The sequence below is a fragment of the Leptonotus elevatus genome, chromosome 10, assembly GCF_054856555.1.
Source record: "Leptonotus elevatus isolate MCC_2025b chromosome 10, RoL_Lele_1.0, whole genome shotgun sequence".
NCBI classification, from domain to species: Eukaryota; Metazoa; Chordata; class Actinopteri; order Syngnathiformes; family Syngnathidae; genus Leptonotus; species Leptonotus elevatus.
In genome coordinates, this window is record NC_141248.1 from 24,920,849 (window position 1) to 25,061,396 (window position 140,548).

The 140,548-nt window shown below is 43.8% G+C and overlaps 1 long non-coding RNA gene across 2 annotated transcripts; it reads left to right on the top strand.

Annotated features, from left to right (window-relative positions):
- The first annotated feature begins 20,399 nt into the window (after positions 1-20,399).
- LOC147167763 (uncharacterized) lies at positions 20,400-101,897 on the top strand. 2 transcript variants are annotated; one of them, XR_015096324.1, is made up of 5 exons: positions 20,400-20,606; positions 56,111-56,262; positions 59,563-59,739; positions 93,810-93,909; positions 101,762-101,897. It is a non-coding gene; the product is annotated as an uncharacterized LOC147167763 (long non-coding RNA). The 2 variants fall into 2 exon arrangements; XR_015096323.1 differs by lacking the exon at positions 56,111-56,262.
- The last annotated feature ends 38,651 nt before the right edge of the window (positions 101,898-140,548 follow it).

The window sequence follows — 140,548 nt, forward strand, 5'->3', positions numbered from 1 at the left end:
GGAAACGACGACGTCGCCGCGTTTTCACGTCAAAGACGGAGCGTGCGCAAACCGGACCGCAGCCTGGCTATTCTGACTCAAGCCTTTACATGACGCTGGTTCCGGTTGCTGTTGGGAATATACCATCCCCGGGAATGCCAATCGAATTCCATTCGGATTCGGACTTCCCATTCCAATTGAGGTGTTCATATGGAGCGTGCGCGTTCCGTTCGGTCATTAACATTCACCGTAATCGGAACCGTCACTCTTGGCTCGTCGACTTTTGAGAAGATGAAGTAATCGCAGTTGTTTTCATTTCAGCATTTCTTCAGTGACCGAACCTGATTTGGGTCTTGCGTTGATCTGGTAGCTACAAAACCAACTTGAGCAATTCGCTGTGATGGCGGCTTTTTGGATTCCTTGCCAAGCAATCGTTTTTGGAGATTCGCCCCGACAACCTCAAGACACTAAAAGAAGCTGAAAATCATTCAAACTGCGGGTGGCGTTAGGACCGTGAAGCCCAGATGTGGTGACGTCATCGCTTACCGAGGCTCCAATCAGATTTCCTTCATATTCTTCTCAAAGAAACGGAATGTCCCTCGCTGTATCCATCAATTGTTACGATATGATGTGAAGTCGGCTCGCCGCCAGTGTTATTTTTCCTTAATTGACATTTGCATCCATTTCCTAGCGGAAATTGTGAGGTTCGGTGAGGATCCTGCGATGTTCCTCGCCGTGGCGTGGCGTGCGCACGTGCGGCGGACGTCCACTTAATGCGCTCTCTGTTCTTTTTAATGGATTCCGCTATCACGCGCGCTCACACGCTCATTAACATTCAAAAGCCGGCCGTGATTAATTCGCATCGAAACAATTGATTTTTGTCCCCCTCGTCTGTCTGGGGAAATAACGGATGGCTTCATCATCATCGGAGGGAAGGAAGAAAGGATGGAGGCACCTGGACGGAGCTTGCACGCGAGCGGGAGATGACGGAGCACGCGTGTCATCATCAAGTGAAGAAGAAGAAGTGGAGATGGAGGGACGAATAAATAACAAGCAATGAGGCTGCGAAGCATTTGGACCTCGGCGCGTCGGCGCGTCGGCGCGTCGGCGCACGCTGCTTGACTGCATCGTTAGACCGGAATAGAATCGAAAAGACAACATCTCGAGGATGAGTTTGCCTTTCGAGGACTTCTTCGGTCTTTTTGTGGGTTCACAAATGACAGGCATGCCTTCCGCACCTAATGGCAATCTGGGTTTGGATTTTTGAAATCAAATCGGGAGCGGCTGAGCCAAATGAGCAGAAAATGGCCATTTCAAACTCAAAAGGTACACGTCCTTTAGATTTTCAGGCATAGCTGTTTGAGACCCTTTTTTTTTGTTTACCAAATGCCGTGTTGCCTGCTGAAACTTACTTCAGAGGATACATTTTTTAAAAATGCATGATAAGCTACCTGGACTCATCAAACTCGGCTACCATAAAATGGTGGCTTCAAACCAAAATGGCCGTCCTCCCCGTGTCATTTAGGGCATGGCTACTTTAGTCTTTTTGTCGTTCTACTCATGACGGATATGCCTTCCAAATGCTATGTTGTTCCACGAAACGGAATTTGACAAAAATCCGACCCAGGACGAACTTAAAGGATTCCTCGAGATCGGCTGCCAACGCGAAAGCGAGCTCGTAACCAAAACAGAAGACGGCCTGTATCTTTTGGGGTATCGCTTCTTGGGACTTCATTGTGCGTGTCCTCATGATAGACACTTCTACCAAGTGTCATGTTGCAAGTTGAAAACAAACATGACGTTAACATTCGTGACCTTAACATGACCGCCTTATTGGCTTCGGCTCCTTGAGACTTTTTTTTTGCTGGATCTCCTCATAATAGAGTTAGTTTCATTATAACTGGTTTCTTGAGCCAATCAAAAAGCTCCACTTGTCACTTCCCAATCAATTTGTTGAAAATGTCAAATATAAATGTACCTAATGTTCACCATCAAATCCTTTCCTGGTGGAATAGTGGCAACAATTTCATTGGCCTCACGAAACCTCCAAATCTCTTTCAGCCGCAGAAACACCTGCTCGTCTACGGACTCACTTCGAGCTGCTTTCAGCTTTTGTAGCATCGAGTTTATTAATGACCGACTCTCTTAACACATTTTTTTCTCCCCTCGCTCTTCTCAAAGCCTGTCAACATGTTTTTGAAAAGCATCTGGGATGACTGCGAGCCGCTAAAAACACATTTCAGAAAGTTCCGACTCGGCTTTTTGTCTCTTCAAAGCAGCGCGCAGCATTTAATGGACCTCGCGCCGCAAAACACGCAGACGAGGTGAAAAGCAGGGTGAAGATCGCCCCCCCAACACCCCCCCCCCCAACCAACCCACCCACCCCCACACACACACTTAAGGGAGGGAGGCTTTTGTGTTGCTCTTTTACGGAAATAAACATGGATCTATCTATCTTCACATCATTGCCGATACTTTTGATAGACAATTTTCATAATTGCCAATGCATTTTTTGCTGTGTACATGTAAGAAAGATCCTTGCACCCTGTGTGTAGGGGGGCTGTGGACTAGTGGACTATCCAGTGGAAAACAATAGGCCTCCAAGAATACATGAAGATGATGGCCTCCACAAAAATCCTGCTTAGGGAATGCCTCCGAAACCAACAGAAGCCCAGTAAGGGGAAGGAGCCAGATGGACTGCCGTGCAAAAGGACAAGCCAATCGCAGGTACCACCAACAAATTCAAGTGGCTGACATCGAGAAAAGCATACCAGTGGGCGAGAAAAGGCTGGACTTAAAGAAACACAAGAAAATAACTTAAAGATTAGATCAATAAAGGCTGAGGCCAACCACATCTGAGAGGACCCCAGGTTGCAGGCTGTGCAAAGAAGTTCCACAGAAGGTGTGTGTGTGTGTGTGTGTGCGTGTGTGTGTGTGTATATATATATATATATATATATATATATATATATATATATATATATATATATATATATATATATATATATATATATATATATATATAGGAGTATGTGTGACAATGTATCTCACGAAGCATCTGAATACCGAAAAAACGGCAACAAGAACCAAAGATGAAGCGAGAAGCACCTTGCCTCCATTTTCCAGGGGAAAAAAAAGTGTGTTGTTGTCACCCCGGTTATTTTCTACCTGACCTCGGCAGAGGAACACATTCAAGCAAAGTGCAGCCCCCGCGCCGCTAATTGCTAACCGGACACCGTAACCTCTCGTGGCCCGCAGCACTCAGCATCCGCAATTATTCCTCATTTTGAGCAAAACAACATTCCTGATCTTGGTGACATCTGGTGGATACGCGGATTGATTTTATTGTCAAATAATTTTCTATATTGCTATAAAATATAAGTACGTTTGCATGTCGCTTTAAAAGGCACTGACTGTAAACTACTGTAATATCAAATATAAGGAATGGTTCCAATGACAACCCCCCCCCCCTTTTTTTTTTTTTTTGCTTAAAACTGTGTTTCTATGCATGGTGTAATTCAAAAAAGAAAAGTTAGTGGAAGTAAAACATCAGTTTCTGAAATGCAAATTTAATGCAAATTTAAGTTGATTTGCGTTCTTTTGTAAGTTTCATTAGCATCTTCCTAAAATGTGTCAAATGATGAAACTTTGGACATTTTGGCATTTAAATTTGGAAAAATATTTCTTTTGAATATTTTATTTAATTAATTATGGTTTCAATGATAATAATTTTTCAAATAATAAAATTGAAATTCACTGGGGTATATCATTGATAATATTGATGAAACTATATGAAAACGAGGCATATACGACGAGCTGGATCCGTTTTGCCACACAAGGAGAGTTTCTCGATCCCCATCAGTTGAGTCACTCGTACCTCAGGGCGCCACTGGATACCCTAACCCTCATTTCAAACCCTACATTTGAAACACCGCCTGGCCTCAAATGATTTGTCTGATTTGTTTTTTGATCCGAACTTCCCGAGGCATGAGTCAGAATTTGAAATCAATTCGATCCTTGCTCCGACATCCGACTGCAATCGCCCAAAGATCAGTAGAACATCACGACTGCAGATCTTCACCTCCGCATTTAACACGACTCAAAACGCTTCATTCAAGCAAGCTTCTGATCGCTATAAATATTCATAACTTTATTAATAGACACAACAACTGCTGTGCTGTGCATCACATGTACACAACATGCACACGTATGACCACGAAGCCTTGTTGGCCTGCAACCTATAGAACAGCACACGCATATGTTGATGCAACGTGCACAGCCGCCGGCATGTTGAATATTGAAACACGCAAACGCGTACTCGTCCGCATGTGCCACTCGTGAGCTCGTCTGTGGCAGACGCCGACATGAGCGGGTCCAGATGGCGCCGTCACGCCTGTCACCGCCGCCGCCGCCGCCGCCGCCATCGTGGTGGTGCTTTCTCCCAGAATGCACCAGTGACAGCTGCAACATGTGCGCCCGCCGCTCAGGCCAATTATCAGCGGCCACACGCTCCCCCCCCCGCGCCGCCGCCACCTTACAAGCTCGGGCCGGGCCCCCGCCGACAAATGGAGGCTGTCGTTAACGTATGCCAGACAGTGCCGCTCGTTAGCGTTAGTCGAGGTTGGCGGTCCGCGGTCCCGCTACGGGGATGGTGACGGATGGATTTTGTATTCATCGGAAGGAGAATGTCAACTTCCTGGTTGAGCCAACAGCAGGGGTGCTCAAGTCCTGGAGAGCCTCTTATCTAGCCTGCTTTCCATGTTTCCCTCCCGCAGCACAGCTGAATCTAATCATCAGCTAATCAGCAAGATTTGCAGAAGCCTGATAACGACCCTGATCATGAATCAGGTGTGTTAGTAGACAGAAACGTGGAAAAACAGGCTGGGTAGGGGCTCTCCAGGACCCAACTTGAGCACCCCTGGCCAATAGCAACGAGCGGCAGCAGCTCGGGAGTGTTTCAGCAGCTAGCCCGAGATGCTAACATAGCTAGTCGGCTGGTCAATGTTTAAATGTACATCTCTAGATGAGAGAAAAGGCGCTAACAGCGAGAAGTTAACATAGCGGGTCCACATCTTTTCTCAGTTCTTGCTCACAGACGAGTTCAAGTGCATCACACTGTTCAAACGCTGGACAAAAATACGTGGATTAGCCCAAAATGCTAACATAGCTCGTCTACGTCCTCACTCACAAACTGATTGAACTTCAAGAAATGTATTCTTAAATATAAGCTAATCATTGTATTGTATCAGATGAATTTGTACAGTAAAGTTCAATGCACAAGTGAAATGCTAATGGAGGGTGACAATATTCCCATTTTTAAAAAAAGACACTTGCCCCAGCCTTGAAATTGTGCTACTAGTCACAGTTACGCAGTGTACTTCACCTCCTATTAGTCACGCAATGCCAACCGAATATTTTCATGAATTTATGAAACCCGTGGACGCCCGAACAGGACGTAAGAAAATGGTCTGTCGTCCCAAATGTCCTCCCAAAGAGGACGTAAGAAAATGGTCTGTCGTCCCAAATGTCCTCCCAAAGAGGACGTTTGGTCACCCTAATGGCTATAAAATAATGAAGCTAGCCTATGTCTTCAAATCTGCAAGTTTCCACCAATTTCTCCCAAAACTGTGTTGTTGTTTTTTTTAAGTAAGATTCATCGTCGTCTGGAAACGTTCACAGTGGCTGTTTGGAATCTTGGACTCATTTGTCATACTTCTGTCTGCGGCGCACAGCTTTGCATCGGGTGGCTCTCGAGGGCCATTAAGGACGCTCAAAACGTGGCTGGCTGAGCGGGGGCCGTTCCAGTCAGATGTTGGAAAACTTCTGCCGAGAATCAAAGCCTACAGGATTTATTTTTTTTTTTTTTATGACGAGTCATCACACTTTGACTCTATGCTCAGCTAGCTCATTAGCTTGTTCTGTGCAAGTCAATAACGATCCTGACTAGCAAATGACCTGCTTTAAAAAAGAAAAAAGATGCTAACTTTAGTTTGCAATGGTTGAAGAGCTACAGTATTCCCTTTTCTACTGCTAGCAATCAAGCGTGGACACGCCCTTTCTTTCATTGTCAATCAAACACAGACACGCCTGCTCAGCATGTGTCGATCAGAGACTTCCAGTTGTCAGTAGGAAGCTATTAAAGTGCTGGTTTAAAAACGGTGCCGTTACAATGACTTTTTTTTTCTGCAAAAAGCACAACAACACCGCCGATATATCTAAAAGTCGATTATTGAGTCACTTTCTCATGCGCACAAATGAGTGCTTCAAATTGTCTCGTTAGCGCTAATGGAGCTAGCGCACACGCACGCACGCACACACGTTGAAAGTACGCGTGGCTGTCTCTCATCAGAGGTGATGTTTTTGTGCTCTCGATTGTTTCTAATCATCTTTCTTTAAACCGCGAGTGTATTTAAATCAGGGGAAAACAAAGAACAAAGTGTCACCGAGTGTTAGCTTCGAGTGTTAGCACTTGACAGCCCGCTTGAAGTTTGAGGGAAGTATTTATGGCGAGCTCCTTGTTTGTTTATTTCTAATTCTAGTGTCCCTAATGAGCTGCCAAGTGACTCAAATGAATTAGAAAACTTCCTGCGCCGATCGTGAACTTGGGTGTCCTGTTTAATAAAGCCGCAATGTTCCGCCTCGCTGGCGCGCGTCGTCCATCTGAATCGATACCGCGGCAAATCTTCCCGTTGCGGTGATTTCGAGCAGGGCCTCGTCGGGAAAAAGCAGCGTGTCCGACACAAAACGGTCGTGTTGGCGTGACAGGTCGCCATGTCTGTCATTGCGAGTAAATGCTTTCATACGCTATTAGCGGTCCAGCGGTGATGCGGTGGAGGGACATGAGGGGGAGTTTGCGTTGATGGGGACGGGGGATGCTGGTCTAATGGCCCACAGGAAGGAGACGCCATTAGCAAATTAGCCAGTTGCTCCTCATTAAGGTCGAGGCCTGCTGACAAATGTTGGCTGACGACCACAGAGGAAGTCGGGACGTGATGATGGCGGACGTGTTCGGGTCCGGAGCTTTCATCCGACAACATGAGGCCCAAAGTCATCTAAGCAGCCAGACAAATATAAGAAGTCAGTCGTCATCATGCCTTATTTGTTGCTAATGCTTTAGCCGCATGGCTCGAGGACCAAGCAGAGGAGGCGTGTCCACTGGTTCTCAACGCCGGTCCTCGGGTACCCCTATCCAGCCTGTTTTCCATGTCTCCCATAGCCATCACAGCTGAGCATCGTTATCAGGCTTCATGCAGAGCTTGCTGATTCGTTGATCGTTTGAAACACCTGTGTTGGCTGTGGGACACATGGGAAACAGGCTGGATAGGGGTCACCACCGTACGAGCCCCTCGGTGGTGACAAAATGAGACAGTCAAACCATGTTTGTGTCTTTCCTTGATGATTTGAGTTTGAATATGCAGATTTTGTGTGTGAATTAGAGGAATGAGATGAGCCCTTTGTCTGTTTGACTGACAGCTCGGGTTGGCCAATGCGTGTTGTTGACGTGAGTGTGTCTCAGAAAGGCGTGGCAGGTTCGATTGACAACCATTTGAAGGGGAACATGTACAGTATGTTTGATTGACAGCAGCTCCATGTCTGTCTGATTGACAGTCGACGAGGCCTATACCACTTGTTGATTGACAGTTTGTAACGAAAACGTGTACGCCCCCCGCAGATGCTGCGGCGTGTCCGTCCGTGTTTGATTGACAGCCACTTGAAAGGGACAATTTCGCCTTTGATTGACAGCCTTCTGAAGGGGATTCGTGTACAGTAAGTTTGATTGACAGCAGCTCAAAGGGCGTGTCACTGTCCATACCAATCGAAAGAGATGGCTCTATGTTTGATTGACAGCGGCTCAAAAAGGTCAACATCGATTGGCAGACTTTTTAAGTGGGCGTGTCTGTTCTTGATTGACATCCACTGCCACCAGTGGGGAACATGGATGTTTTTGCTTGACATTCATTTGAAAGGAATGCATTTTTTAATTTGTGTTTACGGAAGGTGTCAGCATTTGATTGACAGCTACCTGAAAGTAGGCATTTTTCACAATTCGAACTCGAGCTGCCAAACGATAAACATTTTTAATCAGATTGATCACATCTTAGGATTTTGATTAATCACGATTAATCGTTTTAAAAAGGCTCTTTGAAATCAACATTCGACATTTAATGTTATGAGGACGTCTTCAACATGTTTTGATCCACAGCACGCTCATCCTCCTCTTTTTCTAATCAGTTAATTACTTGCATCATTTAAAATGTAAAACAAAATGACCCCAATATTTTTACATGAACAAATATTCTGAATGTAAAACGTATGAAATGCTTGACTTGAATGCATGTTGTTATGTTTATTGCTTAAACACAACCTGTGCTGCCTTAAACGTAACCATCCGCTGCCAGCGAAAGGATCATCTGAGGTCAAAATTAATAGCGTGATTAATCTGCGTTAATACATGATTAATGTGATATTTTTTTGTGATTGATTAATTAGTTAACGCTTTAACTTTGACAGCACTAATTGGACCATATTTCATTCCGATCAAACGTATCACAAATGCATTCAAACTCACTCTCAAGTTAATTCGTACATGCTCACAAATACGTTTAAACGTACGTGTCGGCTAAAAGCTACAAATATGACATATTTGTGGCATCGTGGGATAAAATGCGGAACCAAAATCGCACTGCAGTTACAATAATAAATCATAAAAGTTATGAATAAACGCTAATTTTGCTAATGCTAATTTTATTGAATTTTTTCCGCTCACGCATACAAAAAATGTGAAAAAACGGTATGCTATGTTTGTAGCATTTAGCATTTCGTGAGTCCATTGAACGTATGTTCAAACATATTTCAATGCGTTTGAACGTACTCGGCGGTCCAAAATGTTGACTCCACATTGGCGGTTCCGCGCTTCCGTAGAAATGCCAGCGTTTGATTGACAGGTCACTTGAAGAAGGCGTGTCCACGTTTGATTGACAGTAAAGCAGTCATGGTTTGAAGATTATTTCCAGTATTGAAGTGAGGCTTTGCATGATGCATTTAATGATGCTGGGAGGCCAAATGTGCGCGTTCTCCACTCAAACGAATGAAAACCAGAAAAGACAATCAGGGCGCGTCCGCAAACCATTTGACTCTCAAGTGAACCGCGCCGGCAGGAGAGGACGGGTGAGAGCGTCTCCGCCGCGACCGAGCGGCGTGATGGCGCTTCTCCGGGACGCCGACGTTGTCGCGAAAACGCGCCACTCGTGTTTGCTGTTTAATTGAATCCGTGTGCTACGTTGCGGCTCCCTTGATTGCTAATTGGTGTCGCTTGGTCCTCAGTCGAGAACAGAAGCCTGACACGAGCACGGGGAAGCGTGCAGTGCGCACGTGCACGTGTCGGGATGCTTGAGTGTTGGATGTTGGGATGAATAAAAGCAAATCATGCGGAAGCCAACGCCAATTCAATTTCCCGTAGGAAATCATGTAAATCCAATGAATGTGTTCCAGAGGCTCAAAAAGGTTTCTTTAAATTAAAAAAAAAAACATCTGATAGAGAATAATTGTATTTTAACACGGGTCAGCGTTAGCTAATTAGCGAGGTCAAGGTGGAATTGAATACTGTTTTCAATGTTGGCATTGATGGATTCTTAGATAGAGGGCTGCAACTAACCATTCTTTTAATAATTGATCTTTCAATTACTTGATCACCGACAAAATATTTTCCAACCCAAATTGATGATGATAAATGATGATAAAGCTGCTGGTTTGGTCTGTAAACGTGGATGATTGTGTTCCAAACTAAAAGCAAAGCTGGCGTGTTGGATTATGTCAATGTTGGAATGCTGCAACGGCTGTTGGACTTTTGGAAGCTTTCTGAATATCGGAAAACTGGCATGTGAGGTACGTTTTTGCCAGAATGGTTGAAGAACTGGCTAGAAAGTTGGAGAAAGCGGAAAAATGTTGTGAAAGAGCGCCGGGATCCTCAAATGTTCTAACGTTGATTTAGCCATCCGGAACGAGATGCGAACCTCTTGAGTGGTTGTTTGACGCAAAAATAATTCCACGAACGAGACCACAAAGGTTGGATAGGACTTGACATTCCGTGTTGCGGTTAGCGGGACGAGGGGGCGCGTCCGTGACGTTCGCCGTCGCGCCTTTCTGAGTCGAGTGGAGCCGTTACCTCCCGCGGCGTCTCACCGGCTCGTTTGTTTGTTTGTTTGTTTGCTAATTACCCGCTTTCTTGACACCTGCGCCGACACGTCGGCCACGCCGCTGCACACCGCCACATGCCCGACGCTCACACGTGCGTGGTGGCCCCTCGTGTGCAATTACTTCTTTTACTCTTTACCTCACACTGACTGTGTGAAGCACACGCACACAAATGGAATATTCGCAAAGTGTGATTCCAAAGTACAAGAATAAAGAAAAAGTAAAAGTATGCTAAAGTAGCTAAAGCTAGCTAAAAAAGTTGACCACCGGATCTTCTTCGTGTTTCCTCCATGTCGCTGCTGTCCTGTTTTTCCTGCCGGACCCACAAAGATCTCAACGAATCAAACACTCAGTCAATTTCAAGGAACAATTTGTCCGAAAAATCTGCTACCTGCAAAATCCGCTTGTGCTCGCAGCCGTCCGCCGACTTTTGTCGGAAGTGATTGAGCGCGTCCCGGCGGGTCGCGAGCAAGTTTGAGGGCAGGAATCTCTCAACGCTGCCCTGATGCTGATTGTTGCTGTCGGACCGTAGGCTGCTCCGGCTCAGCTGTTCCCGGCTCCTCCTCCTCCTCAAGAGCGACTGCGACGGCCGTTAAAAAGCAAACTCGGCCACGTGTGTGCGTGCGCTCGCACTTTTGGACGAGGGCGACTTTGGGATCGTTGCCAGGCGAACATGTTGAATTTTGGGTGGGTTTTTGTTTGCATCCTGCAAGCCTCGGATGTCAGAACGTTGGAGTGACGGGCTTGCAGGAATATGCATTTTGTCTCCAGACCTCCCAGCAAAGTACCAAATGAAAAGACGGTTTTAAACAAAAAGGGGGAAAAAGTGAAAAACAATGAAAGGAAAAATGGGAACAAAATGAGGTACGACCAAATAGGGAAAAAGTCTGTACAAATATTTCAAAAATACCAAAACAAACCAACAAATGGACACTTTTTCACTCCTGCTGTGTGCGCCTTGTCCACTTGGGGGCAGTAGTACAATACAGACGTTCAGTTGTACGGTCACACCTCAGTCAGCCGCTATGTTAGTCACTCTTTGCAAAGGATAAAGAATACATGCCCGTGAGTGTTCTATTATCCGTTTATTGTCCAATTATGACGGCAGGTCTCAACATTTCAGCCTGTTGGGATGTTTTCATTGAATTTGAGCAAACATCTCCACCTGTGCACTCAAACCTGACGGAGAAAACTTTTTGCTGAAGTTGAAGCGATCAATCAAGGATCAGGAATGAATTCAGGAACTCCGAGGCCACTCGCTTCCATCAAAGTCAAATACTGTCATGGGTGCACACATTTTATACTGTACGTCCGAGCATCCATTTTCTTGGCAGGCTTATCATCCCCTTCAGGGTCACGGGAAGCTGGAGCCCATCCTCGCTGCGACCTGTCAATCACACACGGGGACTGACACATTGATGACATCATCAGCTCCGTCACACCGCTTGTTGTCTTTTCATAGACAAAAAATGGAAAGTCAATTGATTTGTTTGATCATAAAAAGTGGAATTTGGCAGGGTTTGGAACGTTCACATTTCGCATGACTGGATTGTGCGACGCTCGTTCTGAAATTCTGAGATGTTATCATGATAAATGGGTTCGGAAGCAAGCGCAACTTTTGGAGTACAAGGCAAAGATTAGGCAGTCGATTTTGTCTCGTCACATCGATAGAATAGTATGACTGCTTTATATGAGAGATAACCGCCACAGTGGCCAAAACATTCCTTATTAAAATTAAACTGCACTGATAAACCAAACCACCAGAGGGCGCTAGAACTGCACAAATGGAATAACCTCACCTTTTTAACAGGTGTGCTGCTTTTAATTTCGCAACATGACGACGACGATATGCTGGCAGTTTTAATATTAGGCATGTAACAATAACTAGTTACTAGTAGATCGTAGAAAGGCAGATGCCGTCATGGTGTGAATGGCAACCGTAAACAAGCGCTGGGTCAGCCTCACTCGCGACACGTTTCCATAGAACGAATGAGTGAATTGAATTCTAAATTGTGCATTTCAAACATCCCGACACATTTGTCCGCCATCAATCAGGTTTTGAACGCAGAGCGAAATGTACGTCGGAAAAAGAGCGGCGGAATCTCCACTGAGCGCCGATAACCTCGGCAGCGGGACGGAAAGCTATTTTGCCGTAAAAAAAGAAAAGGTCCCTTTTGACCAGGTCAGCGTCGCCGGGGGGGGGGGGGCTGGCGAGGAAGAGGACGGGAGATGAAGGGATGGCGCGTGAGATACATTTAAATGGCCTGATTAAAAAAAAAGCAGCGGACTGATGACGGACAGGCGAGTGGAAGCGGCGACTTCATATTCCCTAATTGACCCCGCTTAGGATCCGATGCGAGCGCTGGCAAAGACACACTAATTGCCAGCGCTGATTGACTCCTGATAGAATTCCAGCTGTCACTGAAGGTCAGCTCTCGCACCGTCATCTCACATCTCACATCTCACATCTCGCCATCATTCCGCACGCTCGCACTTCACAGATAACGCCCACTCGTGTGTCTTTCTTGGATCTTGCAATAAAAGACCCCGAATGTCCACGGGTTGGAATTGTATGCTGTCCTTTACAATTTTGAGACACAATGACATTTAGTGAGGATATCTGATTTTGGGGTTGTTGGACCATTGGTCGTAAATGCAATCAACGTATGGACTACGTTTACCGGGTTTCGTGCTGTCCTGCAAATAAGTTTTTGCGCCGCCAACGGCAAAATGAACCAACTAAGTTTTGCTGTCCATTCATTTTCCCGCTTTTGTAAATGGAGCAAGAAGTTGATTCGCATTACAAATCGCTGGTGAGATCAGAAGTCTGTCATGGACCTGGTACACGTTACGTACATTGGAGTCTTGGAATATTGCAACCTTGGACCATTGAGATCGCATGAGTTCCTAAGATCGGTCTTGGTCTCAGGGCCACCTTTTAAAATCGAAAGCATTTTTACTCGATTCGATACTCGGTCAAGACCAGGACAGTACGACTGTAATCAGTGAGAAACGCGGAATGCGGGCGCTTACGCGTTTCCTTCCCGCCTTGGAGTGCCACGCCCCCCCCCCCCCCCCCGCCCGAGATTTCAGATTTGTTTCATTGTTACTTGGCTTGTATTTCAAAGACAACGCACCAAAATTGTTTTTTGTTGCAAAAGTCATGAAAATAGAAGGTACTGCTCATTTTGTTCCGATTTTTGGGTTGATTTTTCTTTGATATATTTAGTCTTGGTCTTGTCTTAGTCTCGATCTCCAAAAGTTTTGGTTTGTCTCGGTCTGGGTTGGCGTGGTCTTGACGACAACACTGGATTGCGTAACGATCGGCACATGACGGCATGCGGAAATGTTTGAAAATCAGTTTCGTAACGCAATGTAAAGTTCAATGTTAGAAATCAAGAAAGTTTGATGCTTTAGCAAATTGCAGTCTTGGGATTTTGAGACCTTGGTGTGTTAGAATGAATATATTTTGATATTTGTTTGGTATTTTTAGCATGTCGCAATGTTCAATGTTGAAATGCCTGAATGTGTAAATGTTAGCACGTTTCAATGTTGAGTTCAAATTAATCGAACGGTTGTTTATCCAAAGAATGAAATATAAAAATGCTTGGTAAGTTTGGGTTTAAGATTATTGGTTGGTGTGGGACGTCTTAATGTTGACATGCAGTCACCTGAGGAACATTTGAGTTTTGACAAGTGCTGGCATTTTGGAACATTGAGATGCCACAAAAATCGACAAGTTTAATATTGGGCAGGGATGATTGTTGGGCTGTTGTGATGTTGGATGTTCAGATGTCTGGATTCAGTCACGTTTGAAAGTCGAAAGAATGTCGGAAGGGGGCATCTTCAACTGCTCCAGAAGACAGACAAGACAAAGAAGAAGAAGAAGAAGTAGAAGAGCAGGACGCTGGTCTCTCCTCAACAAGGTCACGTAATCCTCCAGGTGAGAAGCGGCGCGGAAATGCGACGTGCCGAGGATTAACGTCTTAGTGGCTGAAGAAGACGACGAAGAAGAAGATCGCCGGCCGGCGGTGGCCATCTTGCCGGGATTTGCTACGACGGATTTGAGGAAATCCAACACGCTTTAATTGTTATTGCGTCGTACCGCGCACGGGCCGGGACTTTGTCGGTGGGCTATTTTTGAGAGGAGAATGCAATTGATTTTCAGTGACAGCATAAAGAAGAAGCATCATGTCAATCACAAGCTCAAGAAAGTTGCAGGCAACATGAGCTGCTCTCATGAAGTATATTGCTGAATGTTACCCATGTAGGTTTTGTTGCTCAGAAATATTTCTGCAAAAGTCCTACGAATGTTGTTGGTTGACGTGAAACACATCAATGATGGCTGTCAAAATGAGTGCGTTAATTCAAAGTTGCTTTACCACCACACATTTTGTGTACTGGTGGAATTCCAGTTGCGACGCAGCACACGCGTCAAGATTTAGCAGTACGCACGCACATACACATACTCACCCACATACCAAAAAAAAAAAAAATATATATATATATATATATATATATATATATATATATATATAAAAAAATAAAATAAAGAGCAATGATGATGACATTTCCGAATGAACAATACTGAGCTCTTTATAAAAAAAAATAAAAAAAAAGATTTAGCAGTAATACATTGACTAATAATGCATATATTTGTGGAGACTGGGGTCAAGTTGTAATTTACAATTTTAAAAATGTGCAGAATTTCACCAGTTACTTCATGTTAAAGATTAGATCGCTCTTAATATGAAATGAAAAATGCCCCCAAAGTCTTACAAATGCAATTATGCCATCTAGTGGTAGAAGAATGACCTCAACACAAATCAATATCACACTCGATTTCTACAGTACATCTTTTGAATTTTAACTTAATTTTATTAATTATTATAAAAAATAATTACTGTAACAATGACTAAAAGATGCTGCCAAATTTATAATAGTTGAACACTTTTTTCCACTAATGTTAACAAGATTTTGAAAACATTACATTTAGAACCGATAAAAAATTAGCGATTAATCATGAGTTAACTATTGAAGACATGCGATTGATTACGATAAAAAATGATAATCGCCTGATATAAATAAAAAAAAAATGAGTTTACATTGCAGTATAAAACATACCTTTGTGAATGATTCATTTAATATTAGTCACTCTTATTTCATCATCTCGGCCTTCATTCTGTCATACAGAATTTTGCGTTGCCCTCGCCAGAGTTACTGAATGACACTTTTGTCAGTACAAGGCGGTTTTCTCTCAGTACGTCCAAACTTCCTATCCCGACTCTGCCATGCAAGCGAGCTGGTCTTCCGCGTGTCCGAGTTCGCTTCCATGCATCCATCTCTGCTCTCGCCATCCGTGTCAAGTGCCAGCGTCAATCATGATGCATGGATGGTGGGAATGCGGCAGGTGCCGCTAATGACGTGTCCGCTCATTGCATCAGTGCCCCCCAGTGGTCCATGAGTGCGGCGGTGTGGCGTTGAAGAGCGGCGGGTGGGAGTTGCGCCTTTGCTGAAAGCTGAGACGAGCAGCGCCGGAGCGCAGAGTTTAACCTCTGAACCCTGGTGGGACGCCCACGCACACGCCAACGCGGCCGACGCTCCTCCGGGAGTCATCCAAACAAATGAGTCAGTGAGCAAGGATGAAACACAAAGGCCATATTTTTCACACGTACCGTAAACGTGTTGTGATTGTGAATTGTGTGCGTGTGTCTTTATGTCACTTGTGCTGCATTTCTAAATGTGCTTGCGTCGCTTTCTTAAATGACAAGAAGCGAATTTCTTTGTTGTTAGCATTAGCATTCCTGACGGTGAAATGCCTTATTCGTGTTCATTTGTTTTCACAGTCTATGAAAGCTGAGGAAGGACTTTAATCCCTTTATTAGATTAAAATGAATTAAAAAGTAAATAAAATAATGATCAATTCTGACTACTTATCAACACGAAAACCTTATGTGGGCTGTCGCTAACCATTTGTGACCGCTGCAAGGAGACAAACTACGCGCCACTTTCCAATTAATTCCAGGTTGAAAAGTGGAGCACTTTGAACGGTGGTGCTGAAATATTTATTTTTCTCCTTTTGCCCAAAAAGCTTTTTTTGTTTGCCGTTTCCCTGCGGCGGCGGCTAATTGCACGCTAGCTGCCTTTGTGCTGCGCCGCTTACAAGGCCGCCGCTGCCGCCGACCTGCCAGGCCCGCCGCACTTGTCCTCTAAATATTACATGAGCGGCGGAGTGAGCATTGTTGTTCTTTTTTGCCCCATCAACAATTCATAGCGCCTAAGTGAGGTGCACCATGGGAAAGGCGTGAGTACGAACGGGAGGGAGGACGCACATGCGGCGCTCATGCTAACGAGTTCATTCAATCTCGTATTTGGCTTTTTAAATGAAAGAAGAAGAAAAAAGCTGCTCCAGAGAAAGTGTAAACTTTGCTCAACTCACTGAAACATGACATCGATTTCTTCTTCTTGTGGTTTTTAAACGCCGCAAAACAAAAACGTACTTTCAACGTGTGTGTGTTCTGAATTCACACCCAAGTATGACCCTGTGGTTAGACCTCGAAATGGCTGCTCGCATCCCACGGAGGGGCAAACATATGCAAGTGTTGGCGAAGGCAGTGAACGTGCGCCATCAGCAGCGTTCATTCAAGGTTCACAAATGTACAAAGGAACGAACGTCTGGTGAACATTCGCGATTTTAAACAAACCTTAACGTGAAATCCGCATTGGCTAGCGTTGCATATGTTTTCCACTCCTGATGTGGGATATCCTGCAAGTATGTTCTTTCAATTGCACGGTGATTCGTGAAAAACTGGTTTTGAGGGATGATTTTTTTTTCACATTTTCTGACCAAGTACAATGACTGGAATTTGCCAGAATGGCTGTGATTCCTTTTCCTGTTCCTTCCTGTTTGATACCGATATTTATACCTGAAGTCTTTTTCCCAAAAGGTCAAAATAATTCTTTCCAATTATACTTGAATCACCCGCACGAGTCGAAACACGATATTTTGATGAATATTGAGTTTGTGAAATATGAATGAAGTAGCAAAATCCACCTGTCTTGATCCATCTCAGGGGGCGGCCATTTTGCAACTTGGTGTTGACTAAAAATGATATCACAGTAGTCGGCTTTCCATCCACCCATTTTTATTCGTATTTTCAAGAAATGCGGAAATAAAACTGAATGGAAACTGCGATTAAAGACAAGACCGGATACATATCACACATTTTGACCGGATATGACGTCACACGAACGTTTGTTGTCCCAAAGCAATGTCGGACGATAAAGTCAGGTATGTTTGGGGCGTCGACGGAACAGAAATCTTTTTGGAATGAATTAAAGGAGCGGATATGAATGCAACTTTAGATGAAAAACAGCAAAGAAACGCTCCGCTTGATCAAGAATTACAAGAGCAAAGTCATACGAGGCGCAGTCGCTTTCTGTTCTTCTTCTTCTTCTTTTAAACGACTGGTGGATCACCTCTCTCTGCTGTATAGCGCCACCTACAGCGGCGGAGTCCCCTCAGAATTCACAAAAGAAGAACAGATGGAAACAAGCAGAAGTCGCATGTCCATTTTGCGCATTTTCAGTAAATTCGCTTAATTTCGAAAAAACTGGACGGAAACCTGACTCATGTCAAAGGGCGCAGGTAACGACCAATCACGGCTCACCTGTGGTCTTTTTTTGGTTGCTTATGGCTTCCTCATTAGATGAAAACAGGAGAATGCCGCTGCTTAATTCATATTCCACAAACACAATATGAATCAGAATGTCGTATTTAAAATAGTGGGGCTTCATACAACATATTCTTCCCTTTTATTATATTATAGATGATATACTAGACATGTCTAGATTGTCCACCCAATTTTATATGAATTGGCAAAATGAGTTTCGGGACTGAAAGTACACGACGCCTGGAAATCAGCTGCTTCAAACCAAAATGGACGACTTCCTGCTGAATTTGGAGAACGGGTTCTTGAGACATTTTCACGCGTCCTTTTGTAATAACGTCTAATTTAGCTTCAATATTTATGACGTCTGAATGAAGCCCGCCACGGGAAAGGAATGAGGAGGAAGAAAAAGGTGGCCTTCAATATCATGAATTCATTTATTTGGAGTTTGAATGAAATATGACAAAAAAGAAGCCGCAGAAGACTCCAGAGGAAACACAAACTTTGTTAAAAAAAATACATTTTTTTAACAATTGCTTTTGGTTCATGTTGAACCCTCTTGTTATGTTTCTTTCTTTCGTATGCTGATAATACAAACTGACACTGACACTTTTTTTATTCGGCAACTATTGAAAAATCCCCAAAATGAATTTGTCATAGACGCACTCATTCATGTGTCGATCGGTGTCAGTGCTTTCCTAACCTTTATTTTTTTTCTATTGAAGCACAAGGTCGAGAATTGGCTCTTTAAAGGGGGCGCGACTGAGTACATTTTGGCGGTTGCTGTTCAGAAGCCCTAAAAACCAACATTTTCATCACACGTTACACACTTTTGCAAATCTTGGTGATTTTTGTGGCTCATACAATAAATAAAAAAATATATATATAGATTTGTGCCTATTTTCAGGGCATTCAAAGTCCTACCAATGCAGTCATAAATACAACTGCAGTGTGCAAACATGAAAAAAATACAAGTATTTAATGTGTGTAAAATGTCAGATGGAGTGCATTTAAATAAATATATATTGGAAAAATAAGATTAGAAAAATCTCACTGGAGCAACTTTAAGTAGTCCATCAAATACGGAATATGTTGCTGATGATATTTGCGCTTAATAGAAGTGCACAAACCGAAACCAAAGCAACATTTCTCTGGGAGTTGTGCACACACACACGCACGCACACACACGCACACGCACGCACGCACACACACACACTCAGCTCAAATAGTGTAATAAGTCAAAGTGAGCCGAGCAGACGGTGCATGAATATCAAATGCGGCCTAATTGATGAGCTAATTTATGCAATAACCAGAATGCTTTTTTTTAATTTGAGCTTTTTATGAGCTAAGTTTTTCAGCAACTTGGCTGCTTGGCGGGCGCTTCCGCCGGCCAGCGGGTCAAATATAACATTGCGTTCACAACATAACGAGAAAATATTTAAAAAAAGGGTATTTTCTTATTGAAAGTGTTTTTCTCGTCCGATGATGTGTTGATGGTCCAAGAAAATCCAATTAAATTGAAAGTCGATGGTGTCAAATATGTTTAAAAAAAAAAAAGTGAATCTGCCTGGCTGGCGTTGGTGTTGGGAGAAGCTCCACATGGATGTCTGCGGGGCCAAACGCGCTGCAAAAACAGATGAGAGAATGAACTGCTGCTGGGATCAGAAAGGATTGAGAGCGTTTGGTCAAAATGCTTTTTCAAAATAGGGAGAAAGAACCAGACAATGGCTGCTTCAAAGCAAATTGGTACACACTTGGCTTCTTGAGACTTTTTTTTTGTGGGTCTACTCATGATGAAACTGGCTTTGGGGGCTGAATTGTTTTTACAAATCCAGTTGGACGCAACTGAACCAACTAACCCTAAAATAGGAGGTTCAAACCAAAATGGCTGACTTGCTGTTTCTTTTCAAGCATGGCTTCTTGAGAATTTTTTTGTAGGTCTTGTCATGATGGACACGGCTCACAAAATGTATATTGCCTAGAACAGTGATTCTCAACCTTTTTTCAGTGATGTACCCCTTTGTGAAATATTTTTTTCAGCCAAGTGCCAGTAAAAGTGCAAATAATTTTTGGTTGAAAAACAGAAATGACTTCAAATAGTATTACGTCATCATTGTCTGATTGTTATTAAACATTGGAGCTGGTCTCTCTTGAATTATTGGAAATAAAATATATAACTACAAAATAGGAAATAAATAATAAAATTATTCTTAGTCAAGATTTGTGCACTCAAAAATTCTATTAAATTTAATTCTGTTTTGGGGGCTTTAAAATTTAAGGATTAAAGGATTTTTGCATAGATGCTGCTTTTTATTTTTATTTTATTTAAATTTAAATGTATGTAGTGGGTTGGAAGCTGTGTTGACAGGCATCGCCAATCTTAACTTCTTCCTAACCGTCATGAAAACCATATTTTGCCAACCAACCATATACTTCCTTTCAAGTTTGCTTTTGATGGACAGCTAAAGCTAGCCAATGACAATCGGGATGAGGGAGGGGCAATCAGATGCGCGTCCTTTGACACACAAATCTACTTCCGGGTTGGCCAGCGCGCGCTCGCCCGCCAGCCGAATGACCGCCCACGTCAAGTTTACGAAGCAAGCTGCGTCTGTCGCTGCCTTTTTTGTGGATTAAAAAAAAGAAGGTGATGTAAAGCGACGTATTTTAATGGCAGCCACCAAACGTCAAACATGGATCCAGGCTGACACAGTTGACATCGCTGGAATTGCTGTCAGCCCGCTCATCACGTGACAACGTTCACAAGTGAGTGGGAAACTTTTATTTGAATCAGTTTTGCGGTTAAACAGACCCACAGACGCACTCAAACACAACAACAACAACTTATGTTGCAGGATAAAATTATTTATCACACTGCAGCGCAATATGAGTTCAATTCTGTTTTTATTGCCAAGATTGTGAATGTTGATGACTGTCACCAAGTTCCAATAAACAATGCACATTAGACATGATCCTTTTAGATATTAAATGAGATATTTTGCTTCGTTTTCACAGAACCCAATCGTTGTTGTATCGTTATCAGTCTTGCCGGAGAAGGCGAGTGAAGTGAAATAATACAAAACAAAATGAACATAAGTAGGTAGGTTTACAAATAAATAAAGGTAATAATAATTATTATAATAATACATTGTACTATTAAAACATTAATAAAAATAAATAGGGAGGTGAATACTTGTAAGCAAATAAGTATCAATACATTAAATGGTGAAGGTTTCGGTGCGTAAAGGGGTGGCATTTTCAAATGTCCTGATGACGGAGTGCCTGTTTGAAAGCAAAATGGCTTCCTTGTGTCTTTTGGAGGATGCCTTCATCAGACTGCTCGAAAAGCCGACCAACTTTCATGTTGCTAAGTGCAAGTGGCTTCGGGGGCGGAGTTTTCCCAAACCTCCAGTGGCTTGTGTCGTGCTCAAGCCCTAATGAGTCCAAGATGATTCCAGAGCGATGGCGTTCTGCAAACCGAAGCGCTTGACTCGAGTCCCGCGGCAAAGGCTTGTGGGTAAAGGGCTGTGGGGGTTTTAAACGGGTTGTAAATGCACAAGTCTTGTAGACGCATTAAAGATGCAGCGAGGCGGGCAAACTCGACACGACAGACATGATCTTAACCCGGCGGGACTCCGGCGTCACCGGCAGGAACAACAAGAAAACAAAGCGGCGAGAGGAATTCCCTCATGGACCGCCGCATGAAGAAGGAGACGAAAAAGAAGACCTGCGGGGCCCTGGGAAAACCCCGGACCTCCTGTCAAAAGGAAGGACGCGTGCGGAACTCCCGGGAATCTCGTGCTGGTCTCGCGAGCACTTTGTCCACAACAATCTTCCCAAGTTCATAAGCACCACTTGGCAAACTTTGTACGCCGCATTCAGAAAAATGCATTGTTTCTATTATTATTGTGTCTCAATTGTGTATCTTGTTTGTTGTTGTGACTTGTGGACAATTGTGTCATGTACTAAATGGCGACTGTCTTCACTGTGTCGCTATTGTGTCTCTATGGAGCTTGTAATGTCTCTACTGTGTCGTGCGTTTCTTATTGCGTACACTCTAAATACAGTTGGGTCAAAAGTTTTTCTTTTATGGTTCAAAAATGGACGGATCCAAGTTAGCGGTCAATTTGATACAAAATTACCCTTTTTTTTTCTTTTTCAAAACGACCAAGAATGTTGGGTCAAATTGACCCAAGTAGAGGGTCAGACCCAACTTTCTGGGTTGTTCTTCAAAATGACCCCATTTTTGACCCAATTTTGGGTTAAATTAACCCAAATGGAGGATCTGACCAAAACATTCTGGGTTGCTTTTTTTTTTTTTTTGACAAAATGACCTTTTTGTGGTGCAAAAACAAACAAACAAAACAAAACTGAAAGTTGGGTCAAATTGACCCAAGTAGAGGATCTGACCCAACTTTCTGGGTTGTTCTTCAAAATGACCCCATTTTTTACCCAATTTTGGGTTAAATGAACCCAAATGGAGGATCTGACCAAAACATTCTGGGTTGCTTTTTATTTTTTTTGACAAAATGACCTTTTTGTGGTGCAAAAACAAACAAACAAAACAAAACTGACAGTTGGGTCAAATTGACCCAAGTAGAGGGTCAGACCCAACTTTCTGGGTTGTTCTTCAAAATGACCCCATTTTTGACCCCAAAGCAGGTCAAATTGAGCCCAGTAGACAATCTGGGTTGTTATATACAAAATGACCCAAGTTTTGACTCGTACTTGGGTCAAATTGACCCAAGTAGAGGATCAGTCCATTTTTGACCCGTAGTTGGATTCATTTTGTGTGTGTATGAATAACCTCGACTTTGTTTTATTGCGTCCATGTCTGGATTGTGTCATTGTGTTTCCTGTGTTTCTCTTGACGCCATTTTTCATCGTCGGCTCTCTGCGTATGTGCTGTATTTCTATTTTGTATGTCTCTCGAGTGTTTCTACTTTGTGTCCATTGCACCTCAGTCTCTACTGAATCGTCACTGGAACTCTATTGTGCCTGTACTCTTCCGTTTCTACGGGTTTCTTCAGTCGTTAGCAGTTTGAATTGTATCTCAAATATGTCTCTAATGTGTTTTTATTTTGTCATTATTGTCCCTCTATCGTGTTGCTACTGTTGTGTCTCCAACGCGTCTGCGGGGTCTCCACTGTATGACAAGAGTGTCTCGGCACTGATTCGGTGCCGTGTCTCTGTTGTGTCAATATTGCTTTTCGTTTCGACTGAGTCTTTACTGTTTTTGTTGTGGCTACTGAATCACTGGAGCGTCTCGATTGTGTCGATAATGTGAAACTACAATCGCCATTTTGTCTCTCTTGTGTCCGCAGCGTGTCTCTATTTTGTCTCATTTGTCTTCATTGTGTTGTTACGGTTTACCGTCTCCCGACCGCATCGCGACTGTGAATCGATTGTGCCAATATTGTGTTTCTTCTGTGTCTTTACTGTCCCCCTGTTATCTACTGTACCATCTATTGTGTACATACTCCAATGAGTGTATCGAGCGAGTGGGTCGTGTCGTTATTGTGTATCTTATATCTCGAGTGTGTCGTTGCTGTCGTTGGTGAGGACTTTTCGTTCTTCCTTTTGTCTTCGTTTGTCCCCAAGTTGCGCAAGCAGGCTCAGCAACTGCTGTTGCTCTTTCTCTTTGTTTATCGCATTGATCACATTTTGCTTTCCTTTCTCTCTTCTGTCCTTGTTCTTCCTCAGATTTCTCAGCAAGGTTGGAACAGACCTTGTGGCGGTTTATTTACTTGTAACTAGCGGTTCTTTGTACTCAAATGTATGAGATGGTGTACCCAATGACAGGTGAGTGTCCTCGTTTGTTATTGTCCAAAAAACATGTTGCAATTATGTAGCAATCATGAAATAAATGTACTCATCAAAAAGTGCAATTATAGCAAAATTGTTGTTGTTTTTTAAATCGCGCAGACCTGCAAAAAAAAAAAACCATGTATCTGAAGCTGTGTAGTGTAGTAGATGAAAGGATGTTGTGATGTTGTTGCCACTCACTAATTGCATTTTATGTTACTGCAACATTTCCTCTGATGACTTTTGAGTGCTCATTATGTAAAAAAAAAAATTTTTTTTAATAATAAGCTCCAGACCTCGCTGTAAGTACAACGTGAGCTCAGGCTAACACCGACTAAAAGTCTTGCGTTGGATTGGTTGTGACGAGACGACGTGTTCTCTATTTTGTCTGCCAGGCGACGAGTGCAGAAGGCGGACGGCAACATTGTATCACATCTTAATCGGAATACAGTTTATCACAGTGAATGTTTCATCATTGGAGTAAATGGTTTGGTAATTCAAGTGAAACTTATTCTAAGTCTCACTTGAAACATACCGTAACAAAGTCAAATTGTGTTGTTGTGACTGGAGCGAATCGCATCGTAACTTTAAGTGAGTCGTATTGTAACTGGAATGAGTCGTATAGTAGCTGACATGAAACTACGCATCATTTGAAGTAAATCGTATTCTAATTGCAGTCAATCATGTTGTCAATGAAACTAATTCTATCATAATTTCATTACATTTGTCACAATTGAAGGGAATCTTATTGTGATGTAAGTGAATCATATAATTTCAAAACAATGACGTCATAATGAAAGTACTGTAAATTGTATTGTAATGAAAGTGAATCGTCAAAATTGAAGTGAATTGTATCATAGTAGGAGTGAATCGTATCCGTTTTGGAAATTACAAAATTGTAATTGGAGTGAATTGTATCATCAAGTGACATGAAATAAGTGTATTTTGGAGTAAATTGTATTCTAATTGGAATGAATCATATTGTAACTGAAGTTAATCTTATCGTAAGTTGAGTACACAATTGACGTGAATTGTATCGTAATTGCAGCGAATTGTTTCTTAACCGTATTGTAATTGGAGTGATTCATTGAAGTGAAAATCGTCATCATTGGGCCAATCATATTGCACATACTACATCGTAATTGGAGTGAATCGTATCACATCATAAATGCAACGCATAATATGGTCGTGGTGTTTTGTAATTGAATGCATCATGTGTAAATGTGAATGAATTGTTTTGCATCATCATTGTCATTTTGAATCACAGTTAAAGTGAACTGACACGGTTCGAACTGGAGAATCCAGCTGTTAGACAGCGCAAAAACGATTCCTAAATTTAACGTCCGTCAGTCTTCGGCCACATCCATCAGATTGGATTGGATTGGATTTTCCCACTTGGACGTTTGTTATCTTTGGAACTCAGCGGGTCGTCTTTGGCGGCTCGCGTGTGTGCTTGCGCGTACGCACTGGTGTGTTCCCACGTGCGTGCTCACAACCGATAAGTGGTCGGCGCTGGCAGCAAAATGAAAACATCAAAGGCGGAGTCACGAGGCAGACTGTTGTGGAAATAACCGCTGACCGCCCACTCCAAAGTGGGTCGGCCAGGTTGGCGCACGCTTAATCGCGTCTGGTTTTTAATTGCGCCCACCACGCTGCTCCTTAATTAGCCACTCCCTAATTAGCCAGCGACAGCATCATCAGCACGTTCGGCAGGTCGCTCCTCAACTCTGCTGCCAAACGACCAACGATCATGCGGAGGCGCCAATTAAAGGAAGTCGTCCCTCCGACGAGGAACCACGTGAGAAAGTCAAAGATCTCTACAAACTTATTTGGACAAAGGATGTGGGAGAAAATGATCAATGTATTGTCTTAATTGTCTCCAGTGCGACTGATCAGTTTGGAAAAAGTGCCACAATTATTCACTTAATCGATAACTAATCAACTTGACAACTGTTTTGATCACTGATTAATCATTTAGAGACATAGTTTAACTTAATATTGTCAAATATTTTCAGATTGGTGCAGTCTTCCATAGCATTTAGCGTGACGCAAGCGCCGTTAAATTAACGTTTGGCGGACCAACAGGCAGAGGTGACAAATCCTGGTTTAGAAACTAGAAAGCAAAAACCCTGCCACAGTTTGGCTTTAGCCCCGGGTGCTAGCTAGCTAGCTCCCATGGCGCTCGTTTACCTGTTAGGGAGCTAGCTAGCTAGCACCCGGGGCTAAAGCCAAACTGTGGCAGTGTTTTTACTTTCTGGACCAGGATTTGTCACCTCTGTCGACAGATTGACGATTACAGTTTGGATCAGCTTGAAATATTGTCGATGACGGTAGCTTGTCCCGACTGTCGACGTTTGCTGAATAGCAGACACTCATAATTGATTGACGCGCCCATCCTGGTAATTGCAGTCAATGGGATTTGATCATATGCTGATCAGAGCAAAATGTAGCGATATTCCAACACTCGACCATTTCATCGTCTACTAACATTGAACACATCTCAACTTTCTTTAATATTTGGTTTTTAATTTCTTCAATAGGTCACTGTAATAATACCAATAGGCAAAAAAAAGAAAACAATGAAAATGATAAGGACTAATTCCAGCTGTGGATGACTCAAATCTGTCAAAAAAAAAAGATGCCCCCCTCTGTCCTCCCCTTACACCTGGCTCATAATGAGGTCACTTCCTGCTTCATCTTCTTCCACTGCCACGCTTTTAATCAGCGCGGCCGTGTTGTGCTGCCGGAGCTCAGTGCTGCGACCCCCTCAGAAAACACACACAACTTCACGGCTAGGATGTTCAGCGGCCGGTCCGGCGTTCGCGGCCATTAGCCATAATTCAGCTCTCAGCTTCCCATCACGCCGCGTTCGCTAACTGCACCTCCTGCCCCGCGGCTGGCAGCTAAAACAAACACTCCGGAAAGAGAAAATGAGCTGGAAAATGTTGTGGAAAAAAAAGCCAGCGCGGGTCGGCTGTCGGTGGGAAGCATCCTGCATGATGCATGCAGCACGTGGCCGGGAAGATGAATAATGAAAGGATGCTTGAAATGTTGTCTTAATCAATGCTAACAGGAAGTGTCAGGGGAGCCAATCTCCTTGATGGAGAAACACGAGCAACAAGAACATTCACGTAAAGTTCCTCCGGTCCTTCGGGAGCTGGAATCTCGTCCTTTGATCTCGTTTACCTCTCACCTTTTTTTCGTTGCAATTAATTCTTTTCTCACAGAATTACTCACCGTTTCCTTGTTGAATTTGAACTTTTTTATTTGGTAAAGATGTTCGTCCAATCTGTGGCAGGGTTTGAACATTCTGGACTTTGATTCCTCAATACTGAACACGAGCTGCTGATTATAGACAGCGTTCCGAAAATCATGCAAGCGGAGTTTGAAGCGTCCACTACGTTTTCATTTGAGTTTAAAATGGCTTTCCAAAACCAGAATCCCATGTCGCATTGTAGCCAAAGATGCAATGCTCGTGGGTTAATGCGCCTTCTTCTCCTTCTTTGTTTCATTTTTCTTCTTGTGACTTCTTTGTCTTCTTCTCTGTCTTAGTTAAACTTCCACCCAGAAGTACATTTGGTATTTTTAAGGCTACAATTATTAAGTGTATCCGATTGCGTAATCACCTTTTTTACCGGTGAAATGTGCACGTAGCGCTTCTCCCAGTCTTTGAGAGACAGAAAATAATATGAAAATGTGACAGAGAAATCGGTATTCAAGTTAGGCAGCTTTATCAAGCGGCAACGTAAGATGGCTGCCCGTGACATTGTTAGTCCATTCATATATAAGTCTGTGGTCTTGACACACGTCTTCTTTTGAAATAAATGTCAGTTGTTTAATGACTCCTTCTAGCAAGTTAAAACTTGAGTTTAACGTTGAAGGAAACAAAATGTCGTCTCCATTTTGAACGGACTTCCACTGCCGAGTCACTTTGCTCACGAACATTACATCACCGAATAAACCAATTTGATTGCAGCCCAACAGCAATTAATGGAAGCCTGTCCACACCCACTTCCTGTCTTTCAAGAAAGTGGGTGTGGCTTGCCAGGCTTGGTATTTGCCGCAGGGCTTCATTAGCCAACACTAAAACCTTCTGTCATCCCAGACATGACCACACCCTGTGAGAACACAACAATCCAAACTTCTATGATAGCCACATGCTAACATTGCTCAAGAGTCGCCTTCGATTTCACACTTCAACTGCAGCGCCGGCGTGAAAATTCAGTCCACAGCGGATCATCAGTGGCGTCTAAACGGCCTTGGACAGCAGCGCAGTAGTGAACCCCAGTCCCTCCTTCCCTCTCCCCTTTCCCTTTCCTCCCACGCCAGCGTCACCCGTCAGAGTTGGAGAGTTGAACACGGCGGCCGAGGCCAGCCGGCGCTATTTGTTTGACAGGTACATGTCTCTATAGGCCACTGCCTTTCCAATTTAAGAGGCCCTTAAGCCGGGAGCAGCCGCCTTAACATTATTCTGCGCAAAGACGAGACGGAAAAAAAGGAAAACGTTTTCTCTCCTTCCGAGCCACTTTTAACACAAAGGCCCCGTCGACCCTTCAAGGACACCTCGCTGCAAGCCTTTCATCATTTTGCTTGAATTTTAATTATTTTCGCTGGCTTGTCTAGTCCCACCAGTGAGCAGAGCGGGAAAAGCGAGGTGACGGAAAAGGCAGGAGTGACGGGGATCCGGCGGGAGGACGCGGGACCACAAAACATTTCATTACCCTTCCAAAGCGTCACGTCGCCTCGTGGGAAGTTTTGACCAAGGCGGCGGACCTCATCCTCGCGCTTGACATGTCGGCTGACGTTTTTGTTTCTTCTAAACGGGCGGGGATGTGAACGTTAAGAGAGGAACATCATGAATTCGGGTGAATTATTTCTGCATGTTTCCAAGGAAACAAGAACGTCACCTTCAGAGGCAAACGCATCACTCCTGTCACATGCTGAATGTCTTTGATGTAGACCTCTAACTAAAACCCTAACCCCTAAATCCTGAGCCTGAACCCCATCCTTTACCTAACCCTAATCCCGAAGCCCTAAGTGTAAATGTAACCTTAAACCCCTAAAATCACAACCCCCTAACCCATGATATTGCACAGAAAGTAGGTTAGGTTTATTTTGAGCTCCACAAAGCACAAGCAGCGACTTCTGAACGTTCCCTTAATTGAACTTTAACCCTACCCAAATCCCTTAACTAACTTGGACTTTAACTATAACACTCATCCAAAGGTAATCCTAAATGTAAACTATCATTACAACCTCTTCCCCGCTAACCCAAAAACTGATCCCAAGCCAAAACCCAACCCTGGTGCATCCTACTCCGAGCTTAATGGTAAACCGCTCACTAACCCAAACCAGCCTCAACCCAATGAATGCAAAGGCTTGAACGTCTTGTCGTGTAATAGATGTCATCTGCACATCACCATGACCGTCCTCCATCTTGACCATGTGATTAACTACTTGCCGCTACAAATGCATACATTCTCAATCGAGAGGTGACCAATCAGCATTCTGGGCACAAATGCTCATTTCGAGGCCCGCCATAACGGGGCGCCTCGCAATCTCCAAGCCAATTTGGCGTCATCTCCATCACGGTCGAACCCGTAAATCTGCATCGGCGGAATGGCTTTGGCAAGCAATTACCGCCGCGTAGGACATGGCTAATTTGATGAGAATCTGCTTTGACAAGTCTGGACCAAGAGGAGGGGCGGAGGGCGGCAACCCCGCGGGACAGAAGAGGCGGAGCGGCGGCCGACATGAAAAAGCAGGAGAATCGTTGCGGGAGGGTCAGGGATGCATGCAAACGCTGAACCTCATGTCAAAACATGCTGCGGCGTGCCAGCTGAGCCCAGCGGGCCAGCGGGGGGGGCCCACCCCACCCCACCCCACCCCACCCCTGCTTGCCTGCTTGCCGTGGTCACGCTGCTGCGAGACGTCAGAGCAAGCCAGACAAACATGGCTTGGCTTTGTACAGGCAACACCTGTTACAAGATCTTATGCCGCAGAGTTTTGCTTGTTGCTTTTTCGTGACCTATTGAATCCTTGTTTTAACCCCGGAGCTCGTGTGTTGTTGTTGTTGTTGTTCCCCAATCAGGTTCCAACCAACCAACCAGGTGTTGCTGTTGCTATTTGTTAATAATAATAGTAATACATTTATTCAAAGGCACTTTACTCAAAAAATATATTAATAAACAACGGATCAGTTCCCGAAGTGATCCCACTCGCTTTGTTTGAATCGATCTTTCTTTTGTGAACGACACGGCACGACAACCCGTGCTGTTGTTTGTTTTCGCCATCAGGTTTGTTTTTGTTTTTTGCTTATCTGGCCATCCCAATCAGGTTCTTTTCTCAACTTGTGGGTCCCTCAACCAGGTTCCAACAGGTGTGATCGTTTGTTGCCTTGCGTTATTGCTTTGGTCTCTCGTTTGCTCCCCAACCACAGTCCCAAGAAATGTTGCTTTTGGCTTTCTCTTGACTCCCAACTTCCCCATCCAAGTTCTTTGTTGTTTCTGGTTGCTCCCTCTATTTTTCTTGCCCCACAACCAGATTCCAACAGATGTTGTTGTCTTTTTTGTTGCATGTTCTTTTCTCTTTGCTTATGCTCGGGTTCCGATGGCATTGGTGTTCTAGCTTTTCTCAGTTCTTTGGCAGATATTCCAACCGTTTTATTGCTTTGGTCTCTCTTTTGCTCGCCAACCACAGTCCAACACGTGGTGCATCCCATGTTCCCCATCCAGGCTAGATTTGATTTCTCCTCTCATTTTTTCCTTTCCCATTCATCCTCAGGTTACAAAGCCCGTTTCCAACAGGTTTTAGTCTCTTCTGTTTTTTCTTTTGTTCTTTATTTTCTCTGTCTGTCTGTAAGTTTTCAAAGTGTGTTGTTGCTTTTTGCTCTCTCGAATCTCCCTGTGTCCACCAGATTTCCCAACTAGGTACAAGCATTGTTGTTGTCGTCGTCGTCTGGCATTTTGTCTTCACTTTTCTGTCTCCTCTTGAACCATACACTGTTGCTGTTTTTTTGTTGTTGCTTTCTGTTACGTTATGTTGCCCAGCCAATTTCCAAAAGGCAATCTCGTTTTTTTGGGGGTTGTTGTTTTCTGTCAATTCATTCAATTTTTCCTGTCCTGTCTTAAAAACATGTTCATATTTTGATAATTTTCCTAATAAATAACTAAATCAAACTGATGAAGTGTTCTGCGCTCATCTGTCACCCAGCAAATAAAAGCAAACATCATGAAAGATTCTACATTGAATCTATTTGAACATTCCTGCATCCACCTGCTAAATGAGGCTTTTAATTCTCAGCTCTTTGCCGAAGGTCGCTTTAAAGTCAGAAATAATCACATTTTCAACGCTTTCAATTGAGCCCTTAATGAATTCCGCTTAATTATGACTCGCCATTGCTCATCGTCAACACTTTGGAGCTTCCAAGGACACTTATGTGATCCTTTTTTTATGCTTTCATTTCTATTGCTGTTTATCTGCTTTGCACACAAACATGCAATGAATGAGAGGTCGCTCTGAAATGTATTTATCGTATATTTACGTATAATATGCTCCAAATGAGTATCTATTAAAGTGGCCGACATCATATAAGTTCACTGTAGCAGGCATAAGGTGTGGCGGGTGAAGGGGAGATTGGGGTCCAGTTGGGGTCAGAAGACGATAAGTGTAAATTGAGCCTTTTAAATGTAAATGTAATCACGGAGGAAGTGTCTTTTAAGGGCGTTGCAGTTTCTTTACCGTCACGCCTGATGCCGTCCATCACATGTCGACGCAACGGCTGAGACGTTTGCGACTTATGGCGTAGACCCTCAGCCTCACCTGCAAGAGGATGAGATAGCACAGAAAGGACACCCGTGACCAAACTTCATTGGCTTTTTAAAAGATTTAACAGGGCTTCATTCACTGTAGCTTCACGCGAAGAGGAAAAAAAGTCATCATATTGATTCACGACGAACGCTCCTTCAGGTTCTGGTCGTCATGCAGTCGTGTTTCCTGTTAATGGCAAATACCTCACAGTCACTTGCAGGAGGACGAGTCATTGTTGAAATGGAAGGACGGGGAGGCCACCTGCAACGGAACCTCATTGCCCCCCCCACACGACCTCCCATAGAAAAACATAGTAACATTGATTCATGACTTTTGCTCATACTGGTTCTGGTTGTCGGCTCGCGGGTTTCTTCTTAAGTCTATCGATGTCATCTGCGGGAGGACAAGTCGTCACAGGCCCAGAAGGAAGTCAACCCTCACTGGATTCTTAACCACTTTAACAGGGTCTTGTTCCTTGCGGCCTCATGTAATAAAACACATGAATTGATGACAAATACTCGTTCAGGATCTGGCAGTCATGCTTCCATGTTATCTGCTCATGGCAAAGACCGACCGACCGATCGTCTGTCATTGTGGAAGGATGAGATCTTGCAGGCCAAGAGGGTAGTGAGACCACACCAGCGACTTTTGCTCAATGACTTTTCAACACATTTTAGGATGTCTTGTTCACTGACGCCTCAATGATCAAAACTATAATAATCAGAGGTGGGCAATTTACAAAATGTTGCTGGTCCGTCATTCGTCAGCGCCGTGGGCACTCTTACGTCACTGTCAGTTTGTGATTTTTTTCAAGCCGAAGCAAACTGTAATCGGCATTCTGTCACTTGGTCTCCACTGTCTTAGGATCAAGTGGGCAGTCCGTCAGTGGTCAACAAAAACGGTCGTCCATCAGTGGCGGGCTGAGAGGTACGTTGGTACTTGACCCGGTTAGTGACGATTACACCGACGGGCGAAAACCCACTTCCAAAAGTGCTTAGTCCGTCATTTTTTTCTCAAGTTTCTCGTCATTTGTGCGTCAGTGACAGACTGTGGGAAAGCCCATCAGTACTGACGGAACGCTCACCTCTGATGCTAGTCATGCTGACACACATGTTCATTCAGTTTCTGACACAACCGATTTAACACACTCTTGTCCAATGTAACTCCACATAGTATCACATGTCGGATTCCGCCTTTTCATTCCGATGGAGGTTTTTACATGGAGCATTTTCACTCCGTTTGGCCGTTGGGATTCATTCTAATCGGAATACCTGGCTCCATGTAAACCGGGCTAATGACTGACGACGTGCTCATTCTGATTCTGCGCGTCGCGTGCATGCTTCTTGCTTCCTGAAATGCACTTTCTGACAACGAAAGCACGAATGACAGAAAGATGAGACGTCACAGGCCCAGAAGCAACAGAAAGGCTGCCTGCAACCGAAAACTCATTGCCATTTGAATCAATTCAACTGGGCAACACTCACTAAGGCCTCACATAGTAAAATATTGCTCGTCGAGGTTCTGCTCGTGGTGCGGCTGCATTTCCTACCTTCTGCCGACCAAAGAAGAAGAAGTTTCTGTGATGAAAGAAAAAAAGTTCAGCTCGTGTGGAGGAGACCCTGAGGACAGCATGTAGCCAACGGTTCCGAGTTTCTTTTTTTGCTGAACATCTGCTGCATGTTTGTCAGCGCAGTTGTTATTCGTGGCAACTTTGTGAAAAAGGCAGAGTTTTCCTTCGACCCTCCTGTTCATTGAAATCAAGTTGTGACGGCAAGAGAGCAGGTCGGGACGCTAAGCAGGTGGTGCTGTCCTCGTCTCCCGGCTAAGTGCTGCCTCCTCCGCGTTCCCGCTTTTCTACGCTTGGGCGCCTTGACATGTCGTCGGAAGACGCCGACGAAGTTTCAGGGCCTCGCCGGCGAAGGCTCCATTACTTTGTCGCGTGCCCCCCAAAAAATAGAAGGTAAAGGAAGGTGAAGTCAGGTCGACGAAGTTGTTTATTGAATTTACGGCGTCGTTATTTTGCCACTCAGCATGATTGTGTTCATATTACACCCATCACGCCAAGGTCGCCGCACGCCACCCGCCTGCCGACCTTGCGCCCCGTGCGGGCCCTCTTGGGAGGGCGGCGTAGCGTTAACTGGAGACCCTTCAGCTTTCAGCTTTGATGGACAGTGGAAATAAAGGCGGGGAGCTCAATGACACAGCAATCTGCCGCTGTCAGCCACCGCGTAAAAAGTTTCCGGGCCGACAAAGGCCGACGCCCTCGCAAGGCGGCCTCTGGCCGAGGCCAGGCGGCGCCCAATAGACGCATTGATCAGACGCGAGGACGCCGCCGCCGCCGCCCTCGCCAAGCTTGTCGCCGGCCACCGGCCACCAATCACTGATGAGAGAGAGGCTGTCTTCTCACGCTGAGGTCACGGCTGCCGTTTGGCTCGGTAGCCGTGACACGGGGCGGGCGGGTCGCACTTCTCATCATATTGGATCCATATGTGATGTTAAGGTGGCGCAACGGAATGTCCTCATGTCACTTTTGACCTTGTCTTTTCTTTCTCATGTTTTTCATATCACAATCTCAAATTAAATAATCGGTAGAAGTTTGTTCTGATCCAAAACGTGAGCCTTTAGTCCCCATCTGCTGCTTAAAATGGTTATAAAAACAAAACAAGCTTATTTTACAGTCGAAGCTTGTAACTGTTTTTATGGAGTATATTTACTGTAGGCGGCACGGTGGCTGACTGGTTAGCACGTCCGCCTCCCAGTGCAGAGGACGTGACATCGAGTCCGGCCTTCGGCCTTCCTGGGTGGACTTTGCATGTTCTCCCCGTGCCTTGCGTGGCTTTTCTCCGGGTACTGCGGTTTCCTCCCACATTCCAAAAACATGCATGGCAGGTTTATTAAACGCTCTAAATTGTGCGATTGTGAGTGCGGGTGGGTGTTCGTCTCTGTGTGCCCTGCGATTGGCTGGCAACCAGTTCAGGGTGTACCCCGCCTACTGCCCGAAGCCAGCTGGGATAGGCTCCAGCGACCCTTGTGACGACTAGCGGTTAAGAAAATGGATGGATGGATATTTACTGTACGCACTCTAATTGATGTGTTGGATGTGTCCCTTAAACGGCCGTGATCTATTTAGTGTCATCAAGTCCTGGAGTCGAGATGTGGAGTCAGTTAGTCTGCCTGTGAGTGATTTGGGTGTCCTGAAAAGTGCTATATAAGTCTGAGTCATTATTTGAATGTCATCTTGGCTTGGCAAATTTCAAAACGAACAGGTACATCGAGTATGATTGCTCTGCCATTGCGTGTGCTACTTGCTGATAAACACTTTCATCCAATAATAATTCGGCTCCACCTGTTGCCTGGTAAGATTTCTGACTTGCCCCAACGCTGCAGTCACCCCAAATGAATAACTACCGATGTGTAATGGCGTCATGATTTTGAGTCATTTGATTGGACACCTTTAAACTCGTGCTAAGGGACCAAGTTTGAAGTTTTGAAACTGTCGATTGACAAACGTATCACCCAGTCAGAATGTGTGTTTTTGTGCCTTTTGATTGGTCGGCGAGCTAAGAACAAGCTGAAAGCCATTTGCATTTACTTTTGATATATTTGGTGTTGAGTAAATAAAAGTTTGAATGAGAAATGCAGCAGATGGCTTCAGACTGTAGAAAGGAAACCAAATTGTGGATGTGACACATATTTATATACTCAAAAGAGCAATTGAAGTCTTCTCAAGAGGATGAGAGAAGCATGCAGGAGTGAGGCAGTCGCCAAATAATGTCCTCTTTCAGTGAGTATAATGAACTTTATTCATATTTGATATGCCTTTGTCCCATTTGTCACTTATTAGTGCGGCTTGTGTTGGATTGTGGAGATGATGAGTGTGGCACAGCTGTGGATGTGCTGCCCGCAAATGGCTTCAAGTGTGCTCATTTGTTTGATTTGATGGCATTGTTTTGTATTCCGGCGACACGAGATGGCTGCCTTGTGATGGAAGAGACTTGTTTTATACGATTGTTTTGGTAGTTGTGGTGAGGAGCGATAATAAGGATGACGTCGTGGAAGGTGAGGCTCATGCTAGGAAATGACATGCGGTTGATTATGCTTAAATGCTCGGCCACTTGTATGTGCGTTTTACCACACGGGTTCTTTTTGGAGTTTAGTGTGTCCTGTCATCAGGAACATTTGTAAATCAGACACACCAGTGCAGGATTCTGATATTTTAGAACACTGCAAGGCAGCTTAACTGCTGGAAGGGGTCAAGATTTTTCATCAGTGCGAACAAGGGGGCACATCGGATAACGCACTTTAAATACTTTAAAACGTTACTATTAAAAAGACGTGCTCTTAATATATTTCATTTTTCATAATACATTTCTCAATGCATGTATAAAAGATCCACTATCCTAAGCCAACAAGAAAGGGTTTGATGCAAACAACATAACCATATACTGTTGACCCCCCCCCCCCCCTCACCCACTGCAAACCTCTTGCATAAAAATTACCACGGCACAAAATTGTTGAACGGCAAATCAACATTAAGTGCAAGAAGTCAGTTTGTTTATTTATTTATTTTGTTTTGGCACAAAAATCAACTCACTCAAAATGTTAATATTATTTGAGGTATGTTTGTTCTGCATATTATTCCGAATCTGCAACCATCTATTCAGCGTCCTCGTATTGTTGTATAGGGCAATATAAAAACCCAGTGTAAGCACAACTAAGACAAGTTTGCCATCCAGTGGTGAATGGTGATATTACAACCTAAAATTACAGTCGACCCCTGCATTAAAAAAAAAAAAAAGATTCTCTCTCTCTCTCTCTCTCTCTCTCTCTCTCTCTCTCTCTCTCTCTCTCTCTCTCTCTCTCTCTCTCTCTCTCTCTCTCTCTCTCTCTCTATATATATATATATATATATATATATATATATATATATTAAATACTCCCATCCCAACAAAATTGTCAAAAACAATTGTTGGGAAATGAATCAAGGTGCCACTTAGAGTGGTCAAAATACAACCTTAAACTAAAAGTGTCTGACTGCGTGCCCATCACACAGCATAAGTTTGTATGCTGGATTTCATCTTAGTGAATCAGATCCTCTGGTGCCGGATGCGGACATTCCCCCAAATCGTCATGTTAAAAACAAAATGGCAGACGTCCTGTATTTTTCACAGCATAGGTTCAATGGTGATTTCCATATTCCCTTACGTGATTTCCATGCGTGCGAGATTCTTTTGGGGTCGGGCGATGGGGTCAACGCGCACAAGCCGCGGGTTGATTTTAGCGTGCACTCTCGCACCGGCGCCAAGCTAATGGATTTCATGGAAGAGAGATCTCGCTGCACACAACAGGCAGGAAGCTTCAAAGTGTTCTCCAAAATGAAGCCCCCCCCCCCCCCACCACAAATCACACCCTCGAGCCAACCCTTCTCTCCTTTCTGTAAAAGGCAATTACCAGTGGCAAAATGGCAGCTCCATCTGCGTCCATTTGCCGCTCACATCACACGCGGAATAACATCTATGTTTGCTAATTATCCGAATTAGCATTTCTGCTGGCCGCGGTGCGTTCAAAGGCGAGCCCGTGTGTCGGCTATCATAGGGCCAACGGCAGATGATGTTCCAGCAAAATAAGATGATCACTCAAAGGTTGGCGAGAAAAGCCGAAGGAAAAGCAAAGGCCAACGATTTGACCGCTGCCGTGTGTGAAATCGGTCGGATGAAGTCTCGTGAGATTTGAGGACGGCTGACGTGATTTTACGGAGGTCTCCTGTGACGTCACGAGTTACAAATGGTGACCTTTTCTCTTGTGTGGAGCGCAGTTGTTTGGTAGATTGTTGCAGCCACTTTTATCTTGTTAAGATTGTTGTACAGAAAGTTGCATACTTGATGTGTCGATTGTTGTACTCTTCGTTGTATGAAATCTTACATAGAAAGTTGGGTAGATTGTTTTACAAACTGTTGTGTTGCATGGATTTTGTACATGAATATACTTCTGATTGATGTGTAGATTGGTGTACAGATATTTTGTACAGTTGTTGGGTAGATTGTTGCATTGTATGCTATCAAGATTGTTTTTTATTGAGATTGTTTTGATTGATTCTTGTGCTGGATGTCGTGCACGTTGTTAAAACATCTTGTAGAACGTTGTATAGAGTTATGCATCGACTGTTGCGCAAATTGTAGGTTCGTAAAAAAAATAGGCGTCGATTGTCATATAAAATATGAACGTTGGTCAGATTGTTGAACACATTGCGGTGTGGAGTGTTATAAAGTAGAAAGAAATATAGATTGGAATACATTATTGTAATTTGTTGTACCTTCTTACATCATTTTTTGTTCACAGGAAATTGTGTAGATTGCTGCGCAAAAGAATAGAATTTGTCTGTTCAAGATAAGCAGAAATTCATCTTTAATCACAGCTTTTAACATACAACACTTCCTCGCATACCACAATTATATACAAATAATAATATTAAATAAATATGTATCAAGTGTTGTACAGAATGTGATTCTGAAGACACCATGATTGTTAATATTTGGAGGAAGTTGTGTAGATTGCTGCAGCAAATGTTGGGTAGATTGTACGGAATGTTGTGTATGCTGTTGTATATTATTGTGCAGGATGTTGTGAACAAAATTGTCCAGATTTTTGGTTAGAATGCTGCGTAGATTGTTGCTCATTGCTGTGGATTGTCACGTGAAATTTGGGTCGATAGTTGTACGGGATCCTTGTAGGAAAGAGGAGAAATTGTCCAGAGCAGCCGCTCAGAATGCAGCACACGAGGTGGTCTGACAAACAGGTGAGGGGCGACCATTGACAGCAAAGGAGACGAGTGACGTTCGTGGCAAGCCGGCGACAGGATGTCGAAAAACACCACTTCCTGTTTGGTGGCAGGTTACATATCCTGGCAGTCCCCCGGCTCGACCCGTGAGCCCTCCTCAGGCCTGACCCGTCACCTCCCGTCTATCGGCCGACGCACGACAACGCTTGCTGTCGGAGCGTGACGTCGCCACGGCAACAGGGGGTGTCATGTGGCGCGAGCACGAAGCATTAAAAAGAGGAAACCGAGTCAATTAAAACTAATAGGAAACAAGAGGGCGCGCGGGGTCGCGTGCGTGCGCGTGCGTGCGCGTGTTGCTGTGTGCGACTGTGCGGGCGCCAATTACTGTTGGAGAGCGGCAGACATTTTGCGTGATTGTCACTTTCAGCCTTCACAGGACAAAAGGAGCTCGTTTGATGTACAAAATGGAGGCCGCGCGCGCACCTGAGGCCGTGCCTCACAAAAAGTAACATCGGATTGCGAGATCCAGTCATGAAAAGTATAAAGAGAGAATTCAAGGATATGTAAATATGAATGCATTGAATGTTGATGGAATTGATTACAAAATATGTGATCAGATAATAGTAGCGTTGTTGCTATCATGGAGGGAAAGTGTAATCAATTCTACTGAAGGATTTACAGATTGTTGTACAGATTTTACTGCAAGTTGTTGTAGCGGATGTTGAGTAGATTGTTGGGTCCGTCGCTTGACAGAATGTTGTGTACATTGTGGTATAAAGATTGATGTATTGATTTTTGGCCAGATGGTTCAGCAACATCTTTTGTATCAACATTGTTGTAAAGGATGTTGAGCAGCTTGTGGACCAGAATTTGGGGAAGGTTTTTGTATGGGTTGTTATATTGATTGCTGAGGAGATTGTTGGACGCAATGTTGCTTGCATTTGGACACAAAGTGTTGCGAATCGGGATTGTTATTTTGATTTGTGGGTAAAAATGTTGCCGACTATCGTGCTGATTATGCTTGGATAGAATATCGGGTCGATGATTGCACTGAGCGTGCGTTGGGGTGCAGGTGGAATTTTTGTCGAGAATTTAGTTTTGCATATGATTGGGTAGCTTGTGACAGTGCGTTGTAAGGATATCCCGTGCAGAATACGGTGGAGATTGTTGAACCACCAGCATTATTTGAAAGCCATTCATTTTCTTTTCACAACGTTTGTACGTGTGTGAGCGTCACTTTCGTTGACTTGATTGTGGAGCGGAAAAATGTTTGTCAATAGCGGCGGCGAGCGGCCGACTGCGATTAGACGACTGATAGGTGGAATCCAAATATTAGAGCTGACGTGTGCGTGTGACGTTGCTGAAATGTTAATAGAAGGAGACGGCTCATCAATTATTCATGCTGCTTGTAGTCTTGTAGTTAAGGTTGGCGCGCTGCACTCGTTAGACGCACGCACACACAAAGTTTTGCAACTTTTCCTTTACAGGCTAATGAGACTCGAGCGCTTTATGCCAAGGTTGCCGGCAAGATCGTGTGATGTTTAAAAACAAATTGCTTGCAAAGGCACGCGACAGCAAATACAAACTGAACCCCAATGAATGAATTTGGTTTTGTTTGACTCCTTAATTCTGCTTTCTAAAGATTAAAGTTTGAGGCAGATAGAAATAAACTTTTTTTTTTCTTGATAAACAAAGAGACTCTAAGCTTTTGGTATGTTCCATGTTTTTATAGCAATAGAACAGAATATTCTGTGGGCCTTGCAAAATCGGTCAAAATGGCTGCGAGTCAATTAGCTAAAATAAGGATTTGCTGGCCTCCTGTTCTACATTAGCATCCGTTGTTATACTGTGCAGTTAGCGAGCTCGCCATCTCGCTAACTGAGCATATGCCCCGAAAATGCACTTTTCTTTCATACAGTAATAATAATAATAGATCCTATTTGTAACACACTTTACATTGATAAAATTAATCTCAACGTGCACAGTAGAGGCAACAATAGAAGCGCACAGTATATTAATAACAGTTGATTAAAAATCAAGTCAAAAAAAAAGGCAAGACTAAAAGTCAAAATAGAAATCAAGTCCACTGGCATGACTGCTTTAGAGTGCCTCATTGTCAGCCATGAGTGCTTGCAAGAACAGGCTGTAGTTTTCATAATGGCAGATTTTCACACATTGCTGATGGCTGTGGAACATGCACACACCTTTTGATCAAGTCAATACGGGACAACTAAAGGCTACTTTGATGATTCTGAGTGATCACGTATCAAAGTTGCTGTTCGCGCAGTCAGCGGCATCGCAAGATAATGAAGTCTTGTTGGCAGCGGGGATGATGATGATGATGATGATGATGATGATGCTCCTCTCTGACTCCTGTGCCAGCGCACAGCTGAGTGACTGTATCCTTGTTACGTTAGCAGGGAGGTTCAACCTGGTCGGGGGCGGGGGGGGGGTTGCAGGTGCCGGCGGAATTCCTAATAAGCACTTCATTTCCCCGCCTTGGCACGAGACCCACGGCGGCCGTCAGAACGACTCAGACGCTGACACTAATGAGGGGCTCCAGGAGGCCACCCAGACGGATTACAGACACGCCGCTCGCCGCTCGCTCGCTTGCTCGCTCGCTTGCTCGCTCGCTTGCTCGCTCGCTACCTTCCCTTTCCCTTCCTCAACCGCCTGCATTCTTTCCTTTCCTCCTTGACATTCCAGAGAGATGGCAATGCAGACAAAACGGGCTTCTTTCGTAAACATCAGAGACAATTTAGTCATCATCGAACCTAACATACAGTTTGTGTTTTGTAAACATCAAAAAAAAGTTGACAGTTTTGAACCTTTTAACTAGAACAGCTTTGTCCATTTCAATTATTCAACATGAGTTTGTTTCGCCCCAAGTAAACATCAAGCACAATTTAGTCTTAAGCAGCCTAACGTACATATTTTGTAAACATCAAAGACAATAAAGTCATCAATGAATGTATTTTTTATTTTTTTATTTTTATTGAGAGCTCAGTATTATTCAGTCGGCAGCCCAAGTCAACATGTCGCCATCATCATTGCTCTTTTTTTTTGGTGCATGCGTCTAACGGACACTTCAAAGTCCCACCAGAGTCGTGAAGTTGTCAGGTTACAGGAGGAAGGATCATAGGAAGGAAAGATGAAGCAAAGTGAAATCCAACACCAACCAGGCATCAGCCTCCACCCACAGCGTTACAAATCCAGAATTTTTCACCAACTCCAGATACATCTGAATTCCAACAGGATTAGTGTTAGGACATCAAGAGACCAGAGGAAGGACTAGAGGAAGGTAGGAAGGAAGGATAGATGAAGCAGAGCGATTCAGTGACCAGTGAGTGTTAAGAGCAAATTATTTTTGAGAACCTCCATCATAGAGGGGAGGGGTCGACCTTGGCCTGACAAGACACGTTTTTTTTTAAACATCAAAGAGATCAATTTAGATCAGGGTTCACCATCCTTTTGAGAGCTACTTCTTGGGTACTGATTAATATCAACAAGTTTTTGTAAAAATCAAGGACAATTTAGCCATCAATGATTCTAAGATAGTTTGGCAAATATCAAGTCAATCTTAACCAGACGAACGTACGTGCTTTTCTAAATATCAAACACAATTACTTGTCATTAACCAAAAGTAGGCCTCCATGGGTTGTAAACATCAAGGACAATTTATGCGTCTGTTTTTTTCTTCTTTCTGGCAAACATCAAAGGCAATTTGGATTCTTCGCCGACACGACGTCCAAATTTTTGGACAATTTATTCTTCAAGCCACCTTGTAAACATCAAAGACAATGTAGTCATCAGCGACTTCCTCGCCACTTCAGAGAGAAGAGGAAGAGGAGGCCGCGTCTTATAAGGTATTCGGATGGCGTATCTCCTCCCCATCAGTCACGCGCGGCTGCTAATCCTCCACAAGGAGGAGAGAAAAAAAAAAGCCAGCCAGGAAGACGAGGGCGGAGGGCTAGTTAAAAAGATGTGACAGAGCGGATTTGCATTTGTCGGCAAGGCGGCGGGGGCAGCGACCGAAAGGAAAAAAAAGTTGAGGAACGAGGGATGAATCCTCAATGGGGTCCACCATTATCCCCCCGGCAGAGAGCGGAACAGACCCACGCAGGCGAAGGTGAACGGTCGCCGCGGCCCATTAGCGACACTCTTTAACCTTCTTTTTCATTCGCTTTCATCGTAGACGCCACACAAATGTCTTTTTTTTTCTTCCCGGCAGCCACAAAGAGGATTTTGGATTATTTCGAGATGTCTCTCGGATCCAGTCCTTCGGATTTTGCCGTTGTCGTCACTCTGTTGCTGTTTTTTTGCTTCTCACCAACATACGTGACATCGTTTCCAAACGGCAATGACATTTTTTGCATAACTGCACATGGACAAATGCTAAATGTCCCTTAATGACACACAAATGCTATGAATGGTCACCCAAATTCAAATGCGCATCTCTACTCAGGTCAACTTCAACCTCTGAAAATATCAAAACAATTGTCAGAGTATTTTGGATGTGATGGCCATCGAACCTTTTTCTCACCATAAGTTCATGCGCAGTTTCTGATGACTTCATTTCTGTTGGCAACTTATTCTACTTACTTTACTTGAAGTTAAAAGCTGCTTCACCATGTTTGCCTTAAAGCCTGGGATCCACTAATTGACCCGGGTCTGCAGACCTCAGAGCCCTTGTGTGTGTGTGTGTGTTTTAAATTCAAGTAGAATTTCCTTTAAGTATTCAGGACTCAACATATTCTGTGATTCATAGACAAGGGAACCAAAAGTACCTTTTTTGCCTGAACATCAAAGACTCTTTAGTTGTCCTTCAACCTAGCATCATTGTTTTAGTCAACGTCAAAGGCAATTTACAATCATCAATGAATGTAAAATTCATATTTTTGTAAATGGTACAGAAAAATAATTTGGCAACAAACCTAATATATTTTTGTAAACATCATTGTCATCTTTAATAAACCAAATTTTGGTCAACATCAAAGACATCGTCAATGTACCCAACATACCTTTTTGCAAATAACGACGATTGCTCTTCAGCAACAAAAACATAACGTAACGGGTTTTTTTTTTTTGAAAGATCAAAGGCAAACAAGTTTTAATGAGGCTGATGTGTGCAATTTTGTAAACATCAAAGACAGTTTAGTCTTCAACGTACCACACATCAACATCAACAATGGTTCAGCATCAACAAAAATGAAACTCAAGCTTGATGAGGCCCGACACATGCAATTTTGTAAACATCAAAGACAACTTGCTCTTCGGTTAGATTGGCGCACGTGTTTTTAAAAAACACAAAATACAGTTGGGGGGTCTTCGAGGCATTTGTTGGATGGAGGGAGGGGGATGGACTTTTGCCGGCTCCGCGTTCCAGTCCCGATACGTGCCTCACTCCACCTCAGTGCAAAAAGAGCTTTTGTTGTTTGTTGATCCTGCCGTCCTTTCGAGCGCCAGCTCACAAATTGGGATCACAGCAGCCGAGCGCCGCCCGCTCTCGCCGTTTTCGTGTTGTTCTCCCTCTGAAACGTCCTCGCTCACCTCACCGCAAACGCGGACCAGGACAATTAACCGCCGCTCGGCCCCAGGGACAAAATGGATTCCGGGCCACTGCGAAGAATGCGCGCATGATGAAATTGGCAATAATTGCTGCGAAATTCGTCACGGGAATCAACTGGACACGCACACAAAACACACAACATAAACACGCAAAATAAAGACAAACATCACAACACCCTCCAAACAGACAAGGCAAACCGCAATACACAAAATGCAGGGTTCGGGATTCAAATGAGCCTTTCCAGCCTGGATTACGTCTTGAATTTAGGGTTGGGGTTTCAAATAAGGGTTTAAATCCGGGTTCGGGTTTCAAGCCAGGAAACAAGGTTTCCTAAGTGAAGGCATCGAAATCCGCATTCGGGTTTTAAGTGAACAAAAGGTGATAGTTCCTGTCTGACGATACATCTGGTAGACTTATTACCTCATCGAAGACAATTGTCTTTGATATTTCCAAAACTATATTTGTTCTTTTCAATGAAGACAAATGTGTGCTTATTTTATATTTTTCTACTGTGACTTGATGTTAACATGCAAGCTAGCTTCAATGGCCGCTTGAATGGATTTGATGTTCCCCCAAAAGTTCATGAAATTGTCTTTGATGTTTACAAAACGCTTATGTTAGGTTCGTAGCACAAATTGATCACGCCGTCTTTGATACTTTTCACAGCACGTGTGGTAGGTTTGTTGATTACTCTTGTCGTAGGTTACAAAACATATCGTGAAAATCCGTATTTGCCTTTAAAGTTGATGAAAACGCCGACATGAACTTCATTGACAACTTTGATATTTACAAAATCAGTTTCATTGTTGACCACAACATTTTTGTAATGACGACGTGTCGTTGAAGAATCCAACTTGGATTGTACAAAATATGCACATAAGCTTCATTGGCGACAAAATTGTCTTTGATGCTTCCAAAATCTCATTTAAAGCCTAATGTACATTATTGGCAACTTTGACTTGTCTTTGATGTTTACATTTGATAGCTTCCCTTCTTCCATCTCTATCCACTGCACTCCGCCGCTAATTAAACGTGCTGCACCCTCATTACCCACAATTCCCTCTGCCACCCGGGACCCTTCCTGTTCCCGACCTCCGATTTTTCTTTCTTCTTTTTTTTTTTTTTTTTTTTGGGGGGGGGAATAATTGCCTCTCTGATGGGTGATGCGTTTTCATCTCTCTTCCGGGACAGCAGTTAAGTGACGCGCCATTGGCCGGCAGCTGCAGCAGGGCCGGCCAATGGCGCCGCCTTCGCATGACCCGCTGAGTCAGCAACGCACGCGCTGAAAAGGCCCCCAGAGACGGACGGGCGTGACCCCATTCTAACGTCGCAAGAACACTTGTCAGATCGCGTCCCAATTTAAAGTAATGAGGACGTCGTGGTCAATTATTGATCTCTTGAATAATTGCTTGGCGTCTGCGATTACGACAGCTGTGAAGATCTCCGCCATGCTTTCCGTTTCCACGACATTCTCTTCATGTCTGTTGTTTTTCTTTTCTTTTTTTCGTGACGGGAGCCCCCGAATGGCCTTAAAGCTCATTTTGCGCTTGCTGCAATTTGCACACAACGTGCAGTAATGTGCTGCCATCAAGTTCATCATCGCGCTCGTGTTTAGTCATCTAATTGCCTCGTTATTACCCTTTTACTGGAATATGACTACAACAGCACCGCTGAAATTGCCGTAATTGGACTTGTTGTTATTTTCCCCCACGCGAAATGCGATGCCGAGTCTTCAGCAAAGCAAACGCGCCGGCGCTTTTAGTGAAAGTCGAAGACAATTATGAGCTGTTTGGGGGAAGTAAAAAAATATTCACGTGGTCAAGGAACCAAACATGTTGAAGTCTGTACTTTTGAACAAATTTTTAAACGGGAGTTTAAGGGGCTCCTTCTTTGAAAACCTCCCTTTAAAAACTCAAGGTCACACATTCTGACATTTTACATTTTAGCTCAAGATTCTAATAACTGTTAAAAACTGTGACCATACTTGGAAAGCCAAAGCCTCCTTTGAAAGCATACTTTGAATGCCTGAAAAGAATTGTCTTTGATGCATACAAAAATGCGTACGTTCGGTTGATGGAGGACATAGTTGCCCTTGGTGTAAAAAAATAAGGAAAAAAAAGTTGATTCAAAATGTTCTTTTGCCGTTTATACCAAATATGTACGTTAGCTTCATTGGTGGCTAAATTCTCATTGATTCCTATAAAATCAAGTATGCTAGGATGCTTTGAGACTGATTTGTCTTTGATGTTTTTGTAAACACTACATATAGTATGTTCGAAATTGTCCTTGATGTTTATGAAAAATATTTTCATTGGCCTCACTGACAACTACAATGACTTTGTTTATAACTCATTGACTCACAGCCATTTTCACTGAAGCAACCCCCTTCACCCCAGGCTGGTTGACTGGATTTTGGCAGATTTTGCAAGGCCCACACAATATTGTGTTCTATTGCTGCAAAAACGTAGAACCTACCAAAAGAAAGATTAGAGTCTCTTCTTTCGTCAGGAAAAAAATTATATTTGTATCTGTTTCCGTTTTGCTGCAATTAGCATTGAAATATAGCTAAGTTTCATCGTTATTCACTTTCCTGTTGAAAACACTGGCAAAAAGAGCTTGTTGCAACATGGCCCTGGTTGATCTCTTATACTCTGCTGCCACCTGCTGGCCATTTTTTTGTAATAACTACCATTGCTTTAAGCGTTCGTTTCAGTTCAGGGGCGAGCCTTCTGTATGCTCGAGCATAAATCAACTTTTAAATACGTTTTTGGGACCATAGCAATATTTAAAATAGAACGTTTTTAGTGAGTTAGAATGATTAATAAAAAAATATATATTTTCATGAAGAATCGATGCCATCTTTGATGTTAGCATGTTAGCTCTTTTGATGACCACAAACCCAATAAGTCCTAAACCAAACAACATTAAGGTTGGAAAAACGAGGTTTCATTTCGCTGTGTCTTTGAATCGTTTCTCAACCTTTGCCCCGCATCTGATTGTCAATCAAACGCGTCAGTCGGTGCTGATGACGAGCTCCGAGAGGCCAGAAACCTCGGCGGGGGTGTCGGTTAAGGCGGGCCGGGCCGCCGAAAGCGCCGATGCCACCGGCGCGTCCGTCTGCCTCCGGGGAAATCAGTGCATGCGTAATTACCGAGCGAGCGACCGCTCGCTCGCCCGCTCGCCCGCCCGCTCTCTCGCTTTCTGCTGATTGATGCCTCTTGATGAAGTGGCGACGTGATTGAAGAGTGAAGACGCTTTGGGGAAAAATCCAGGAGAGCCCTTTAACTGGCGGCCGAGTGGACAGGAGCTTTGGGATTGGTCGCCGTCCTTGTTTGTCCCCTTGGCGTGACTGGAGAGACGCCTTATCAATTAGATCAATCAAAACATTTGAGTCTTCAATGTGTGTTTTTGTTAACACCGCAGACATTTTGTAGTCTTTCATTGTGTTTTCTTTGTTTTCAAATTTGTGGCTGATGTTTCGGCAAAATCATTTGTTGTTATTTTTCGTAATTGGCAGTTTTTACCTCTTTCACCTCTCAGTTCAAATGCTTTGCCTGTAACAAAACTGCCAACGAGTGTCAGCAAATGCAGCAAATTCAAGTTATTTTTAATCTTTTTGAAGAATTCACGCTGGCGTCTCGCCTTCACTTGACTTTCTTAATCAAGAAGGCAGCTGCGGTCCCGACTCCAGCGCCCCCCCCCCCCCCCCACCACCACCACCATCCTGCCCGCCTTCCCTAATCGCACGCAAGCTGCCATGACAGGTAGGAATTTGCTCCAGATTACGGCTGTAATATTTTGGCATTAAGGTGAATTAATGCTGCGGTGAATGTGGCGAAATGCGGGTAATTACTCAATCTGTGGCGCTCTTAAGACATTTTCGGGACACCTCAGCGGATTTTCTCCCCCCCAGAAGGCGCCGTCCCTCCCCTGCTGTCATCTTTAGCTTCCGCGCAAATGTCGCACGGATTTGTCGCGTCCTTCCTTGCAGGTAGAGCCAGAGTGTTCGCAAATCACTCATCATCACTGGAACTAACTTTGTTTCTATTGTGTCGTCCTAAATATATGTTTTGATAAACATCAAAAGACGATTTGATCTGAAATTAACCTTAAATCTCAACTGACATGTTTTTACAAATGTCAAAGATTCACTGATGATTACTTGAGTCGTCAACAACAAACCTTCCGTTTTTTTCTTTTTCTTTTTTAAACATCAGCCAATTGAGTCGTCCCAGAGCCCAACAAACATGCTTTTGTGTCTTCAGTCGACTTCAATTTTGTCTTTTGGCGAAGATTTAAAAACATTTTTGCGAGACATTTTCGTCTGTATGCTTTTGAAAGCATCATTTGACCCGGGACACGCAATCGCCTCTTGGGAGAGACCCACACACTTGCGGACACATTAAATCAAACTCCATATCATTCGGTCCAACTTGTTTTTGGAACTAAAAAGACTTATTTTTTGGCAAAAGAAGCGGGGGCTCACTGAACTGGTCACCGGTCAATCGCAGGTCTCATATTAAGTGAAGGATGACTTTAGTGTAATTGATTACACTTTGTGGATTTTGACCCGAGAGTGTCATCTTTGATTTCGGGGCTGCTGAGATTCTTTGATTTGAGAATGTAATGAATAAGTCTCCTTTGAGAGAGTTTTTGGAGAGCTTTTAAGGACCAAAAACAACGTTTACATGAGCAAGAAAGGCCAAGTCGCTTCGAAAAATCGGCCATTTGGAACATATCTGACCATGTGAGGGGGTCATGGTCGACGTGTGTACACCGTGAAGGTGAAATAAGCCTTGCTGTCAGGCCCGATGCTTCCCAGGTGTTTTTTTTTTTTTAATTCAATAAAAGTGGATATCAGCAGCCAGGCATTCGCTCGGAGTCACGGCCGCTACACCTGAAAGTGGATTGCAGCGCTTCCTCCTTCCTATCTCGTCTTCCATCTTGTATTCCGACTCTGCATTCACTGAAGGGCCAGCAACATTTTGACACCTCCCAGCGCTAGCATACTTCCAGGTGACCTGATCTGAAACAATGATAATAAAACTTGTGTTTGAGGTTGCGCAGCCACAAATACTTCACACGTTTCCCACACTAAGGTGGTATTTATAAAATGTTTGGTTAGCTTGTTGTTTTGCGTTAAAAAGATAACGTGAATTAAAAATGGAAGTCGTTGTACTGCCACTGGATGGCATTAGCGTTTCATGTTGGATGTTGGCCAAAGAAAAAGCACAGCATGCTTCGACTGAACCCTTCACACGTTCCCCTGTCACCCTCTCCTCCTCCTCCTCCTCCTCCTCCTCCTCTCCTCCTCTTCCTCGTCTCTTGTCTCCTGTCTGGTTTGAAGGCCCGGAGGTATGGGCTCGGCCTGCTGGGACGTCGCGGATGAATATTAAAGCGGGAGTCTCAACGGGGGGACACACTCTGGCTGCAGATGCAGGGAAATGTATTCCCTACAAAAAGTAACAGACATTTTGTGACACGGCGGGCGTGTGTTTGGAATCATGTTGCTCCGTGTTTTAAGGAGGCCTAGTACATTTTGACACAAATTAAAACAGTTCCCAAGTGTCTTGTGGGTCAGAAGAGCCCAGGGATCGAGAACCACAGCCTCCTTTTTCAGCGTTTCTAAACATTCTCTTCACACCTGCAGCTGTTTTTTTGGAGGCTTGTGCTGTCTCAAGCAACGGAGTCGCCACTCTCCCTGAGTCAGGCTTCCCGCTAGGTTTCCGCTACGTTCGCAAGCATTCATTGAGATACCAGCTTGATATTCGCCAAATATCGGCACCCATAATCGGCATGGCTGATAATCGGTCTATCCTTTTCTCTCCCTCCATCGACTGTGGGGTGTGCCAATAGCTTTACAATGATGACTCCGGAGGATGCGGAGCCAAGAGGGAACCCCAAACAAATCAGACATGATGGAGCAACTCAAAAGTCACTTTTCTATCGCGTCGCCTTGAAACAATCCTATTGCTTTACTTGGACTTTGTTCTCCTTTTTGAACCGTATTGAGCATCTTACAACTTGGTGACTGGCACCGTAACTGCTGCTATTTTTTTTTTCTCGCTTTTCTGTACGTACTTCCTGAGATCTGTCCTTTTAGCTGACATTTGCGCAAATGCTAAAGGGTCCGGGGCTGTTTGCCTTCCCCCCTCCCCGCCTACCTCCCGCACCCCCCACGACGGAGGACGAGGAGTCTGGCTCGAAGCGCTCGGCATATGAATTCAGCTCGGCCCTAATTCATGCCGGGGGATGAAATCCATCTCTGTGTGATGAGACAATGATTTGCCGAGCGCCATTGTGGCGGCGGAGGGCTGAATTTGCATGTAAATGTGTCGGGGAAATGATTTGGCGAGATGTTGTTGCCCCGCGCTCACCTCGCGGCGAGTTTTTCCGCGTCGGATAAAAGACATTTACATTTTAGATTTCAATTGAAGCACAGGTGAGGCTCGCACAAGCGCAGATGATGAGGGCGAGGAAGATGGGAATGAAAGGGAGGATGTCATTTTCAAAGAAATTGCATTGAATGAATGATATTTGTTGTTTTGGTCGTCTTCCTGCCAAGCAGCTGCTACCACCTTTTGCTTACTGGGAAAATCATTATAAAGCCTGCAAGCCCTTCTCAAATTGGTTCCCTTCTTTGTTTGGCGAATGGTTTCACTTACCCAAAAACTAAAAAAAAAATGGCTTCTCAGCAAATTCATCCTGGTGAAAATGGAGCTACTTTTGTTGAAAATTCAACCCGCACGGCCATTTTGTCTCTGCAACAAGAAATTTGGTCGATTTTGATGCCTGAAACCATTTTGATTGAAAGCTCTCATTTCGGCTCTTTTGGCCCAGTTGCACCCGTGTTTTATCTTCCCGTGTTTTAAACGACACGGCACAGTAGCTCTTTGGGGATCACTTTCACAATTTGCAGGTTCCTTTCAAAGATGAAGTCTTCTCGTGTCCGATTGTTGCCAGTTGTCAACCTTGCATACGAGACAGATGAGTGCCGCTAAGATTTTTCATTTTCGTGAGGCCAGCGAATTTGAAAATACAGCCCCCGAAGCCAGTTGCCCTTACCAATTTGATATTTGCTAGTCGTGTCTATCGTGCGTGGACGCCCCAAAAAGTCTCCAGAAGGCATAGCCCAGAATACATGCATTAAAGCTGCCATTTTAGGCTCAATTTGCACCCTCGTTGATTTTCACAAAATGTCAAAACAACAAATGAGAAATTCTAAGGAAGCGTTTGTGTGTGTGTGGGGGGGGGGGGGGGGGGGCACAAAACAGGCTAGCCTTGCAGCGGAAGCACTCCAATAATGCAGCAGATGGATGCGTGATGCTAACGTAATTAGCCTGATCAGCTCCCCTCCGCTCTGATTTGAGTCTGATCGATTGAGGTTGGATCAATAACAAGCCGCGAGATCTTGTTAGCCTCAGATGTGCTGATCCTCCATTTATGGGCACGTTAATCATCTGGTTTCTGGCGCAGGAGTTTAGCTCTTGTCTCTGGACGCTTGTCATTTTCATTTGAGGCTGTTATTTACGCTAAGATTAGAAATTAGCCTCAATCAAAGGCGCTCTTCGGGCTCAACAATCAAACGTTGGTGCTTAAGCAGTAAATACAAAAACGGTTCCCATCCACTCCGTCAGTAAAAGCTGTTGTTTTCTGGTGATAATGTTAATTAGCACCTGACTAATTGGTGGACGAGCCACGCTAACTTTACAGCATAACACGACTCACAGCTGTAGCTATTTGTTTTCATCATCTTAGTGTCATACATTTGCATGCTAAGGTGCTAAGACTTAATTGAAGTTGCTGTCAAACTGCAATTCATTGGCAGCTATACCAAATTTTGTCACATGATAATGTTGATTACATCTTTGCAGACTGCTAATGGATATGCTAACTTGCTACCTTGTTTACTCGAGGATTTGAGTACAAAATGACATTTTACAGTCACTGGTCGCTGACTCGTAATAATTGCTGTCTCCTAATGTTTGTTGGCCAGATGACCTTGTCACTTATGTCAAGGTACAAATGAAAACCATGTCACTGATTGTTCAGTAATGCTGTGTTTAAGTGCTAACCATGCTAACTAGTCAGCTGGTTTTCCTTGCACACAGCTGAGGTTCTTTGCCTTTTTCATCCTATTGAACATGTTAGCGTGCTAACGTGTCTTTCGAGTAGCTATCGAACGGCAACTTCAAATCTATACTTGTTGACATTTTTGTGCAGGTTTTGAATGGTGCAAAAACGAAGCCACTTGTTGAATGAGAGTTGTTGATGTCAGGGTACAATATTGATTAGAATCTACGACATACTGATGGCTATGCTAACTTAATCATTTGAAAGGATTTCATAGTACAAAAGTCACAGTTGCTAATTGTAAAATAATTCTATGCTAAGTTGCTAACCATGCTAACTTATCAGCTGAATATCCCCCTCAGCACGAATCACATATCAAACATGTTTGCAAGCTAAGATGCTAAAAAAAGTCATTTAAACTGCTAGCAAATGACAAAATAATGACAAGGAGGGAATCGTGACCACGGAACATGGTAGACTTCTTTCTCTGGCGTCGTCTGTGGACTTTGCAGTAGCAGCACTTTGACTTTGCCAAAGCGTTCCCGCGAGGAAGCAGCACTGGAGCGGGAAGGCCGTAAAAGGAAGCGTCAAAAGGACATTTCTGTAATTCACCGGCGAGGTTACGATTCCCGGCTGAGTCCGAGGGAGCTTGCGTTAAGTGTTGCGTCCTCGCTCTCCGACTTGGAGCCCGTTCGCTTTGCGCCGCCTGCCTCTGAATGCAAATGTGGGGAATGATCAAGTTGTACTACGCACTCGATGAGGGAATTCTCCGGGAAATGAGGAGGCTTCTCGAGGGAGGACATTCACCAGAACGCACTCGTCGGAAGAGATCATCATAATGATGTCCTTCTTGAGAAAAATGAGTCATAAATCTACTAAAAGTGTGAACCCGTGATTAGAAAAGACGTCTTGGTAGCATCCACTTGAAGTATTTGAAAATTCAGCCCTTGAAGCCAAAAACATCTCAAGAATCCATGCTTGAAAAGACACGAAGTCTGGTAGTCTTGAGGTCTGGCTTTGTTTATTCAGGGTTGGCTTCTTGAGACTTTTTTTTGTTGTTGTAGTTTTGACTTTTAGGCATGTCTACCATGTGTTGACCCCAAAAAGAAAAAAGTCATAAGAAGCTTTGCATGAAAAGACATTAGAAGACCACCATTTTGGTTTAGCAGCAATTTTTACGTTCATTGATGGCACTTTCCAGTGACGAACTCCTCCTCGAAAAGTACTTTTTTGTGACTCAGCTCCACAAGGTCAGAACATGACAATGTGACAAACTATCATATTTTTCACCAACCTTTTGGATCTACTCCAAATTGTACAACATTTGGCACCATTTTTTTGTACTCCTGTAATGAACAGCAGGGGTCAAACCTTTTTAAACTGCCGATTCCAGTTTCCAGATTCCTGCAATTTTCTGCAGTTCCCATGTGGACGACTTTGTTTTCTTTGGCTTTTCCCTCAAAGACGGTCTAAACAATCAAATCTCGCCGTCGTCAACTTGCTGGGAATTGTACTCGGCAGGACAGGTGTCAGCAGCTTCCCTCGGCGGCAGCGCTGCACAAAAAATACCTTCCTCCGAAAAAAAGTCCCATTTTGGCGTAAATGTGGATGAATATAGATGCGCGGCACCTTCTGTCGCCGTCTGCCTCGTCCATTTGTCTCCATTAGAGGTCTGCGGGGTGAATTAGGCTGCGCATCTGTTGCAGGTCATGTCTGGGACCGTCCACAGCAGTGTTACAAGGGGGGATTGTTGTTTGTGGTTGCCAGCCAAGTTGTGCGCCGCCATTTGCACCTGCGTCCTCTTCGGGATGTCCTTCCCTTGCACCTTTCGTCTTCCGCCATGACTTTCTTTCTGTTTACGTCAGCATTGGATCTGCTTATTCATAGACTGTTGTTGATCTGCTGCACAAGCACAAAAGCCTCGCATGTCTTTATCTTATTTAAAAAAAAAATAACTGCTCAATATACAGTAAAATGTTAACTACCCACTTGTATGCTATTTACTTTTTTATGTTTTCATTATTCCATACAATCTGATTTGTGCAGTAGCTGCTTCACTCTGCACTACTTTAACACTTGAAATCCCCCTCAAGGGATCAATAAAGAATGAACTTGTCTTATCGTAAAATAAGGCCAATGATTAGATTTCTTTTTTTTTTTTATCCGTTTTTAATTTTATTGGCTTATATTTTCCCCATTATTCCTTTACATCAACTTCTGCAGCACAGAAATGAAACTAGCTAATACAAACAAAATGGCTTCCACTTGGGAATATGTTCCTTTTGTGCATCAAAACAAACCTTGGTAAATTCACATTTTAAATCTTCAACAATTGAATATGATAACACGGGCTGACTAATCGCATCCCTTCCACCAAAGCCCAAGTCAGTTAAGTCTGAGTCTGTTTGTTTTCTGTGCATTGTCGACATAAAGTTTCTGGTAATAACCTCATTGAGTGAAAAATGCGCATTTTCCCATATGTTCTCCAGTTTAGTCAACAGAACCCTTGATGAGTCACTCTTATTTATTACGCCGTCAAAGTGTGCTGGGATGTTGTTGCAAAGTGCTCTCTTATTGCTTAGTCAGTGCAGTCGATAAGCTCGTGCAGCGTGGCAATAAAAAGTAGTAAATCATCCACATAATTAACTCAAGTCGAGCCCCTTGAAGTCGTTAAAGCTCAGACTGCTTTCGCACCGGCGAGTATTGGACCGGCGACGTGGTCCAAATCTCCTTTCGCGGATTCCGTTTCAAATTCCGCCCGATTCACTGAGCAACGGGGAATTTGATGAACGGGTCTCTCTCAAGTGGACAAACAAAAATCGTTGCAAGAAATCATGCCTGGAAAGAGAAAGCAGACATTTTAAGGCATTTGCTGATATCTTTTTGGGGGGAAAACTGCGCCCCCAAAGACATTTTGGCAGAGCAACAAAAACAATTCTGACCAACCTGCAGACGAAGGTCTCAAAAAGCTCCAAAACACGCAAGAAGTCTGCCATTTTCAAGCACCCATTTAAGGTTAAAGCTGTTTATTGATGATGGATTATTGCTTTAATTGGAACCACCTGCAGCTACAAGACAGATGTTTTTCATTTAGGCCCTTTCCACACGAAAGTCAGTTTCAATGTATCCGCACAAGTTTTTTTTTACCGTTTGGGCAGTTCGTCCACACGGCGGCGCCGTTTCGGAGCTTGAAACCGATCACTTTTGAAACCGGGCTCCAGAGTGAAAAGATTTCAAAATGCGCCCCAATGCGTTCCAATGTGGACACCATATGCGGGACACGCCTCCATTTTGATGACGTATGCTCTAACCGCCAGTCTGTCAATAATGGCGGAAAGCCGCGTTGTAGTCATTTTGCGCGACCTTCTCGGCTTTTACAGCAAAATGTTTTGCGTGATGTTGCACTGGAATCACCCGCCATTGTCACTTTTCCTGTGTTCGTCTCACTGACGCCCGCACACGGCCGTGCAAGGCGTTGAAGCGACAGGGCGGCCATCTTACTCCTCCCATCTCGCGAGCAGATAATAAACGATACGTACACGTACAGATTAGACATGTACAGCTCGTAAGCTCGTACTGTAAATGTATAGGATCGTATTTCTTGGGAGGAGTAATATGGCGGCCTTGCGGCTTCAGCAGTCTCGGCCTATCCGCCATTCAGATCAGGGGTTCGTCTTCTTCGCTGATTTTTCTTCTCCGCTTCCCGTTAACTCCCTGCGGCTGCGCTACAGCGCCACCCCACACTTGGCGTATACATTACAGCCATTAAAGTTCATTAACGTCGTCTTTTGGACACGCGCATGTTTTAAAACGTTTCTGTGTGTACAAGATTCTTATGAGCAACGAAGCCAGCTTTGCTTCCGTGAGAACAGGGCCTTAGAAACTTAAGTCAGTAAAATCATGGGCAAAATAAGCAGATGAAGTCTTATTTTTCTTTGAAGTGGCCATTTTAGAGTCACTTGATGCATCGTCTGATGGGAGGTCTCGCTTCTCGCTCAACCCTTGGTTTGTTATATTCTGCCGTTGAGCAATTCAGGAAAAAAACCACGTTTGTGCAAGCGAGCTCACAGTGGCCAGCGTCTAATTTATACAAACAATTGAAGTGGCTCATGTTTGCTCTGCAGAAAGTGATCAATGACTGACATCTGGGAGCCAAATTGTGCACTACTGTTGAAAATATAATACTATGACCATATTCGCCACCTTAAATAACAAAACCTTTTGTTTCTCCCTCAGCCGAGTTCATCTCCTCTGAGCTTCGTCTTTGTCTTGGCTCCCCGTTCGATACTTTTGACGCGGACGAGCTTTCCTTCCCGTATGGATCGGCGGCAACGATGCAGAGGGAGGAAACGCCGCAATGAGCTCCGAGAGCTTGTCGGCGGGGAAAGGTGGGAGTCGTCGAGCGAGTCGTTCCGCTTCGGCTGGAAGGAAATGCCACCGAGCTGCCAGGCGGCTCATAAATACTCTCAAGGACCGCGGCTTTACGACAAGTCAATCGTTGCTGTTATTAGCACACGCACAAGCGCACGCGCGCAGGCTTAAGTCAATAAAAGTGGTCCGTCAGCACAATATGCAGATGTCTGCCGTCAAAATCTAAATCACCAATGGTGGCGCAACATCAACGCGAGTGCCAGGCCAGCAGAAAATGCGAGGCGGTGGCCGGCGAACGCGATCTTCATTTGAAAGAAACAAGACGCCAGCAGCGCTTCTTGAAAACGTCACTCCGTCAGGCCGGCGTCTTCCCGCTGAAGCGTGCGCCAAGCTTGACTCGATTTCCTGTGACATCATCGTTCTTCTTCATACTGCTTGCTGCAAACTGTTGACCGCTTCACGACTGCTGCAAGCAAACATACACGAGAAGAACATGTTCAGCCTGTAAGATGACATTTGGGAGGATTTCATTTGTTAGTTTGAAAATTCCACCCTTGAGGCCAATTCAAATCAAATATTCGCATTCAGCTTTCACGTGCAATTTCTCTGAAAATTGCACATCCAGTAACATGCGATGTTATTAACTCATTGACTGGCAGCCATTTTCACTGAAGCAACCAACCCCCTTGGCACCCGGCTGTTTTACTGGATTTTGCAGGGCCCACAGAATATTAAGAACATGGGGGGGGGGAGTATATTTCTATCTGTTTCCATTTAGCATTAGAATATAGCTAAGTTGAATCATTATTCACTAATCAGTTTAAAATACTGAGGAAAAGAGCCTTTTGTGATCTCTTATACTTTACTGCCACCTCCTGGCCGTTTTTGTAATAACTGCCATTGTTTGAATCTTTCTCTTCAGTTCAGAGGCTGCATCAAAGCCTTCTGTTTGCTCGAGCACAGGGATGGCAAGATCCGGTCCTCGAGGGCCGGAGTCTTGCAGGTCTCGGATATTTCAACACAGCTGATAAGCCCGATAACGATCCTGTTGATTGGAATCAGCTGCACTTCGAGTAGGGAAACCTCTCAAACCTGCAGGACTGCCGTCCCTGCTCGAGCATAAAAATAAACAAACGTATAAATATGTTTTTGGGACCATGGCGATATTGGAAATAGGAGATATTTTTGTTTTTGTGAGCATGAGCTAAAGGTAATGTGATCACATTTGTTATTTCAGCAGTGTGTATCAAAATGGAATGATTTGCCATAAAACAGAAAACTCTTAATACCGCGAGTTTGAAAATTCTGCCATTTTGCAGCCATTTTCTCATTTCCAGGGGTCCTTCCAAGATCAACTTGTCCTCGCATTTGTCCAGCTGCTTTCTGTTTATAATTTGTGCCTGTGTGTGTGTGCGCGCACGTGTGGGGGTGCGCGCGCACGTGTGTATTTATGCCAGTGTTTTATATTCATCTTCCCTCCACCTGTGGAGAAGACGCCTCCTCCTCACCTCGCCTCCATTTTTAATCTGCTACACTTACTCATTATTAATGCAACAACTGTGGGGAAACACACGCACACACACACACACACACACACACACAGCACAAAGTTATAGCCACACACAAACACGTACACTTGCTGTATAGCAAAGTCTCTAAAAACAAACGTTGACTTTTTACTCCTGACTCATTTTAAAGTTTTAAGCGAGGGACCGTGTTTCAGCTTCAATCTGCATATTTTAGATGTGGACTAATTTGGGTTTCACTTTAAAGTCTCCAGTATGAATTTGAAACCGAGGTTATTAGGGTTGCCAGTTAGAGTTTCAAGCTTAGGTTCGAATTGCAAAGGAAAGGTTTGGGTTTCAAACGAGGTTTTTGAAAGTGATGGTAGGGTTTCAAACATGAGCTCGGGTTTGAAATTTGGATTTGAAGCAAGTTTTGCTCGTCCCTGTGAAATGAATCCAAGCTCCTTTTTCGAGTTGTGCACTAAAGACAACATATAGACACGCTAACGACATCACATGTCCTCCCTGACTGAGGTCACTCCTTCTTCTTATCACCTCTCGCATCGCCAGTCGCTGATTTTGAAAGGCTGGGCTTTTATTGGCGCTTTTTACGCGTGAGACGGAACGAGGACGGCCACGGCCGCGTCTGAGATGAGGACGACGCGGACCGCGTCTGAGTGCTCCGCGAGCACTAATGTGATTTGGACGTCACGGCCGGTCCATCCGCCGCCACTACATTTCCTGGCTGCAAATGGAGGCTAATGGGGAGAAGGTCTGCGTAATTGGCTCCCCATTAGCCACTCCGCCCGCACCTAATTGGCCGGACCGGCCCGGACAATTTGGTTAGCCGTTGCCGGGGTAATTTGGGATAAGAATAACAGCTGCCCTTGTTTTTCCATTTTTTGGTTCACGGGCCGAAGTGTGTCGCCGTGGCAACGGCGGTCTTGTTTCATCTGGACCGTCACTTCAGTGAGACCTTACGCAAACTGCAGCTGCTTTTTCACACCTCAAAATGCGGTTTCAAGCCAGGCTTCGACTTTCAAAAGAAGGTTTCGAGCGTGGCTCATGGTTCCAAAGAAAGACTTGGAGTGTGGCACCAAGTTTAGGGTTTCACATTTTGGTTTTAGGCCAGGGTTAGGGTTTCTAGTGAGAGCCATGTTAATGGGTTTGAAATGAAGCTTTCAAATCTGGTTTATGGTTTCAAATTTGGGTTTGAAGCCAAGTTTAGGGTTTCAAAATTGACTACAAAGTTAGAGTTAAGATTTCTAATTAGGATTTAAAGCTAAGATTAGGGGATCAAATGAGTTTTGTAACACTGGGTTAGTGTTTGGAACAAGACTTCAGATTTTAAATTGGGGTTTCAAGCTATATACAAAAAAAATAGTCAAAGTACAATTGCATTATTACCATCAACCCTGGATTTTGCCCCTTTCAAGGCACCCGTGGATCCGAAGCGTGTCACCGTGGCAACTGCGATGATGCATTTTGTTTTGGTCCTTCACGCCTGCGAGATTTACAATTACATTGAAACAAGTGCAAACCGCATCTGTCGGCTCTCACCCGCCTCTCGGCCGATTCTGCTTCCATTGACGCGCAACACATTCAAATAGAAGGCCGATTCCCCATCGAGAGACTAATTGGACTCATTTGCGCATCCGGATTCCTCAGATGACAAAATGCAAAAAGTATCAAACATTCTACCTTTACAAAGATTTCTTGAATAAGTCGTCATGTGCTGCAATCGTCTACATTATCATTTGCTAACTTTGCAAACCACACTCGGAGGAGTAATGCGAGTTTTATTTGTTGCAGAGTTTTCCGGTCCTTTGGGCAGAAAATTGAAAAGATGTTGGAGCAAAAGGTCTTTGGAAATGATGACGCTGACAAAAGTGCTGCAACCAAGACTGCGGGTGGTGGTATGCATGGTGAGCAGAGAGGCAAGATCAGACCAGTGAAGCGACAACTCCTGGAGCTTCTTCTTTTTTGAAGGTTTGTCAAAAGTTGTCCTACATGAAGACTTGCGTGGGATATTGCACACCATCGGTATCAAGGAGAGATTAAAAAAAAAAAAGTACATAGCTAAAAAAAAAAAAATAATAAATAATAATAATATAAAAATAATAATACAATAACAATAAAAAATTATTTACTCCGGCATTATTGTGTGGCGGCAAGTATTGCTGACGTAAAATTACTATTTTCCGAAGACAAAAAAAGAGTTCCTTTTGATCTTTGCAAACTAAGTTGGTGTATTTATTTCCATCGTTCCGGTGCTTTACAAATCTGAATATCACAGCTAGGCTGAGGCTACCTGTTGAAGAATGTTCTTTAAAAAAATATATATATATATATATATATATTTGTTGGTGAGATTCCATTTGACGAATATAAACGTCCATGGCAATGAATGATTTAAATGTGAAATTGACATTTTATTGTCTTACGGTGTCAATTATGGGTTTTGAAAATACTTTGTTGGTGGCTTGCTGCTTTAAATGCCGTTGCCGTAAAGGATTATGGGTAAGATCCTTTGGTAAAGGTTGGTGGTTAGGAGAAACCTAGTAAGTATTTTTAGAATCCTAGCAACCTTTCTGCCAACTACTTCCGGGTCAACTGACTTGGATATGAAAGGAAAGAAGAGTTGCAAAGCAAAAGCCACAATCCGAAGAAGTCTGATAAGTCCAAACTCCTCCTGAGGGGACACGTTGAAGATAATACGTAACAATGCCATATCATGTAATAATTTAAAGCATCACTGAATCAAATAATTAAAGGTTAAAAAAAACAACTTGATTTGAATGCTTTGGGGTATGTTTTGGGACAAGAGCCGCACAGCTCTTCTGTTTTTCGTTCTTCTGTTTTTCGTTCTTCTGTTTTTCGTTCTTCTTCTCTAAATGAAGCATTAATATGCGAAACGCATAATCGACCAGCCGTCACTGTGAGTGCTCTTCAAGAAACTGGCGACAAGGTACGAGAGTAAACAAACAGGAGGAAAAAAATATTTTTGTATTGAATTAGCTCAACCTTTTTCAACCTGCTTTAATTAATCTTTTCCCACTGAGTGACTGTTTGTTTTTTTCTTGTGGTGATTGATTTGTACTAAAAAAGTAATTAATAACTTCTGATGGATACAGCCATGGAAATGAACACATCAATGGAAAATAAGGTTCTGGGTTACAATTTCATGTCAGGGTTAAGGTGTAAAATTAACAATTGCAATATGGGTTAAGGTTTCAATCAATCAAAAATTACATTTTAAACCAGGTTTGAGTTTTCAAATACATTTTTAAAGGAAGGATTAGGCTTTTATGGCATGGTAGGGTTTTAAACAGGGTTTCAGTTCAAAGCTTTGTTGGATTTCTCCATTTGTTCATCATTCCCACCAAACAGAAGCAACCGCTCCCAAAAAAAAAAAAAACCGCAACTCCTACAATGCTTCGCAACCCTACCGGCCTCGCGCTTCATTTTGTGCTGTGACAAGTTGCTACTACGACCACAAAGCGCTGCTGCTCCGGGAATTGCCGATTCACCTGCCACCCTTCTTCTCCTCACCTCTACCTTGCATCCCCCACCCCCCCACCTTCACCCTCCTCATCCTCGCCCAACCGCTTCACTCTCCTCCCACCCCGGCGAGGACGAATCGCTGCTGCTGGCGGAGAAGCCGTGTTAAATTTTACATGGATTCTCTTTCAAGTGTCAAGAGATAAAAAGAAAGCTGCCTTGTGTTTTTTCCCCCTTACGTGTTCACTGAGGAAGAAGAAGATGAGGAAGAAGAAGAGTATGAAAAAGAGGAGGAGGAAAAGGAGGCCAGGTAAGACAAGATGATGATGTAAGAACAGCGAGATGAAGCGCGAACAAGCGAACTATCAAAGTGGCTCATGTGACGGATGTGTCATCACTCATTAGCGGGTCAACTTTGACCCCAAGTCCTGAAATAACCCTTGGTGTTAAATCATTCAAAAGCATTCGGATTCTTGCTGCGACGTCTGAGAATTTGTTCCAGACAGTTGTGGAGATGCTCCGCTGAGAATTGTGACAAGTACAAACAGAATCGCTACCAAAAAGCAAGAAATCGGGTCATAAATCATTCAAGATCAACAGGATTCTTGCTGTGCCGCAAAATCATTAATTCCAGCCTGTTTTCGAGATGTTAGGCTGAGAACTGTGACATGTAAAAACTGAAATTCTCTTTAAAAAAAAAAACATACTTGTATATTAATAAATAAACAGATTAGGGGGTCAAAAATCTTTCAAAGACTGTATGATTCTATTTGTGACTTTTAAGAAATAATTGCAGACTGTTTAAGAGCTGGCACACAAAGAATTACAAACAGGATTGCTCCTCAAGAGCGAGAAAGAATCATCCAAGAATTTACTCCAGACCACTGCGAAGATGGCACATTGACAATTGTGACGACGACAATCAAAAATGCTAATAAACAGTAAGAGTTAAAAAAAAATCAAAAGAGGGGGAGGGGAACATAAATCATTCCGAATCAATAGGACTCTTATTGTGACATCTGAGAAATATTTCCGAACAGATGTGAAGATGAGCCATTAAGATAAATATCATTTGCAAACAATTGTTCCAGAAAAGTCGACGGTCATAAATCATTCAAAATCAATAGAACTCATACTGTGATGTATGAGAAATAATTTCTGACACTGGGGAGTTAATCCACAAAAAAGTGGGGACAAGTGCAAACAGAATTGCTACCAAAATGTAAAACAAGTGTCAGAAATAATACGATTGTTTGTTGACGTCTGAGAAATTGGTCTCAAAAGAAAAAGAAAGAAAGATGATCATTCTGTGGTCATAAATCTTTTTTTCAATACATTTTTATCATGATGTCTGAGAAATATTTCCAGAATATTTTGGAATTTATTGACTGACAATTGTGACAAATACAAATTGCTCCCAAGAGGTACAAAATAAAATAAAATAAAAATCTGGGGGTCATATACGATCAAAATCATTTAGATATTTGGTATGAAAAATAATTCCAGGCAATTTACAAAAAGTAAAATAAAAATCAGGGGCATCAATTATTTCAAATCAATCCAACTCTTCATGTGAGTTTGAATGAATCGGATCCTTACCCAAATGTCGTTTGCATACCCTTGCATGTTGAATAACAAGCCCCTCCTCCGTATTTCCTTTCTAATGTGCACTGGGTCGCATGTCACTCTTGTAGCGACTCGATCCAGGGCAAAAGTGACACGCTGTTCAATATTTATTTGAAGCACACACCGTTTTCTTGAACTTAAAAGCATCCTGCACATGATATTTCCTCACTTTCCTGGCAATTATGTTTTTCTGTCTGTTCATGGAGGAGGAGCTTAAGCGCAAACTCATATGCAGATTAATAGCGAGAGCGGAACTGTCATGATTCTGGTAGTCGTCGAGACGGACCCGGGCACAATTGACATGCCGAATTCCCTTTTACTCAACTAAACTAAATCATGAAAAAAATAAGAGCCTTGTATTAATCTAAATCAATAGAATCCTTTGCATGACTCAATTTGAAACACTCGGAAGACTCTCCATTGCCGTGTTTAATGGCTGCTCTTGGCCTCGGGGGTTCGGTTCTGACAGGAGGGGGAAGTGGCGGTGGCGTCACGACATCCCATGGAGAAGAAGAAGAAGAAGATGATCCACCCCCCTAACTTCCCAGGCCGGGGCTCCCCACCTGAACCCTCGCAGGGTTTGCCTTCCTGTTGCTGGATCGCTAACGGCTTCTCGCGCTCAGCTAGCGCTCGTCTTGCCCGCCGCTTGCATCATCGCCTCGGCGTCGGTTGGCCTTTTCCTCGTCTTTTCCTCTCCTGCGTTGCATGCAGATGATCCTCGGCGGGAGAATGAAAAGAGGCTTGAAGGAGTTGACCCTGACCCAGATCCAATCACACCGGGCCCTTGACCTCCTTGATGAAGTCAAGCGGGGGAGGATTACGGGAGACTTTGATGAAAGCCGCCAAAAGGAAAAGTCATTACTGTGCGCACGCGCGATCAAAGAAACAATGTCAGCGCTAATTCAAGGTCGCAAACAAACGTCAACATGTGTTTATACATAAATGACGCTCATGTATAGCCGCTTTTGTGCAAAGGTGGCAGTGATCAACAAAACAGTAGTTTAGAAAGTTTGGAGTAGGAGGAAAAAAAAGATCTTTGTCATGTAGCCGTTGCGATAGTGGACCCAACAGGTCGAAATGTTATTCAAATGAGGGGGCGGTCCTAAGCGTGTTTTGGGTTAAGCTTTGAATTATATATACATTTTTACATGTTTTTCTTTCCACTTTTATTCATTCATTTATTATTTTGGCAGTTTTGGTCCTCCATAGTCAATAACACTTTCATGTAAACGCGCAAAAAAAACAGAATATGCTCTTTTTGAAGTTGGAGGTTTGAGCCGAGCAGTACTTATTGTCTGCTTTCACCAGCGTCCTAACGTCTCACGTGAAGATTCGTGAAGATTCTCATGTCCTCATTTCACAGGAGGAGTGTCCACTAACGATCGTCGCAGACCGCCACTGCTCGGTTAGCTCAATTCAACATGTTTTGTTGATCTTGTGCAGAAAGTCAAAGCGGTGCAGCGTTTTTTCTGCTTTCCTGAAAGGCTGCTTGGAATCATGAAGTCAGTCAAGGTTCTTCTTGACGTAACTGACAGGGGTAGACCCAGGTCGCTGGTCCAGATCCACGAGGACTTGGTCCGTGTCGGCATCCTGTCAATCAAAAGCTGCGTTGTATTCTGCTCCTGTCAGCCATTTTGTTTTAACACCCAAGGTGATGGCTGACTGAGATGATTTCCTTTCTCCAACGATCCATGTTGGAGAGCTGGATCATTCCATACTTGGATTTTAACGGGACCTAATCATCTTTTAAATTGCTGTAGGTGTCCTAATACAGGAATATAAAATATTTTTGTTTAGAAAAAAAATACAAGTTCCCCTATTTGAGGTGTGAATGCCCATCGGGACATCTGCTTAATTCATTGATTTGTCCACATGGTTTTCTTTTCACTTCCTGCATGTGTCTCAATACTTTAGTCTTATACTTCCCCACATTTGATCAAATGGAGCATATTTCCATTTTCTCCCTCGTGTGACCCAAAACATTTGTCTGATATTTGGCCATATTTTCTTCACGTTAGACATTTTTGTCATTAAACCAATGCCTTTGTCCAAACGCCACATTTCTTTTCACTTTTCACTTCCTACTTGTATGTCCCAATAATCGGGTCTACATTTTCTGTCCTTTTGACTTTTTTGTAGTTGTCCCAAAATTGTTTCCACATTTTCCTCACATTTCACTTTCCAGTATTTTTGTCAAAACTCCACATTTTCACATCGTCCCAATACTTTTGTCTCCTTTTCAGTTCCTGTTGGTGTCCCAATACTTTTGATACTGCCATGTACTTTTGGCCACATTATTCTTTGGTGTCCCAATACTTTTGCCGTTCACTTCCAAAGCATTTGTCCACCTTTTCTTCACATGTACCTTCTTGCGGGTGTCCCAATACTTTTGTCTTTGCAACTCAAATCTTCCCAAACGTGTTCTTCACAACTTTTATCCACATCTCCTTCCCATTACACATCCCGCCAGTATTTCCCCAATCCTGCTTCTAGCCTTCCTGGCCCTGTGCGGAAATCCGGCGTTCCTCCTCCAGGGTTCGGCGGGCGGGACGCGTCCAAACCAGGGCGACGGTCCGACGGCGAGGCGGATCACAGACAACGCCAGCGAAGCCAAAGAGGCCGGCGGCGCTGGCGTAGCGACGGATGGCAGCAACTTGTTCAAAGGCGGCTGATGAAAAATGGATGCTAAACGGCGTGGAGAGCCGTCGGGGCGCTCAGACGGTCGCGGGCACATCAAACACCTCTGCTGTATCTGCGTCTTTTTGAAAAGTGCTGGCAAATCCTTTCGAGGCGAGCCACACAGACGCATTAAAAGCACTTTGAACTGTTAAATTGTTCCCGGCGACGTGGACCAAGCGAAACATTTCTTTTTTTCTTCTCCTCGGCGTTTGAGAATAGATAAACAGCGGCGATGTTAAATTCATGTCTTGTTTTACTTTTTGAAAGCGAGCCGCATCAAAGGCAGAGCGTCCCCGCAGCGGGAAGCAAATTAGTGTGGAGGAGAACGCGCTGTGCAGACATTTTATATCCGTCACCAGAGAATCCGCGCTTTGACCCTCTCGTAACACGGTCCAAATATTGCGAACGTTCACAGAGCGACAAGAACGACAAGAAGCACAACGTTAAAATTTGCATTCGCGCGGAGAAGCCCGCTGAATTATGCTTGTTGTTAAAGCGGAATGCAGTTTGAACGGCTAAAACGAGGCAACAAATGTCAAGGGTTTAGCGTTGTCTTTCTTTGTCAGAATTCCCCCAAAATGGTTGCTTCGGAAATAACACGTTATGAGAGACAAAAACTGGAGCTTCAAACCAAAATGTACGTCTTATTGGTTTATTTTGTCCACCCGATTTGATGTTAATCAGAATAACTGAAGTCGGGGTTGACTTTTCTAAGAAGCTTCAAAATGATCAAGATTGAAACCAAAGCTTGACGCCAACATCGAGTTTGTGGCGTAGGTAACAAAACACAACTTGAATACTCTCGAGTGGGTGTGTAACAAAAACCCATTTCATTTGGAAAAACGGTTTTGATTTAAAATACGTGACCGCATTAAATTGAGCAGAATCAAATGAACGGTTCTTGAATCGTATCTCACGCCAAGTGATTGATATCAAATTATTACCAATATTTTCCTTTCTGATGCTTGTACATTCGGTCAAATTCACGTCCGTCAAAAGCATAAATCCGAGATGGTTGCTTCAAAACAAAATGCCCCACTTCTCGACCGTACAGGGTCTATGAGAGTTTTTTTTTTGTTTTGTTTTTTTTAATGATCGACATGTCAACCAAATGTTGCGTTGCTCCTGGAAAACCTTGCAACATTCCTCAACGTAATCTGTCTCGTACCTCTGCTTCCCATTGGGGCTCAAAAAGAGTGTTGAAGTCGGACTTGGACCTGATTCCAAAGCTTTTCTTCAAATAAATGGTTCACAACCAAACAACAAAAGTCTCAAGAAGCCGAAAAGACGCAGTAAGTCTTCCATTCGTACTTGAAAGCGTTAAACTCATCGTGTCCATTTGAAGTGGTCGATTAAAGACAAGCTCCTTCTTGAGATGTTGTCCAATTGTTAGCAGATTTTGTGTCCTCGCCAGATGGACGAGGCCAAAACGGCAAAACATTAGCACTCTGGTCATTGCAAGTGGGTGGAGCCTTTCGACGTGAAGTCTGATGAGACTTGGGAGCACTTCCTGGATTTTTTTTTTTTTTTAAATTCAAACCCCGAAAGCCAATGTCACTCAGCAACATGACATTTGGTCGGCACGCTTACAGAGCAGACTCTCAAAAAGTCTCAAGAAGTCGTGCATGGAAATGCACGGGAAGTCTGCCATTTTGGTTTCAAGCGACTTCAAGAGCCTTTACAGGGAATTTTTTTCTTTTTCTTTTTTAAATTCAGCCCCAAAATGCAGTTTGACTGAGCACTGCAAAATGTGGTTGTCATGTTTTATCATGAGCAGTATAATTGGTATTTGGAGTGTCAAAAAGTATGACTTGACAAACTGAATCAAATTTGCAAAGTCTTCACGTAACGAGTTTACAAGTAAAGCAGGCGGGAAAAGAGCATTTTAGTGTGAAGCAGCCATTTTTGAAGCAGGAATCCGATCTTGGCCAAATGTCTCCCGTGCGCTGGAGATTGACGGAGACGGAATTTCTGGGCTCCCGAAGCTCCCCTCAAACTTGCTTGAAAATCCTCCGTCTGCCGCCCCCTCCTCAAGTCAGCTTGTGGCCGCTCTTGCCTCTCTTTGATTGGCTGTGAAAGCCGGCCATTTTTTTCTCCACTGATCACGGCAAGCGGCCAAGTGGCGCTGCGAAAGCCCCGCGGGGTCACCGCAGCCTAACTTAGACCCCAGCTGAGACGGGAGAGGCTGCAAAATGCCTAAAAGCTTCTAATCTCCTAAGAAGTCTGCTGCACGCCGACGAGAGAGCGAGCGAGCGAGCGAGAGAGAGAGAGAGAGAGAGAGAGGGAAGGCGAGCGCTGCAACTCCAAAGCAAACTTTTCTTCTTCTTCTTCTTGTGCTGCCGTGTCTTTATCGCAGACGGGCCACGCGCTCCAGGCTGAGCGTTTCCTGGCAGGAGAGCCCAGTGGAATCATGGGAGGCAGGAAGAAAGCCTGCGTGTGCGTGCGTGCGCGCGCGCGCGTGCGCGCGCGCGCGTGTCAAATAAAACAATACTAAATATTTCATGTGCTGAGTTTTCTCTGGAATAAAGCAGCTTTTGTTTTCATGCGTTCTCCCGCACAAGCCGCACCCCCAGCCGTCGTTAATATTGAAAGCGTCCGGATGGAGGTAGCGCACAGGCCGCCCGGCGCCCGGCGCCCGGCGGCCATCACTCCCGCAGACTTTTTAAAAATGTTTTTATGGCAATTTTCTTCCATTGATGGCACACGGCGGTCCGAGGCTGCTTACGACTTTTTCAAAAGCGAACTTGTTGACCGGCTTTGTTTTCCATCTGAGGTGCGCAGAACAAGGCATCAAAATGTGATGAGGATTCTGGCAAAGTAGAAAAAAAGAATCATTTGCCCGCAGCGCCATTTTCAGTCGGCAAAGTCTCAAGGACCAGTGCCGGGAAATGAACGGGAAGTCGGCCATTTTGACCAGAAGCAGCCATCTTAGGATACATTTCACCATTCATCTGGATTGAAAAACTGGCCCAGGCATCAGCTTCTCCAATCATCATTTGGTGGACATGTCCATCGTCCCGTTTGCATTCAGAGGTCTCAGGGACACGAGCACAAAATTGAACAGTAAGTCGGCCATTGTGGTCTGTCGCAGCCATTTGGCAAACAATCAACATGAAATTGGATAGGCATGATGATTGCGGTTCCTTGATTCGATTCTGGTTCCTAATCATTCTTCATTTTGATTCTTAAACAAGTTTGTATCGTTTAAAATATTCGAACTTCTGTTTTTTAAAATGATTTTTTAAATGAACTTAACTTAAACCAGCATATTAGTATCAAGCCTAATTTACTCGAGAGGGCTTTATTTTAGAGAACAAAAAAAAAACCATAGTACTTAAAGCAACAATAAGAAACTTTCAGTATATGTTGATTATGGCGACGCCATATGGACAAAAGTGGTAATGTTATGCCTAAAGGAAGATCGCATTTCCCATGAGGACATGGTGTGTTTTTTTTAAATTGACTTCCGTCTTTGAAACGAATGGTGAAAAGGGGGAAGTGACGTATGCCGTCAAGCAGTCAGCACATTTGTCGTTTTTTGGTGTGGCAGCAGTTTTCCTACCATCCGCAGCAAAGTTGTTTAGTACCAATAAAAATGACACAGGCCCCCTCAGGCCGTGGCAAAGGTACCATTCAACTCGTTTGAAGTTGTTTCATCAGTTATGAAAATATTTGATTAAGGTTGAAAAGTTCTTTAGTGCTACTTCAGTAGTCGTTTTTCCGTCAATACGGAAACGTTTGATCATTTTTTGAATTGCAACCGCCTTTGCATGATATCATATACTGTAAATACAATATATTATTCAGAGTGCCGTCCACTGTAAGTCAGCCATATTGGTTTGAAACAACCATTTGAGGGCCATTTGGCAAATTTGACAATTGAGCCCCCAAAGCAGTTTTTGGCATTTTGTGAACCAAAAAGTCGCAAGGAACAATTGAACAGGAAGTCGGCCATTTTGGTTGGAAATCGACTATTTTTTGTCGGTTTTAGTCAGGACATTCAAGAGAATAGACATTTCAACACGAAACTGCGAGGATATTTCTAATCATGAAAAAAAGTCTCAAGGACTCGCGAGACGATTGAACAGGAAGTGAGTCATTGCAGTTTTGCCATTTTACTGGAATTTGGCCATAAATGCGAAATACAAATAAAACAAACAAACAAACAACAAATTGCCCCTGGAAGCAGTCACACATTGCCTGTAAATTAGGAAGACATGTCTCATAACGAAAAAGTCCCAAGAGCAAAATTGTACAAGATTTCGGCCATTTTGGTTTGAGAACATTTTTGATGTCTTGGTCGGTCCAAAGTTGTTGGTGGCTTCCTCCGGAGATTCGTCTTCTTCATTTTCTTCTCCTCCTTCATCTGGTAGCCTCTCGACGAGCTTCGCTTCGCTTCTGCTTCTTTTGGCCCACTCGACTGCGATGATGATGATGAGATTACGGTCGCCGTGGCAACCGGCGGGACTCTCGCAAGCCTGGAATTCGGTCCGCGTTCATTTGCATAGAAATAACATTTGGGGGATGAATGAGCGATCCCCCTCCGGTGCCGACACTTGTCTCCCGCCCCCCGTCAACAGCGCCGTTTAGCTCGTGACGGGAATGATGAAGATGACAACGCCGGCCATGTGACGCCATCTCCGCCGGCGCACAGCGCTTCCTTTTAATACGACTTTTATTGCGCTCATATTTCATCAAACAATCTCCACAACAAGCGGCTGACGGTGTAATTAGCCTACGGGGGAGGGGGGGGCATGAGGGGGGGGGGGGGGGTATGCGGATTTTATCCCGGTTAATTGAGGATGCTTGAAAGCTGAGAAACGGCTGAAGTGCGGAGATGGCAGGAGGGAATCAGCTGCTAACATGGCCATGCAGTACAAATCGTCTGCTTTAATGCGGATTCTTCTTCTTGAGAAAGACTTTTTGCGCTCAGTTCAAACAACTTAAGTCATGGTTTACGCTTTATCGTCATGAGTGGGGTTTCCATCCAATTATTTCTAAATGTTTAAGCCAATTGACTGAAAATGCGACTTCTGCCCGTTTCCATCCGTTCTTCTTTTGCGAATAATGAGAGAGGGGACTCCGCCGCTGTGGGTGGCGCAATACACCGCAGAGATGCGATCCACCAGTAATTTAAAAGAAGAAGAAGAAAAACAGGAAGTGACTGTTTGTTTTTGTCGTTCTTGAGACGCCGTCTAAAATTGCATTCATATTTGCTTCTTTAATTCATTCCCCCCAAAATTCAGTTTTTATTTCAAACATGGATATAAAGAAAAAACGAATTGATTATAAAAATTATAAAACCAAACAACAAACACAACATTCAAGCAACGAAAGTTCCACAGAGTCACGAGCTACACGTTTACACGTTCCAAAAGCAGTAGGTTACGTTACGCAATAAATACATACATACTAACTGCTAGTATACAGAAGACTAGTTTGCAGACTAGTTAAAAACCAGAAAAAGCCTAAGCGCAGTTGTTGATTTCCAGTTCAAGCAAAACCTTAATGCGTAACATTTCGGTCCTGAGCCAATCAGCAAAAGTCGACCTCGTGCCTCGTGTTCTGATGAAAAGCGCCGCAAATGCAGATGATCTTTCTTGGAAAACATTTGTGTTGTGTTGAGCCGCGCGTCAAAAGTCCCAGTTTTTGTTTTGCAAAAATCTCTGGAAGTTTGCAAACTTTGATGTGGATTATTCTTGAATCCGTTTTATGTTGAGCTAAAACAAGTGACGTTGAAAGTCATTGATTGCTTAAATGAAACGAAGCTCATATTGCTTTAATGCCGATTATTCTTTTTGAGAAGCAAGCGAGTACAATCCTCTTTTACGACCTTGTCTCCGAAAGGATTTCCATTGATGAAAAATCATTTCAAGTCTTTTCCTTGTTCAAGACAAAACATTTGTCATTTTTGTTTTTCCTTGATTTTGCAAACCTTCAAACATTCTTGTCAGTTTGACTGCTTTTGCTTCCCTGCGAACAAATTCAATGTATTGATTTGGAACAGGACGACCTCATTGTGAGAGGAAGTGGCCGTGACGTCGCCATCATCCCGTGACATCAGCGCGCCGCCGTGACATCATCAAATATTCACACGCACATCAGGCTTTCAAACAGCCGCGCAGGTCGAGCCGCCATTAAGAGAATTGAATCCCGCCAAGACGGGCCTCGCCGAGAGAACATCAATTGTCCATTATCTTCCCGCTCGGTCGCCGCCAGTCTTTCAGCCGCTCTCGCTTAGCCCGACGACCGATCTGCGGGAGACGCTCAGCGCCCCGCTGGGATGAAAATGGAGTCGGCGTGAACGACGCCTCTTATTTTTACTCGGCGGCCTTTTTGTTCAAAAAGAAGCGAGCGGCGCTATCAAAACGGCGGTCGGCGGGGAAGCGACGTGACTGACGCCCGTCGTTGTTTTTCTATTTGCCGCAGGTTTGCGTTAAGCTTTGAAACGTCACGCTTGACTCCGCGATCATGACATGCGCGGCCGTAAAAGGTACGAGGATTGTGGACAATTCTCACTTGGAAAGTCATCAATATGTCAATTTGAAATAAAGGTTCAGGTCTCATGAAATATCCAAAACCTCTTTCATACACAATGCCATATTTGTGGGGGGGGGGGGGGGGGGTTCTAGGGTAGGGCCAAAATTCACATCACGATATAAACGGCATCCCTTCACAATAACAATATGTATCCCGTTATAGAATGAAGTGGGTTTAAAAATAATAATAACAATTTGCCTTTATAGAAGCTAAATGGATTTTTAAAAAAACTATGAAAGAATAAATGTACTTACACCATTTTTTGTGCAAATCTCAAATCCAAATGTTGCATTTGCAGTATGGCTTGCGGGGTCCCCGCGCGCTGGATTCGATCGGGGGCGTGGCCAAGGAACTCGTTTGGGCTGCAGCTATCAAATATTTTGCTCTTCAGATACCCTACTGAAAGTTCTAGCGAATAATCGGGTGTTTGGATAGAATTCGAATTATTATTGATTGCTTAAAGAACAATTATAAATACAGAAGACTTTTGCAGGTGACAATGAACAACATTTAAATTGCGCTTTCGTAGCAGACTTTTTTCCTCTGAATCGCTTCCCGTAGATTTTGTTCTACGTGACGACGAGTGACGTCATAACCGCATTAGCGACGTCAGCGGTATGTTGTGCGCGCCGACGTTGCCATGACGTCACCAACATGCGCCACCGCCGTAAGAAGGTCCGGTCAAAATCTCTACCTTCGGCAAAATGCATACCTTAGATTGAAATTGCTGTTTATATAAAGGAGAAATGCTCACCGTCACCGATTTCGACTGCTTTGCGAACAATATTTCAAACAAATGGTTTTAGATATTTTGAGTTGATCTCACAAAAAAAAAATGGACGCAAAACATAAAGTGTTGCGTTTATATTTTTGTTGAGTATAGTTTCAAGTCAAGCTGGGGTTAGCGGGTTCAAAGCAAGGTTATTTTAGTTAACAATAACTAACAAAACAACTAAAAACAAACCACCCCAAAAATGTCGTCTGTGTGTGTGTGTTCTTTTTTGTGTCATCTTGTGAGGACCATATTCTGGGTTTTAACTATCATTGTGGGGACCCTCAGGTGCTTTGTGGGGAGATTTTGGCCAGTCTTCACAACTCAAGACCTCTTTTTAAAAGGTTAAAACTTTTAGATTTGGTTTTAGAGTTTAGATTTTATTTGAGTTCTGGTTGGGGCTCGGAAATGCATAATTCCCCACTAGGAATTGTGTGTGTGTGTGTGTGTGTGTGTGTGCGGTCTGTGAGGAGCACGCACAGATGTTTTTGGCGTATTTCCGTTCAGTTGCGCTCCCACTTGGCTCGGCGGTGGCGATAAACACGGCAGATGCATGCTGGGAGAATTTAGCACAGCTGCCACGCCGATGCCATCTGCGTCCGCGCCTTTTCATAATTCATCCTCCATTTTGAGAAGTGTGGCGCGGGATGCTTGTCAACGCCAAAACCCCCCCAAAAACTCTCCCATCATGCGCCCCACGTGCACGCTCGCGCGCACGCCGTCAGCTTCCCTCAACTCACCGACGCCGCCGCCGCGCGTCAGGGGGGACGGACGCCTGTCAGGTCGTCACGTTTTACACAACAAGAACAAAATAATATGCAGCAATAACAACACAACATTAACACAAGACATTAGCGACAAATAAACACAACGCGAACAATACAACAAGAAATCAGTACAATCACAAGAACTTGATTGGACATCTTCTTGAAAGCGTGCTTGTTTGGAGATCGTTGAGTTTTTCGTCTGAGAAAATCTCAAAAGTTTGCTCCTCGCCGTGACGCATCTTCCCAGTTTGTCAAATTTGGCAACATTTCTCAAAATGAAAGCGCACAAAGCCAATTGCGTCCTGTTGCCGATCACGCCGTCCATGTTGAGCAAATACGATCAACGGTCGTCTCCAGATGGTCGTATGATTGGCCGCCACCAAATTTGTACTCGTGGCATCGACGAGCGCACTTTTGGCTGGCGAGCGGCGTTTTCTGCGTTTCTAGTGCTTCCTCTGGTCTGTGTTGAAATAAACAAACAAAAAAGGAAGAAGAAGAAGAAGAAGCACCTGCGAGCTGGCGGCCAAACACTCGTTGACGACTCAGACGCTCGCCAACCTTCCCGCTTGCCGTGTGTGCTTTTAATTACGCGCGCGTGCGTGTGCATGTTTGTGGCGACCCTTTAAATGTGTGCATATGGACAAATTGCATTTCATGTTTAATTGTACGAGAAAGTCGCGAAATCAACGCTGCACAATCTGCCAACGTTGGACCAACAGATGCAGTTGGCACGTTTTTGATATGGCGACGTAAACACAGGGAGTTGATTTTTTAAATCATATATATATATATATATGAATATGCATATATTTGTATGTATTTGTATGTATATATATATATATATATTTCGATGATCTAAGCATTTTTACTGAAATGTTTCCTTTTTCTCTCTAGTAAATTCTATTTTGCTCTCCAAATCTGCTGTCTTTTTCCCACGGACAAAAAGTCAAAAGTGGAGCCCAAGCGGTTATCTGCTTTTTTGATCTTTATATGCGGCGAGCGTTTTTTCCCGGATGACGTCATGTGATAATCATCAGCAGCTAATAGGAATTCCCGTCTTTGCTTCTTTTGGCGATAAGGCCGGCGGCCAGTGTGATGGATGGCGCCGCAACGAGCGGCTGGTCGACGCGCGTCCGCCGGGACGATGTTCTCGGGTTGTGGCGCTCCTGGCGGACGCGCCGTTGACTGCGGGCTCATTTGTCATCTTTTTGTAGACGGGTTCGTCCTCATCAAATGCGAAGCGGTCTCCTTTTACCCAATCTGACCTTTGACCTCTGTCATTGTCTAGTTTATACAAGTCCCTTTCTCCAAACCCAGTAACCTCAAATAACCCGAAAACAAACCCGGAAGCCTGATCTTCTACCAAACCTTAACCCATTAGCCTCCCGAACCCGAATCCTTTGCACCTGTATTCAAAACAGAGAAAGTCCATTTTGGTTTTTGTAATACAGTGTTCCCTCGTTTTCCGCAGGGGTTCGGTTCCAAAAAATACCCGCAATAAAGGAAATCCGCGAAGAAGTTAGCTTAATGTTTTGTATTTATTATAAATCTTTTATTATTATCTATTATTATAAATGATAAGAATCTAAAATCCCTCACCACACTTTTCTCATCGAGGCATTTACATTTTCTCACATTTCTCTCTTGTTTAAACATTCTCAATGTTCAAACCTTCATCAATTTGATAAAATATGTACATTAGTGTAAAATAAATCCGTGCCAAATTGCACCCCAAAAATATGCAAAACAGCGTGGCCGTGAAAAGTGAACTGCGTTATAGCAAGGGAACATCGTTTTTTTTTTCTGAAAATAAACAATATTTATTTGTATTAAATATATTTATTATAGTTATTACTATTATTATTATTTTTTTATTACTATGAAATTAGTTTTTTTTGGATCATTTTCATTCACCCTTTAAAAATAGACAATTTTACTTTTTTGTTGGTAAAATACACGATAGCGCATTGATCCTATTATCACATTTTTCTTCAAAAAAAGTTTTTTCCCCACCCAAATTTTGACTATAAATGTAATATTGTCCCCTTTTGTCGAGAAGAAAAGGAGGACTTTAGCAATATTATGCATGTTTTCAATGACAAAGTACAGGTTGTAATATTTCACCTAAAAAATACTTTTCTTATGTATTAACATTTTTTATCTTGAAATAGACATCAAATTTCAAATATAAACTTTAACTTTAACTCTAATAAAAATTATATTCTAGGTTGGGGTTTTTTTGGTGCATTTTAATGGTTGTCAATTATGCATGTATTTTTGCAATTTGCATGTCTGCCCGGCCTGTCACTATACGTTACAAAGATTCGTAATCCCTTATTAAAAACGTGTTTGTCTGTCATGCCCTGTTTCGGTCACCTGTTGCTAGGCAGAATTGTTCTGGTAAAAGCTTTTTAAATAAATGACAAGCAGGCCATTTGTGCTCATGCGTGGACACGGTCGTGTTTTCACGTGCTTGCTTGGCTTCTCACGCTCGACTTGCTGAAAGTTTTTTGTTGTTGCTTGCTTGTTTTCCCGCCCTTCCAGAACCCCCGCCCCGGCCCCCACGTCCCCCGTTGTCCTTTCCTAGTTCATACAGCACAGTGATCGGACATACATTTGCTTTTATGGTAATGTCAAAGGTTTCCCCGCGGGACGCTGCACACGCCAGCAAAGACGATCTAAAGCGAGCCGCTCGGGCGTCGGCGGCGTCATGCGGATGCGACGCATTTCATGGCAGCGGCACATGAATTATTTGTGTTTTGGGAGCTCGGCGGATGCGAAAGGCTTGATGAAAGGAAATGAATCAGGCGGCGGCGGCACTGAGCCAATCAGCGACAAATAACTCTGCGCTGGTGAGTTTGTCGCGCCTGTTCCCCCACCGGGCCAATCACAAGTCTTTCAAATGTGCCCCACGCGGGATACAGCCGCGCACAAAACTTCACGGGGGCGGTTGGGGGCTTATAAAGAATCATTTAGATTTGCTACATTTTGGATTTGATCTCAAAAACCAAACAGCTTCATTCTAATAATAAGTGATGTTTGTTGTTGTATCTGTTGCTGCACACCTTATTCCTCGAAATGAAATCTTATTGCAGCGGACCCTGGAAATTCGTTGGCGTTAGGTGCTCTTCTCGTTCCCGAGATCAATCTCGGGTCTCAAAATCAAAGGTATTTTTACTCGGTCTCGGACAGGGCAAACTCAGGATTTTTGATCAAGAGGGGGGACAACCAAAAATCAAAAGACAACCAAGCAAATAATAAATACAACATGTTGGGGAGAAAAGAAGCATGTTCTCATTATGCATTTGTTCCTAGAATAAATATTCTTGACTATTCTTACATGAGTATATCATTTTATTTAAAAAACACTTTTTCTCGAGTCAATGTGCACGTATTCCTGTAATGTAAGCTTTATTCCCCTCCTCAAAGAGAAGTTTAAAAAAATCAACCTTATTTTTTTTTTTTAAGGGTAGAAAAATACATATTTATTCTCAAACTTTGTACTTGATAAATACTTTTTCTTTCTTTTGTTAAACTTGTTTTTCTCAAAAAGTATGACTACCTTGTGGTTTTCTACCTTTAAAAAAAGATTGTATTTTTGAAAATCCTTATCCAATTGCTTTGATGCAGCAGCATATTTATCGACTCCCGCAACTTGTCGGCTCACCAAATCGTTTTGTTGACAACGCGGAGAAAGAAAATAAAAAATTCCGTCAAGTCAATTTGAGGCCTCAATGCTGTTTGTGTGCGAGTACGTCACGCGGTGAAAATGATTTGATCCCGTCGGAGACGTTTGTGTCGACGTCCTCTAAGGAGAGCTGTCAGCTCGTTCCCGCGCCAATGAAGAGAAATGAAGCCTCACCGTTAAACGCCGGCCCGGAAAATTGCGCGTGACAGACGGACAAACAAGGCTAAATTTGCTGTCTTTCAACTGGTTTCATCACGCCGCCGCCAAAGCCGCCGCCAAAGCCGCCTTCTCCGCGCAGACAGCATCCATGTTGACTTTTACTTTGTGCGCTACAAATACCCCCGATTTGGAAAGGATTTTTATTTTGTATCCGTGCATTCAAATGAAAGGGAAAAAACATGACATTCCTGAATATTCCTTTATTCCAAAGAGTTTTCTTGCTTATGTTTCAAGGATCCGCTACACTACAAGACCCAATCTAAGCCGCCACCTCTGCTCTACCACCCTAACCTCTACCACCCTAACTGCTCTTCCCTAACTACAAAATCCTACCCCACCTCATCAAGACTATCCTCACCCTGAATACTAAACAGCAACACTCAGCAAAACCCTAAAGCTATCCCTTAACCCCAAGTCTTGAACCATAAGCCCAAAGCCTAAACTCATCCCGACACCGTCAACCTATCGCTATCTTAAAACTATCACGAATACTTCGACCCGAAACCCTGATTCGATGCTTAAGCTCTGCGGCTTCAACCTTTATGCTTATCCACTACGGAGCACCAAACCCTAACTTTAACCCCCAAATACGAGCTGAAATCCAAAGCCATCCCGTTCCTCAAGCTGAATTGCAAACGATGTTAATGACTTAACTTTGCCGGGCGTAAGTAACCATCGATCAACCCCGAACCCCACATCATCGCGTACTAATGTCAATCCAAATCAATCTTAAACCCCGAATGTTTCCCTAACCGCTAAATCTGAAATCTTTTGTGTTTGTTAATTGGTGCTAGAAATCCATTTTCCTAAAGTCGAGCTTTTATGACAGAAATTCCATTTTGACACATGAGACGACTCTTCAATTGGATGTGAAAGATTGCGTTGCTGAGAAGGAAGAGCAGAAGGCGGTTGTCGATCTTCAGGCCACTCCCGGACGTGATGTTTGTGTCTACGATTTGGTCGTTAACAAAAGTGGAACAATTGAGGACAAAAAAAAGGAAATGTTGTTGCGCTGCTGTAAACAAATCAGCGCAAAGGTCAGAGGGTGTAATTGGTCAGATTTGTCTTTGGGGATAACAAACGCTGACATTTGTTAAGATTGGTTACAGATGCCGATTAACGACGTTGGCATTTCGCCAACAGCAGGGGGCGTGTTTGCGTGGCCCCGTCAGCAGCATTTAGCGCTTTGCATTTTTAAACATAAAGCCAAGCCAATTTCACGGAGCAACGTGTGAACATTGGTAGGCGTGTATATTACGAGTGGACCCACAAAATAGTTCAAGAAGTTCTTCCATTTTAGTGCGGAGAAGCCATTTTAGGCTAAATTGACTTCATACCCAAACCATATTTTGTGGATTTTAAATTTTCTCTGAGCCAGCGACACGGAATTTGGTCGGCATGCGTATCATGAATAGACCCACAAAAAAAGTCTGACGACGCCAGGCAGGAAAAGACACAGGAAGTCTGCCATTTGGGTTGAAGGCCACCATTTTGTGATTCTTTCTAAGAATCCTTACCCACATGATTTTTTCTTGAAAATTCAGACCCCTAATACAATTTTCCTTATCAAAATTACATTTGGTTGCTTTGCCCATCATGAGTAGACCTAGAAAAAAACTCTATTTTAGTGTAAAGATGCAGTTTTATGCCCATGAGCTCAGTTGTGTACCCAAAATTCCTTTCTCTGAAGCCAGTTTGATGTTTCCTTCAAGATCACATGAGGTACAACTTGAATCCTGTAGGGGGCGCTCCAGTTGTCACAGGTGTCCGTCTAGTCCAGATGTCTGCAAATAATCACCCTCAAAACTCTTGTCGTAAAACCAAAGACGACATTTGAGTGCTTTGGGGTCGTCGAGCTCGAGAGCGGCCGCGGGAAAGACCGCAATCCCGACTCCTTTGTAAATCCCGCCGGCAGGAATGTGCTTCCGGGTTGCGTTTCTCACCACGGGGACGTTTCAGAAGCCAACAGCGTCCATACGCGTGTGCGCGTTTGTGTGCATCGGGCCCACATCCCGAAATAATCCAATTCCACGGAGGCTGACTCAAACCGTCTTTGAGCTCGGGAGTCGAGCGGCATGAAAACGAGCCGGAGAGTCCGAGGCGCTGAGGTGTGACCTCCCCCAGGGAGAGACCCCGCCCGTCCCTTCCGGCTGGATTCACCACTATTCCTTCTTCTTCTTTTTGCCGGTCCGTCTGCTATCTGGCATTAACATTCCCAGCGAGTGCAAGAAAAGTGATGCAAGTGCGCAGAGCGTCTCCAAGTCGTCTTTGAAAAACCTGAAAGTCTTTTCGGACTCTTTCATCCCACCATTTCTCAGCCTGTTTTTTTTTTTTGTTTTGTATTGTTTGACTCACTTGCTGCTCTCAATTAGTCACAAAGGTTGAAGGCAAAAAGCTTTCGCGCCGCATCGCAAAACTCGGCGAGACAAACGAGAAAGTGACCCGGCGGCGCAAAGCCACATTCGTCATCTTCAACCCCCCCCCCCCCCCCCCAGAAAAAAGTTTTCAACTCGGAATGCAACAAACACAAGAAAAGAAGAACTGAAAGAAAAAGCCCAGTTGCTCATTTTAAAGCAGAACCCTTGTTTAAAACCCTACTTTTCAAAACCCTCTGTTATTTGAAACCTTAATTCGCACTTAACAATTTGAAACCCTGAATCTGATTTGAACCCCTAACCTGCAAAACGTACCTTCATTTGGAACCCAAACTGTTTTGAAAAAATGGGCTTTAGCCTTTAATCTCAAACAAAACGAGAACGTCTAAAGAGCTCTCGATCCGGCCTCATCCAGCACGAGGACATCCTTCACGTCAGCGGGTTCGGTCCGAGGAACTGCCCGCCGTTGCGCTGCCCTTCCGTCATCCCTTCACCTCACTTTGATGTTTTTGCAACCCACTCTCGTTTCATACGCCAAACTCCTCCTCAATTACGCTCGCTCTTCTTCTTGCGTGTCGGGGCTCCCCGGCCCAACATGTCCGCCGCATTACGGCCGACAAACGAGTGGAGGCGCAGGCCACCTGCCGGAGCCAATTAAGACGGCGGCCGGTGCCAGCGGCGGCGGCGATGCGAGACTCTTTGATGGCCCGGCCGCTGGTTTGTCTCACAATCAGCGCGCTGCTTAATGCGTGACATCTCGTTGCGGTCTTACGAGGAAGGCGTCGTTTTTATGATCTCAGAAGAGTCGTAAAGTTGACAAGAACGACAAACGGTTGCTCATTCGCTTGCCTGCACTCACCAGGGATCGAGTGGCCTGAGAGTTTCAGATGAGATCTCTGACCTTCTCACCATTAATCGCAATCAGCTGCAACTCATTTGTTTGTCTTTTGCACCACAATGGAAAACGACTAAGGACATCAGTGAAGATCAATAATCATAGCCCCGACCTTGAAGTCCCTGATGTCTCCGCCTCCGTCTTCCACCTTTTCTCTATGATAGGCTGCACACACTCAGGGCCACCGATGAGGCTCTTTGAGCAGCCACGCCTGTGGACGACTCGGACTACTGTTTTAGCCACGCCCCCCCAAAAATCAGGAAAAACTGAAATGACGGAAAATAGCTTCACGTTAGATCTCTACAATTCAGTTGTCTTCATGGTTCTCTGTCTTTGCGCATTTTCAGCAATTACCTTCAAATGTGTTGAGAAACAAATCTGTGAATTGTCTTGATAGGGTCTGTTTGTCACCCCAAAACCTGTTCCGAGCAATAACCTTCTGACTCCAAACCAGAGATGGGAACTCACAACTTGGGTTAGGTATTTATTTATTTATTTATTTATTTATTTCCATCCATCCATCCATTTTCTGTACCGCTTGTCCTCACAAGGGTCGCGGGGGGTTGCTGGAGCCTATCCCAGCTGGCTTCGGGCAGTAGGCGGGGCACACCCTGAACTGGTTGCCAGCCAATCGCAGGGCACACAGAGACGAACAACCATACTCACAATCGCACCTATGGACAATTTGGAGTGTCCAATTCACCTGCCATGCATGTTTTTTGGAATGTGGGAGGAAACCGGAGTACCCGGAGAAAACCCACGCAAGCACGGGGAGAACATGCAAACTCCACCCAGGAAGGCCGAAGCCCGGACTTGATCTCACAACCTTTGCACTGGGAGGCGGACGTGCTAACCAGTCAGCCACCGTGCCGCCTATTTATTTATTTATTTATTTATTTATTTTTGGGACAATTGTAACTCGACTTATGCGCGTCCACTCAAGACTTTCGACGTGACTCGGACTCTTCTTTTGGGCCTCGTGAACGTTACGAGTCTCTACGGTGTGGCTTGCTCTCATTTTCTCTCCTTACTCCAAATGTCGATGCGTGTGCGTGCGTCTGCCGACCCGCAAGTTGTCCCTCTCTCTCCTTACCTTTCCGAGCACCCAAGCAACGTCCCGCGCTGATGATAGAGAATAGACAAAAATGTGACAACTGACAAATAACAAACTGGCTGCTGCAGCGCCGCCGTTTGTAGTGAGACTTGGACTTGGACTTGACTTGGACATGTGGGTCAAAGACTTGAGACGTGACTTGGACTTGGCCTTTGAGACTTATGCCCATCCCTGCTTGGACGTATTTCTGATCCTAACATGAACCTTACCTTTTACCCTCGAACCGTAATGTATAACTGGCTTACCCCGAACACTCCATAACGCCAACCCTAAATTTCACCTTTTAAACCTTCATTTTCTAACCCTTACGCCAGAACCCAAAATTCCGAAAGCCTAACCCTATACTCTATCCAGTTGAGGTGGCTGGGGCATCTGGTTCGGATGCCTCCTGGGCGCCTCCCTGGGGAGGTGTTCCGGGCATGTCCTACCGGCAGGAGGCCCCGGGGACGACCCAGGACACGCTGGAGAGACTACGTCTCACGGCTGGCCTGGGAACGCCTTGGGATCCCGTCGGAGGAGCTGGCTGAAGTGGCTGGGGAGAGGGAAGTCTGGGCTTCCCTGCTAAAGCTGCTGCCCCCGCGACCCGACCCCGGATAAGCGGAATTGAAGACGGACCTAACTCTATGCCCATAAAAACAATCCCTCTGATACTTTTTGTCAGCGAGTGTCATTCAAGCTTGTTTTCACTTTCCCGCACAGTTCTTGACAGCACATTTCAACATTTTGTGTTTGGAAAAGTGAAGGTTTGATACATCGACGACACAACAATCACAATGCAGCCTCGAGACTGCTTTTGATTGACAGATGTTTGGACATGTGGCGCAACATTCCTGGGCGGTTGTCAATCGTAAAGATGCGCTTACATCCGCCAAGGAGCTGTCGGCAGTTGTTTGTGGGTGAGAGAAAATGAAAAACATTGGCCAATCGTTTGCAAGAGGCCCAAAAGCTCATTTTCAGGTCGGCCTCGAACCTGGCTGCAAACGAGGATTGCTATTGTGCCAAAATGTGCTGCTGAGCATTCACACTTCTTTGCGAGTTTAAGAACCATTTGACTCGTTTCATCTATGAAAGAAAAGATGTGGTGCAGAAAAGCATCAAAGAGGTCAAAGCTTGACTTCTGGAGTGCCACTCACACGATTCAATTATGAATACTCGGAGGAGGGAAGGTTCAAAGAGACAACTCTGTTTTTTCCTCATTTCTCTCCTGAATCTTGTGTCTTGAAAATAATAACTAGCTTTGCTCTACTCGCAAATTTTCACCGCAGTCATCTAACCCGGACATTAATTCCTAACCCTAATCATGTCCCGGATTCAAAGACCCCTAACATCAACCCCTTAACCCAAAACCTTTTATCTTCAGTCTAACCTTTGCCACCCTAAATCTAATCCCAAACACAGGTTTACCCTCAGCCATTATTTAACCTCCTCAAACCCTCCAAAATCCCAAATCGACCCCATTTACCCGAACCCTAACCTTTCCTAACCTAACCCCTCCCATTGGTGTTCCCTTCTCAAGGCTTTCCCCCCAAAATGTCCTTTCTGAAAGTTTTTCTGCTTTAGATCAGGTTTAGTGTCATTAATCTCTGCGAACCGTGAGCTTGTGAAGCCATTTGAGACTCTTTTGTGATTAAGGGCTGCATAAATACTGTAACCCCGACATGACTTGGCGAACCCATAATCATATTCATATTAAATCATGCACTTGCAGGTGGGATTGTTCAAAGATACTCGTTTCTTTGTTTCCCTAATTTTCTCCCTGGGAAAAAAAAAGGAAGCAGATCAAAGACGCTCTGCAGTTCTCCCGGATGGATAATTGATGCACCTGCGACTTTTAATCAGGCTTCTCATCTGTTATTAACGGCATCGGCGTAAACGTGACGCTAGTAAGTGACTTCACCGGCGACCGGTCGCCTCACAGCGACGGCACATCTTGTTCAGGGCGAGACGTCGACATCTGGCGGTGATGCCGAAGGCGGGGTACCGAGTGGGGGGGTTGGGGGGGGGGGGTTGAGATGTCCCGTGGCAATACATCACGGTGAGATCCAGCGCGGCCATATGCTGCCTTTTAAAAGCCGTCTCTTTTGCCCACTTTGCTTGTTTAAAGAGAGCTGGCAAGCTACTTAAGGAAGCGCTCGTTAGCCAGCGTGTTCGGGAGGACTGCGGGGGGCTTTTTGCTGTCTTATTTCTTTTTTTCTGGCTCTCAAACTGCTGACCAGCGGCTCCCTTTGCTCTCTTCTCGTCGCTTTAGTGTTTGCTTGCCAGTCAGACTGAACAATAATATCACAACATCTTCTGCTTGTGTACAATTGTCATTAACGCTATCCTAAGTGTGACCCTAAAACCAAAACCCCAAACCCAACAATGCCGCCAATCCTAACAACCCGTCTAAAATCTAATCTAATCCATAAATTGAAGTCCAATCCCAATCATCGATCAAAATCTGAATGAAATCCCCTGACCACCTAATCCTTGAATCGAACCCCTTCATCTCAAGCCAAACCCTAAAACCCGAACCTCAACACTATCTAAATTCTGATATAAACCCATTAACTGAACACAACATCTAATGATCTATCTTGACATTTAGGTCAAACCTCGTGTCCACAACCCTAATCCTTAATCATTCTGGAATTAATCCTAACCCTAATCCCAACTCCTTTTTGGGTCCACTTTGCCAGGCAGGGAACGAGATTTTTAAAGAGCGCTGGCAGGCTACTTAAAGTGCTCGTTAGCGAGCGTGTTTTTGGGGGTGCTCTCAAACTGCTGACCAGAGGCTCCCTCCCACTTTTTTTCCTCCCCGGCGACAGTTTGAAGACTCCGGTTTGAAGACTCTCTCCGCCGCCGCCGCCGCTGCGCAATGCTTCCAACCAAAGATGCTACATCGGCAGAAAAGTAACAAGAGCCAATTGTCGTTAGCGTCTGGATGGAAGCCAGCTCTGAATTAAGTGCGGCTGACGGCAGCGAGATCGCAAAAACCCCCCAGAGAAGTCGTGCTGATGGATGTCGAGAGGAGGCTGCGGGGGGGGGGGGGGGGGGGGTTGGGCGTTGCGCTGGTAATCAGACCCTCCACAGGCTTCCCCCCCTTCTTGTAAAATATAAAAAAGTCGTCTCTACTCCGAATTCCTTCAAAGACACCAAAACCCTAACCCTTAAATATTAACCCCCTACTCCCTATTGCCTCAAATCTCTACGCAATAGGCTCGGCCTAAACTCTCATCTCATAATCTCAAATTCAAACCCTATCCTCCGACCCTAACGACCTCCTACAAAACCCTTGAATTTGACCTTAAATCTACCCCTGAACCACATAATCCCTAATTGTAGCCCTATTTTCTTTTTTTCTAATCTCCTAATCCCTAAATCTGCAACCAAACTCTAACTCCCTAATCTCTAACTCTCCGATTAATACTAACCATGAATCCTACTTCCAAACCGCAAATCTTCACCCTAACCTGAGCGCTAACTACATAATCTCTGACACCAACCATGTTCCTCACCACCTGCTTGCGAAATCTGAAATCTAATGTAAACCTGAGTTTTAACCAAATAATACCTAACTCTATTTTCCTAATCCTTTTTGATAACTCATTTCCCCCTGAATCTCGCCATAAATCTCCACACGTACAATATATAGCCCAGCCTCGAACTCCCTCACCCATAACTGAAACCTAACATCCTACCCACGAACCTCAACTCAAACATTCCCGAGTCCGCATTTCCTTATCGCTTACCACTAATCAAACCCAGACCACCATTCCTCACCTTAAGCCAAATTGCGATCCCTAACCCCAACTCCACGATGGCAATTGTGCCTCGGCGGGGTTTCCCGCCATTCTGTGAAGAAAAAGTTGCACCGCCGTCGGTGGATTCACAGACGGGGAACCGCTCATCGTGGGAAGGATCTGTCGGCCGCTGAGTGATGTGAAGTGATGTTCTTTCCTTTCTGGGATGACGGCGCCGAGTGGTTATGAGACAGATGAAAATAAAAAGGAGACTTGAGAAGTGCTCCGGTAGCAAAATGAGCCTCGGCGGTGCACTTTGGGGAACGGATCGGGGAACGGCTCGGGCGACCTCCATGACCTCCGCTGTCAGAACAGTCGCCATCGTCCTCGTAGCCAGACGTGACACTTCCATCACGTTTAGCCGACACGTGTCAAATGAAAGATATTGACATCATGTTTAATGGACGAGCCATTATTTACCAGATTTAACATTCAATGTACTGGATTACGGAATGTATAGTTTCTATGCAGCCTGGAGCAACAGTGTTTCATATTCGTTTGTTCCCATTGAATGAAGCCTGTGCACATCGTATTTCATATTTGTACATCTTATGTAGCGGATCTACATCATATCTAATATCATACACTAAGAATGCAGCATATTTGCATCATATGCATCGGTACGCTACTAATACTCCAAATTCAAATTGTATTTAATACCTCTTATGTATCATAATTACATCACAGTTCATAATTTCTTTGCATCATAAACATCTTTACAGTATAAATTAATTTGTGTTGTTGTATGTACATACCTCTAATGTATACAAATCACATCATATGTCTTATAACTCTCATTTACGTCAAATACAAATTGTACACCTCTAATGTTCCATACATGCATCATACGTAATGTGTGGATTTCTTTAATTTACAACGTCATATTCAATACATATTAATTTACATATTCATTCATATTTACATACATATTCATATTCAATACATTAGTATGTATATCTGATGTAGGATTTTTACATGATATTTAATTTCAATCCACCTCAAATGTACCATATGTAGATCATATATAGTGTGCAATGAAGTTTGAATATTTGCATCATATGTGATTTATTCTTATTATTATTGAGGTAATGTTATCCATTGAAATGAATGGAAACGCAATGAATCTGTTCCAGCCCCAAAACGTGCGTTCTTTAGCCCGTAAGAGCGGTCAAAAAGGAATAATGCAAGATAGAAATAAGAGAAAGTAATTTGTTGCCAACGATGGTCACGCAGCACAAGAAGAAGCACAACATAGATCCATCTGCTCATCCGTGCCAAGACCGTTCATATCAAAAACGTATATCGAAAATAGTACGTAAATAGAGAAAAACATTTTTGGGGGGAGTGAACATTTTCTGCGCAATTTTGTTCGTAAACAGGAACATTGGGAACATCGGAATTCCACTGTAACTCCAATGGAGCATATTTACATCCGATTTATATTTTATATATTATGCACCTCAAATGTTCTATATTACATCATTTTAAATGCATACCTTAATACCTCTGACACAGCAAATATTTATCATATTTAATACATGTCCATCAACTGAACATATTTACATTGTGTATTATATACATCATATAATATTTAATGTTTATATACATTTAATGGAGTATTTTCAAATGATATTTTATGCATTAATAGTTGTGATGTACCATTTATTTCTCGTAACGGCAATGTAGCGTATGTACTTAACATCTCCCCGCCTCTTAACGTATTTCAACAACAACAATTGAAAAAAAAGGTTTTCTGTCCGTATTGTCGCACCCGACATGTAACGTCAGTTCAGCCTTAAAGCAAACGTGTCAAGTGGGGAAAAACAACAGCAGCTGTCTGTTGTCTCTCCAGCCACGGTGAGCAGCCATTGCTTAGCAACGGGAAGTGAGAGGCAGCTCAGCGGCCGTCCTCCTTGCGGCTACGCGAGCGCACGTCTTACAAAACGCTCGCACCTGCGTCACTTCGCCGCATGAAATCAAGTCTCGGCTTTAACATCTGTTTCGGTTTGCGGTTGGCGAGGAAGATCAGTGCGGGCGGGCGCAACAAACTGCGGGAAGGCAGCCATAGCAAAGCAGTAAGTGGAGGGGGCGGTCCGGGGGGGGGGGGGGGGGCATAGAGGGGAACAGTATGAGGACGACAAAACAGGAGTTTCAAAAACAGTCAAGTGAACACAAAGCGAGTGTTCCTCCGTCTCACTCGCACGCATCAGAAGGCAAGAATTGGCGGGTGAACAAAGTTTTAGTTCAGATGTCAAGGTCATAGCAAGGTCATGTACAATATTTATCTGATCATCTCCAAACCATGTCGTTGGCAGTCTCTCACCTGAGTTGGGATTTCGGGTGGTTGTGACACACAGAGAAGGTGAACGGTATGAGATTTTTTCTAATAGGTTTTCTGGTGAGCTAACAAATACACGCACGCACGCACGCACGCACGCACATACACATACTCACCCACACACACACACACACAAAAAAAAAAATAAAAAAAAAATAATAATAATAAAAAAAAAATAAATAAAAATAAAAGAGCAATGATGATGACATTTCCGAATGAACAATACTGAGCTCTTTAATTAAAAATAATAATAAAAAAATAAATAAAAAAAGAAAAAAAAAGTGGAGGGGGGCAGGGGGGGGGCATAGAAGGGAACAGTATGAGGACGACAAAACAGGAGTTTCAAAAACAGTCAAGTGAACAGAAAGCGAGTGTTCCTCCGTCTCAGCAACGCTTGCTTTTTACTCTCACTCGCACGCACCAGAAGGCAAGAATTGGCGGGTAAACAAAGTTTTAGTTCAGATGTCAAGGTCACAGCAAGGTCATGTACAATATTTATCTGATCATCTCCAAACCATGTCGTTGGCAGTCTCTCACCTGAGTTGGGATTTCGGGTGGTTGTGACACACAGAGAACAAAAATACATTTGCAACAAATCACTCGAGTAATTAAAGGCCACGCTTTCTCGAACCGCAAACATTTTGCTCATGTGTCCTTGTTAGACGAAGCATTGAGGAAAAAACTTTGCTTGAAATTGCTTATGATTTCAACTTTTAAAAAAACGGTGCAAATGGCAGAATATGTGCCCTGGTTAGTATGTACTTCATCGACCACATAAGTAACATGTCTATAGCTTCTGTTTTCTCATTTGATAACACATTGACCAAAAACCGATGTGTACACCCTGGACTGGTCGCCAGCCAATCATGGCGATTTTGTTTTTCTGTTTGAGTAAAAAAAAACAAAAAAAAAAACGACCACTTATTAATTTATGAATCACAACTAAACTTTTTATATGTTTTAGTTTATTTATTATATAATACATCAATGAAGCAATTATTTCATGAGAAACATAAACAAAAATACAAATGAGTACAGTTTATTAAATGACATTTAAAAAACTGGCAAAAATAATTCCAACAAAAGTAACAGGACTCTTAATAATGTAAATGCTTGGTTGGCTGGTTTAGAGAATGCAGCAGGCCATACTTGGCCCACCCCTGCTTTACACCCAGCATGAGGTTTTTATAGAAGGAAGTGATTATGTCCAAAGCCATAAACACTCTCTGGATGGACCTCGATCCAAAGAACGTCAGAAGCCAAAAGAATGTTGCTGCTCTTAACACGCTGGCACAAAACTGCAATTTCACTCGAAAAAATGAATTCCCAGCCCTCCATTGAAGCCTTTTCAGTTTCCATTCCACTCTGGCCGGCCCGTTCTCGCCGGTTAATAGCGCTCACCGAATGCTTTGTGGGCCAAAACACTTTTGGTCGAGCGCTTCATCGCCTCGGCTCGCTTCTTCCCATCAATTGGAAATCTGCGGGCATCGCACCTCAGACACCCAATCCCGGCCAGACAACTCCAGAGGGTATTAAACAAACATAAGCCGCCGATGGAGTGGCGGCTGGAGTGCGAGATGGCCGCCGCGATACGATTGCCGGGCGGAGGGAGACGACAATCGCAAGCGCTGCGGAACTGACATGAAGTGGACGAGGGAGAAAAAAAGAGACAACTTTAACACGTTGACACTGAAACGGCCAGACAAAGGAAATAAAGGCTGCAGGCAGAACATTAAAAAAGCCCAAGAACTGGACCTTGACCGGGATGCATCCTGCCATGTGATTGACTGGAGTTTTTGGGACTAAATCATGAGAATAATACGACTTATTTACTATTACGTCCTACTGTCCCAGGTCAATCTTACTGATAACGCGACTTCAAGGTCAAGACGTTGAAAGGGTCACGCCAGGACTTTAATGACCAAAAAACAAGACTTAAAGGATCAGGGAATAATTCAAGACCATACTAGGGCTTTGAGAGGATGAGACTAAATCATGCGAGTCTTTTGGGAGCCAAGACCAAGATTTTGAGTAATGTAAGACTGAGCCAAGAAAGACGGCATGAAATGGCAAAGGAACCCTATTTGGCAGGTGGCACGAAGATAACCCTCGAACCGAGCGCTCACCTGCAATTGCCGTGCCCCCTAAAACCTACCATTTTAGCCTTAACCCTTGACTTTAACCCAAATCCCCAAACCTGAATGATGAAGCTATCCCAAAAAAGACCAGGTCCAAACTAACATTTTGTTAGGTTTGAGTCTGACACAGAAACTGGAGGGGGAAAAAAAACACAAGAACAAGACATGGGACTGGAGTCCAATGAGCTCAATGATGAAAAGAATTCGAGACATTCCTGGGGCGTCCGCGTCTGATGAAAGCTTTTCACTGAGATGACATCATCGCCGTCGCGACCCCCGCCCGGCAAGCCGTCGGATTTAACCCTCAGACGAGCTGGGCCTGGCCGAATCCTGCAAAGGGGCCCGGCCTGGGCGCATCAAAGGCGGGCGGCGTGTAAATAATGAAGACGGCAAAGTGTGAAATGTGTTGATGAAAGTGTTGTGCGGCGCCAGGCAAAGTGCGGCAGACGTTCAGCTTTTAGAGCGCGCTGAGACGCGCCCGCTCCAGGGAGCGTTTTTCGACTTCGGGCTGCCGCTGCAGAGGCTCGCTTCGGATTTCGGGGGGGCCTGAAAAAGGCTTCAGAAAGCCTTAAAGAACACAGACGCGCACATTTTTATGAAGACTTTTCTTTTTTTTCACACCTTGATGCAAGCAGCATCAAGGAAATGTAACATTTGAAAGAAACGATTTAACTTTACCCTCAAGTAAATTGCGTTGCACTTACAATATGATGTAAATATGCCACATTAGAGTTGCATAAACATTAACATTGTGCAACATTCCATAGGATTGAAATATGGTACATTAGAGGTACATACAAAAAGTACATAGAATACCTTACAAGCCTATAGAATATTGAATATTATGTGAATATGATACATTAGTGTTACAATCATGACATCGAATGCAAATATGGTGCTTGAGAGACGTATTCAATATTAAATATGTCGCTCGTGCCATACTTCCAAAACGCTCACTTTTCAGGAGACCCCAAGAACAGCGTGTTTTTGTTCAACCATTAACATCGTTAACGGGAGCAAGCCAATTTCTACACTTCTAATTGGTCAATAATTTGTCCCCAAAAACATATTTGTGTGAACTGACAATGCATACATTTACATTTAGGAAGTTCCAGACGAATGCCAGCTATATGTAGTGGTGGAGGTGTATAAACAATGAATATGTAAAATGTGTGCTATGCACAATAAATATGACGTATTGCACATATTAGTGGTACATACATACAAAACGTCAACGTAAATATGCTCCCTCAGAGATGCATACACCATAAAGTAGCCCATAAAGCAGTATAAACAATAAATATGTCAATATGGTACATTCTTGATGTTTGTATACACTAAGTGTGATGCAAATATTTGTAGACCAATAAATGAGACGTGCTGGCGACCAGTTTAGGGTGTACTGCCCGAAGACGGCTGGGATAGGCTCCAGCACGCCTGCGGCCCTCGTGAGGATAGCGCTTCAGATAATTGATGGACGACTGGATATCTTACATTGAATTTCCATACCTAACATGTGATCATATATATTAGTTATACACATGACACATAATGTAAACATGCTGCAATTGGACGGCGACTCATCCAGGATGTGCAGGATGTGGGATAGGTTCCAGCACACCTACAAAATAAAAATAAGTGTTCTTGAAAACGGATGGATGTATAATGTAAATATGGTACAGTAGAGGTGTTTAGAGCATGAAATATAATGTCTGTATTTAAAATGACATTTGTGTAAAATATGAAGAGCATGTTTGGTCGCAATCATTAAAAGTTGATGTTAAGTACGATGAAGAGTCTTTAGTCGGTGTGTAAATATTTGATGACGTCGTCGCGAGCTCGTCTTGGCGCGCCGCCGCCGCCGCCGAGCTCGGCTGACGCCGCACATGCGACGGCCAGAGATTTTCCAGCCGTGTGCCTCCGTTTTCTGGTTGACGTCAGGTGAGCGCCGTGTTCAAATTGGGTTCATTTGGGTGTGACAAAACCTCCAAACACGAGCCGGCGCAGGTAGAAGAACGCCCGCCGCCGTGCTGGTACGCTGAGCAGCTCAAGCTGCCGCGTTGCGCTTCACGTTATCGATCCAATTCGCCGGAATGAAAGAAATCTTTGCCAGCAGCGTCGTTCCCTGAAAGAGGTCACCCGCAGCCAGCGCACTGATGCAACTTGGCAGTTTTGTTGACAGATTTTGCAGCTTTTTTGGATGAGCGTCGTTACTACGCAAGCAAATTTTAGATCCGTCCTTAGCGACATTCCCGGAAAATGAGTTGCTAACACTGATTCGTGGCTCAAAGGGCTGCGTTTGCCTCCTCGTTATCTGCATACACTTCGCTAAGGCATTTTGGGCTCCAATTCCAGGCCAGACTTGAATGTTTTATGAGTTGAAACCATCTCGCCTCTGCCCGATTGGCCGTTGGTTATGAGCTGTGCCACTTCGCTCCCGGTAGGTCTCGCGCCAAAGACTGGGAAGACGCTGGGACATTTTCATTTTCAGTCATTCGATCCAATTTGGAGAGCACGAGGATATGCGTAGTTGCAATTCTGCTGAGAGAAACAGAAACAGCAGCACACACCTGCTGGCTGCATCACAACAAAACAGCAAAACACGAGGATACCATGACTCCAAAATTCAGTTTAAAAACTTTAAGGGTTGGAGACCAAGACAAGACTGAGATTCGGCCAAGACATTCTTTGGCAGCATGGAACCAAGTCAAAAACAAGACTTTGTGGAGTTAAGACCAGGTCAAGATGAAGACCAAGACAAATCAAGACTTTGAGGGGGTTCAACCTCTCCATCCATCCATCCATTTTCTTAACCGCTTTTCCTCACAAGGGTCGCGGGGTGCTGGAGCCTATCCCAGCTGGCTTCGGGCAGTAGGCGGGGTACACCCTGAACTGGTTGCCAGCCAATCGCAGGGCAGCCTCTCCAGTTAAGGCCAAAATGTTGAGGGGTAAAGACCAACCAAGATGACAACAAAGTCAACACCGGGGCTTTAAGGGGTTGCGACCCTGTCGAGACCAGTACTTTAAGGGATTCAGACCAAATAAAGACTAAGACTAGATCAAGACAAAGTCCAAGGGACACAAGCAACCGTGTCATAACCACGATTCGGAAGGTGGTGACTGGAGGGAATAAGGCTGATTCAAGACTAAGACCAAGTCCAGCCTAAGACTGTGAGGGGTTCAAACTAAGTCATGACTGAGGCCAAGTCAAGAACAAGACTTTGAGTTCTTAAGACGCACTGATTTCACAATCACTGCTTTATTACCCATTCACAAAAGATAGATATTAAAAAAATAAGAAGTTGTGCCATCTCCTCTGTTAAATTTCCACTTCCTCTCTGCCAGTATGAATCATTGTTATTGTAATTACTTTGAGGCAGTTCTTGTATGTTGGTGGATGGTGTGCCTAATTAAATGTCACATAAATGTATGCAATAAAGAGTATTTATATGATTTTTACCACCAGTTATTTCTTGGATGTTTACAGGACGTCTATTATAGAAAAAAAAATGAATGCAAGAGTATTTTATGAACCTGTCTGGCTTTTATAAAAATATCATATTTATGACTTCATTATGGGCTAAATTGATTGATTTTTTTTCATTGGTATATTTCTTTTTTGTAGCTGCTCGTCTTCAGCCAGCCTCGCTGACACATCACGAAGAGGAAGTGCAGCGTTGGTAAATTTACACCGAGATCAATCTACAATCCGAACCTCCGCCGAGGTAATCACCCGAATGTTCGACCATACCACAAACGAGCTGATTGGTGTTTGAATATGTCAAGAATGTTATTATTTTGCCGGCATGTGCAAACGAAGGCTCGACAGGCACAATTCCAAACGTACAAACAGCTTCCCGTCACTTGAATCGGTGAGAACGAGTCAAGTCTGGGATTCTCAGGATTTAAGACTCAGACTAAGAGTTAGAAATAACACCAAGTCAGACCAAGACTTTGAGGGGTTGCGACCGAGTCGATACTACCGGTACGTCCAAATCAAATCCAGGGGTGTAAGGAGCAGAGATAGAGTCAAATCAAGACTCTGAGGGCTTAAGATACATTCAAGAATAAGTCATCTGAGAACAAGTACAGACCAACACTTTAGGGATTCGAGATCAAGTCAAACCAAGACATTGATGGATCGAGATCAAGTAAAAGGCCAGAACTTTGAGGAGTTGAAGCCGGATCAAAACCAAGGAATTCAAACCAATTGAAGACTTTAAGGAGCCGAAAACCATGAAGAACCTGAAGAGTCTGAAACTAAGTCTTAGCCAGAACTTTGAGGGGTTTGTTCCAAGGCCAGTTGATACCAAGACCCGGGTAAAGCTTGTAGAACTGTTGTTGAATCTTCATCATGTCGGCAGAAATAATGATATATTTATATTTTTAAATAATTATGACAACTGATCTCACGAATCCCAGTGATTTAAAATGTTATCCAAAAGGTATCTTGTCCTACATTCGGCAAATCAACTAAGTACTCGCTTCCAAGCTGACGTGATCTTGCAGTGCGGGGGTGCGGGAGTAAAAAAGCAAAAGCTCGTAAAAAGATGAAAAAGTTTATTGCTGGTGTCGCTCATAAAGAAACACGCGACGGAGACTTTACAAGCCAAACTCGGCAGTGAAGCCCTGCTGATAATTATACCGCACAGGACGCATCATTAAAAGAACTCACTGAAAGCCAATAACATTCGTGCCACTCGGCACCATAGCTCAATAAAAAGCAGTGGCGGGCCGTTCATTTGCTTCGCGGTCCTTCAGCGGGTCTTATCTGATGTAATCCGCCGCCATCGCATCGACAAAATTAAACAAACCATCAATAATATACAAAAACGCAACACATCAGCACAGAATGAAAGTCCGCCGTGTGCATCATCTAGAAAAGTTTGCAATATTTGTCCAATGACAAAAACATGCTTAAATCTTAAATACAATGTCACACTCCCAGATTCGGATTATTAAATGTATGTGTGGAGATCGCTTCAAATATGTTTTTCTCGTCCAACAGGTTTGTGACCAACTATTCAGATGATGGAAAAATGTGGACATTAATTGTGGAAAGTTTGAAATCTGGCTCAAGAAAGAAAACAGTTTAAGCGAGATGAGCCACTGATTGAGAAATGACATGGAAAGCCTCAAATCTGATTGGACCAAAAAAGTTTAGATCCACATGCACGTACTTTTAAGAAGTGCAGTGAAGAGAAACGCTACCAAATATCACCACTGGTAAAAAACCTCGCCCGAGACACAAGGGTCCAAAAATAATTGACGAATGTTCCGGATCCTGCGCTTATTAGGCCAGCCGCTAGTTTCTCAAACACCAGAAGACTACGGGGTTGCTGAATTAGAGATGACACTGGTGACAGTCGGCCCAGGGTTCCGCTAGTGAATGATAGCGGCCAAACAGGAAATCGGAAGGGGGCTATCAGGCCGCAGGAAGTTTTCACATGTCCAAAAGAAAAGAACAAACAGCAGCACTAAATGAAAATGGACCGGACATGAGATCGTGAGCAGAGTTGACTTTAGACGCACATGTTTATGCCGTCAATTCATTATGCAAGTTTCCTGAGTATCAGGGTTATTTGCAGAGGTGGCAAATCCAGGTCCAGAAAGTAAAACCTTGCCGCAGTTTGGCTTTAGCCCCAGATGCTAGCTCGCTAGCTAGCGAGCTAGCTCCTTAGCAGGTAAACAGGCACCATAGGAGCTAGCTAGGGACTCAAAGCTAGCTAGCTAGCGCCTGTGGCCAAACTGTGGCAGGATTTTTACGTTCTGGATCTGGATTTGCTACTTCTGGTTATTTGTAGTCATTTATTTCTAATGTCCAACACACTTTATTTTTTATCAAGCAAAGAAATTACCAATAAGTATTTGTTGCATTACCTCTTTACGCTCCCTATCACTTGAAAAAGAGATTTGTAATCTCAGTGGGACCAACATTCCAAAATATAATTATCGATGACACCTGGAAGGAGGAATCAATTACGACAACTGTCTGACGAGTGGACCGAAGTTGCGTGACCCATCGTGCTAGTCCTCTGCCTTGCAAAGTCAACCAAAGTGGAGTACGTCTACATTAGCTTCCTCACACTAAGCGGTCATTTTGGACTCGAGGAGTCAAGTGTGTTAGATTCTTGTCGTTTGTCAAGCGCGGTGAATTGCGTGGGGCCAACGGTGCTTTTCATAAAAATCCCGGGGAGAGTCAATGATTTCCTTCATTGACAAAAAGGTGCGAGGCTCTCAATCACTGTCGGCACGCTCAAAGCGCCGCCGCCGATGACAAATGTAAGTGAAAAGCCTCCTGACGCCAGCGTCTGATGGCTTTGCCGCTTTGCCGTCTGTTGGGAATTCATCCCAATCAATCCTGACAAGTTGGCTCCTTCAAAGTTGCGGTGGTTACGCACCTCTGAGCCGGATAGCGTTTTGTTATGTTAGCTTGCAGCAGCGTAGCGCATCAGTGATTAGCAGCTCTGCCTCGCTTTTTGGAGTTCCTGGGATAGTTTGCATTTTCTCACCCTTGCTTGCCTTGGTTTTATTCCGGTACTCTGACTTCCTCCCACATCCATAAAAAATGGTTAGGCCATTTGAAGGCTCTAAATTGTCCACAGGTGTGAATGTGAGTCTGAATGTTTATATGCTCCCTGTGATTAGGGTTGCAAACTCCCTGAAAAATAAATAAGGGACATCACTGGCGATCCGGTGCAAGAAAAAAAAAAATCTATATTTTTCTCGTACTTTCTCGACCTGTTTTGCTTCCCAGTTCTCTCAGTATCTTTCTGCCTTTTTTCGAACTCGTACCCTTCTGCAGGTTGGATCGCCGCTCTGCTATGGACTGTATTTCCGCAAGCAACATTATGTCGACCAATAAGATGAGCGGATTCTTTTTGGTCATCCTCGTGAATGATTAATTCCATTGACATATTATTTTTGACTCACAATATTACGGGACAAAGTGCGTCCGGTGACTACTCAATACAGGACGTGTACTTATAGTTCTAAATATGGAACAATTCCGTATTTCAAGGGACGGTTGGCAACCTTACCTGTGATTAGCTGATGACCAGTCCGTTGTTTGTCTTTATGTGGCCTGTATATCATGTGATTGACATGAAAATAAATGCGACATTTGCCACTCGAAGAGGGACGTGCGGTCTCGCTCTGTTTTGATTGACGCGTCGCAATGAATGAAGAGTCTATCGAGCGGTTGCGGTCCGTCTTTTTCTCATCATCACCGGGAACATCAGTAATTTCCATCAGGACCACGCCGGTGTCCCCTGACAGTCTCCGTGCGTGAGCCGACATCCATCAGGGGAAATGATTGAATTAGGCGGAAGGCCCACTCCCGGGTGTCTCACTGTGATGAGAGCGGGGGGGTGCGAGGTGTGTGTGTGTTGGGGGGGTTAGCTAATTAGCCTTTTATTTCTGGGGACCCAAACCACCGTCCCACAGGGCCTCGCCAGGCTTTTTTCTACTCGTGAGCACTCTAATGTGTGCTGGATGGTCTTCCTTCAATGACACCTGTCACTTTTCCAGCCGCCGTCTGCCATCAGGTAAGCACTCGACCACGTTCTCTCACGCTCTACGGCGCTCAGGAGACTGCGACTACGAAACTACAAAGTGTTTGAAGGCGCTCAGACCTCCTACAAGGTTGCACAGGAGTCTTTTCACACTGCGCTGCTGTGCGTTTGATGCTTGGTTCGCTTTTTAGGGTCTCTCGCTACGGTTGGGAGAATGCGGCAAAGACAAAACCAAAGAGCTGACTCCGCCACGGAGCTCCTCCGCGTGTTTGCTTGAACACTCCGTTGCCTTGGCTTAGTCTTGGACCCGTAAAATCTCTGTCAAGATAAGTCTTTGATTACGTGCCGTTAACTGGGTCTCAACCCGTCAAAGTCTTGGTCTGTTTTGATTTCATCTCTGCCCTTTAAAATGTTTGTCTCAGCATCATGAAGACTTTGTCTTGATTTGGTCCTAGTTCATCAAAGTCTTTGTCCAGGCTTAATCTTAGCTCCTTGAAGTCTTGGTCTCAGCCTTGTTTTGACCATAACCGTCATCATGCTTCACCTCCCTTGACCTCTCGACCTGATCTCAGATTGTGTAGTCATAACGGGGTCATAACCTCAAAAATCTTGGTCTTGACTTTACAACCTCCTAAATATTTGTCTGGTCTTGAAGTGCTGAAGTATTTGCCACTACTTTGTCAACTTCTAAAGTCTTGGTAGGATTTGGCTCAGGCTCAACCCTTCAAAGTCCTCAAAGACTTGCCTTGACTCTTGGTCTTGACTTGGTCGTAACCAAAGTCTTGGAATTTGATTTATTTTTGGGGATTGATAAAAATGAGCAGCTTAGCATCCCCGACAAGATGCACACTTCAGTGCTATGCAGAGCTTCAGCATTGATCTGACCCGGCACTGACACAAAGAACTTCAGCGTCCCAGTGAAAAGATTGTCTTGTCTTTTCGTACGGCGAGTGAAAATGATGAGTCCGCGTTGTCAGATCACAACACTCACGCGAGCCCCCCATTGTGCTGTTTGTGCTCCCCGACACATGAAATGATTTCATCAAACGACGTGTCGTCCGTGTGTGTAAACGCTGATCTACGTTCAATCTAAAACACAGCAACACTGGAGGATGTTTTTTTTTTTTTTTTTTTTTTTTGCGGTTTCAGCCAGAGATGGGCGGCTGATGCAATTTGAGGGAGGCGGAGGATGTTGGGAGGAGTTTGTGGGAGTTGTTATCGAGGGCAAGAGCCGACACGACGCAGGAAAACGAGATAAATCAGAGGAAGCAAAAGGAATTAGCCAGTACGAGAGGCAGACTTTGTATCTGGAGGCGAAGAGAGCACTCGTCTCACGCTACATCTCATGCTACATCTCAGACCCGAAACGACGCCATTGCATCGTGCATGTGGGTGGATGGGTGGGCGGTGTGAGGGGGGGGCAGTGGGGAGGCAGTTGCCCCGGGCGCCAACTTTTGTGGGGAGTAACATTTCAAGAGAGATTGAAAAAAAATTATAAATTGTAGTAGAAGGATGTAGTGACTCGGAGGAGTGCAAATGGGTTTAATTCGTGAAAAAAACATGTTTTGGAATTGGCGTAAATAGCCAAATTGACCAAACAAATGCTTGCTGCAAACCAAAATGTCCGCCGTCCTGCCCGATTCCATGCATGCTCTACACTGTTTTGTTCTCGGTCATTCGTTCCGTCGGCAGCGGGTCAAATTGACCCGTTAATAGAAGCAGACATAGCAGGAGTGTTGAAAGTAGCGAGTGCGCATTTCCAATCATTTGCTGAAGCCATTTAAGGAGAATCATTCGGACCCCAAACATCCGAATTCAAATCTATGAGTTATTTTGTCACGCTATCATGTTCCAGGGTCACTTTGCTCCCGGGCATGCGTAATGTCTGAAAGAAATCCCAGTAAACACGGTGTTTGTTCCTGAGCATTTTAATCAATATTTAGTGTATTACCTCTCACATGTTGTGCTACGAGGATCATTCATTAATGTCAACATCTTACAAATGTACAAATATATATTTCATTGCATATGTTGTTTTACACTTATTAAGCCAAACAGATGTTTGACGGTGAAAAATGACCTGATTTACAATAGCTCTGGGTCAGTTTGACCCAGGGTGAGTGCTGGCAACAAACCGTGTTTATATTTATGACTCTATTCATAATTAGAATAGCAGCTCTCACTTTGACATATTTGTTTCCTTTTTCAGGGTCAACTGGCCACATAACAAGAGGGGGGTGAATATAAGTTAGAGGTTGCTTGAGTTGAAAACATTCACATTAAAGCCGACACTGAGATATGGATGTTAAACATTTACTTTAGTTTTAGAGTTAAAATGTAAAACAAGCCGACTGGTTGGCATTGACAGTGAATCAGCGCCCAAGTGGACCCTCATGCATTTATGCATTTATGCATTTATGCATAAATGCATGCATACGGCGGTAATACGCCACAACGCTGGCTCTTGAGTACATACAAACACGCGCGTGATGCTACATTAGCATGCAGCCGGCCCGCAGAGCCGCTCAGACGTGTCGACCCCCCGCCCCCCGCCCCCGCCCCCGCCCCGCCTCCAGCCTTTCAAGCTGCTTCAATTTCATCTGATCTCAAAGATTTATGAATTTGGAATTGAGCAGATAAGGCGTCCGCTCATATCGCCGTTAAGCCTGTCACGCCGCAGCGTTTTTTAGGGGCCGGGCGGGGTTGCCATGAGCTGAGAGCGACGGCCAATCAGGAGCCAGCGTTGTCGCCAACCTCTTTTCCAGCTGCATGGATGTAGCATGTCGCTTGCATGCGGCTAAAACTTCGTAAGTCACCATTTGGTACATTTCAAAAATGTTAAATATTGGTCAGTCCGCATGTGTGGGAGTTATTTATTTATTTTGACCAATTATTGAGCTATCTAACATGTTGAAAATGGCTTCCTTTCTTTGATGACGTCATTTTAATGGTTGACTTTTTCTTGACTACTTTAAAGGTACAAGGATTTGACCCGACGATATTTATGTCATATTAAATGTTTATCACAGTAATAATGGTAGCATATTAGCATCATGTTTTATTCATGTACCTCTAATATATCATATTACATACCTGGTTTTCCTCTAATGTAGCTTATTTGCATTATATTGAATGTCTAGACTTGCTAGAATTCTAAGCGGCAACAGCATAACATCGCCGTTGTCGTTCCTTCACGCTAAACATTGGACGGCTTTTTATTGGTACTTCTCTTCTGTTATTTGCAGTTTTAGCCACAATTTTGTATTTATTAATTTCTTAGAGAACCTCAACACAATTGGACCGCTGTGCTTCATTTACAATTACGCTGCGATCGCAAGTTTACAAATGCAGCATGCCGGTGCCGTCTTTATCATCTTCCTCTCATCCATGACCAACTTTTAATAACATGTCGACTGGACAATCGCCATTTTTAAATGTAATCTCAGTCTTAGTCCAGTCTCAAGCTAGCATTTTAGTCTTTATTCTTGTCCAAGAAAACAATTGTATTCGTCTAATTTAAGTCAACAAAAACAGGACAATCATTTGACTCCTGTATTTTTATTTTTTATTTATTTCAGCAGATTGTGTTGAACATTTCGAATTTAAAACTATTTCACATCAAATGTTCTCTTATTATTTTTGATGAAAAACAAATTGACACACAATTACAGTACATCAAGAAGTGGCTCCGATGGCTCCATGCTATGAGCTAGTAAGTTAGCTAGCATTGGTTAGTGGCCGGATTAACATTATTGTTGGGACGTTACAGCCGTTGGATTAATGTTACGTTACGACTATAATTGATTTCCTATTTTTTAACCTTTGAATCCACCTCCTGTCTGTCCCGTGCGTTTGTGCATGTTGCACTCACGAGCTGCAGATTTTAAAAGGGGGCGTGTCACTGTGTGTCACATGACAGTGTCACAGGGACAGGTTAGCAGACAATATTTGACAAAATCATATCATTTTCATCTCGTTTTTGTTCATGAACTAAAATGTCCATAACATTTGACTCCAGTTTTTAATAATTGAACTAAGTGCATTTCCGTCTCGTCTTCATTAGTCGACGAAAATGCATCCCGATTTGGATTCTTGTTGGCACTCTCTGTGTCTGCCAGTACGCCAAAACTTCCCGCCAGCTCCCGAGTGGAATCACGCCAGCGTTGGGTTCCTCCCGGCCCGCCTCAAGGTTTGCCGCCGCTTTGATGGCGGTCTGAAGCCTCCGTCGCCACCGCTGTCAAAGCGGCGAAAGGCTCTGCTCCGGGAAGCTGTCAGCGCCGCCCCAGCTCTACTGTGGCCGGCGCTGTTTTGACCCGCCGATGTTTTGACACTTCAAAAGCAGCCCGGCTGCTTGTTCTGCGCTCCACAGGCCTCCTCACCTTGTCTCTTCCCCTGCGTTCGCCTTTGATTCCTGCTCAGATTTACAGCGGCTCATCTCCCCGAGACCAGATTTGCGCTTTGTCTGCACGCCGCGCCATCAAATATAAATGCCGACCGTACAACGAGGCGGCGTGACGTTCTGCAGGAGACAACTTTGTTTCGACCATTTCTTTAAAAAATATATAAAATTCCACGTTTTGTGCATCTGAAAATCTGTTCAATAAATATGACATGTCAACAAAGTTAAGAATTGGAGTTTTGTCAAATTTGAATGCCAAGATTCTCCCTTTTAAAGAAATGTCATATTGGATCCAAATAGCTGCATCGTGTCGGCCCTGACAAAACCATATCGGTCCATCTCTACTACGGTATGTCCAACCATTTCAGGTTCTGGGGTGCTTAGGACGGTTTTTATTTTCAGGACAAATTTGGTTTTCAATTCAAGGCCAATGCCCTGTAAGGACTGATGAGGTGTAAAATGAAGATGATTCAAGGCAGATTTTGTTCAGACTTGATGTTGTTCAGAACACCTTGTGGTTTAGGATTGATTTTATTCAAGACGTAGGTTTTTCTGGACTCAGGTGGTTCAGGACTGATCCAGTTTGAAGTGGTTTGGGAGAGATGTTTCAGGGCTGATATTTGTGGGACGTTTGTGGTTCAGGACTACGCGGCTCAGAACTGATGTTGCCATGCACCGACGTGATGCATGGGTGAAGTGTTTTGGGGCTTATTTAAATGGATTCTGATCAGGACTCATTTTTGGTTTAGCATCGATCATTTTTAAGGACTTGATGAAGTTGTGGACTAACGTGATTCAGGATCAATTTGCCTGTTCATATATTTCTATGTTTTGAAGACTCATTAGGGTGGCCTCTTCCTGTCAACCCACCCGTAGGTGACACCTGGAAAACAAGGTGATAGCGAGCCCTGACTTTTGGCTTAGGCACTTATAATGCAGACAGGCTGTGTTTATGAAGATGAACTCATGCATTAATAATGAGGTCATAGTGCACTTCATCAATTATTGAATGACTTTTACGTCACTGCCAAATAAATAATCAGCACAGGACTGTCGCGTGACACCTTTGCAACACGGAGCACATCCGTCGAGCTTGGTCGAAGCGTCACAGTAACTTATGCCCAATGAGTGTGAACGGCGGCTGGCGACCAGTCCGCGGCGTACCCTCGGCTCACCTCAGCCCAAAAGAACAGGAAATGGACAAATGGTGGATTCTTTCCAATTTGGGCTATTTTTGACTCAACTGATTTTAGAGTTGTTGTCGTAGGTTAACGTTCAACAGTAATAAATGCAACTTGCATGTAAACGTGCTTCCGGACATCTTTGACAAAAATGTTGTCACCGGCTTGAGGCCAACAACAAGCAGACAGACTGGCAAGTGATCAAACTGAAGCGATAACCGTTGTTGTGGAGTCGTCAAATCGACCACGTGACTAGTTGACTCAACCACTCGTATACTGGTTTATTTGCGATATTAAATAAACCGAGATAATAATCGGTGTCCTCGGAAATGGTGGAAATCAACCCCGGGCCACTCTTCTATTTTGGTTGATTATACTCGTTTGAAAAAATGGGCCAGCTCTGATTCCGCGTACAGCGAAGAAAAGGAACGATGGGAAGCGGGACGCGTGACAGCAAGGACGTTCTGTTCATCCCCGCCGCTAATGGCTTTACTGCCGCTGAATAATTACATTCGTACCTTGCTAATGGACACGCACAAACACACAGTTAAAGACACAACATCCCACTAAATGAGATGTCAGACAAACACACGCGTAAGCACACAATCAATAGAGTGCTTAACTAATGTTTTAGACCAGACCGACCCAGTCTTGTAAGCTTACAGCATCGCTAATGACTAAAATATCCGCATTAAAGCACTTTGCAACGCTGAATGCGTTAAAGACAGGTGGCCTCATAAACGTGTTGAACATACACACACACACACACAAACACACGCGCACACACACATGTTTGTTTTACTATCTTTGTGGGGCCATCTCATTGACGTAATGCATTTCCTATCCCCTTCCCCGAACCCCAATCATCAAAAATGATTGCCTAACCCTGTTCCTTACCCTAACCTCAACCATAACCCAATTCAAGCCTAAACTCTAAAACCAAGTCTTGACCCTCAAAAAGAGGTCTAAACTTGTGGGGCCCAGCAAAATGGCGCCACATGAACGGGTGGGCCCCACAACTCAGTGAAATCCCGAAATGTTGGCCCCATCATGTCACAAAAACAAGACCACACACACACACATGTAAAATATATTGGACCAAAACACAATGTAAGGTTAAAAATTGGGCGTTACTCAAATGATCGTAATTAAAGCAATTCATGATGCTTCTTGTTTTTGCTGGCAGGTGGTCTAATAAATGTGTTAAGCGCTGCATGTGGAATCTTGCACACATGCACACGCACGCACACACACGCACACACCGGCATGTGCTTTGCTTAACCACTAATATAATTACCAAAATCATCCGCATTAAATCCCTTCATGATGCTTCTGTTTTTTTATGACAGGTGGTCTCATAAACGTGTCGGCTCTATATACTGTATGGCGACACACACTAACATATACAGTAGTTAACAAATGTATTAGTTGAGCAGCACACAGTGTAATTACCTAAATCATTCGCATTAGAGCACGTCATGATCCTTCTCATTTCTTTAATGACAGGTGGTCTCATAAATGTGCTAAAAACACACTCGCTCACGCACACACATAGAGTGCTTAACAAAAGTATTAGACCACCACACTGTGTAATTGCCAAAATCATCCGCATTAGAGCACGTCATGATGCTTCTCCTTTTTTTAATGACAGTTGGTCTAATAAATTTGTTAAGCACGGCGTAAGGAGTCTCTCTCACACCCACACACACACACACATTGCTGAACACAAGTATTAGACCAGCGTTCTGTGTAATTACCAAAATCATCCGCATTAAAGCACTTGACAAAGCTTTCACTTTTGTTCTCATTTTTTAATGACAGGAAGTCTCGTAAATGTGTTCAGCACCGTATATGGAGTCATACGCACAGCAGCCAGTGTAAGGTTACATTATTGGTAATTGGCAAAAGTCATCCACATTAAAGCACTTGACAATGCCGAATGCTCTTTCCTCAGTTTTAATAGAAGGAGCTCTCGTAAATGTGTTACGTGGCGAATATGGAGTCCCGCGCACACATTGCATGTCTATAAAAGTGAGGCTTAAATGAGATTTCTCCCTTCACTCCATCGCACGCAAGCGCGCGCGCACACACACACACACACACACACACACACACACTTCCTGTCGGCGAGTGAAGTGTCAGGTTAAGCAGAATGAATGGACTGGCTGTGAAAACACAAATTGCAGAGTAAACAGATTAGAGTGAAAACAGACTCCTCCGCCTCCCTAAAACCGGAGCGCCTCGCCATCATTCACCGCCCCCGCCCACCTTCCCCAATACTGCCCCTCCTTCATACCACACGCACACACATGCACTCTCATGCCCCCCCCCCTCCTCCATCTCACTCTTCCTATCCTTGTTATCTCCCCCCGGAAGCCACGGCAGCGTTTATGAAGTGCAGCGTTTCAGAGCACAAATGCATCCATCACCTATAACGACCAAACGTACGCCACACACACACACCCATATATATATATATATATATATATATATATATATATATATATATATATATATATATATATATATACACACACACTGTGGGCCTTGAAAAATGAGTGAAAATGTTGTCAAACTGCTCTCAACATGGGGAACTCTGTTTTGGAAAAGGCTCACAGTCAATAAGTTCAGAAAAACTGACGTGGTTCTGGAGTCATGCCATTCAGTACCACTTTAGAATCAGATCTAAAATGATTCAGGGCTGACGTGTGATGGAGCTGATGCGATTCCTGACTGATGTGCTTTGTGGAACTGCTGCGGTTTGAGACTGGGATTCAGGACTGATGTGGTTCAGGAATAATCTGATATAGTGTTGCTGTAAAGTGATATGGTGCGCGGAGGATGGCCGGATATGGCTCAGGACTGGAGTGATTCAGGGCTGATTTGGATCAGGACCCTCATCACTCAGAACTAATGTGACTTAGAACTGACGTGATTTCCGTTCCATGAGAACACAAATGAGTACATCCAGTAAACGAACATTGCTAAAATGCTTTGTGTCTCCACACACCACTTTTCCTGACGACATCGGCCGGTGGGTTCTGGTGTTCGGAGTCCACAGTGCCACGTAATACAGCGTCCACACGGGGCAAAGATTTTGTGTCACATGCAGGACAACAGGTGGCGTGAAACAAAAGAGCCGCTAAGACACAATAGCACAATGCTAACCACCGCTGCCAAGCATTTATGCTAATGCGCATTCAGCAGACGAATGGCGGATTAGCGCGCTAGCGTGTTAGCTGGACACCATCCATACCCGAGGACACAGGGTCACGTTGTGCTGGGATTTATGCAACATACTAATTAGTGACAATCGTCTTCTTGGATTGAAACAATAGTTTTAGTTTATAAAGGTTCATTTTTAGTCGTCACTTTAATTGTGCTCATAATTGTCTGGGCAAAAACCTTTTTTTTTTTTTATTTGCACATCACCGCATGCCATAGGAGTCTTCGAGTACAAGTGAGGACCTTGGAGCAATCTCATTGGACACTTGATAAGTGCTGTGATTGTTCAGTTGGAAATGCCGTGACATGGTTGGTTTTAGGCAATTTTCTTTGATCTAATTTCATCCCAAACTGTAGCGTGAATGCTGGACTAGTCACTTTGATTCGTAACTCCAAAATGTTCCAGGACTGATGTGGTTTTGGACTGGCATGGTTCAAGACGGACTCAATTCATGACTAAGATACTTGTGAACGATTGAGGACTGACGTGACAAGGTCCAGGTCTGACATCAAGACTGCATAGAGGTCTGATGTGGTTCACAATTGCTGTGACTCCAAAAGTATGTACAGTGTTCCCTCGCTATAACACGGTTCACTTTTCACAACCTCGCAGTTTCGTGGATTTTTTTAAAATGCACTTTTGCATGCATTTTTTGTATTATTTAATTTTTTACAGTAATGTACCTATTTAAAAAAATATGAAGGTTTGAACATTGAGGATGTTTAAACAAGAGAGAAATGTGAGCAAATGTAAATGCCTCAATGAGAAAAGTGCATAAACTGTGGTGAGGGCTTTTAGAGCCTTAAAATGTTTATAATAAATGTAAAACATAAAGCTAACTACTTCACGGATTTCATTTATTGCGGGTATTTCTTGGAACCGAACCCCAGCGGAAAACAAAGGGAACATTGTAGTTCGTGTGATTCCAGACTGATATCATTCAGGACTCGTGTCGTTCCAGACTGATGTGATCCAGGACTGCTGCTGCTCAGGACTCTGTACGGATTGTGGTTTCGGACCGATGCGGTTGATATGGACTGCTATGGTTCATGACCGATTGAAGACTGACGTGATTTGCGACTGACATGGTTGAGGATGAATGTGGTTCGCAACTGATGCGAATCCAGACACTTTTGTGTTTCATGACTGGTCCGAGGAAGACACGGTTCCAGACTGATGTGACTCAGGACTGATTTGGTTGATGAGGATGTCATTTGGGACAAATATGATCAAGGTCTTGTGTGATTGATTTATGACAGTTGAGGACTAATGTGGCTTTGCAGCTGATGTGATTCAGGACTGATGTGGTTCTGGACCAATGTGTTTCAAGACTACCGTGTTGAAGGACAGCTGAAGTGCAGGTTCGAGGCCCTTGACAGACTTGAGGGAATTGCTCCCATTTGAATCTAAACAACATCTAAACATGCTAAACAAAGAAACGATGAGGTCACAGCCGGCGTCTGGATGGCGCCATTACGCAATCTTTTACGAGGCGGCTGTTTTATTTTCCTGCTCATTTTCCCGGCGAGGCGGACAGATTGTCACTCTGCCGCTCTCCAACTATCCGCTCGCTCTTTGTTCAACAAGGCACAAACGCAATTACAAAGCGCTACACGCTGACACTTTATTAGCATCATCGCCACCAGAGAGGCGGCGGCGGCAGCGGCGGCGGCGCCGCGCATGTGCTTGCTGTTTGAAGAGCCGGGGATGAAAGATTGTCCTTCTCCAAGCCGGCGTGGCAGGTCATCACTTACACTTCACATATTGGGCGTCGGGTTTGAGGGGTAAACAAGCTAAATGCCGCGGGTCAGAGTCTAATGGCGTCATATTTCAGCGCGTCGCATCTGTGCCTGTGATCTCTTCATTAAGGTGGAGGTTGATGAATGCGGCAAGTGAAACCATGCGTCTTAGTCCCGCCGCCGCCGCCGCCGCCGCCGCCGCCGCCGCGCAGGAAAAGAAGAGGAAGAAGAAGAAGTAGGTGCACTCAGTCAGTCACTTCTCGGCTGCCTTCATCCGGCGTGTAATGAGATCCGACGCTACGCTAGGCACGAGGACGAGCGATTAGCTTAGCGACCGCTTCTTCCTTCATTTGGACCACGGCAGCATCCTGCTAATGTGGAAGCCTCACGTCAATATGCGGTTACTATGACAGCGCTACTTCGACAGCCACAAAATGATAAACGCGGCTGACTAACTAAATAGCTTTCTAACTAATTGACTTACTGACTAAGTAACTTATGAACAACACAACTACCTACCTAATACAATAGTAAACTAACTTGAATAACTCAACATAACTGACTGATTGCCTGACTTGAACAGTTTCTGACTGGCTGACTAACTGATTGATTAGCCTACTGTCAATCTGACATATTGAACTCTAACTAACCCTAACTGACCGACTGACTCAATCCCTTACTAACAAGTAACGGACTGAATGGTTTTAGTAGCCGACTGTCGATCTGACTTATTGAACCCTATCTAACACCAACTTTAACAAACTAGTTAACTAACTGACTGGCTCGCATACTTACTAAATAACCAACTAATTGACTTGCTAGCTTACTCACTAACTGATTGACCAATTGACTTACTTATTCACTGACCCGCTGACTGACTGACTCGATGACTGCCTGAAGAGCATACTGACGATCTGACTTACTGAATAATGAAATTACAGAATCACTTAATAGCAAATGAAATAACCAAGTGACTGACTGGCGAACTTAGTAGCTCACTAACAATCTCACTCTTTGAAGAATGAACTAGCTAGATAACTAACTAACTAACTAACTGAATCACTCACTACGAAAGTAACTGAATGGATACCTAACGCACCGACTGACTCACTTGCTCTCTCTTACTTGCTCACTCACTCATGCGCTCGCTTACTCACTTGTTAACAACCTGACCTATTGAATGAGAAAACTAGCTAAATAACCAACTCACTGAATCACTAACCAGCTAACTAGAATCAATTTGCTACTGCTCTTGTATATTGCACATTACCTGCGAGAGTAAAATAAAAAAAACAGCCAAGCTGTGACAGAATGATGAATGAACCACCGTCGGAATTGTTGCATCTCCAGCAAAGCATGCTGGGAGAATCCACGTTTACCGCCTGGCCGACGGACAGCTTGCTTGGGAGACTTTAGCGTCGTGCTGCCAGAACCGGAACCAGAACCACGGGGGCAAATGCGCGCCATAAATCAGGCATCTGGCACGCCGGCGGCGGCTCGCGGCTTTACAGCCGCCCTAGGGGGTCCCGAGGGGCGCGGGCGGGGGCGACTGTTACGTTGTGGGCCGGGCCAGTCATTAAAATGGGCCGCATGCTATTAGAGTGGACACACTCGGCCATAATGTCGTATCATTTCCTTGCAGACATTCATTATTCATCCGCCCTCCTGCAGGACAACCGTGAACATCAGGGGCGGACTACACACCGCAGGAAGCTGATAGCTAAGTGTGCGTGTGCGTGTGCGCGTGCGCGTGCGCGTGCACGTGTGCGTAGTTCAGTCGCCCATCAAAACGGTCAAAAATGTGAATAAGTTAACTGAGAATAATGAAAACACTGGCCAAGGACTCCATTCATGAGGAGATCCCGATGGACAAGGTTCAGGTCTGCTTAGCATCTTTGCTGGAAAGACAAGGATGAACAGTCGCCATTCCAGCTCAGGCAAGCAAAGGATCCCACTTCTGACACCAAGTTTGTTCTGGAAATTCCTCTTAGGGGATCCCAAGGTAGCTCTTGGATCCTGAGAGAGTGGTCTTCAGTGGAATACTAAAGACCAAGGTCAGTCCCCATTCAGTCTCAATTAAGGACCAAATATTCCTTCTCAAATGTCTACCACATTTTATTATATTTTTACCAAGCTTCTGATCATTTTCCTGCATTAATATTCAACTTAATGTCAAAATTCACAAGGCATTATGTTCCATGTCACAATTTTACCTTCTCTCAAGCGTCCGGGTCGAGAGCGTTCATTTTTCTTCAAACGTTCAGGAATGATCAGCAACAATTGATAGATTTCAATTGTTAAAAAAAAAAAAAGAACAATATTTTTATCATCTGATTGAAGTTTCTTTAGGTAGCTTGTAACATCTGATCTTTGCAGTCATGTTCATACATTGATATGGTTTTTTTTTTTAATTTGTGAAGTGAAGGTAGGCACTTTGTCGGACAAATTTCTACCGTTACCAAGTCATACTTAAAGTACAAAAAAAATCTTCCTTGGCGGAGGTCATCAAAGAAAAGGAACGGGATTTATTGTCAGTGTTATTTTCCGTCGGTCCTGCTTTAATCCTCTTGGGAAGAGAAGCCGGAATGTGCTGGATCAAACGCCCCCCCCCCCCCCCCCCACCCCCTCCCCGCCCCTGTCGGACCGCCACAACAGGGCAGCAGTGTGTTTTGGGGGAAACACGGGTAACCCGAGCGGCCACTTTCCCTCAACCGGATCCTTTTTCCCACCTTGTCCCGCACTAAACGACCGCCGTGTAATTAGCCCGGCCCGCACAAAAGGGCTCGGCCCGCCCCCACTGGCGGGGGCATTTGTCCTGACGACTCATTAGGAGACCACCGATTAGCTACCGAAGGTTTAGCGTGTCCCTCGTTCCGTGTCTCGCTGCCCACCTGCTCGCCTCTCCTGTTACCTGACGGGTTCGAAGTTCACCGAGTCTCCCGCGGGATCCCCTAATGGAGCGGACCGATGAAAAGCTTCCAAACACTCGACTTTCTGGAAGAAGTGGTCGGATCTGGACCGCTTCAGGTGCCTCGGGACGACATGTTCCTACTTTTAATTCGTCATGACAGATGTTTTGTAAACGTGGCATTTTTCAACGCGAGTGTGAACATTCGTAGGAATGCGTCAGTTCACATCAAGTCCTGATTTCAAATTGTTGTCGCATTTTGTAGTTTTCATACATTTCAAGGCGCTTTGGTTAACCAGGATCAAATTTCTTATGAATAAACATAATGTTCCATGTCGGAGCAAGAACATTTCATACTTTGACTTTCTCGTGATGCTTTCGGTGTCATCAACATTTCAGGGATTTCAAATTGGAGCGAGAACCTTAATCATTTTGGAATGTATTTGACACACGATTGTTTGGGCTCGCCGGGACCAAATCGAATTGATACATCACGTTCCTTGTCAGAACAGAACTTTATGGGTTATTAAAATAAGCTGCTTCCGGTGTCGAGTGGCTTCCACCTCGCAGGGATTGTTGTTTCCCGCCAAAGCAAGAATCGTACTGATTGTCAACAATCTGATCTCAAGTTGCTTTAGGAAGTTGGTGTCAAATTTCGTGGTCCGTCAACTATTCGCACGCTCTAAACATTCTGCTGAGCTTCTACAAGCGTTCAAGGATCCTGTTGAGTTTCAGTCAAATGTGTCATTAGCTGGTATAAAAAATTGAACGGAATAAACATTCCTTGCCGACTTCACAATCCAATTCAAAATTCGTAACCGAAGACTTGTTGCCTACTTCCACCTCGAAATGTTTCATCTTCTCATCATCTTCAACCTTTCTGGGATTTTTCTTCCATTTGGAGCAAGATCCCTTTGAATTCAAAATAGTGTTTGAACCCCAAATGTGTTGCCATAAATGCAATGTAAAAATATTCCAGTCAAAATCATGACATGTCTGAAAACGAGCAAAAAACGAAGCAATCAACTTTTTAAAAAAAAGGTATGCTTTGCTTCCCTTAAATGACGCTGTAGTATGCACTCGGTTTGGCCCCTCCCAGATTTATGCAAATGTATGCACATTGAATCAATTCATTACATCAGCATATGTTTGAAAAAAAAATAGAAGGGCTTTTTCCGGTGGCTTTTCCTGTCCGCTGCATCTGTGACACTTAAAATATTGAGTTTAATCCGCCCGGCAACGGCGGCACAAGTCGAGGGGGCTCGTTTAAAACTTGCGCTGGCTTGAGAATTAACGGAGCGTCTCGCCAAGAAAGGGCCGTTAGCAAAATGTGCCGGGATACGCGAGCGCCAATTCCACGGCTGAGACGATAGCGGCGAGCGAAGAGACAACGCGTTAGCCCTCATTTTGTCTTTGGTTCTCATTTGACCTGTTTTGATTTTTGACAGCAGAAAAATATTCTGCATTTATTTGCTTCATTCTTTTACATCATTTCATTACTTTTGGATTCTTTTGATCAGGTTGAGTTTTCTTTCTGTTTGGTCTCGCTTTTCTACTCATTAGCTTTCGGCCTCCATCGGTGATCTCTGACCTGTTCCTTGTGTCGACCAATCAGCTCCCTCCAGACACTTGTGTCATGTCAAGGTGTGCCTTGTTGTCTTGTCAACTTGTTTATATTTCCTTATTCGGTTTCCTTCAGTCTGTCTCAGGTTATTGATCCTGTAGTTTATAATCGGATCTTGAGAATTTATATTTTTGGCTTGGAAACTGAACAGTGTGTTAATGTTAGGGTACATTGTGGGGTGTGCGGTATCGGGGGGGTCAATGGAATAAAGTCGGGTGTCGTGTCAGGTTCCGGCAGGGCGTCGCCCGCTAATTAGCCTTAGCAAACGTGTTTAGCGGGAAAGCAATCTGATCAAAAATGCCTGCGTTGGGATCACGTTGTTGACTTCCTGTCTGATAAGTGGAGCGGGGGGGCGTCGTCCTTATCGAGCGCCGGCAGACTTGATTTGGACAAGCAAAGAGAGGCTGTGGAGGGGGTGGGGGGCGGGATTTGTTTTATCGGCAGTTTTGCACGCGGCTGCAGAACGCAGCCGTTACGCTTCAGCCTTTAATGGCCAAGCCAGTCAAATAAATAAATATTTCAAATACATCATAGCTGACAAATGACACCGGCGCCATATCTTTCCGAAACAACAACCTTGGAGCATCAATGGAAAGTTTTTCAAGAGATGGCATCTAATATATGTCTACATTAGTTGCGCATCAGTCACGACAGCGGATAAGATTGCGAAAAGATGTTTCTTTTTAGATTCATAAGAGTCAATGTGAACGTTGCATATCAGTCACTGCAGTCGATAGCGACTCAAAACGTGATTTGTTTTCTTCTTCCGCACGTCCGCTTGATGAGCGTCACATCAGTCGCGACGGTAGACGGACGCGTTCAAAACAACCTCCCGGCCGATATCACGGGAATCGGCTCGCTGGGCTCGTTGAGCAATGAGCTTGTCTGGGTCGTTATTGATCACCCGGCGTCCGTTCCCCTAACCACTTCATTAGTCGCAGGGAGAGCAGCTAATTACGCCTCACTTGAAGCGCCTGCTTTATTGCCGTCGTCTTATAGCCAGATCGATGCTAAGCGGCGGTTATCACACGACCCACTCATCTTATACATGCTATTGTTTACGCACCTGTATTGATTGATAAGCCATTTGAAGGGTACAGTCTGGACCGGTCGCCGGTCAATGCCAAGACACATAGATAACAAAAAACCGACTTTGGAGCCTTCAATGAAGCTAACATGCTAACATGTTTTGGGAAGGAAAATCACAACATGGAATCTCCAATCATAGTGTTCGAACCCTGAACCTTGACTGTGATACATATGTGCCAACCACTAGGCCACCATGCAGCCAAATGAACGGATCGAGCTCGCCAGTACAAGAAAACGACTTGTTTTTCTGCTGTGTGAGGTCAGAGCGACCTGCGGGAACATCCTCTGCCTTGCCACCATCTTCTCCACTTCTCACGCCGGCAGCAAAGACGCACGGACGGAGAGACGGATGATTCTTCTTTTCCCCTACTTCTTCTTTTTCTTCCTCCTCCTCCTCCTCGAGATCCGTCAAGAGGAAAATGGAGCTGCTGTCCGAGGCCGAGGCAGAGCGGCTATTTCGGCAGAGAGGAAAAAAGACGAAAAAGAAGAAAATTGATGCCAGGAAAGCAGCGAGATCACAAAGACTGCTTTTGCTTCGTCACAAATGAAAATCCAATTTAACCAAAAAAAGAAGGTCTGAGGAAGGAAGGAAGACATACTATATATATATATATATATATATATATATCGTGTGTGTGAGACTTTCGGAATCCTGCAGGCCCTCGCGGAGACAATGATCTTCAATTACCAAAATGTTCTTTCCCGAACTCCAGACGGCGCCGGGAGAAGCGAAGAAGACAGCGGGCAGATATTAGTGGCAAAATGGAGAACGAGATGAAAGATGAACATTTGATTCATCAGCTTCCATTAGGGCGCGCACGCCCGCCTCGGCTTCCTGGACGCGTCCCGGCAATTTTGCAGATGGTACGCTTTGTAAACACGCCTTCCACCGCCACTCCGCCTTTCCCCCGCTTCTTCCGCCCCCTCGTCTTTATTCCCCGGGAGGGAAGCGGAGCCGAGCCACAGGAAACATGGACGCTTCTGGCATTCTACTCATCCGCTCCAAAATGGTGTCGGATGTGAGATCGCATCCAATTCACCAAAGTGGGTAAATACGTCAACAAAATAGTTTGAAGATCAGAATTCAAAAGTGGTAAAAGGAGCTTCACGTCAAAGTTTTGCTTCGTGCGTTGTCAAGTTCTTCAACAAAACTTTGTCTTAAGAGTCATAAGGACGACAAAAAAAGTATCAAGAAGAAGTCAAAAAGACATAGAAAGGCTGACATTGTGATTCCTTTCCAGCGATTGTTTTATTCGTTTTAAAAATGTAGCCCCGGTAACCAGATTTGGTGAACAACATGAAACACGAGTAAGACCCACAAAAAAGTATCAACAATTTAAAAAAAATAAAAAAATACAGGAAGTCAGACATCTGTGTTTGAAACAGCTCAATTTGACCCTTTCCTATTTTCCTTCAAAATGGAACTCTTTTTTTCCCCACATTTTTTTTATTTCTCTTCCAGTTGTTACTAAATTCGAACCTCGTTGAATGACCCGGTGAACGGCCATACATTTTCCAAACATTTTCAAACTTGATGACTCACTGTAAAATGCAAAACAGTAGCAGACCTTGGAGGGTTTGTTTGCTTTTTTATTTTTTATTTTATTTTTTTCTGAAGGAGGGACCCAACCCTAAAGTCATGAAATTGTGTGGGCGTGTCCTGCAAAAAAGTCTCATGAAGCCATGGCCAAAAAGCCACAGCAAGGCGACCATTTTGTTTTCAAGTGTCCATTTCAGGGTCAATTGGTTCAATCACACCGAAAAGGAATCCAGTCGGGCAACTTTGGGAGAAAAGTCAAGTTGAGAATGTATCTTCGGTGTGTTTTTGTGTGTGTGTGCAACAAAAGGCAGGCGGCATGAAAGCGTGTTTACCCCCCTGAAAGGCGGGCGGGGTCATCACCGCCCTAATTAAGCCGCTGAGTATTTTTAGCTTCCCGATCTGCTGTCAGCCGCTCGCCGTGTTTATCCGAGCGGCGGAACAAACGCATTCATCGCCAACTGTCATGTTAGCGCCCCTCCTGTCGGCCGCGTGAAAGGCGGTCCTGCCGGGAAAGCGTTACATCAAACACACCCCCCCCCCCCCTCACCGCTCGGAGCACCTTTAATTACTCGCCGCCTCTCAAGTCCTGTCGGCGCTTTTTTGGCCGCCTTTCAAGCGGCTTCCTCGCGCGAGTCGTCGGCTTCCTCGCTTACGCCAACGTGAGCTTCGGCGAGCGCCAAAGTGAATTCATGTGTCGCCTTCACTTCTATTAAGTCTTCTGATTGCTAACGATCCGTCAGCGCCAATCGCGGGCTGAGCTTCGGTGTATTTTTATGAATCGTTGTTACTCCGCATTGTCAAACAATGACAAGATGCGAGCAGTGATCAAAGGGCTCTTGTAATGCAACTTCCCCGTCACGCTTCGACCAAAACTGAAACGATGATCGGCTTTCTGTCTCGCATGCATGGTCCACATTTGCTAGCAATCTGCTACAATTGGGATGGACCTCTGGACAAAATGAGTCTCAAAGGCCATCAAATTCAAATGGCAGGCGTCATGTTTCTTTTCAGGAATGGCTCCTTGAGACTTTTCTTTGTCTTTGCATCCTTGTGACAGGCACGCCTCCCGAAATCCAAGTTGCCGAGGCGGAATTTTCAAAGAAAAATCGGTTTCAGCAAAATTGAGCAAACTGAGAATACGATGGCCGCTTCGAGCCAAAATTGCAGCCCTCCTGCACCTTTTCAACCGTGACTTCTTGAGACTTTTTGATGTGTCTCCTTGTGATAGACATGCCCACCTAATTCCACCTTGCCAACTGGCTGAGGGGGATGAATTTTCAATAAAAAGGTTTGGCAAAATTGAGTAAACCAAGCCTACAATGGCCTCTTCATACCAAAATGACAGCCATCTTGTGTGTTTTCAGTCTTTTTTTTTTTTTTGAATGCGTCTCCCTATGATAGACATGCCAACCAAATTCCACGTTGCAAGTTGAACTGTCATTGCGGGATGACTTTTGAAAGAAAATTGACTTCAGCAAAATTGATTCAATTGAGCTAACAAAGGCCACTTATCAAAAATGGCAGCCCTTCAGTATCTTTTCAGGCTTGGCTTCTTGAGCCTTTTTTGTGTGTGCGTGTCTCCATGTGATAGACGTGCCTATCAAATTTTCATGTTGCCAAATTGGTTTGGGGGCTGACATTTTCTGTAAAAAATAAGGTTCAGCAAAATGAAGTGTCTTCAGCCTGCAATGTCCGCTTCATAGCAAAATGGCAGCCCGATGGCTTCTTCAGTCTGTTTTGTGCGTCTCCGAGTCATAAGCTTATGCACCAAAGTTGATGTTGCCAAATTTAACTGGGTCCTAGATTCTGTTTCTTAGACTGCCCCCCCCCCCCCCCCAAAAAAAAGACTACATCTGGGTGGGGCACAACTGTACATGTTTTGGCTTTTTTAAGGTGCGTATTCCTTGAGGCAGTGATTGCAATTGTTTTGTGGATTCGGGTCTGAAGTGGGTCGGGGAGGATCGGGGCCAATGTAACATGATTGTTTGTTTTTAGGTGATATTTTTTCTGCGTCTTTGTGCGCGCCTCCGCCTTCCCGCCGCTTCGTTTCCATTGGAGAAGATTTCCCGAGCGGTCGTGTTTTTCAAGCCGCGTCTGCCGTCATTGACTTTTTATGGACTCCAACCCGCTGGCATCTTTTTCACAAGGAGCGGCTCCCCCGGAGCAGTTCTTAGCCGGCCGACTTTTGATTCGCGCGTATTTAAAGCACACCGGCAAAATGTTTCCCCCCAGAAGCTCCGTGGCCATTTTTACCAGATGTTTTCACGCCATTTGCCTTTTAGTGTTATCATCGTTCCCTTTCTGGGAATATTTTCCATTTTTCACCTCTCGCTTGAAATACTTTTTATTCCTCATTAAATTTTTCCCTCCTCTTATTAAGCTTTTATTTCTCCCGTTTGGTGATAAATGTTACAGATCACTTGTGCAAAGCCGACACTGCTAATTAAGATTATGTTACAAGCACATCAAAGGGAAAAACTTCATGCAAAAATGTCAGGAATTATTTCCCAGCTTTTAACTCACTTTTTTTTTTCCCCCAATCTCGCTACCTTTTTTGCAGCAATTCCACGCTGCCCAGTGGACCAGGTGACCCAAGAGACACAGCTCCTTATAATGGATTCTTTTTTTTCTTTTAGCGCCTGAGCTTGTAGCAAAATCATTTCCTTTATTCAGTTTCTTTCTTAGTTGCTATTCTGAGGCCAATTTTATTGCCTTTAGTACTTTTAAGACTCACCAGATTTTTCCAACCCTGGTGAGACTTCGACCAATCTGCATTTGTTAGACGTAAACGCCAAAACGTGTGTCTGATGTGCCTGAAGTTGGCTCGTCGTGCCTGCCGTGAGTGAGACCCACAAAAAAAGTATGAAGGAGCCGTCCTCAAAAAGTCTCCTGCTATTTCGGTTGAAAGAAAACATTTTATGTTCATTTTAGCCTTTCGTGCAAATTTGAAAATCAAGATACCATGCCTGGTAGGAAGTCAGCCATTTTGGTTTGAAGCAGCCATTTTATTGTCACTTGGGAAATCGACATGAATTTGAAATTGTGAAATTTGCTTGACAAATCGAGCATAAGTTGACCCACAAAAAATATCTCGAAAAGCCATGCCTAAAAAGAGACGGGAAGTCAGCCATTTTGGTTTGAAGCAGCCATTTTATTGTCACTTGGGAAATCGACATGAATTTGAAATTGTGAAATTTGCTTGACAAATCGAGCATAAGTTGACCCACAAAAAATATCTCGAAAAGCCATGCCTAAAAAGAGACGGGAAGTCAGCCATTTTGGTTTGAAGCAGCCATTTTATTGTCACTTGGGAAATCGACATGAATTTGAAATTGTGAAATTTGCTTGACAAATCGAGCATAAGTTGACCCACAAAAAATATCTCGAAAAGCCATGCCTAAAAAGAGACGGGAAGTCAGCCATTTTGGTTTGAAGCAGCCATTTTATTGTCACTTGGGAAATCGACATGAATTTGAAATTGTGAAATTTGCTTGACAAATCGAGCATAAGTTGACCCACAAAAAATATCTCGAAAAGCCATGCCTAAAAAGAGACGGGAAGTCAGCCATTTTGGTTTGAAGCAGCCATTTTATTGTCATTTGGGAAATCGACATGAATTTGAAATTGTGAAATTTGCTTGACAAATCGAGCATAAGTTGACCCACAAAAAATATCTCGAAAAGCCATGCCTAAAAAGAGACGGGAAGTCAGCCATTTTGGTTTGAAGCAGCCATTTTATTGTCATTTGGGAAATCGACATGAATTTGAAATTGTGAAATTTGCTTGACAAATCTAGCATAAGTTGACCCACAAAAAATATCTCGAAAAGCCATGCCTAAAAAGAGACGGGAAGTCAGCCATTTTGGTTTGAAGCAGCCATTTTATTGTCATTTGGGAAATCGACATGAATTTGAAATTGTGAAATTTGCTTGACAAATCGAGCATAAGTTGACCCACAAAAAATATCTCGAAAAGCCATGCCTAAAAAGAGACGGGAAGTCAGCCATTTTGGTTTGAAGCAGCCATTTTATTGTCACTTGGGAAATCGACATGAATTTGAAATTGTGAAATTTGCTTGACAAATCGAGCATAAGTTGACCCACAAAAAATATCTCGAAAAGCCATGCCTAAAAAGAGACGGGAAGTCAGCCATTTTGGTTTGAAGCAGCCATTTTATTGTCATTTGGGAAATCGACATGAATTTGAAATTGTGAAATTTGCTTGACAAATCGAGCATAAGTTGACCCACAAAAAATATCTCGAAAAGCCATGCCTAAAAAGAGACGGGAAGTCAGCCATTTTGGTTTGAAGCAGCCATTTTATTGTCATTTGGGAAATCGACATGAATTTGAAATTGTGAAATTTGCTTGACAAATCTAGCATAAGTTGACCCACAAAAAATATCTCGAAAAGCCATGCCTAAAAAGAGACGGGAAGTCAGCCATTTTGGTTTGAAGCAGCCATTTTATTGTCATTTGGGAAATCGACATGAATTGGAAATTGTGAAATTTGCTTGACAAATCGAGCATAAGTTGACCCACAAAAAATATCTCGAAAAGCCATGCCTAAAAAGAGACGGGAAGTCAGCCATTTTGGTTTGAAGCAGCCATTTTATTGTCACTTGGGAAATCGACATGAATTTGAAATTGTGAAATTTGCTTGACAAATCGAGCATAAGTTGACCCACAAAAAATATCTCGAAAAGCCATGCCTAAAAAGAGACGGGAAGTCAGCCATTTTGGTTTGAAGCAGCCATTTTATTGTCACTTGGGAAATCGACATGAATTTGAAATTGTGAAATTTGCTTGACAAATCGAGCATAAGTTGACCCACAAAAAATATCTCGAAAAGCCATGCCTAAAAAGAGACGGGAAGTCAGCCATTTTGGTTTGAAGCAGCCATTTTATTGTCACTTGGGAAATCGACATGAATTTGAAATTGTGAAATTTGCTTGACAAATCGAGCATAAGTTGACCCACAAAAAATATCTCGAAAAGCCATGCCTAAAAAGAGACGGGAAGTCAGCCATTTTGGTTTGAAGCAGCCATTTTATTGTCACTTGGGAAATCGACATGAATTTGAAATTGTGAAATTTGCTTGACAAATCGAGCATAAGTTGACCCACAAAAAATATCTCGAAAAGCCATGCCTAAAAAGAGACGGGAAGTCAGCCATTTTGGTTTGAAGCAGCCATTTTATTGTCACTTGGGAAATCGACATGAATTTGAAATTGTGAAATTTGCTTGACAAATCGAGCATAAGTTGACCCACAAAAAATATCTCGAAAAGCCATGCCTAAAAAGAGACGGGAAGTCAGCCATTTTGGTTTGAAGCAGCCATTTTATTGTCACTTGGGAAATCGACATGAATTTGAAATTGTGAAATTTGCTTGACAAATCGAGCATAAGTTGACCCACAAAAAATATCTCGAAAAGCCATGCCTAAAAAGAGACGGGAAGTCAGCCATTTTGGTTTGAAGCAGCCATTTTATTGTCATTTGGGAAATCGACATGAATTTGAAATTGTGAAATTTGCTTGACAAATCGAGCATAAGTTGACCCACAAAAAATATCTCGAAAAGCCATGCCTAAAAAGAGACGGGAAGTCAGCCATTTTGGTTTGAAGCAGCCATTTTATTGTCATTTGGGAAATCGACATGAATTTGAAATTGTGAAATTTGCTTGACAAATCTAGCATAAGTTGACCCACAAAAAATATCTCGAAAAGCCATGCCTAAAAAGAGACGGGAAGTCAGCCATTTTGGTTTGAAGCAGCCATTTTATTGTCATTTGGGAAATCGACATGAATTTGAAATTGTGAAATTTGCTTGACAAATCGAGCATAAGTTGACCCACAAAAAATATCTCGAAAAGCCATGCCTAAAAAGAGACGGGAAGTCAGCCATTTTGGTTTGAAGCAGCCATTTTATTGTCACTTGGGAAATCGACATGAATTTGAAATTGTGAAATTTGCTTGACAAATCGAGCATAAGTTGACCCACAAAAAATATCTCGAAAAGCCATGCCTAAAAAGAGACGGGAAGTCAGCCATTTTGGTTTGAAGCAGCCATTTTATTGTCATTTGGGAAATCGACATGAATTTGAAATTGTGAAATTTGCTTGACAAATCGAGCATAAGTTGACCCACAAAAAATATCTCGAAAAGCCATGCCTAAAAAGAGACGGGAAGTCAGCCATTTTGGTTTGAAGCAGCCATTTTATTGTCATTTGGGAAATCGACATGAATTTGAAATTGTGAAATTTGCTTGACAAATCTAGCATAAGTTGACCCACAAAAAATATCTCGAAAAGCCATGCCTAAAAAGAGACGGGAAGTCAGCCATTTTGGTTTGAAGCAGCCATTTTATTGTCATTTGGGAAATCGACATGAATTGGAAATTGTGAAATTTGCTTGACAAATCGAGCATAAGTTGACCCACAAAAAATATCTCGAAAAGCCATGCCTAAAAAGAGACGGGAAGTCAGCCATTTTGGTTTGAAGCAGCCATTTTATTGTCACTTGGGAAATCGACATGAATTTGAAATTGTGAAATTTGCTTGACAAATCGAGCATAAGTTGACCCACAAAAAATATCTCGAAAAGCCATGCCTAAAAAGAGACGGGAAGTCAGCCATTTTGGTTTGAAGCAGCCATTTTATTGTCACTTGGGAAATCGACATGAATTTGAAATTGTGAAATTTGCTTGACAAATCGAGCATAAGTTGACCCACAAAAAATATCTCGAAAAGCCATGCCTAAAAAGAGACGGGAAGTCAGCCATTTTGGTTTGAAGCAGCCATTTTATTGTCACTTGGGAAATCGACATGAATTTGAAATTGTGAAATTTGCTTGACAAATCGAGCATAAGTTGACCCACAAAAAATATCTCGAAAAGCCATGCCTAAAAAGAGACGGGAAGTCAGCCATTTTGGTTTGAAGCAGCCATTTTATTGTCATTTGGGAAATCGACATGAATTTGAAATTGTGAAATTTGCTTGACAAATCGAGCATAAGTTGACCCACAAAAAATATCTCGAAAAGCCATGCCTAAAAAGAGACGGGAAGTCAGCCATTTTGGTTTGAAGCAGCCATTTTATTGTCATTTGGGAAATCGACATGAATTTGAAATTGTGAAATTTGCTTGACAAATCTAGCATAAGTTGACCCACAAAAAATATCTCGAAAAGCCATGCCTAAAAAGAGACGGGAAGTCAGCCATTTTGGTTTGAAGCAGCCATTTTATTGTCATTTGGGAAATCGACATGAATTTGAAATTGTGAAATTTGCTTGACAAATCGAGCATAAGTTGACCCACAAAAAATATCTCGAAAAGCCATGCCTAAAAAGAGACGGGAAGTCAGCCATTTTGGTTTGAAGCAGCCATTTTATTGTCACTTGGGAAATCGACATGAATTTGAAATTGTGAAATTTGCTTGACAAATCGAGCATAAGTTGACCCACAAAAAATATCTCGAAAAGCCATGCCTAAAAAGAGACGGGAAGTCAGCCATTTTGGTTTGAAGCAGCCATTTTATTGTCATTTGGGAAATCGACATGAATTTGAAATTGTGAAATTTGCTTGACAAATCGAGCATAAGTTGACCCACAAAAAATATCTCGAAAAGCCATGCCTAAAAAGAGACGGGAAGTCAGCCATTTTGGTTTGAAGCAGCCATTTTATTGTCATTTGGGAAATCGACATGAATTTGAAATTGTGAAATTTGCTTGACAAATCTAGCATAAGTTGACCCACAAAAAATATCTCGAAAAGCCATGCCTAAAAAGAGACGGGAAGTCAGCCATTTTGGTTTGAAGCAGCCATTTTATTGTCATTTGGGAAATCGACATGAATTGGAAATTGTGAAATTTGCTTGACAAATCGAGCATAAGTTGACCCACAAAAAATATCTCGAAAAGCCATGCCTAAAAAGAGACGGGAAGTCAGCCATTTTGGTTTGAAGCAGCCATTTTATTGTCACTTGGGAAATCGACATGAATTTGAAATTGTGAAATTTGCTTGACAAATCGAGCATAAGTTGACCCACAAAAAATATCTCGAAAAGCCATGCCTAAAAAGAGACGGGAAGTCAGCCATTTTGGTTTGAAGCAGCCATTTTATTGTCACTTGGGAAATCGACATGAATTTGAAATTGTGAAATTTGCTTGACAAATCGAGCATAAGTTGACCCACAAAAAATATCTCGAAAAGCCATGCCTAAAAAGAGACGGGAAGTCAGCCATTTTGGTTTGAAGCAGCCATTTTATTGTCATTTGGGAAATCGACATGAATTTGAAATTGTGAAATTTGCTTGACAAATCGAGCATAAGTTGACCCACAAAAAATATCTCGAAAAGCCATGCCTAAAAAGAGACGGGAAGTCAGCCATTTTGGTTTGAAGCAGCCATTTTATTGTCATTTGGGAAATCGACATGAATTTGAAATTGTGAAATTTGCTTGACAAATCTAGCATAAGTTGACCCACAAAAAATATCTCGAAAAGCCATGCCTAAAAAGAGACGGGAAGTCAGCCATTTTGGTTTGAAGCAGCCATTTTATTGTCATTTGGGAAATCGACATGAATTGGAAATTGTGAAATTTGCTTGACAAATCGAGCATAAGTTGACCCACAAAAAATATCTCGAAAAGCCATGCCTAAAAAGAGACGGGAAGTCAGCCATTTTGGTTTGAAGCAGCCATTTTATTGTCACTTGGGAAATCGACATGAATTTGAAATTGTGAAATTTGCTTGACAAATCGAGCATAAGTTGACCCACAAAAAATATCTCGAAAAGCCATGCCTAAAAAGAGACGGGAAGTCAGCCATTTTGGTTTGAAGCAGCCATTTTATTGTCACTTGGGAAATCGACATGAATTTGAAATTGTGAAATTTGCTTGACAAATCGAGCATAAGTTGACCCACAAAAAATATCTCGAAAAGCCATGCCTAAAAAGAGACGGGAAGTCAGCCATTTTGGTTTGAAGCAGCCATTTTATTGTCACTTGGGAAATCGACATGAATTTGAAATTGTGAAATTTGCTTGACAAATCGAGCATAAGTTGACCCACAAAAAATATCTCGAAAAGCCATGCCTAAAAAGAGACGGGAAGTCAGCCATTTTGGTTTGAAGCAGCCATTTTATTGTCATTTGGGAAATCGACATGAATTTGAAATTGTGAAATTTGCTTGACAAATCGAGCATAAGTTGACCCACAAAAAATATCTCGAAAAGCCATGCCTAAAAAGAGACGGGAAGTCAGCCATTTTGGTTTGAAGCAGCCATTTTATTGTCATTTGGGAAATCGACATGAATTTGAAATTGTGAAATTTGCTTGACAAATCTAGCATAAGTTGACCCACAAAAAATATCTCGAAAAGCCATGCCTAAAAAGAGACGGGAAGTCAGCCATTTTGGTTTGAAGCAGCCATTTTATTGTCATTTGGGAAATCGACATGAATTTGAAATTGTGAAATTTGCTTGACAAATCGAGCATAAGTTGACCCACAAAAAATATCTCGAAAAGCCATGCCTAAAAAGAGACGGGAAGTCAGCCATTTTGGTTTGAAGCAGCCATTTTATTGTCACTTGGGAAATCGACATGAATTTGAAATTGTGAAATTTGCTTGACAAATCGAGCATAAGTTGACCCACAAAAAATATCTCGAAAAGCCATGCCTAAAAAGAGACGGGAAGTCAGCCATTTTGGTTTGAAGCAGCCATTTTATTGTCATTTGGGAAATCGACATGAATTTGAAATTGTGAAATTTGCTTGACAAATCGAGCATAAGTTGACCCACAAAAAATATCTCGAAAAGCCATGCCTAAAAAGAGACGGGAAGTCAGCCATTTTGGTTTGAAGCAGCCATTTTATTGTCATTTGGGAAATCGACATGAATTTGAAATTGTGAAATTTGCTTGACAAATCTAGCATAAGTTGACCCACAAAAAATATCTCGAAAAGCCATGCCTAAAAAGAGACGGGAAGTCAGCCATTTTGGTTTGAAGCAGCCATTTTATTGTCATTTGGGAAATCGACATGAATTGGAAATTGTGAAATTTGCTTGACAAATCGAGCATAAGTTGACCCACAAAAAATATCTCGAAAAGCCATGCCTAAAAAGAGACGGGAAGTCAGCCATTTTGGTTTGAAGCAGCCATTTTATTGTCATTTGGGAAATCGACATGAATTTGAAATTGTGAAATTTGCTTGACAAATCTAGCATAAGTTGACCCACAAAAAATATCTCGAAAAGCCATGCCTAAAAAGAGACGGGAAGTCAGCCATTTTGGTTTGAAGCAGCCATTTTATTGTCATTTGGGAAATCGACATGAATTTGAAATTGTGAAATTTGCTTGACAAATCGAGCATAAGTTGACCCACAAAAAATATCTCGAAAAGCCATGCCTAAAAACAGACGGGAAGTCAGCCATTTTGGTTTGAAGCATCCATTTTAGGCTCATTTGGTCCATTTCTAGGGATGCTTCAATGACGAAACCCTCCTGCAAATGTTGTCTGTTTGCTACCAAACGTGAGTCTTGTATACAAAACGTATGGCAAAGGCACATCCATCTTTATTTTCTGTTCATTCCTTTTTTTTCATTTCCACATCAAATTGAAACAAATCCCAAAGCGCTTAAAAGCTCAAACTGCCACCTGACTTCCCAGAGAGGAGCAGCGGAATGATGGGAGGCTGGAAGAGGGATCGGGGGGTGCAACAGGAGGAAAGGGGTTGGGGGGGGGGGGGTTGTGGGGGGGTCCTCTCACACAATGAAGCGACAGAGTTGGTTTCGTCTCGGGAGGATTTGGTAAATCCGTAACTGTGTCGAGCAGCTTTGGACAGAAAGGAAAGGTCTGCCTGAGCGTGACAACCGGCTTTATTTTATGTCATTGTATTCAAATTTAACACATCCCCAACACTTATCGCCCCCCGCGCACCCCCCGCCATCGCGGCACACACTTTGAAGACGGCTCACCGTGGAGAAGGACACATTTTCCCCTTTTTCCAAAGTCGCCTTGTCGTGAATCCAAGCGGAGAAAGTTATTTTTTTGTGACGCTTGACACGCTGTAAAAAAATGCTCACTTAACTCACAAAGTCGAGAAATCCCGTCCCGCTCGTCCCGTCTTGCCTTTTTATACGGAAAAGGTCATAACATCAGCAAGCGGCAGGAAGGGAAGGCTTTTTCATGTCGCCACTCTCACGCACACCTGGAGGACATTTTTTTGCTCTGACAACATGTCAAAAGACACTTCCTGTAAAAGCAGACGAGGACAGTAAAAAGTGTGTGTGTGTCTTCGAGCCAATTATCACACTTCCGAGTTGGGATGCAAATATTCCACATTTTCGTCATCATTTTCCTAATCCAGATTCTTCTATCCACGACGTTAAGAACAATTCAATATTCCTCCACTAGATGGCAAAAGGCACATCTACCCTGAGTACTCACCTTCCTTCCTGTGTCTTTTTTGGAATGGTGTTTTGAGACTTTTTTTTTTTTTGTGGGTCTGCTCATGACCAAATGTATTGTTGCTAAATGAAACTGGCTGCAGGGGCTGAATTTTCAAAAATTGCATTAATCATGATGGCCGCTTTAAAAACAATGCAGCAGACTTACTGTGTCTTTTTGGACATGGGTTCTTGAGGCTTTTTTTGTGGCTCGAATCATAACAGACGCTGCTAGCAAATTTCATGTGGCTCAATGAAACTGGCTCAATTTTCAAAATTTGCATTATTGGCTAAAATGATTGTAAAATGGCCGCTTCAGACGAAAACATAAGACTTCCTGTGTTTTTTTTGGCATGACTCATTGAGACTTTTTTTGTGGGTCTAATCATGATAGACATACCTACCAAATGTCATGTCGTTCAATGAAACTGGCTTCAGGGGCTGAATTTTCACATTTGCATGAAAGGCACGACTGTACTTGGACGTATGAGAGCAACCTGAGCCGCATGCTGCTTCACCACGGCTTTATAACGTGATGACACGTAGCGGGATTTCCCGCCGGAGGAGTGAAATTCCTCCTCCCGTTCTCGTTCTTCTTCATTACTCACGAGTCAGCGACTCCGTCAAACCGTCGGTCATCACGGGTTGGGCCGGAGTCTCCACGGACGCCATTTAAGCGCTAAGCGCGGCTTTAATGAAGCCCGCCGGGACCCCCCGAGCGAGCGAGCGGGCGGCGGGATCTTGCGGCGGGAGGTCGGGGGAATCTATCGCGCGGCTGTGTGGTTGCACGCGAGAGTGTGGAGGCGGACGTCCCACAGCGGCGGGCTGGCGGGCTGGCAGCACTGTCGCAGCAACACTTTTACTGCAGTAGCAGCGCTTTCCAACAGTTTGTGTGCGAGATAGCAAGTGTGTGAGAGTGAGCGTGTGAAATCGAGTGTGTATGCAGGGAAGTTGGTGCCGTTGTTTGTTATGATGGTACGTCGTTTGTAATCACTTCATGCTAATTAGCAAAAAAAAGGAAAAAAAAGATAGTCGTCCAATTGCGCAATATCAATTCACATGCATAACGTTCACGTGTGGTATTCCACGAGGTTCGATTCCGGGGCCTCTGCTCTATTCATTATATCGGCTTTTCCGGGATTCCATCTTAAGCTCATCTCAAGTTCTCGTCCAGCACAACGAGCTATCAATAGCAAAACTAAAGCAACACTTGATTGTGTTGAGTTTAATCTGACAGCTGTTTTTTAAACTTGTTTTTGATTGCGGAATCCAAAACTGATCTGTTTTTCTCAATCTGTCTTTTTTTTTTTAAAGCTTTAGTTCACCATATTCCTTAAAAAAAAAAAGTATTGAATATGGTTGTATGTAAAGTTACAAGTTACAAGCTTTGAAAACTTAAAAAAACATGTCTGCTGATTGGTACACGGTCAAGAGATATTATTTTCATCGCTAGCATGCTAGCTTTGCGTTTGCATTTTGCCAGCGCACGATTGTCTCCATTGTGACTTCACAATCCAGTTTCCACGTCGCCGCAGTCGTATAATCAGCAATCGTCTTACTACAGTCTTACTACAGCTGATCAGCGCAGAATTGTGCTCGTCTGCTGGCTCAATTGTGTTTCGATTAAACGACATCAGCATGCACGTTTTTTTTTTTTAGTCAGCATAAATATGAAACTAAACAGATTTTTTTCAAAAAGTACAACGCAACATTTAGAATTGTGGAAAATGAAAGCGATGACATCACGGAATTTTAAGGCCTTCCGCAGTCGGCATGTAAAGATGAAATCTTAATTCCATCAATCACGGTATGCGAAATGCCGTCGTTGACAATTTGCTCGCTCCGATGGGCTGTTAGCTAGCAAAGGCTAATCAGCGCATGAGAGTACACAAAAAGCAAAGCGATTCTCGAGTCAACAAAGCGGAGCAAAAACGTTGCTTCCTTCCTCGACTTGCATTGCGAGTGTCGGCCAACATGCTGGAAATGCCTCCATTTGTAACTTTCGTTCATGGAACCAGGACACAAATATAATACGAGTCGGGTGTGCGTACACGTGTATGCGTCTGTGTTTGACGTGGAGATCACGCGTGTGCGCGCGTGTGCGCGCGTCTTTCGAGGAAGTGGCGTCTTGTTGTCCCGCGCTCCAAACGAAGCCACCTTAATCGTGCGCTGCTGCCTCTTGACTGATGTCTGAATCACGATCGAGCTTCCTAAGCCGCCCCGACGCCGCAGGAAGGGCGGCTTTTATCCTCCGCTCTGTGCGCGCGCGCGCGTGCGTGTGTGCGAGGACGCGGCCTACTAATCTCTCGCAGCTTGTTTTCAACCAGTTCAGCAAATAGCAACTCAATGTGACACGCGCGCACACATTGTATCTGACACACGCACACGCACACACCAAGGAGACATCTTTTTTTGTACATCGAGGGACCGCGCTATTGTTTAGCGCGCCTGCCTCGCGATTTGAGGTTCTGGGTTCGAGTCCCGGCCTGCAGTCGACTCTCGGCCAATCCGTAGCGATGAGACTCAGTCGCGTTCTGACGTCTACAAGGAAAGTGCTTTTGATTCGCTGTCAGTGTGACATCACAGCTCATTTGCATACAGGAAAAAAATAACTTTTGAAATGTAGACGGCGAAAAAGACAGAAAACCTTCAGTGGGTTTGCCAGGGTGACACAACAGCTCTCGAAACCAGGGACCTCCATGTTTTTAATGGAAAATATAGAGAGAATGTTTTTCTTTACCTATTATCTACTAATGGTGAATCATTTTGGGGGCTTTGTGAAAAAGGAAATGTCTCATTTAAAAAAAAAGTTACAAACATTTTCACTGCCGTCAGCTTCTGGGGAAGGCGGTCGCGAATGTCAATTCAATCCAAACCTTATCGTCTTACAAAAGGAAAACAAACGAATATCATCCGTCCATCCCTGCCGAAAATGCGGCTGGCCAGAGAGCGAGCAGGTTGGCCGCGGCCACCCCTGGCCCCCCGCGTAGCTCCGCCTCTGTGGATGCGAGCGACTTGGATTCGCCGCTGATGCCTGCAAGTTTTCATTTGTTGTCATTTGCAGTGGTGATAAAGTTGTTTCCAAGTCAAATGCATGTTAGCGTCTCACCCAAGTGTGCCGCAACGTGCTGAAAAATCAAACATCAAATAAAGCATTGATCCATGTCAAATGTTTGGGACAAAAAACATCAGGCCGCCGGCGTCGACAGCAAGAAAAAAAACAACTTTTAAAATGTCCGATTATCAAAAGCTCGCCGGCAAAAAGCGTACGGCGCAGTTGAAAAGTGGAGGAAGTGATGAAACGCTGATTAGAGGAAACGTTTGTTGTGCCGCGTTAAAAACACACAAACACACACTTGTTTTTCTCCGCTTGTTAAATGTGTCAATCATGCAAGCCACGTCTTGCCGGCACAAAATGGATGCACCGAGATTTTGATTGATTTGTGTCGGGGTGTGCGTGTGCGTGTGTGTGTGCGTGTGGGGGTGCGTGTGTGTGTGTGTGGTTTGTTAGCAACCAAGAAACATAAATACAAATCAGTGGTGACGGAAATGAGGTAGAAATTGCTCCGGCTTAAAAGAAGAAGGAACAAGAAAACATTTGACTCCTTTTGTGGCACCTTTTAGCTCAGGTGGGAGGCAAAAGCAATTGCGCTCTTGCTAAGGTGATGGGGGGCGGGGCATGGGGGGGGGGAGGGGGGGTCCCTACCAAATGGGACTTCAGCTTTCTTCTGACTTGCTTTAATTTTTTTTTATTTGATTTGATTTGATTTAATTTAATGATTTAAAAAATAGATTTAATATAATTTTTAATTTTTAACTGGATTTAATTTAATATATGTTTTTAATTCCCTTTTATTTGATTTTTGATACATTTATTTTATTTACTTTAATTGATATATTAACTTTTTTTAAATGTAATCTTATCTTTAATTTTATTTTTGCTTTATTTGAATGATTGATTGATTGATTGATTGATTGATTGATTGATTGATTGATTGATTGATTGATTGATTGAAAATGTATTGTCCGTCAATATTCATCCAAAATGGAGAAATGTGCTTTTGGCAGTCAGCAAATGCGCGTTTGTCGAGTTTCTCGCAATGTTGACATTTCGTTAAAACGTCGCTCGCGGTCTCGCAAAGCGTCGCAGGTGCTTCAAAGTGTCGCCTCATCGTCGCCGATGCTGTGGCGGCGTAAATTCACAAAGAAGAAAGTGTGCTGACTTTGGCTAAAGATTCAAACGGCTGGATTGGAAGCACCGCTGGGGACGGGCGGGCGGGGGGGGGGGGGGGGGGGGTTGGGTGTCCGTGGTGTCGTTCTGCGCTTCTATTAGTTTTTAAATGAAGTGCTGGCTTGATTTATGCGCGCGGCTGCTTTTGTGGAAGGAAGTGGTGGCAGCGGCGCCGCGGCCGTAAAAGGCGCTGAATTCTCATCAGTGATGAGTGATGGTTCCTTATTAGCATCCTATTGTTTGCTCTTAATTGAATGCCTTCCTGTCAACATAACACGGCGGTTGGAAAAACATTCTTTGCGCTTGTAAAATGATCTTCTGTCATTTCAGGTCATCTGTTTTTGCGTGAGGTCGTCGAGACGTTTGTAGAAACGATGGACAGACCAGCCGATTAGCGGTGGCCATATTTGGCATTTTGAAAAATATCGGCATCGACCTTAATAAAGCTGATAATCTCACTGAGCGGTGAATGCTGGTGAACGTGTAGCGGATTTAGCGTTTCCATCAAGATTTGTAAGACGTTCACAAACGGTTTTTACTTTTACCTCAAAAAGACATTTTGAGCATATTCAGACCATTTTTGACTGTCTGCGAAGATCTTTTGAAACATTTTACAGACGAAAACTTCAAATGAGCTACATTCGCAAGCATGTGTTGCTCAGTGAGATACAGGGAACTTTTCATTTATGGATTTGTTTAAAGTTGAAAATTATTCTAAAAGAAAACGTTTTTATTTTTTATTTTGATGCTATTTTCTCTTTTACTCCAATTGAATATCGTTTTGAAATATCAGTCTTCTTGACTCCTAATGATCGTTCTCGGTGCAGGCCTTGAAAAAAACATATCGTCTGGCACGAGTAGAAATGACGCAACTCGAGAAAAATAGTTCGGCAGCCTGCTTGCGTTCCGACGTATTCATATGTTCAAAAGTACATTCGAACGTACTTGCCGTTCAGAAATGTTTACGCCACACCGGCCTCCATACTGACAAACAGCGTCCAAACACAAAATGGTAACCGACGAGGTCACGTCACAAAGCTTGCAGTGAAGCGAAGTGTGTGAAGAGGACTCAAAAAAGGAGCCGGATTGTAAACGTGACGTCCGCGAAGCCGTTTGGGATTTACGGCTGAGAAACGGCGGTGACGTTCGTTTCGCACTCAGTCGCGCGTTGCCACCCAAAAAGCAGCGGCGGAATTTAATTTGCTTAATATATAAGTGGGGGGATGGTGCGGGTGGTGGGGGGGGGGGACGTAAAATTTACAGCGGCCCTCAATTAGAGGAGACTGCGGGGACCGGTTAGTGCGAGGAGACGGCGGCTAATGCAAATGCGCCGCTCGATATTGCTGTGTTTGCCTTTCTGCGCAAGGCCTTGTTTACCCTGGCGTGCGTGCGTGTGCGCGTGCGCGTGCGTGCACGCGTGCGCGTGTGCGCGTTTTAATGGCTCACAGTCGAATGTAAAAAGCAAATGTAGAAGCACATTGAGCACATTCCAGGCCGCTTTGCTGAGGCGCGGCTTGTTAGCGAGGCTAAACGAATGCAAGAGCGGCCCGGAGTGTTCAGTCAATAGCGGCAACTTTTCCGTCTTCTCCTCCTCGTTGCAAATTCAGTGAGGAAGGTCAGCTTTTTTGTGCGTGCGTGGCGGCGGCGAGATAAAAAGCACCGACTGCGCCGCTTTTGCGCAGCTTAACCCTGAGATGTTCCTCCAATGTGAATAGAAATATGATTAAATGAACTGTCAGGGTGGACGCGGCGGCGTTAAATAAAAAGAGCCCGAGCGGGCCGGGCCTTTTACCGCATCCTCTGGTGGCCCCAAAAGGGCCCGCAGCGGTCGCTTGGCGCGCTCCGATCTTGCCCGGATCGGAAACCGCGTCGCTGGCGGAGGAGAGCGCGAGCGCGAGCGCAATACCGATCGCGCTCGCGCCTGCGTGAGCGTTTGCTTTACAAATTCAACTTCACGTTGGCCCGTCGGGCCCAAAAAAAGAAAAAGTCAAAAACGGTACGACGCTAACACAACGGCAACATTTCAAGTAGACACGTGACAAAAATGCAAATTCTGCTTGGCCACTTCAAGATTAGTTTCCAGAATTTCAGATGAATAGTTTTTTCTTTTCTGTTTGTGTGTCCAAATGAAGAAGCTTTTTGGTCAATCCCACCTGCAGCAAATCTGGTCCAAAAACGCCTTCAAATTCAAGTCAAACTTGATTATTTCGCATCATATTTTCTCAAACCCTGACAAGTTTCAGTTATAAGGGTATCGGTATTGGTATCGGTATCAGCAGAGGTGGGCACTTCCATCTCTCCATCGGCCCCCGACATGGACAATTTCAGTGCTTTATGATGCGCAGCCTGGAAAAAATACATTCTGCGCATTGGAACGATACTCGGCCTTATTTCAAGGTATTCACGATTGGTCGCCCTCTCGTGGCCGTTTTATGATCAGGAACTAGAAATGAGCAATTTGAAGAACTGATTATTGCCATTAACTCATTCACTCAAAGCCATCTTCACTGAAGCAACCCCCTTCGCTCCCGGCCGTTTTACCGGATTTTGACTGATTTTGCAAGGCCCACGAAATGTTGTGTTCTCGCGCTATAAAAACATGGAACTGACCAAGAAAGATTCGATTCTCTTTGTTCATCAAGGCAAAAAAAGTATTTTCCTGTTTCCCTTTTGCAGCAATTAGCATCAGAATATAGCTACGTTTCATCATTATTCACAAACCTGTTGAAAACACTGGAGAAAAGAGCTTGTTGCAACTTGGCCCTGGTTGATCTCGTATACTCTCCTGCCACCTGCTGGCCGTTTTTGTAATGACTTCCATTGCTTCAAGCATTCTCTTCAGAGTTCAGAGGCCGCATCGAAGCCTTCTGTATCTCGAGCACGAAAAAACATAACGTATAAACGTCTTTAGGACACTTAAAAGATTGAATATTTTGATACGTTTTAAGGAGCAAATGAGTTCATTTCATGCAACATTAAGGAAAATGATATATTGGAATATAAAGGTCTTTCTTTAAAATGATCTGTCTTTGTGTTTTGGGGAAATTTGACGTATCCAAACGAACATCAAACATCCCATCTCATTATCGAGCACGTCTTTTTTTCTCGTTACGATCACCTTTTTTGAACAAAAATACACCGAATCTTATCGAATCGCCTGTAAATATATATCGCTTTCTAAATCCAAACACAGCCTGTGTATTAAATCAACAATTTGACAGACGTCAACGTGAACAATAAGCAAGACCAACACGCGAGTTTAGCCGAGTCCAAAACTTTTGACGGCACGTGAGTGAGCCGCCGACATCAGTTGAAAATCGAAGCGAAAAATGCTGAGTGAGCGTTTGCGAGCTGCACTCGCACCTTAAATCATCCTGCCGGACGGAATTGATTCATCCGCAAACACGTCGTAAAATTTGGGAAAATAAAGTATCGGCACAACCGGATTAACATACGCTAATCGAGAAAAACATCCCCCAAACATCGGGGGGAAAAAATCCCTAATCTCCCGTCAGCAGAAGCCGAAAGGCGCCAAAGCGCAGCGCTGACGAATGGCCTCTCTGATTGAACCCAGACATCATCAATCACACGCCGAGCCGCTCGTGCGCCGCCCGGACGTCCCCGCCGCTTCATTGGGGACGTCCGGGGAGACTCCTCGCGTCCGACTTGATGGCGAGGGGATTCCTCGGACCGCCGCTGCCGCTTCCTGTCGGGATTGCCCCGCGCACGCGTGCCGTTTGATTCTTTTTCCAACAAGGCGTACCGTTGCAAGCCCGGGGTCGGGTTTCAAACAAGGGCGCGGGTTTGAAATGTTCATTTGTCTAAATCGTTCGTAAAAACGATACAAATACAAAGATATGCGCTTCCCAGGTAAGCTAACAAATGAGCACTTGCTTCTTCTTGGCTTTTTTTTCTCAGCAGTCTGGAGGCACCGCACTGCCTCTCACAGGTCGGTGCAAGTACTACAACAGACGTCTGAATTACAACCACCACAAAAACAACAACAATAATAATAATAATCAATAGACAGGACAATATCGATGAAGTGAAGTCCGTTTCAACTTCTTGGCGGCGTGTCAAGTTCTTGCGTGCCTGCCGCTGCATATTTTTGCCTTGAGGGCATTTGTGTGTTTCCAGCAGCGAGGTTCGACCAAAGGCGCCCTCAGCAGCGCAGCGGCCCGCCCCGCCCCGCCCCTCAACACCGCACCCCCCCCCCCCCCCCCCACTCCGGGGCCGCAGTAATATCCACAATAATGACTCAGCCAAGCAAACAATATTGAGAGCTTCTTTTCTTGTCCACAGCCGTTATTTCCCGGCGGAGGCCGCTTGGAATTAAAAATGAAATGTATCTTTTTTTTTTCCCGTCTTCTTTCAGCCCATCAACACTTTTATGTATTTTCATCTTGGTTTGGGCATCAAGAGGAGACTGGAAGTGATGCTCAGACTCAGATGTACGCTTTCACGACAGGGTTTCAACACAAAAGCCAGGGTTCCAATGAGTGCCCAGGGTTTTAAATGAGACGGGATTAAGTTTAAAATAATGGCTTTCAAACCCGGGTTAGTGCTCGAAACGTGGTAAACAGGTTGAAGGGATTTGAAAAAGGATTAGGGTTTCAAAACAGGGTTTCAGTCCAGGGTTTGGGTTTTAAATAAAGATGCCAAGTACGCTTTCAAGACAGGATTACAGTTTGAAGACAGCGGAAGGTTTCAAGAAAGGCTCAGGTTTTCGGAAAAAGGCTTCAAGGCAGGATTAGGGTTTCGTATTGTGAGTTTGCTTGTAAAAATGGAGTTCTCAAAATTGGGTTAGGATTTTAAGACAACGTTTGGCTTTTTCCTTAATGGCAAAATGGAGCTTTGTGGTCCACTTGAAACTAAATCGCGGACTTCCTGTGTCTTTTCAGGCGCGGCTTCTTGAGACTTTTTTTGTTGGTCCACTCATGATTCACTTTTGCAGCACATTTCATGGCGCCTAAGTTGTCAAATACTGATGAATGTCAAAAGAAAAGATCCCAAAGTGGCAATCGATTGTGCTCCGCATGCCAAAAGAAATGTCATTGAGCACATTTGGCATGCACTCCAAACCTGCAGAGGGCGATCACATGCATGCTCGGCTGGCGGAATTCCAAATCTCAGGAAGGACCGCATTGACCTTGCACAATCCCTGGGAAGCGCGCGGCATGAAATGTTCGCAAGTGGCTAAGCTGGCAATTGTGATCTAAAATGTTCTTTTCAAAACAAAATGGTGGACTTCTTGAGACTTTTTTGTGGGTCTACTCGTGACAATCATGCCTACCAAATGTCATGACATGATGCAGACATCGGGGGCTTATTTTTCAAATATGCACGAATATCCGAAACGTTCCCTCAAGTGTCCACTTCAAGCCAAAATGGCCGACTTCCTGTGTCTTTTCAAGCACGGCTTCTTGAGACTTTTTTGCAAGTCGACTTCTGTTAATCATCTTCTGCCAAGTTTTATGTTGCTGAGTAAAAGTGACTTTTGGGGGGCTTCATTTTCAAAAGCGGGCAGTAATACTTCTTTCCGTGTGGAACTTTTTTCCAAGCTTGAGCTTCCCTTCGTGTTCCCTGAGTGAACATTCGAGTCTGTTGAGCATCCGTCAGTCAATCGCATTCCAGCGAGTCTCTCCGTCACGCTGAGCCGATCGATGGACCGAAGAGCGTTTGGCACTGGAACATCATCGGCCTTCGATCCGAAGAGGGAAAAAAATGCCCGGGAAGGCGAAACGCGGCGAGGGAGATCCACGCAAGACCTGGCCAACGTTGAGAGGCGAGCGCGAGACCCGTCGCGGTCGGCCCGGCGCCGTAATTGAACCCGAGGCCAATCGGATGAGAAGCGGAAGACGTGAAGCGAGACGGCTGCTGGATGACGACCAATCAGGAGCGAGTCCAACCTCGCCGGGCGCAAAATGAACATCCTGTTGTTTCTTGTACTTTGGATTTGGATTGATGGCTGTTGCGGGGCAGGTCTGCAGGAGCAAAACAAAATGGGGTTAGGGTTTAAGCATTTCAAAAAGGATTTGAAAGTAGGCTTTCAAGGAGTCTTTGAATTTCTTTCTTTTAGGGTTTGGAGGATGGTTTTCAAACAAGGTTCCGGGTGTCAAGTTAAAGTTATGCTTTCAGAGCAGTTGTGTGTCTTTTCAATCATGGTTGCTTGAGACTTTTTAGGGGGGGGGGGTCTAAAAATGTCAGACTGGTCAAATTTGGTTCAAATTTGGCTCAAATTTGGCTCAAATTTGGCTCAAATTTGGCTCAAATTAAGCTCAAATTTGGCTCAAATTGTCCACTTTAAACACATATGGCTGACTTCCTGTGTCTTTTCAGATATGATTTTGTGAAACTTTGTTTTTTTTTGGTGTCTATTCAAGATACAAATGGCTACCAAATTTCATGATGCTAAGTGAAACTGGCTAATTTAGGGTGGGAAAAAAGTTTGAGCGCAACGAAGCTTATTTAGCTCCAAATTTTCACTTGGAATCAAAATGGCTGACTTGCTGTTTCTTTTCAGTTGTGATTTTTTGAAACTTTGCGCATCTATTCATGATACAAATGGCTACCAAATTTCATGATGCTCAGTGAAAACTGGCTAATTTATGAAGAAAAAAAAAGTTTGAGCGCAACTTAGCTCATGTTTGCTTCATACCAAAATGGCTGATTTCTCGTGTGTTTTTTTTTAAAGTCATGATTTCTTGAGACTTTTTTTTTGTGCATAGAAATGCTCAGCAAACTCCATAACGCGAAGTGAAATTGTCTTCGGGTTCTGAATTCTTAAAACCTTGTCGAGCTGGACGCCGAGCGTCAGCGCGAAGGAGAAACGTTCGCCGGCGGCGAGCGCGGCCGCTCATGAATCGTCCATCGATGGTTTACTAAGTGTGTTGATTAAAGGCCGCTTGGCTGCCGTCTTTTCCAGGGAGCCTCTAAAAGCCTCTGCCGGAACAAGAAGAAATATCACAAGCGAGTGCGCAAAAGCACTCAAGCGAGCTCAAGGAAAAGGCGGCAAACTCCCGAGTCAGCCTCCGCCCGCGACCTGCATTGATTTGAAGAATGCGTGAATTACGATGATGAAAGCGGCGCCATTACGCAGATACGACACGCCGGCCAGCGAAGGAGCTCTGAAATATGAAGTTATCGCCTCGGATATGACGACGAGCGTATCCGCCCGCCGATAAGGAGGGGCCGGGTACGATAACGTCGATTTGGTCGCTTGGGATGAAAATATGAATACGAAAAATGAATTCATTCCATTTTTTCCGTTGGGCTTCATTTACGTTCCGATTGATTTATCAAGAGTGAAATGAGACATTTTACTGCTGAAACTTCAAATTCTAACCCTGACATGAAACCCTAATGTTGGATTGAGAGCCTAAACCGGTCTTGAACCCCTCATATGAAAACCCACCCCAGGATTTCCCTGCTTTGAAGCCCTATGCCTGCCCTCAAACCCTGACAGGAAATGCTCAACTTAACTTGAAACCCAAATTTGAAAGCCTAACACAGGATTATAATCTTAACTTCTTGAAACCCTAACTCCTGTTTAAAACCCCTAATGATGTCTTAAAACCTTAACTTGAATCCCTTGGAGTCCGGAGACTCAAATTTCAAACCCTAACCTGGACTTTGAAGCCTGCTTTTTATTACCTTTCAAATCTTAACTTCGAATGCAAAGTTGAAGGCCAAATTGGCAACCGTAATGATGGCTTGAAAGCCCAACCCTGTCTTGAAAGCATCATTTCAAACCCGAACCCCGGTTTCCGAACCGCGTTTGTGTACGATAATGATGTTGGGAGCTCCGTGGTGCGGTTGTTTTAAAAGAAACTCATTTTCCCGTATTTGTTGAGTTCCTAATGGGGTGAAAACCAGTTTGAAGCGGCTGGCGCGTGTCCGGCGCCGCACGCAGACGTGACATCACAGAATGTTGCAGGAACGAGTCAACAAAACAACAAACTTTGTGCTAACAAATAATTACATTGTCGCTCTTTTATCAAGTTGCCTCCAACGACTTTTTTTTTTTTTCCTCTTCAAACTCTGTTCCTCCTCCGCCCAAAACTTTAGCGTCGGGCATCCGTGCGGTTTGCCGGCGTGGCCTCCTCGTTTGCGGGGCCGCCGCCAGCCAATCACAGTCGGCTTTGAAAGATGGCATTACGCCGCAGTCGCCTCCGTTTACCATCATAAGCCGAGCCGCCGCCTTTGTGTCGACCGAGCGCCGCCCGCGGCTCGTCCGCGGCTCGCCCGCCGACTTGTAATTACCCCATTAACTGTTTATTTTCTCTCGCTAACCATAACATTTGGAGTCCAATCATCCGTCCACCTCGCCGGCGTAATCGTTGGCCGCCATTGTTTGCGAGGCGTCCGCGGGGTACAAACGGGGATCGGCCTTCGCTGCCGGCAATTATGCCGCGAGCGAGACAGGCGGCTAACGAGACGGGACTGGACGACGGGCGGTCGGGTGACGCCGAGGCCGCCGCGGTAACGAGGCCGCCGCGCGACTCTGAAGCCGGCGTTGACGTGCAAAGTTGCCGCAGACGCTGACATTTTTTTTCACAGGGATGGAAATGGCAAAGTTCCGAGAACAATGGACATGTGGTGATTATAATGTTTAGCGCTACGCCCCTTTCACACTGAGCTGGTGTTGGCGCTGGTTTCCGACCAGAGACTAAATGGACTCTGTTGGGTCAGAGGGAAGGAAACAAAATAACGCGTCTAAAATTAAGTTTTAAACCAAGTCAATAATCACATCAAAAGCCAAGTTTGGTTGGCCTATCACGTTAAGATCCGGGTCAAGAACCGAGTCGAAAACAAATCCAGCTATTTAGGGAACCAATTCAAGAACCCTGACAAAAAAACAAACACACAAAAAAAGGGTTTGACTGTCTGGAATCAAAACAAATGCCAGTCAAGAACCACATCATCAACCAAGTTTCGAATCGGGTCAAGAACCAAGTCAAGAACTGGCAGAAGCAAAACAAAGACCAGTAAAAAGGACCATGTCAACAATCGGGTCAACTCTGGAATCAAGAACCAAGAGATACAGCAATCAAAAAAACAACAACAAAAAACGTCAACATGTCATCAACCCAAATAAACACCAGTAAAGGTTTTCAAAACCAAGCCAGAATCTAGTCCAGACCTTTTGATCCAAGTCTAAAACCAACTCAGATGTCATTCACATGATAATATATTTTTCATGTTTACCTCACAATAAATACATTTTGCATTACAAACATGATCATTTTTATTATTGCGCATAATTACAAATGATGGCTTTTCTAAAACGGGCGTTTTTCTAGAAGCGAGAAAAAAAGAGGAAGTAACATTTTCATACTTCTCCAAACATGTTTGGTTATGGTTCGTCATGTATGTTGCGTACTAAAAAAAATGATTCATTTGATGATATACAGTATAAACATGCCGTATTTGCTGGGTCAAAGGTCACGTCCGCAGCTTCGTGTGAGA